Source organism: Phalacrocorax carbo, chromosome 4, assembly GCF_963921805.1.
Source record: "Phalacrocorax carbo chromosome 4, bPhaCar2.1, whole genome shotgun sequence".
NCBI lineage: Eukaryota > Metazoa > Chordata > Aves > Suliformes > Phalacrocoracidae > Phalacrocorax > Phalacrocorax carbo.
The window spans coordinates 58,074,772-58,218,950 of record NC_087516.1 but is presented as its reverse complement, the minus strand read 5'-3'; the positions used below and the strand labels follow the sequence as shown (position 1 = coordinate 58,218,950).

Below are 144,179 nucleotides of genomic sequence, written 5' to 3'. Positions count from 1 at the left end.
GGCCACAATCATCTCCTGCTGGTGAACTGCACCGACCGTTTCCCCTTCCTTGGCTTTCCAAGATACAAGTCTGGTGGCTCTCAGCCACTTGTGAAATTTGGCATGTGGCTCATTGGGAGAGGAATGTTGCTTAGCCTTGTTCAGTGTGGTCACCTGGTGCATATCGCCATTGGTTCGGACTTCTTGGGAGGGACAGGAGGAACCTCATTTGACATCTCATCTGATGTGAAGGCCAGCAGCTAAAAAATAGTCCTACATGTAAGCTGAGCAAGTACAAACTGAGAGACCCATTTTGCGTAAAGCAGAACTGTCCACTAATCATTTAGCACCAGCACAGTATTTTTCTACTAAGCAAATTTTATCTTCTCTCCGGTCAGCCCATTCAAGTTAACACTCCAGCAGTACCTCACTCTCTCCTTGAGTGTCCTTCAGAGGCAGCAGTGGAGAGCTACTGTTTTTTTGTTGGAACATTTGTATAGCAGCTAGAACTCTTTTGCTTATGCATCTTCACTAGCAGAAAATACATGGGCTGCAGGTAAGCCTTCTGCTATGGTTCCCATCCAAAAGTGGATTGTAGGGCAGTTCTTAAATACCTATTCTGAGACCCAAACTGAAAACAGAAGGCTCCTTGAAACAATCTTTCAGGAGTTCGGACACTCCTGGCTCTAGGGGATAAGCAGGCACTCTTTCAGTTTTACTGAGAACCTTTTGTCACTGGTGTAACCATTAGCCTCTGACCACAGAGATGCAGAGCGATAAGTACTTGCAACAGAAAATATTTTAATAGCCAAAAGCGCTATAGTCAATTCTACAGAGACTGTCAAAAATTAACAGGTGCAAGAAGATCTTAACAACAATTTGAAGAAAGCAAGCTCAACTAAATTCACTAAGCAACTTAGAAGAGCTGGTCATTTACACTGGGAGGGCATTAAAAGGAAGCGGCCAAAATCTATCAATTATGGTCCCATTCAGTGTGCCTCTATTCTAACAGCCCAATTGTTCTAATGAGGTTTCATTATAATCTTGAAGAGTGCAAGCTGTGATCACGTACATAAAGACTGAGCTCTGGGAACTCTTGATCATGAACACGCACCATCAGCCACAGCCACTAACTCTGTGGAAAATGGAACAGAGAGGAAACTAACTGTTTATTCAGAAAACATTTCAGAGAGTTTGGTCGTAAAGAAAGATTCAAAGAGGCTGAACCATTTGCTTCAGTGCTGGTGGTAATCGGGCCTATTATGTTACACAGGAGAACTGTTGTCAGTGAAAGGCATAGCATAAGTGCCTACAGCCTATACTTCACCGAGTCTATACGATTATCTATGGAAAAAGTTAAGATGGCTCAGTTCATATAAGTACACTAGTACAAATATTTATGTAAACTGTGCCTTTAAAATCATCTCAGTTAAAATTCAAGCTAGCGTACGTCTGGCATGTTTATCTAGTCTCAGTGAAAGTGTCTGACCTTCATGTCCGTTTATGTGGATAATGCAAACTACTGTTAATGACGTATTTTAAGTTAAGTTGTGCTTTTTTTGGAATAGAGCAAGTTATATTGTGATAGTGACATATCTTCTCAGGCTGGTCAAACCCCAAGCCCCACTTTTTACTAAAGTGTTCTATATTACTAAGCGTATCTGTATATGCATATGTATATATGCATGTATAGATTTATTTTGTATAACTTTTTATATATTAAAATATATAACTATGTAGCATACAGGTGGCTAAAGTCTTTAGACCTGACTACTTCAAGTTATGCAATTTTGATGATCCTCCACAGGTTGTGCAGCTTGGGGGGTTTTACTTCCTTTTTCAATATTTAAGCAAACCAAAGGGTCCATCACACAGGGAAAACCTCATTCTCTCCATTCCATAAAACTGGGTTGAGAGCCTCCCCAAGCCATTTCTACTTGCATTTTTCTCAGGTACTTTTTTTTTCTTTCTGAATTCCAGAAACAAGAAACACAGCACATGCAAAAAAACCTGAAGGGAGCAGAGTAAAATTTTACCTCAGCTAGGGAGGGCTGCCCCCTCCAAAACCCACAGAGAACATGGCAGGGCTGTGAGGCTGAGGTGATCAAAGCCGCTCCCTCTTGGAAGAAAAAGCTAAACTACTTCAGAGAGCTCAAACCATCCATGCAGCACCACCAGGGGACATAGCCAGAAAAAGAGTTTTAAACTTGAAGTATCTGTTTAGTTTAAATACATTATTAAGAGCAGAGGCCACAGCTAAACGCATTAAAAATCTAAGCCCTACCTAGACATAACAAGACAAGTTCCATCAGCTTCATTTACTGAAGGTTAGATGAGTTCAGTGTGAAATACAACTGGATCCTGAAGGTCTCAGTAAAGAACATTCACAAAATACCAGCCTTAAGCACTTGGGAGCACAAGAGGGACCATCCCATTTCATTACAGAATAGAAATCATGCAAAGTTTCAAACCTAGCTGCAACTAAATCATATGGATCTAAAATCTATAGCTGGCCTTTCCATATACATCTCTGTTCTTTACCTTGGCCCCATCCTGCTGTGAAATGCGCAATAATTGCACAGCAGATGATTTTTGTTTTCTAAGAACATGACATGGCCATTATTAATGTGGCCTGGTATTAGTCTGTTTTCCTTTTCATCTTTATCAGACATCTATATCTCTCTCAGAGCTCTTGTTTACATAAAACAGTGCACTTGGATGCATGGTGCTTAATGAGTTTCTGTATAACCAGAAGAGAGTGAGTAAAGTACACTACTCTTTCTAATTATGAATCATTTGACCCGTTAAGAGAAAGAGAACTTCAGCAAATGGTGTTAGAAAGCTTCTTTCCAATTTTTTTTTTATTGCTATAAAGAACAGTCATAAAATATGAGTTAGGACAATATTGCTTTAGCTTCAAGCAGAAGCAGCAGGAAGAAAAAAACCCCCGGCTGTGCTCATATTTCATGCTCCAGGATCAGTGAGTGGTTCCTTCCTACATCTACAAGGGTCTGCCGGGGGTGGTATAATGAAGTCAGTCAAACTCTGGTCTCAGTGGGTCCGATTACACTGGGGATCCTGAGAGCACTTCCCAGCTTCAGATTCACATTTTCCCTTGGATGCTGAAGAGCCTCAGGTGCACACAGTCTATCTGACACCTCCTGCTTTCTATCAAAGAAAACCCAGGTGAGGGGACAACCATGGAGTCATGGTGTGCTGGTGCTCTGGCCTGCAGCCCACTGCAGAGCTTGCCGGCCTCATAGACAGCTACGCCCGGGCAATCCATGGCATTTCAATGGCCCTGGGTATTTTACTGCACGCTCCAAAAACTGAGGGTTTGGTATGTGAGCAAAACACATTCACTAACTACATCATCCACACACCCACCAGAATAGGGAGAGCTGCATCATGGCTAACTGGCTCTATGCCATTAGCACACAACAGTTTCCACAAAAACCTACATCAGAGGACGTGATTTATCCCCTTGCTCTAAATTTTGCCAATATAGTTATAAATGACTGAGTTCTTCCCATAAGTAAGGCAAACAATCACAGTGTTACTGCTGATTCCCTTGGGTGAGCACTGTATAGTACAACCACAGGCTGTCTTGTGCAAGCTCCCATGAAGCCCCAGCACAAAAGCATACCAGAGGCTGGAGGGGCAGAAGCAAGGTCCCACAGCACATGCTCTTCAAGACTACTCTAGGCTATCTCATCAGGACACAAAGCATCTCATTTCCCATGAGAGCTGCAGGAGCAGCAGGAAAACAGAGGGCATGAAGTTGCTTTGAGGCCACCTTTGTATCCCTCCACCCTCCTTTCCCCTCCCCTGCCCTGGGCTGCCTCCCCCAGGGGAGCCAGGCTGGCTCTGCGGAAACTCTTACGGAGTCCAGCACTACTAGGGTGGCCAGGGGCATGCTTTTTTTGTGTATTTTGCAATACAGTAAAATGAATGTGTCAGATTAGCCAAAATTGGCACCCTCAGCCCAGAAGCCCAAATTGGATTTAACAGTGAATAAGAATAGCGATATCACCCAGTAAATAATGGAAAGCCAACTTGCCTGAACCAGAAAATTATTTCAGAGTATTATGCTGATACTTACTTAGGGGTAACGGAAAAGTGCCATTGCAAGTCAGCAATAAACTTTGCTTTTGTCATCAAAAGTAGGAACATTCTCAAATTTTGAATTTTCACATGACTGTTGGGTAAGATATTCCTTCGTCCAGCAAAATTCCCTGTTAAAATTGAAGCCTCGGCTAAATGTGAGGACAAAGTAGATAAACTATCCTGACTTCCCATTTAACTTGTGGAGCATTATGCCCTCATTAGGAGGTGAGACTGTTGGGAATATCATAGGTCATGCTGTGTGTAAGCACTCTGGAGTAAAATACATAAGACATCAGAACAAATAAGGGTCAATGGCAGAGAAAGAGTTAACCCAGTCATCTGTTAGAGAAATAAAATGCTCATAGCTTCAGGAAATCTCTTTGGATCTGCTTACAGGTGTAATTCGGACAGGACATTGCTGATCCTAGACTGGAGAGACAACTTTTAATGCTAAGTATTTTATTTCTACATGCATCATCTTTTTCAGATTAAAAAAGGTAATTTTTTAGATTAAACAATATCCACATTATTTCCCTGGCTGAAGACTGATACTTTGCAAACACGCAGGATTACAAGACACGATACATACTTGATAAAATAGAAACATGTACATAAAAAGAATTCCCGGTAGTCACAAAACAATATTAAAACTGAACTCTGGGTGCATTTAAAAGCCTGATCTTCCCTTGTAACTAAGAGTGTCAGCATAGTACATATAATTCTTGGTATTCTGAGCGAGGAGCATAAAACTGGCAGTTTCCTCAAGAAATAGCATTTAGAGGGCTTGGAGCTCTCAAGGACATCAATTCAAGAGCATGGTAGAACAAAAGCCTGCAACTGCTACAGGAAGTCCGAGCTGATGTAGGTAATACGGTAAAAAGAAACAAAACTGCAAAGGGTTCATGGGTAAAACAAAACAAAAACAAACCAAACCAACAAGTCTTTCAAAAGTCAGATTTTCAGAAACCCAAAGTAGAAAAGGAAACATAGTAAATAGTAGTAAACAACAAAAATGGTCATTCTTTTTTTAACCTACAGAAAGACTTGTTTTGAGTATGAGCTGATGTTTATGGAGCAGGAGGAGGCATGGTCCTTTTTTATTTAGCCCTTCGTTGAATTCAAAAGCAACTAGAAGACAAAACCCAAGTGTGTTGGGTGCTTCACATGTTCATCTTAGATTCAAATGCTCCTGAGCAGTGCACTGCTCCATTTCAGTGCAGGAAAAAATCCCAGACTTTCTAGTCAAATAGGATATTTATTTCTGCAGCACACAGTCTGATTATTATGGATCTGCTCCCACAGGCTTCGTGCAGCCCATTCCTTAAGACTATTTCCTATAGCTCCATAATCCACAACGCTGTTCCACATAATAACAGGCTAATCACTGCCCTACTTTTAAAAATGCAAAAAGTTTTTGACATGCTGCGTAACAGTACTTCCCAAAGAGACCATAAACCTGTCCAGCAGATTCCTCCTCCGTTTTCTTGCTTGGTGTTATCTTCCTCAGCATCTTGCCTTGTAGAGTTCAATTTAGACTGCAATGTCGTTTGGCCAGAGGCCATGTAAATCACCTATGGCTCCACACAAATATTTAGCAGCAGCAGAATCTGACTTTGGAGCCATAAAATGCTTTACAGACTTTAAGTCCGAGAACTCTCAAACTTCTAGTCATTCCTAGATGGATAACTGAAAGGCAGTACTCCACAGGCTATCAGTGAGATTAAAAAGTGAGGGAAAAGGGAAGTTTTTCAGAGCCCTATTGAGCATTTTTGCTACAATGCACAATTAAATCTTCAAGCTATAAACTGAGGTTCCTAATCACATTGGGATATATCAGTAAGTCAGTCCCCAATTTCTTTTCAAACTAAAACTTAAAGTCCTGGCTCTGTTGAAGTCAAAGATAATTTTGTACCATCAGACTGGGGAGATTTTATGTCTAAGTGATGCAGGACTCCCACAAAGGATTGCCACCATGAACTCTCTCATCAAAACTACTAATATTCATGCCTGACCTTGGCACCCCTTTCACAATTGCCTTCCATCACACCATTAGGCTCTATAGGAGGTCTTCATTCACCTGATAAAATTAGATGTTACAAAAAGTGCTAAAAATCCAAATTCTACCAGTGTCTTCAAAAGCTGTGGCAAGGAAAAAGCAGCCTGAAGCAAGGAATGTGTAATCCAAGTATACAATGAAAGTGTTGAGATCCTAAGAAGGAAGGACGGAAATTACTTACACCCCCGCATCACCATGTGATACCCCAGTGCCCAATCACATGAAATAAGGTACAGGTAAACAGGAAGAGAAAAAGGAGGTCATTTGATCTTGAGCAAAACATTTGACCAGGGAAAAAAATACATTCGGGGGCATCCAGGCATCTCTTTTATTCATAAGGCAAGAAAAACTTCCTCTAGGAACTCCAGAGGGCATAAAAGCAACAAAAGAAATTTCAGAAGTTAGTTTTCAGGCAGACTTGTGGAGCATGTGCAATATTTTTTCCCTTTGATCAGCTTTATCCAAAAAATTTCCCTGGCATGAAACAAAGGTAGCATTCAGGGATGTGCCTCGTTGGTCCAGGTCAGTATGTAATAGTTGCCTGCAGTTGTGGCATGAACCAAAGCCCACTGACCCTGTTGTATCAGTTTCACTGAGCTTCTGATCAGGATTTTGCTATCTGAGAATGAAAAGTAAGGATGAGGTTAGAGTCCTGCCCCTAGGGTTTGTTGGGTGGTTTGGGGTTATATTTTTTTTCCTCTTCAGTCACAGTAAGACAGTCAGCAACCCACAACCCAAGTATGACTCACAGTACATGTACAACAATTGTTGTAAGCTGTCCTAGGGACTTGAATTGCAAAGTCCAGATTTGGCTCTGAATTTTTTCCCCAAAAATCAGAGCTGTTCAGATGTGGAGTTTAATTTGGTTTGAAGCCTATGTAAGAGAGGTTGGTCCTGGGACACCACAAAGGCCTTGTGTCTCCCTGGGGAGAATCCCACCCTTCAGACCATAATATGCGGGAAATGAGGGGAAGAGAATGGAGACAAGTGAGGCCAAAACCCTTTTATTTTGCCTTGGGGGGTTGTACATGTGCAAAATCTTCAGTCCTCGCTACACCACATCAGGATGGGAGCCCAGTTTCCCATGACTTTTTACTGGCATGCCAGGCACAAGCACTGAAGGCTGATGTAATGAAATGAGAACACGGATCAAGTAATTTACATCTTTCTGCTAGAGCACAAGCAACTTATTAATAACGTGTCTTCCTGGCTCAGCCTTTTGTCTAGGGCAGTTCTGCTTTACATAGTCTGATCCCACATAAAACACTTTTCATCAAAATGCAGTTAGGTTTATCAGCACATACTGTATAGATATAAATCAAATAGTCTTTGTATAATAGAGAGCCCAACTCCTAAATTCCTTGCTGTGAGATGGAAGTTACCTATTCACCCCAAACACATTCAAGTATTACAATATAAAAAGTGCTCTTATTACTAATGAAACATGCAATAGTACCTCAATAATGTGTTATATGCTCAGGCTCTCCAGTTTGAGATAACTGACAAATACAGATGCACATGTTATTTGTCTTCTTAGCATTTTAAAGTTGCCATGGATATCTGGTTCATACAGTAATGCTCCTTAAAGACAAACAGTGGCCACAGAATGTATCTCAGATATCAGGCACCAGGCACCTAGAAAGGGATGCATATGAATGGTGCTCAAAGAGGCGAGCTCTGACATTCAGCTCCACAACTCCTTCAAGTAACTGCAATTTTGATCTTCTCTGAAGAGCTGATACGGTGCCTGGCTGTCTCTTTGTTGTAAGAGCCTGGGAATTTCCTGCAAAGCATGTAATATGCTTGAGGCATCAAGTTTTTTACATTTATTTGCCAAAATAGGGTGTATTATTTGGCATTTTTCCATGGTGACTTAATTCAAGGGCTATGAACAAAATGGAAATGGAAAACACCTTTCAGTTACAAAATGCCACTCACACACACTCTGAATCTTGATAATTTAAACCACAATAAGCATCATAAGAACCAAGATAAAATCCCAAAGAGATTTATAGCAGTTAACTGTAAGCATCATTAAGCTAAGCACAGCAGAGCCCTTTAGTTCAGTGGCCAATGCAATGGGGTCAGAGTGAGGAACAGTGGCGTTTGTCCTCATACGGTGATCCTGGGAGGAATAACATCACTGCCTCTTGTCTCAGCTTCCCCATCACAGGCAGATGAAAGGTACCTACTGTGTGGGTCAAGGATGAGGCAGAATAAAATACATAGCACTGCAAACTTATTTCATCTCAAGTCCTGTGCTTAAAGTTTCTTATTGCCTTTTCTGGAGTTACAGGATTCTGTAAAAGTCCTCCATTGCATAAAAAAAGCTTTTAGTCTTCCTTCATTATAAAGTGCAATGCCATGAGCCTTGAGTTTTCAGGAAGGCAACAGAGAGGTGGCCACATTATCTACGAACTAATCTGATTTAAGAGCTTGCCTGGCTTTGAACAGAGATTGCAATACCACATACAGGAAAAGTAGTTTTGAGATCCCTAAATGAAACACTCTAGAACCAGGTCTTTAAGTTATTTTTTATTTTGTCTGTTTGTGATTTCTTCATACTGAACTTGAGATATCCAAAAGTACTAAGAGGGGCAGCAACTGAGTGTTTAGCTTTTTTCCCTTTCATCATACTCCTTTAAACAGACTCCAGAGATGGAGGTATTGTTATTACTAGGAGTTTCAAGAAAAGTCTTGGTCTCAACCTCAATTCATGTTTTAACAGGCCTAAACATCACTAATCAAAATCTTATGCTACCAGGATAACCTCAAGAATGCTTCCAGTTTGGTACAGTCACCTGTCCAGTCAGGCCAAATACAAAAGACTCAGTCCTTGAAGCCTTTCAAAACACCATTTTCCTTACATTTTTAGTTGTATAAGCAGGGGAAGTTCATTTCTCTCCTTTAGAAGGGCTGCTTTTCCTAGACCGCCAGAACAAATTGCTTGTGGTTTTTGTAGCATCCTTGAGGCTGAAGTTGGGATATTTCACAGAAGGGTCTACGAATACGAACAAGATAAAGCTGAATTGATGGTGTCCATCTGCAGTGATGAGACAGCATAGCTATTGGTGAAGTAAACCCAAAAGGCAGGGTTGTGTGATGTATCTTCATGCTCCTGGGACCTCCCTGTCGGTTCTTTCAACTTCAGCCTTGCTCCTATGCTGCTGGTCACTTCATGGTCAGAACCACTTATTGATTTACATAAAGTAACATTTAACTAGCCACGTCCATCCAGAAGAGGGTTTGGCTTTTTTTTTTTTTTTGCCTTTTATTTTTTTTAAACTGTATAGTGTAGGGAATAGGGTAGTCCCATAACACTGCTTCCCCATGGAAACCCTGAACTCTTTTGTCTCTTCCCACCTTGTTTCTCAGACTGGGATTTCCTTCAAGGAATGGTAAAACCTGCTAGCTGCTTGAATCAGCTGCATGGTCTGTTGAAACTTTCAGTTTTATGTCAAAACCATCAATCTATGGTCAACAGTTGTTAAGTGTCATGAGAGAGTAACAATGCCAGCAGGGCAGTCAGAAGCAGACAGTAATCAACTTTTTTGGAAAGCCAGGATTTATCACTCGGTTATTGCCAGAATCAGTTTAAAAGTGATCTTTAATGCAAATGTGGAGTGTAGATTTCCTTGGGGTAATGTATTTGTAAGATTAAGAACTCGCATGTAGCAATAGCTAGACTGATCATTAGACAGCAAACGAGGGAAGAGCATCCTCACACTTTCTACAAAGTAATGCTCTTTCAGTTGCCATTTATGTTTAATTCCAAGTCTTGATATAAGACAAGCTATAGTACCCCATCATACACACAAGCATTTCAAAGCTGAGATCACTACACAATTTTGTAGCAAATGCTACAGACTTATAAATAAACTATTAAATTGCTGTTGTCATTGTCTTGACTTTCATTGTCTTGTGTTTCATACAGCCAGCTGATGTTCAAATGTGTTTTGTGATTTTAATCTTCTCCCTTAGGCTTACCCACAAAATTCTACCACATACTTATTCAGCAAATTAACTAAATTATTTCCTTCCCGAATAAGAGCTTAGATCTTCATGGGGAAGGCTGATGGGTTTTGGCAGAAAAGTCTGGAATTATGGAGTCACTAACTAACTGTAAATCAGCTACAACCATGGATCAAGGAAGTATGGATTCAAAGAAGGCCATAGTGAGACAAATCATTATTTTGTTTATAATCTGTAACTTCACTGACATCAGCTGAACTACTATCAGACTCCTTCAAATTCTCATGCCCACATTACTCTGAGTTATACATATGCAACACAAAAAGGCTATTTTCACCTCAGCCAACCCACTAGGCCAACTTCTTCCCTTTTATGCCTATTAAAGGTACAAATTATAAGCAATAGATATTTAAAATAAGGTACATAACTTCCAATTTATTTAAGCAGCGTTGTGAAGTTCATTATGTACAAAGAACAGAACAGGGCAAATTCTCACTCAACATGTGAGTTTTGAGGTGCTGTATTTAAACAGTATGCAATCCTTCCTACAGCTAGCTGTGAGGCACAGCACACGAATCACAGCCAGCCTTGGAAGAAAGACACTTTGATGGTTAGACATGGACGTACTAGTTGGCTGGCTGCCTTCTGAACAGGAAGGCTTTACATGCCTTATTACCTAGGCACAACCCCACTGCCAGTCCCACTTACACAACCTCAGCAGGATAACCTATTCTTAGTCCTCTAGAAATAACGTTGACCCATACTGCCCCCAAATCAAAGGTGCAGAGTCTCTCAGGCTAAAAAGGCCCTTCCCCTGTAATCCCTCTACTCCTTTTTCTCAGGCTGCTGACAGCTCTGGGTAGGCCCTGCAAGACTTGAAGGTGCCCAGCAGAGTAGGAGTCACCCTTCTATTAGCAGTGGCAAGAGAGCTACCTGGCCTGCCATTCGTCCATCACACACAGGCACAGGAAGAAGAGGGATGTGGGTGCTGGGGATCACAAAGCTTATGCGACCCCCCAAAGTGCTTGTCTCAGTGCTGTTTCAGGGGTGTTTGGCTTCAGGCTTGTGCCTTGACTATAACTTTCAGTGTCTATTGCTCTGCAAGCCTACACAATTCCTGGGTGGCCTTCTAGACAGATGCTGGAAACCGTCCCCCACTACATACCCCTGTGGAGAGATTGCCTCCCAGGGCAGGCTGTCTGCACCAGTGCTGGGGATGATGATGGAGGATCTCTATTTCCTTCATTTGTAATGGAGGGATTTGAGTGGGAGCTGAATCCTGTCAAGCGCTTCCTGTCCTGCACACACCCTTGTCAAAGAGCTCTTTGGAGAATACAGAAAGAGGATTAATGCTAATAGCTATCTGCCTGTCATTTGAAAATCTCAAGCAGCACTTGCTGGATTTTCCTCATGAATCTCTAATGTACAATACTGCAAGGGCACCCGAAAGGAAACTTTGCAGGGAGTATGCACAGCAAGCAACAAGGTGGACGAATGACCCTGCAGGGTACAAGTACAGATCATAGCCTACACACCAGATGCAGCGAAGGCTTTCAGAGTAGGAAAAAGGCATGTATTTGAAGCCATTTTGCCATCAAAGTAGGTTTACCCGATTCATTCCTTTCAATCATGTGCTATAATTCATTCTGCTATGCATTTTAGAAACAGTCACCCTGGGACTGCATTCACTTAGCATAGTTAGTAACATAACACTATCCGGCACCAGCACTTAGACTTGCAACTGTATAACAGACATTAAATTTCTTGGATGGGCTAACCGCTTCATTGGTCAGGCCCTAACGAAGAGTCCCATTTTAATCCCATAGGAACCTTCAATAGGAGCAATTTCTGGCCCTCAGGAGTTCTGTTTTACTTAAACAAAATAACCAGAGCATTGGCATAGCCTTTGGAAATGCCGCATGTAATTCTGAGAACAAGACAGCAGAAGAAAACACAAGGTGTAAAGAATTGATAAGGTGACCAAGAGCTCACCAGCTGACCATGCACATTAGCACTCAGCTCTCAGAGAATGAGGCCACCATCCAAAAAGCCCTGTGGATTACTGGCGGGAGGGAAGGACACCCTTTTGCAGTGCCTTGCATTTGTTTCCTTTACTTTGGCAGGGGAAGACTGTAAGTACATTCATGCTGACCTCCTTGAAGAATTCCCTAACAACTAAGCAGACTGCTTTGGCTCCAGAGACAATTCCACTACAAACTGTACTCAGCTGTACTCTCTCATCCACAACTTTCTTCCTTTTACCATGCTCTTACCTCACTTTCTGCATGTTCTCCAGCTACCCAAAGAAGCAGCCTTGCAAAATGTAAAGTGAGGTGTAAAATTTAACTTCATAGTCTCAGACCATGTGCCCTCTACTGATAAGTCACATTAGTCAGGCTGCCATGTACCCAACACCTACTCTGCCCTTGACATGCTTCCACCCTATTGTGGGTTAGCTCTGGTAGGCAGCTGAACCCCACACAGCCACTCACTCACCCTCACATCCCACAGGTAGGACGGGGAAGAGGATCAGAAGGGTAAGCATGAAAACCATGGGTTGAGATGAAGACAGTTTAATAGGTAAAGCTAAAGCTGCACACACAAGCAAAGCAAAATAAGGAATTCATTCTCTACTTCCCATCGGCAGGCAGATGTCTAGGAAAGCAGGGATCCATCACATAAGTTATTTGGGAATACTAACATCATAACTCTGAATGTCCCCCCTTCTTCCTGCTTTCCTCCAGCTTTATATGCTGACCATGATGTCACATGGTGTAGGAATACCCCTTCAGTCAGTTGGGGACAGCTGTCCCAGATGTGTCCCCTCCCAACCTCTTGTGGTCCCCCAGCCTGCTCGCTGGTGGGCCAGTGCAAGCAGCATAAAAAGCTTTGATGCTGTGTAAGCACTGCTCAGCAGTGACTAAGACATTGGTGTGTTATCAACACTGTTTTGTCACAGATCCAAAACATAGCCCCATACAAGCTTCTACAAAGAAAATTAACTCTATCCCAGCCAGGCCCAATACACATCCTTTACACTACCACAGAAGTAACACTAGGATTTGTATTATAGCAACAGCAAACAGTTTCCCTTCATTTCATTAGGGATTTTTTTTTTTTTTGGGGGGGGGGCGTTAAAGAAAAGCAAAAATCTGGATTTTTCTTTTTTTCCTTCTCCTGTTGGTCATTCTCTTTGAAAGCAACAAAAAGGCCTGCAAGATACATGCTGAAGCATGTTAAGGAGAATGTTTTAAAACAGGGGAGCCACCAGTCACTGAGGTTCAGTGCTATTCCCATGCAGTTAAAAATTTCTATGGCTTTTGCAGATTATGCTTTATTGACTTGCATGGATTTTAACAAAGAAATGCAAGAATTTTTACAAAGTGAGTATTTCTACAAATCGCAATGCCAGCCAGACTAGGTGCCAGAAAGAAGCAAGTGGACATACTTCTAAGACACTGCTGAAAGTAGATGTCGTATAAAGTATTTCAGTTGGGTATGGGGCCAGGGGAAGAGTGTCTGAGCCTTAACTGTGAAAAAAAAAAAAAAAAGGACTATTACAATCATGTCTCTGTAAAAACAAATAAAACAGCAGAGAGCAGAGAAACTGGCTGGGCTTGTAGCTGTGAAGGCCAGCATTCCCCACCAGCCCCAGGCCAGCAGGATTTTACTCTTTAATGGCTTCATGCCCTCTAATTAAGTTTTCCAAGTACAATCCCTTTGAACAAATGTTTACATTTGTCTTGTTAATTCCCATTACTTAATAATCAGAGGTCCCTGCAGTTACCTCAACATGGGGAGGACAAACCAAAGACATGATCATACCAGGGGTTTTGACATTTAAATACCTGATTTGCACAAACATAATTGAACACCTGCAGATGTAACAAATGGATGAGCAAAACCGACAACGCACTTTTAAACTCCAAGTAAATGTCTGAAAACACAAATCTTGGGACTATAAATTAAGGTATGACATGATAGTCTCATATAACATCTTATTTAGTGCTTTTAAAAAATAGCTTGCCCAATTTTTCTTTAAAAACAATGAGTTACCCAAAAAAGAAGAAAAGTTGCATTTCCCTTAATGACAGATCAGACTGTCATTTGCTGTCCATGCTGTTTTCCTTTGGGTTATATTTAGTCAAATAAATAGGGGCAATAGCACTTCCCCATGTCACCAGACTGCTGTAAATGAGCAGGCCCTTTAACAGACGTGAGCCAGCCAAAACTGGGTTGAGGGAACTACAGAAGTACCTGGACAGCTGAGATAGAGGCAGGAAAGTCAAGCAGATTAGAAAAGTCAACCAGGGAAAGACCTTCTTGTTCTGAATGAGTTTTCTCTCCTGAGAGGGCACTAAAAGCTGTGCCTCTAAGAAAGACAGCACAGAGCTTTCAGAGAAAAACATATAGGCGTATGGGAATTGGTAACATTGGATTGCTGACTTTTTCATTTGTGGGTGCTTGTGATGCTGGGAGACATTTAAAAAAATCGTTTTTTCTACTTCGGAAAAAGAAAACCAAACCCAAAACCGAAAGATAAAAGCATAGGGGAAAGACAAAAGAAGCTAAAGGGGATGGAAAATGTGTCATGTCGTTTCATGCAAGAGTTGAGGGTATGGAAGTTTAGTGGAGACATGAAATGACTTGGTCAGAGGGCTGTATCACAGCAGATGTGGTAACCACCGGTTCAGCTGAGGGTTAGCAGACCAGAGCATGCAGTACTACAGCCAGCTGCCATCCTGTCCAGGGCAGCTAATGCTAGCACCACACAACCCCACTGGGCAGCCATCAGCAAGGTGACAGACTCTCAGCTTTCCAGTCATTCGGGAGAATGAGGGTCCCAGCTCTTCTCCACAGCAAGCATACCTTTACTGCAAGTCTACTAGATAGGGCCAAGCTACATTTTTTTTCTTCAAAACCATAATGCCCACTTATAACTTAACCTGTAGAGGGTATTTACATTTTTCCTCCCTTCTATCTTATATATCACATACCTGCCTAGAGCAACATTTTATGGACAGATATAAAATTGAGATAATGAAGGTTTATTGTAAAAATACTGGCACAACTGTTATGAACATGGGACAAACTGGCGCCACTATAATTAAGTAGACATTTAAATGGGCAGTTGCTTGTTCAATGGGATGACCATTCAGGTGCACAACATGTAAGCCATTTCTCAACCCCTCATGTTACCACCTTAGCCAGCCAGCCAGCTTTCACAAATAAAAAGTGCAGCAATTACTCTTTGCAGTAACAAAAAAGGAATGCTAGAATTCCCATGTTCTCATCAGATGCTTCATGCCAGGAGCCACGTGCTCATCTTTACTAGAAGCAGCCCCAAAATGTCTGTCTGTCCTTGGCACTTGAACCACAAGATTTAATGAGTCCTTCCTCTAATGGCAACCTGTGTTATAATTGTGGAAGGATATACCTCCACCTATTTTCTGCTCTTTCTCTAAGGGGCCTGCTTATATCTTCTCAGGGCAGTTATTTCTTCTGCTGCTGCTTTCAGCAGTGCCTACACTAGCTCAGCTTAACATGCTAGCAGCAATACCAAACCACTCCAGATCCAAACACATGGAGATCAAGGTGGGCTGTACAGATCTGCCACAGAATCCTTATGTGCCACGGCTCTTATGTGCACAGCAGAAGCCACAGCTCCTGGGATGTCAGGCAGCCAGACAGCTTGTGGCCCAGCACTGCCAGCATGGGGAACGTGCATTGTTCTGATGCACTTGCTGTACTGGGTGGAAGTACTCGATAAAGCCTTTGTGCTCATTTACCACGTCCAGTTTCCAGTTCTTCCATCAAAGTCAGGCTGCAACTAACCAGTGATCAGACAGTCTTCATAAAACAAAATCTGTGAGGGTTTTTTATTGGTAGCTTTTTGAGGAGGGAGGTTTTAAAGTACTGAACCAACCATAGATAGCTGTATAGACTGATTTTCTTATGGTTTGCTGGAAGATCCAGGAGAGACCTTGCTCTGCATGAATACCCTTATTTTTCTTACTGAATTGAAAAGCTGAGGCAGGAAAAAAGAATTTTACTGGCCTGAAGCAATGTCTTGCTTGACTTGTAATTTCTTAAGCCTTTTGATACAAATACAGAAGGACAATGTTTTAAAATTATCTTAGAAGAAAACACAAGTCCTTTTACAGGGATATTTTTAAACAACTAAAAGAGACAAAAATAAAATCCTACAGTAGTAATTGGCATCACTGAATTCCCATTTTAACACACTCTATGTACTTCACCTGGCTTTGCAGGTGAGAGCCAATGTTTGCTATACACCTATATGCTTGCTTCTTCCAGATGCTACCATAGGTAACCTCAGTTTCCTCAGACACCCATACTCAGCCTTTTACCAGATAGGTGCTCTAGGGGTTCAAACAGCCAACCATCCCCTCTGTGTTAAGACACTTCTGCGTTCCCTTGCTCTTGACAAGTTCTGCCTCTTTCTTGTTTTGGCATTGCCCCTTATTACTCAAGTTTTTGAGAAGTAGCTTATCTTGCATCTTTTTCTCTCGCCTATTTCTCTCCATCCCTCTGTATTAAATTAAAAAATATCATTATGCAGTAAACAGCCCAATAACCCAAGTCAGCATATGGTATTCATAAGTTCTTACTGTGCAGCTCTAAATCTGTCACAGCCTCCATTTAAATATACTGAACTTTGCAAAGGTCTGAACCATGTGGTAAAGGCAGAACTTCAACAGCAGTAGAAAAACCATCCCATGGGAGCTGAACAGTCATCCAACAGTCAGAGACTTCATATACAAACTATGAAGGGCATGCAGGAGAAGGGACATCCAACTTTGCTGGAAAGCACTAGGCCTACTCTATGCATGTCAATCAAATCATACTGTACACGTGCATTAAGTCTGCTCACACCACGTAGAAGGCAGCCACAAAGCACAACCCTCTTCTGCTGGTAGGTCTGAGCTCTCCAGTCCCCCTGACCGGAATATTTGGGCACAACTGCTATAAAGCAAAAGACAGACAGGACAGCAATCATCCCCCATAACACAGCCCACCCACCAAGTAACACGTTCACGGGAGAAATCCTTCCTTTTCTCTCCTTTGCTCATCAGTGATGAGGGAAGAATATCAGCAGTCCCCACCACAAAAATAATGCAAAACATTCTTATTGATCATTAGATGAATAAATATTCTTTAATGTGTCCATTGAGTCTGACAGCTAATTTGGTTGTATATGCACAGAAAGCAGCAAATACATTGAGAAAAACAAGGCACAATCCACTCCTATACTGTGCTTGGTGGTGCTACACAGGTTACACTGGGAGCTGTATTAGCATATGACCTACATTTTAAAATTAATTTTGTTCTCAAGTTAGGTGTTCAGGTTTTTTTTACTCCTGCAGGCAATTGGTGCTATTGTATATGTATTAATATATCAGCTCCGCCATGTGTTTCCCCTCCCCTCTAGTGTTTGCAAGGGACGTTTTAAGTAGCAGGGGGAGGGTCTTCTCATAATCAAGGTCCAAGCATTGCTGACTCTCCCATTCTGCACACTGCAATACTCATGTCAGCAAAGCAGCAGTAGCAACTGAGTGTTCACATGGGACCGCTCAAAGCTCCAAGGACAAGGAATAATCCGTATTGGAAATGGAGGAGGAGGAAGAAACTAAATGAGAAGGCAGAGCCAGTTAAGGTTTGCAAGGAAAGAAAATAGGCTATAAAAAAACCAAAAGAAGAAAAGGAAAAACAAGTTGATCTGAGCTGGAAGAGGATTAGAAGAATGAAAGGTTTCTGCAAGTACTTGAAAGACACGAAGTACAAATTTTGAGAGAAAGGGTTGATATGAATAACTAAAGTTGTTAACATAATAGATGCCCTTTTGAAATTGTCTAACAAGATACAGAAACTTTGAGTGAAGTAGTATTTGACTTCTGTTCATTTATATTTACAGGCAAGGTTACATATGGAAAAGCTACAGGCTGGGATGACATTTATTTTAATGTGTTTGGGGAGTTATGTAGACAATTAAAGAACCTCTGAGAAACACTTTAAAAGAGCAGTTGGGAAGTGGGAAAATATCAGAAGGAAAACACTGAGTTTGAAACAAAGCAGAATGAGTGATAGCAACCGTCACCCAGAGCATTTAAAATTTACTTAGCAACTTCAGACACTGAGAAAAATTACAGGAATTAATAGCAGGAACCAGATCTGAGGGACACGATCGTATCTGCTGGATCAGTACTTCATAGGACACCACAGCTACTAATACAAACTGAAATAGGACACTTCCACAAGAACTAAGTCTTTTAGCTGAAGAAGAAACTCCCCCTTGCCTGTATGGGCAATTTAGCTCTACCTACTATGTTTCATGGCACCTCGTGGCATTTGCATTGCCTATAACTAGCTTTAGAGAACTTTAGCTCAAGTTCCTCACGTTGCTGGAGTTATTAAACCTCCTTGTTTTCCTTTTTATTTGGTAGTGGTTTTGAACAGAAGTTGTCTGGTTATGTGCCTAATTCAGTGAACTCTAATCAATACAAGTAACCTCCAGTTTCTGTATGAACTAGCCTTCAGCCTCAGTGAGACATTTTCAGGTACATGAGAGACTGCTTTCGGAGCTGGTGTTTTAGGTGCTGTTTGCCTGGAGGATGGTGTTCTCACCTGGGACTTGTGCAATACTGGCTTGTATTCCTGGCTGGGACAGGAGAACAGAAGGCTTTTCATTTCTTTGTGTCATCCTTGAGGACTGGACAGATATATGAAGTTAAGTGAATTATGGACAGTCCCATCTATGAAAACCTAAACAGAATAGGTAATGATGCCGTTTGCAATCTGTTCCTTGTAAAATTAAGTTAATCAAAGAAAAGATTTTTTTTTTTTTTACTTTAATTTGCAAGTTTACAATATGATTTTTTTGTTTTCCTCTGTGGATGAAATAGGCTAAATGTCCTATTAGCATGAACACTGAATTTAGTGGCTAGTCTGCTTCTGAGGTAGATAATTAGTTGAGACATACAGCCTCTGATAGTCACCTTGGGTGGGGGGGAGGGGTGTCTACATCATGACACCTCCCTCATCATGTATCAGATACATACTACTCCCAGTTAGAGGTATTCAGTGATTCCCACCTAAATCATTCCTAGCCAGAGACAGGGAGGACTGCCATGCAACTTGCATCAGGCAAACTAACACAGATGCACATACTCCATCATATGGCACCACATGTGCTCCTCATGTGAGCAACAATGTCATTTGATCAAAGAGCAGGAGCAGGTGCCCTTGCTCATGTGCTGGGACAGGAGAGGATTTGCACAGTTCTAAGGTTGGGGCAACGGGGTGTAGATAAGCAGGACCAGGGAACTGCTCACCAGGGAGCTCTGGCATGTCAAACCCACCCCACAGGCACTGGGATGCTATCTTCAGTCTATGCAACACCCTCTGCAAGTTGGGATGCCCTCTTGACCTACGTGGTAGAATTGTTTATCGTCTTCATTCCTTTCTTGCGCTTCCCTACCCCCCCCCCCCCCCCCCAAAAAAAAAAAAAGCTTGAAAAATCAGTGTTTTCCACACCTCCCATGGGAACTGTGGGTACTCTAATTTTCTTTTCTCAGTTTGGGTAATTCCAAGATAAATTTAACACGAAGCCCCTTCTGTAATGCCCTCGAGATAAAAAGAAGAAAAGTGAGGTTTAAAAGGAAACGAAAGATGACAGCTAAATCTTTAAATGCATAGAAACACTCATGTCTTAACTACAGTATCTCCAAATCACAGAAGTTAACTGATCAGAGCACACTATTTGTCCTTCTAGGTAGGGAGAGACGTGTTTTGAAAAGCTCCAACATGAGCCAGTGCTATTGTACTTAGTGGAAATAATTAAAATAACTGTAATCACTACCAAGAAATACTTACAATTTAATTAAAGGCAAGGATTCTTTGTCAGCGTCTAACTAGAGCTCTCTATGGATGTGATTTTCAGAAGCACTGAAATTTCAGAGGGAATAAAGTAATTTTGGTCTTTCTTTGCCAAGTTTCCAATTCATGAGAAAGGCTGACAATGTACAAGCATATCTCGTTCTCAGAGGGATTTCTAGGTCATCAAATCCAGTCCCTTGTTCCAGAAATCAAACACATCACATAACCTTTTTTATAGGCACATACCCAGACCAGTGCCAGCTACAGAAGTGTCCTTCAGCAGTACTGGAAATGCCTGCTAGCAGGCAGTGATGCTGGGTCACAGTCGGTCAGCTGCTGTAAGCACCTCGTCCCACAGAAGTAGGAAGGTGAAGCTCAAGATGTTGGCTCTGAAAACGTTCCTTGAAAGGTTTGAAACAAATACCTTTCTCTGCTTTTATATGCTTAGCGATGCAAACCAAAACAAGCATCACTCTTGCTCTCACCCTTTATCATCAGCAGTGCTTGTCAGAAAATGATCAGTATCATTCATATATGGGAAGCCAAATGAGCATTAAACAAATTCAAGCTTTAGGGCTCTCTTTTTCACAAGATAACATCAGATATTAGGCACTATTTCTTGCCTCATCACATGCTGATCCCCTCAGTAATCAGGATTTTAATTACACAAATCTGTCTCTGGGTATTTTCTTGCATAACTACTAAAAGGCATAAGCACACTGAACTTGTGGCTATAGTAGAGATGTGCATTATAGACAAAATCCAAATCAGGATAAGGTTCTTCAAACTCTCCAAAGTTTGGGTGTGCTGAGATCTATGGTTTTGTATCAGGGCGTTTAAAGATATGGTTTAGTGGCTTTCTTTTTACTCTGACCCTGGAAGGAGTTTTGGTAATTAGAGACATGCATATATCTGCCTATGCAGACCTTCACCAGCATTATATGAAAGGAGATGTTTACGTTGCCAGTTTGCAAAGTGCCAGCTCTCACCTTTGAAAGCTTGTTTCAGGGAAACCTGACAAAGAATACAACCTGTGACCTTCAACTCCTTGAAGGATAATTTCAAGCGGTTCAGAAGTCTCATTACTTCTGATAAACACTCTCCAATTCGATTGCTTAATAACCTCCATGTGGTGAGCCTTCAACCTGGACCAAGCAACCCTTTGTGTTCAGGCCCTCTCACAGGTTTCAGTATTTTCCTATTCACTCCCCCAGTCCCAAACAGAACCAAAAAGAGCCTGACACTATAAGGATAAAATATTACAGATAAACTTGGCTTTGTTGCAGGGGGAGCAGAGGCAGGGGTTTAATCCTTGCCCAGGCATAAGGATTTTGCAAATCTCTCTCCAGGGCCTATGTTCGTATCCCTTCAAGGAAGACAATTTTGTTACAGCAATACATAGACAGCAGCTGCTTAGTTTTTAGCAGGGTGACCAAAATCAAAACTTGACTTTGAGTATTGAGATATGAAATTCCTTACCTGTATTTTCTCATCCTATGTGAGGATGACAAAACACACCACCTGTTTCACATACTGCTTGTATGAAATCACTACTGTTCCCATGCTTCAGTACCAGTTAAAATGATGCTGCCAAGAAGCAGCACCTGCTCGCTTCTTTTATTTGTATGCCATAGGTTGATGCTGTACTGACCCATTTCCTTTCACATTAACTTACATTAATTTTTTGCACAGGTTTAAGTTACTACAGAAAAAAATTAAATAATGTTTGCTAAGGCTGGAGCCAAGATGGTTTCAGTCCTTAAGATGCAGGAGGCTCACTAGCACCCCATGGGAGCAGCTGACGGCACCCTGTACTAGGAAGAACTTGGAACAGAGCTGGACTCCAGATGACGCAGTCCAGGAAAACATGTGATGGGACACAAGCCTCAAGCCCTTCCCACCACAGAAAAATTAGTTCACAGTTTAACTTTTCTTTTTAGCCAGCTTTTACTACTACTCAGAGACAATATATGGATTAAGTTAAGATCTTTAACAAGATAGTTAAACATTACCAAAATCCTTGAACTGAATTAAGATTAAAAGATAAGTCTGAGGGATGTGGGGAAGAAAAGGCAGACAGTGAAGCTTGGTAGAGGTAAATATCCACAGAAGCAACCAAGGAGTAGAGCTGGCCATCTTCCTTTTTTGTGATATAGCTCATGAGTTTGGAAGGTAGCATGTTGCAGCATAAGGAAAACAGAAGTTCCCAAGCTACCTTTTATTTGGTATTTGCAATTTTTTTTTAACACTTCATTAGCTTCCATTATTTCTCTTTTCCTCTCCTCAAAATGTTAGGCCCCATCTCTTCCAGTAGTTTCACAAGCAACAGTTTTTCAGGTCTTAATACCTTTAGGAGGAATGTTACAGATCCTATAATTCCAAAACTCAGAAAAAATTGTGAAAGAGGTAGGCTTCCGGTCTAGGTACTGAGTCTCTCCTCTGAGGGGCCTGCCTCTGCATTCACTACAGGGAGATTAAGCTCCTAATCAAAGCACTTCCAATGCCTGAAGCCAGATGATGCAAAGCCTCCCCACTCCAACACCGCTCCTGTTCCCCTTAGCACATCCCGTGCACAGCGCTCTGCATGCCAACTTGGAAGGTCACAAGGAAGACCTTCAGTTCACATCCAAAGACATGTCTTAGAGCAATGCTGAGCACTTGCCAACTTAAATCTCTGAAGGCAAGGCAGAGGGACTGTTGGAGATCATTCAAAGACAAAATTATAGGAAAAGTCTCTCACAGTAACACAGTGCTTATGCATCTGCATCTTTCAAAACTGACTGACACCTCCACTTCCATATTGCTAGAGCCAAGTTGTGAGCAACACGGAAAACAACTCCCATCAAAGCCAACTCTTCTGCAGCAGAGCAGAGCTCGTACTAAAGGACGACAGCCTTGGGTTGCTTTTAATTTGTATAATATACAGCTTGCCCTAGTTTATACACACTGCAGCATTAGACAATTAGACATGCTGAAGTATCATTATTCGCCTGACTTGCAACTGAGCAACTGAGCATCTTCTGCCTCCGCTCCCCTTCCCTCCCCTGAGTGTGGACCATTATCATCATTTTTGCAACTCTCACAGAATAGCTGCCCCACAACTATAATTAGTCCACTGTTTGTTTGTTTTAATAGCTGTATTTTCCAAATCAAAAGTGGCATTCTTTTCTCAACAATCTTGATTATTTGCAAATTTTTGCCTTGACTATTTTTTGTTGTTGTTTCTCCTCTATTTTCACATCTTTGTGGGGAAAGGAAAGGGCTTAAATGAAGTCAAGATTGCCAAACTTCACTTCTGAGTTTAGGTATATCATAGGATAACATTTTCATTTTTAAAAATTGCTAATCTTTTTGCAAAAGTGTCAAAAAGCAGGAGGGAAAAGGCGGGGTGGAGAAAAAGTATTTGCAGCTGTTGTTTTATAAAGCAACTCTATTATAAGGTTTACAGCTTTTTCCCAAGGGATAGAAACAATGCTTTGCCTGTGACCTTGAGTAAAATTAATATAACTGAGGGATCATGAACAGTAACGCATACACAGCCAGATACTTGTCAAATGTCTAACTGCTGATAAACTTTACCAGACACACACACACGGAAAACACAATATAGAAAAACATACTGTGAAATGCAGTACATATGGGATACTTGAGGATGGGCATTGGAAAACACATTATTTTAAGTGATATGCTACTTTAAGGTAAATATAGTATCCTATACTCGTGCCAACAAATCAGGTCATGTGATCACATATTCCTATTTATTTACAATATCAGCTAATGTCGGAAAGACTTTTAAAATTGCTTGCTAGGACTACTTTTTGTCTAAACCTACACTGCATTAGTTACCATTAATCCTGCTGTTTTGCTCCCAAATGGCAAGAAAAATAGCCACTTATTTTGAAAAATGCCTAAAAATGACACTACTTTAACATCCATCATTTTGCTCCTAAGCAGTTCTTATGTAGCCCTTTGAAAGGCGAGAATATCTATCACTAATAGTAGAAATACCCAGGTTTTAGATCCACATGCTCATGACATAGCTTCCTAAATCTAGTTTAAGTTTATCCCTAAATATTTTCTCTTTTTTTTATACATCATGCATTTGTAGTATTTAGAGAAGCAGGTGAGAGAAAGAAAATACTCAGGCTGCAATTTCTTAGCTCCTACCTATGTTCTTCTCTGAAGATTTTCAAATAAGTTCTGGGGACTTTATTAATGCAATAGCAAAAGTGAAGCAAGTAAAAATAAGCTGTAAGTAATTTATCACATGAAGTTTACTACGCCAAACACTGGAACTCATGGAGCATTAAAACAGAGAAGTAACTTGGCCTATAAATGTAGTATCTTTTCCTATTAATTGAATAATATTAACTAGCAACTCCTTCATGGTGGGGTGAACACAATCTTTTTGCATCTTTTCTGAAGTGACCTATGTGTTCAGTTTTGGGCCCCTCACTACAAGGAGGACATTGAGGTGCTGGAGCGTGTCCAGAGAAGGGCAACAAAGCTGGTGAAGGGTCTGGAGAGCAAGTCTTATAAGGAGCAGCTGAGGGAATTGGGGTTGTTTAGTCTGGAGAAGAGGAGGCTGAGGGGAGACCTTATTGCTCTCTACAACTACCTGAAAGGAGGCTGTAGCGAGGCAGGGGTCGGTCTCTTCTCCCTTGTAACAAGTGATAGGACAAGAGGAAACGGCCTCAAGTTGCGCCAGGGGAAGATTAGGTTGGATATTAGGAAAAACTTCTTCACCAAAAGGGTTGTCAAGCATTGGAACAGGCTGCCCAGGGAGGTGGTTGAGTCCCCATCCCTGGAGGTATTTAAAAGAAGGGTAGATGTGGTGTTTGAGGATATGGTTTAGTGGTGGACTTGGCAGTGATAGGTTAGCAGTTGGACTCGATGATCTTAAGGGTCTTTTCCATCCTTAACAATTCTATGTATTAAGGCTCTATCACTTCTGAGGATCAGTATTCCTGAAACTGGACAGATATAACTTTCCAAGTTGCCAAAAGTAGAAGGAGCACTTCAGCGCATCCAGTCCAGGCAACTTCAAGTTCTGCTCAGGGTCCTTCCAAAGACTACAGGACTGCATTAAATTGTGGCTTTATTTGAGGAGTCCAGAGCTTTCCTGTCTCAAGGGAGACTGAATAGATCATGAACTCTGCAAAGCTCAAGAAGTAGAATCTTCTCAGGCAAAAGCTGCTAAGTTTGCTGCAGCTGAGCTTAACAATTCAGAGCCTCCTTATTTCTTCACTCCATCCATCCAGGTAAGACACAGCAGTACTGGGAATTGATATCTGCAGGGGTTTCTTCTCCAATCTGAACAATTGGGTTGCTCTGAAGTTCTAGTCCATTTTTACTAACACTTGCTCAGCAGAAGAGTCACTTTTGGGCAGAGATGTTCACCAGGGGTATATTTGTCTCCAAATAAAGCCATAAAAAAATTCAAACCATAGGCTAAAATGGCCAACCTCAGAAAACCACAGGACTTAGTAAAAAAAAAAAAACCAGTCAGGTGCATCCCCATTGCAAGTACCCAAGAAGCATCAGGAGTTAGATGACAGTCTCTTGTGCCATTCCCTGTTTCTGGAAGCTCAGCACAGCACTGCCACTTGCAGCTTCTCAAGGATGGGGAGTCAGACAGCCCCGGCAGGGAGCCCAGCAGGCTCCTGTTGCATCTGTGCTCTTCTCTCCTATGTGGACTTCCTGTAGCAGAAGGGAACAGGATGTTCATCATTAGTCAGCCACCATCTGTAGCTAAAACATGAGACGGCAGTGACAGAGGGAGGGGAGTTACTATTCTCTTCCAATCCTATTTTTCCAATGAGATGGAGGTGACATTCAAGGCATGAGATGAAAGGAAAGAAGATGACCATGGTAGAGTGGAATTTCAGTCCACAGATTCAGGTGGCTAAGTGTAGCCAAAACTCAGAGATGGACAGTCTCAGGGATGCTCAAGACCCTATTCTTGAATACTCCTTGAGAACCAAATATCAGAAAAGCTGCATTTGTCTGCAACAGTGGTCACTGATTGAGGCAAATTATATTTTTGTATTAGTCATATGCCAGAATAAAAATATGCAGGCAATAAAATATTATGCAGAAGAGAAAGAAACTAATAGCCCATCAAATTGAAACATTATTTCAAATTCCCACATCACTGAGGATCATGATTTAAAAAAAACCTGCTCTGGCCCTACAAGCGCAGATTTTTTCCTTAAGGATCTCAGTATCCAGTTCATGAAACTGTTTGGTTGCCATAGGGGATTAGTAACAGAGTTTAACCTTGGGACTATTTTACATGGAAACTTCTTTCCAAAGACCTGGACAACAGAACAAATCTAGAAGAAAAGAAAATCTGCGCTTGTGTATTTTTCTCACAGCCTTTTCAGCAGAAGCCATATGATCTGTGATTGCAACATGACTCATGTGAACATGTACCAATATTAACTCTTCAGCCCCAAAAATGAACCAGCAGGAAGATAACCAAGTATCCAGCACCATGAGCCCTGTATTCTTCCAACACTACACCAGTGCTCAAAGCAGTTATCATGGTTTGGACTGGCACTTTTCAAGTCTCAGTCTCTACCTGTTGGATGATGGGGCAGCCTTTCTTTTTTCAAGTTTACATATTCATATATTTGAATATTTACATATTCATGCTCGCTCACCCACAACCAGTGGAGCAGGTTGGCTCATGATGGCTTGTTTACCTGATGTAATAAGTCTACTTAACAAAAACGAACTGGCCCTAATTAGTACAAAGATAATAAAAAAGTAGATTTGGAGGAACTGTGAGAACTCCAGGCTTACACTGGACTGGGCAACTGAGAGGAGTGCATTAACAGAGAGACAAGAGAGAACCTTCCAAGTACCTAATTCATTCCTTTACACCTTTCCTACCTTTGTTCTTATTAGACCAGTTTTAAGTATCCCAGGGTATGTCTCCAGTGCTTCTGGAATTTAATCCAGTTTACTTAGAGCTATCTCCAGCATGTCTGTCCCATACTGCAGTGTAAACAAACATGGGGACAATGGGCCTTTTTCATAGTATTAGGAAAGTAGAAGCAGTTTAGGATGCCTTTAGGAAAACCATCCCACAAACACAAATATCAGACTACAGGAAGTCACTGGTATTGCTCTCAGTTGTGCCATTTGGCTCATCTTCCATTTTTTTTCCATATTCTTCAATGAATACTGGATTTTTTCAAGCATAAAAGGAATAATCATTAGAATTCAAGATATTAGAATTTTATATGTATGCAAAAGTTCATATTAATGAAATAGAGAAATTAGCACTAAGCAAAGACCATACGCATCATCTAAAAATATTTCACTGCTGAATTGCAACGGAGATTAATAAAGATAGAGCTTTATACAGCATTTAACCATGGATAAATAACACAATTAATCAAGTGCATGTGAATTTGAAGAAACGAAAGATTTTTATCCCTTCATGTTCTGTAACACTGGCAGCCTTAGGTTAAATATCATTTCAAAGTATTTCTTGGCTGAATCTAGCATTCCACTCTTTTGAGGAAAGTTGTTGGATCCCACTTAAAAGACCAATAATCCTGCAAAGAGGAAGACCACATTACCACAAGTGACTAAGGAACCCTCTGACTATCAGTTAGACAACATTCACCAACAGGCCTGGTGTGCTCTAAAATAAGTTAACATTATCTTATAATAATTGCAGGATATGTTGCTGTTTAAAAATCACACAGTAAGCACAAGAGATCAATTCCCAGCAAGAAAAGTCTCTTGGTAGAAGCTCCAAAGCCCCCACTCACCACAGTAAGACATGTCATGATCTGTCGCTACGCCTGGAGTTGGACTACAGGAGCAACTGATTTTTCAGGCTGGCAACAAACAGGGAGGACAGGGTAGGGTCTTGACTGCAACCCCTCTGAAATTTTCATTTCTTTTCTCACAACAGTGAGAGCAAGCCATTTCACAAAGCATGTTTGCAGTACGAAACATTTCATGTGTGGGCACTTGGAGGAGAATCAAATTAAGCAAAGGGCCAGATGCACAAAACTGCAAAAGGCCACTGCATATCTCACTTACCTAAAAGTGGACAGAGCCACTCACCCAGTCTCAAATCCCTTCTCTGCCTGAAAAAGCATGAATCCTCATCATGTACACAGGAGTATGCTCATGAGAGGCCCTTAATGGGCAACACAGGAGATGGAAACCCAGGAAGATGGTGCTGGTGGGTACTGCACAGTCTAATATAAATCAGGAATCAATTCACAGAGGCAGAGACCAGAACCCCCCTGCTGCATCCTAACAGTCTCACAGCAGTGGGGGGTGATTGCCTCTGAAATGCTTGGTTTGCAGCTTTCCCCAAATTACGTGTCTCTTACTGTCCTGGTTTGAGCTGGGATAGAGTTAATTTTCTTTATAGTAGCTAGTACGGGGCTATGTTTTGGATTTGTGCTATAAACAGCGGTGATAATGCAGACGTGTTTTAGTTGTTACTAAGTATTACTTACACTGTTCAAGGACTTTTTCAGCTTCCCATTGTCTGTCAGGTACACAAGAAGCTGGGAGCGGACACAGCCAGGACAGCTGACCCAAACTGACCAATGGGATATTCCATACCATATGACATTATGTTCAGTATATAAAGCTGGTAGAGTAAGGAAGGGGGGAGGGACACATGTTCAGAGTTATGGTGTTTGTCTTCACAAGTAACCATCACGCATGATGGAGCCCTGCTTTCCTGGAGATGGCTGAACACCTGCCTGCCCATGGGAAGGAGTGAATGAATTCCTTGTTTTGCTTTGCTTGTGAGCACAGCTTTTGCTTTACTTATTCAACTGTCTTTATCTCAACCCATGAGTTTTCTCACTTCTACCCTTCTGATTTTCTCCCCCACCCCAACACAGGGGAGTGAGCAAGCGGCTCGGTGGTGCTTGGTTGCTGTCTGGTGCTAAACCACAACACTTATATAATACTTAGATATCAGTTGATAAATCAGTGGGATCAGACTTCTTTGTCAGCCAGAGGTGAGGACAGTTCCCTCAGAGGTAGGAGCTCTCCGCTCTAGACTTCATTACACCCTCTTAGCATCAGAGGGGAGGACTGAGGGGTGCCCTTGCTTATCTTCTTGCCTCCTCCTACCTGCATCTAGCAGGTTGTTGGAAGGCTGCACTGTGGGTTCACACTTCCATCAGCAGGAACCTATTGTCTTCCACAGCCCCAGCTCCTGCACCAAACAGATGACAGAAAGCATTGGTCTCAGAGAGGAGCCCTCTATCCCCTTACCACCTATTCCCACTGCCCCCCCCTTCCCTCCATACACCCTGTCTACCCAAAGAGCCCATTATAAGAGGGATAACAAAACCTGAGATATCAGAAGCCTCTAACTTGAGGGAAATACTATCTTTCTTCTACATTTCCTCCAGCCTGCTTTTGTTGCTCCCTTCTCTGAAGGGGCAACTAATTTGGAGGCTGTCTCAGGCCAGGGGACCTGCAGGTCTGCCCTCAGAGAAGATGATGCCCACACTTTCACATGCAAACTGGCCAGAGACTTGCCAGCTTGTGGTCATCCCAGCCTCATGAGGTCTTTCACTTCTGTTCTCATAGGAGAGGAGGGATCAGCCCCCACTTTTGACACTTGGGAGATTAAGCCTTAAGGACACACTGTTGTGTTATATTACTGAAAATATAATCTTTTTGACTGCACCACTCACCACAGTAATGTGTTTCTGCTTTGGCATTACAGAAAGCCTTTGTGTCCCTCCCTCAGCACACTCTTCACCCCAGTGCTCTGCAGCCACCAGATAGCATTGATGTCCCCTAATGGAAAAAAGCCCTTCCTTTTCCTGGCTGTGAGGCAGGCACTGTGACTCAGCAGAAGCTACTGTATGAATAAACACAGTGGGACAGATCCGCCTTGACACAGACAGCCCTTTGGCACCCTGCTGGCAATGCCAGATAAACCTGATGTGATTGCAAGTATGCTTTATGCCTGCTTTAAGGTATTTTTGCAGTGCCAGGGACATGTAAAGTAGCCTCAGAATAAATGAAATCAGGCCCAGCAAGTACAGAAATGCTACAATGGCATTTCTGTGGGAACTTTCCCAGAAGTCATCTCCCACTGAAACTCTACTCTAGGCTGACGCTCATTCTGCTGGTCACATGTGGCTCCCAGATCTTTTCAGCTCATCAGCCTCTGCACATATGTGATGGCGTCTCTGTGTGATGGAAAAAAAAAAAAAAGAGGAAAAAAGAAGGTGGCTCCACTTCCAACTCCACAAAGGATATGAGCAAGCTGTGTACGCTTCTGCAGCCCATGTCAGTCAATAAAATTAGATCCTTACAGCCCTCTCCCTTGAAGACATGTAACTAGCTACACATCAGGCTGTACAGGGCTCTGTTAGAGGCACGAGTGCAACAGGAGAACGGTAAGAAGAATGCTGGCTTGGTTCTGCCATTGCCAGGGTCTTTCCAATAGCTGGTCACCTCAAAGAGAGAGCAGCAGTGAACAGGCTGCGAGGGCTATGTGGAGATATAATGGGTGCTTCTCAAATATATTACAGTATAAATATATGTAGAGAGACTTTTTATTATGACTTTCTGATGAGCTTTTTTTAAGTAAAACATAGGAATCAAATATCTGCACATTTGTCATTATTTTAAATTATAAATTTATGGCTTTTTCTTCTTGCTTTTGTTTGAGTTTTAAGATGAAAGCAAACAGTCCAAAGTTATCCTGAAGAGAATCTAAGTATGTGAAACTCTTGTTAATTCTGCCTATAGGGAAAAACAGACTGCTTCTCTTCAAACCTTTAAAATAGTGTCTCATACCATAATCAGTGCAGTAGATTTTGCTTGTTCGAGAAGGGCAAGGGGGGCTAATTTCCCACAGATATGGCCAGTACTATCTATGATGTCTATGCTGAAGATTATACTCACAAGTCTTTTACAGCGCTGCTGCCATTCCATGCAAATTCCTTTGCTAACTGTATATTAGAAACATTCACAGTGATCTTTTTAACCTCTGTCTGCGTCCCCAGTAAGAGGGAGGTTGAGTGAAAATGCAGAAACCCATGAGCACTTCTATGAAATTTAAGCTGAGGACACCCCAAAGATGTATGTCATTTTGGATGTTTGCTGTATTTTTCCCTTTAAATTAAGTCAAGAGCTTTAAAAAAAAGAAACTAAATTAAGAAAAACCCTCCCAAAAGGGTTAATTTTTTCCCCTACAGCTTCTCTAAGCGGAACTGATATTCTTAGTCTGACTTAAGGATATGGAATAGAAAGGCTGCCAACATCTGTTGTGGTCAGAGACAGATAAAAGAGACTAATTCAGAGCTGGAAGAACCCATGTACAGCATTCTGTGTTGCATTACCCTTTTCATAAAAGCACGCAAAATAGTATTTGATAGTATGGAAGATAGATGCTCACCTAAACTTCGCTATAGAGACCTAGAAGTTTCGCATGTATAGGTACCCTCATCATCACACTGAGAAACAGAGAAAGAGCACAACATGAAACATTCAACTTCTAGTTCAGGAATTCCAGGCTGAGAATATTTCAGAAACACCAAGTATATAATCACACTGCTATCTAAAGGGAATGAATGAAAGACAGGTGATTTGTGAGCTTACAGATAATGGGAGCAATATTGATTTAGCCTGCCAATCACAGAAAAAGTTAGCACACAACAGATTAAGATGCTAGTTAACTTTGGATGTGGGTTAGCCCAAACTCTATGAAGGCACTCAGAGCAAGAATATCCACAGAGATTTGAAGAAAAGCTAGTGTGATTTACACTCACACCCTAATTCAGTTGTTAAATATACTTCATGTAGACAAGCCTTCAAATTACTGCAATCAGCAACAATTACCAAGGAAGCCATTCGCATTCTGACAGTATATAATACTGTCAATACAGTCAAAACCAGCTCAAAATCTACAGACTACAGAACTATTATGTCCATCGATATTTACTTTCACCAGGACTGATCTCACTATGGGAAAGGAACTTCAACATCTGACCTGGAGTTTGAATAACAGCTATTTTACTACAGGAAGGGAACATTTTACAGGCAGGCAGCTTAATTACATTACCAGTGAGACTGAAGTGACATCAAATGTTTAGTGCCTAAATGTTATTTTGGTGTATGCTCTGCAGTCCTTATTCCAAGGAAGCAGCCAGTGAAGACAGCAGAAACTCTGCCCAAGGGTGGGCAGCCAGCCTGCCTCTTTTGTCACAAAGCAAGAATTATACATCTCCTTTTGTTAGCATCAGCAGGTGAGATGCAAGCTCAGAAGTAAAACTCCAACAATAGGACCATGGCATGCACTGCTGCTGGGGCAGAAAACAGAGTGGTCACAGGGACTGGGGCCAGCTGCCCAGCTTCTGGGAAGGCTAGAACTGGAGAAATCCTGCCTTCATTTCTTCTCCTAGAAGGGGCCCAGTCCTTACTCCAATGGATGACTGAGCTTAGCAGTATTTCTCTCTACCTATTACACCCTGACATGCCCTAGAAGCACATCCCTTAGCTTTCTACAGAGGTGCAGAACATTATTGGCATATACAGTAACTAGTGAAAACCTCAACCCTTTAGAGAAGTTCTCCTTTAGCTACCTCCATCCATTTTAAAATTAATTTTGCACTTCTTGGTCTTAATAGCCTGGAAAGCCTCACCAGATGTTTCTCACTTGACATAGAACAGTCCAGTTGGAAGGGACCTACAATGATCATCTAGTCCAACTGCCTGACCACTTCAGGTCTGACCAAAAGTTAAAGTATGCTATTAAAGGCATTGTCCAAATGCCCCTTAAACGCTGGCAGGCTTGAGGCACTGACCCCCAGTCCCAGAAGGCTGTTCCAGCGACTGACTACTCTCTCTGTAAAGAAATGTTTCCTGATGCCAAGTCTGAACCTCCCCAACACAGCTTTATCAGATTATGAAACAGTGGTTTGCACCTGCACTGGATCAATAATTAGGGATTCCTAACATACACCAGTTTCTTCTCATATACTTATAATTGTGCATGTCTTACACAACCCAAGTGCAAACTTAGAAGCTGTCTTTGTGAACTCATCCTCCCCGTTGCCAAGCTTTTAATTAAATCTGTTTTTCCCTACTCAATGGCACGCTTAGATATTAAATATAAAAAGAATTATTAAATCATATTTATTGATGTTTTACCACTGTTAGAGGCATTTGCAACATTAAAAGCCTCCAAATATGTTTTAAGTTATTTATAAGTATTTATTTTGTCATACTGTTTTTTTCTGCAAATATATGTTTTGAATAACTGATCTTTACTTTAGATGCATGAAAACCAATTATTTAAAACATATTTTGAGATTTAAACAACTATACTCTGTCTACCTCTTCTATAATCTCAGACTGCATATATCAAAATCAAGATGCATGCTGCCACTTAAAGACAACTTGCTACAGCTAAATGAAGTATCTGACACAGGTCTTAGATCCTACTGCTGTCTCCCAGTTGTTAAATAATATGCCCAGGAGGCTAATAGCAGTCTTTGTACAAAATGTGATCCAGTAGGATTTTGCCATCCAGAACCTGCCAGGCTCTATATCCATATTTCTCTGACTTCAATGGCAGCTCCCTGCAAAGGGACAGGGTTTGGGCAACAAATAGGAGGCTTTAGTGCACCACACAAGTTCTTCATGTTCCACAGTCCAAAATAGACTTATCTGGAGCCAATTTACTGAGCGTAATTTATACCAGACCCTTGCTGGAATGACTTGCACTCTTGCGGCTCTTCAGATGTATATCCAATAGGGAGCTGTCACTCTGTGAGTTTTAATGCAGAGGTCCAAGTACAAAATCCAGTACCCAGAGACACCATGTGGCTTTGTAGCTCTCCTTGAGAGAAGCTGAGCCAACAGCTCAGCAGCTGGGCTACACACATCCATGGAGTCCTCCTACTTGTGACAGGTATAAAATGAAGAAATTAACCCATATTAAGATTTGACTGTGTTCTTCAATAAATAATGAGGTCAAACAGTGATAAATGAGGTTTTTAGCCTAAGTAGTTGTGGTGGTTTTTTTTTTTTTTACTTAGCTATTATTTCAAAAGGGCAGACGTGGTCCTTAGAGATGCTAAGCATTGGCTACGCTTATTGGAAGAAATGCGTAAGAAATACACAATTTTCTTATGAATCTGTAAGGCCCTGGTAACCTTTCACAGTGTTTATGAGTATTTTACAGTGCCTTTTGAATTTCATAGTCTTCTATATATGTCATGCTCAGTCTATGTATTACATACAGAGAACCTGAACTAAAGCTCATGAAGCAATAGTAGTCACCAAGGAGTACCTGCTGCACATGAAGGAGCTGTGCTTTGGCAATCATGTACTGAAGGTATGTCTCCACTGCACCCTGCAATGCAGTGCAGATACACAGCTTTCCGCAAACCAGCGCCCATAGCAGAAGCAGCCCGGGGTAGGCAGCATAAAGCTCAACAGGTGACCTCTCAAACACTGAAAGAGGCACACAGTAAGCAGAATTTAGTTTTGTTGCAGTTAGTGTCCAGAAGTCCTTAACTAAAAAAGTAAGGTAACATTTTGGTTACTTTTTCTTCAGAATACTAGTAGCAGCTTTCGTGCAACTCACCGCCAACCCTTGTGGATATTAATATACAGAAACTAGATTATATTCACCTGCAAGTATACCTCGGATCATAACACCAGTGTACTATCGAAATGCAATTTTTAGCAGTCTCGCACCACCACTGTGTCCTCACTGTGTCTATTTTTCAACAGGGAGATGCAGTACAGGGAAGCTAAGCTTAACATTACACAGGCAGTCAGTAAGGCAGCAGAGTGGTGAACATAAACCTGCCATGTCCTAGATCACCACCCTAATTTCTAGAGCATCCTTTCATCTTGAACAGAAGGAGCTCCTTGCACTGTATGGCCAGCAGTTCCTGAACTGCAAAGCAAGACACCAAGCTTGCAGGGCAGCAGAAACTTCACTGAAATTAAAACGAGTAGATTTTCATTAGCTAGATACACAAATGGCTTATGCTGGCAACACGGCAGGTTCTTGTTCATTTTAATCGGCCCATTCCCCTCTGGAAAAGGGCTAGAGATCTTTCCTGGCCACTTCTTGCTAAAGTAGCTGAAATTGTTACAGCATCAGGTATCGTATCAGTATTTAAGACTCTCATTTAACCCTTAGCCACACACAGCAGACTCACCACCTTTGATATTTATCAGTGATAAAGTTCTTTTAAATGCTCAAGGCAGGCAAAACAGGGCAATGACCCCAACACAAGGGAAATGTAGTTACGCACCACACAGGTAGTGTTACCACCCAGCCCCAGCACCCATGCCCCACCAGAGCAGGGGACCCACAAGCAAAGAAGGGCAACAGCAACCCCAGCATAGAGGACCCCAACCTCCTGCATCACCCATCACCTTGCTGGGACTGACGCAGCAGCCTGAGCATAATCCGCAACTAAAATGTAGGAAGCTGAGACAGGGAAGGGTGAGGAACAGTGTTTATGTAGGTGGTCATCATGTTAAGTACTGAGGAAAAGAGACACAAGCAAACTCTCTGGCTCATGACACACCTTTGCCTCCTCCTCTTGTGCTGGCAGTTTTCCCCTGCAAGCTGGGGGTCACCAGCCACCGCCTGCCAAAACTGCCTGCTAGACAGCAGCAGCCATCCCATCTCTCCACCACAATGCAAAACATTAGTCTCACAAACAAGTGTTTATTTACAAGTAATCAGCACAAAGGCCGGGTTACCACCCTCCCACTTCAACATCTCACTAGCAGAGAGACAACACATGGCTGTCCATGCTGAGTCTTGCTGCTGGTGGAGTGGGATACAGGCCACAGACAACAACATGCCAGGCTTTAAGCACACGTTGAAATGCTATTCTGAACCCAGAGGGATTTAAGCTTGTGTTTGAGATTAAAATTTGCCTAGTGATTTACAGAATCAGACAAAAAGACCCAAAAAGACCCCACCAGAGAAAGCCTGAAGGATACCAAGGAGAAAGGACAAGCTGGATTCCTTATCATTTTAACAGCAGCCCACTCTTTCAAATTAATTGATACTTCTGAAGGCTGTTTGAGTGGTGGAACTGTTTCTAGGCTATTAAGTTGATGTAAGTATTTAAATAATATTTTGTGATTCAGCTGCCACATCTCTTATCCATAAGAATTTCCAGTTAGTAGGTGTCATTTGCACATTGCTTTACATATATTGAAGATTTTATGGATTAGCTGTGTGCTTCCCAGCTCTGTAACAGCTTTCCAAACCTCTTGCAAGAACTGATTCAGCAGTAGGACACCATAGGCTACAATATCATGTAACACTTCTTGGGCAACAGATCCAGAGTGAAGGATAAAGCCAAAATATGTGTCAGAGGTGTGTAAACTATTAGAAATACCAGCTTTAGGAAAACAGCAGATATCATTGCTCTCATAAGAGCACACATTAAAATATGAGTGAGTAATGGAGAACATGCCTACATCTTTCTGTGGACTGTCAACATTTTAAACAACTAAAATAAAGGAATGCCTTTTGATTCTTTAGCCCTCACATCCAGTGACTTTTTACTGTCTGCCTTTAACAACACCTCTGCTTGGCACCAAGCAGTCTCAAAAGGCTTACAGTCAAAAACAAAAGAAAAATTTATCTCAAAACAAACCCCTTGTGAAATCAATAAATATTATGCTCCCATTTCATAAAGGGATAGACCCCTCTGTGCTACATTCAATAGATATACACAAGGCCTGCAAAGTAAAACAACACAGGCTCTATCAAGGCTGGGGATAAGCACAAGTCCAAAAACATGGAGAGCTTGCCTCATCTCTTCAACCAAGCACTTCAGAGAAAAAAAAAAAATACTTCTAGTCAGAACAGACTTACACCAGCTTAGATACCTCTTACCGCCTCCTCCTTCAAAGTCTCAACTTTCTCCATTGTGCAATGAGGAAGGCTGCAATCACACACAGCAGTCCCTGCCCACAGCACAGCAGGGAAGATGGGAGTCTACATCTCCAACCTCTCAGCCCTTTATGGTTTATTTTGCCACCTGGTGTGAGACACAGCTGGGATGAATCTTGCAGAATTGCTCCACCCAAAATGCTAGGCTGTGTAATTCATACAGGCCTCATGGCTGTCAGAGTGGGACCAGGAGCCAATCCATCTCCCAGGGCAGCAGCAGTTCTGTCTACTAACCACAGCAACATCAAGCCCTGCAGAAGGCCCAGAATAAAAGTGTAGCAAGCTCCTTGCAAAGTTCCTGCAGAAATCTTTCCAATCTTCTGCAAAAAAAAAGCTACTCCTTCTCCTCCATTAGAAACACCTTCTCAATGATGGGCTGCTTGCAGTCAAAATGATACTGGCACTTTGTTGACACAGACCTTTCAAAAACAAACAAAGACCGCAAAAATAGTTGAGAGTTGTCAGATGATAGGGAAGCGCCAGCATTTCCCCATGGCAAGAGAAAAGGCTATCATCAGCAGCCTAAAAAGAAAACCATTGATTTTTGTTTACGATACTTGAATGTGAGAGCAAACTGGGCCACCCATTTAGAGCTGGATCCTGCTCCCAGACTGCACAACTATTTTTAACTTCTGTGTTTTTATAACAATTCTGGCTATGAACTTTGTACCAGCTTCTCATACAAAGAGAATTCACAGACTTTCAGCAAGACTGCCATATTTTAGATTAGATGGCAATTTTATTTGAAAAGTGACAAGGAAAAGAAGTGGCTTCTCTTACTTGGCAGATCTGTGTCCTGTGTGTATTTGGTTATGATTTATTCATGCTGATGAAGAAATACATTCCCCTTGTTTTAAATCGCTCAGCCCCACAGAGCTGGTGGAGCTCAGAGGAAGAAGAGCATCCACATCTCAGGGCTTTCCAGAGCACATCTGTGTGACATTTGAAGGGTTTATGTTTTCCTTTTTTTTTTTTTTTTTTTTAATTTGGGTGGAACTTCTGTAGGCAGCAAGCACAGGTGGTTCTCACCTACAGCTGCCCACCTGAGCTACTGTGTGTCCAGATGCTTGTACCATCCAGATACATTCAGCTGGCAGTACGTAAAACATCATGAGATTCACCATGAAGTTAAATCTATGAGATTGTCACATAAATCCCTTGCCTCCAATAGCTAGGGCTTCAAACAAAACTGGTGAAATTTATGATAATAATCACATATTAAAATGCCATTGAGGTTAAGCAACAGCTTTACAAAAGATGAGTCTGCAAAGGTAAGCAAGTGTGTATTTTGGCCATAGCACTGTGTCTGTCCTCCGAGCCCGTTGCCACAACAGCCAGCTTCACCTCCACTGGCCAGTAAAGTCCAGTGCAAGCAAACATGTCACAAAAGTCATCATGTTGACTAGCTACCACATACGTCACATAATGTGTTGCTTGTAAGGAAAACTGTTAAGTGGTGGTAAGTCCAGCCCCAACTTTGAGAAGTGTTCCTGCTAAAAGACACCCAGAGAGAAGAGAGGAGGAGCAGTCCTCCCTGTTCAGGGATGTGTGGGACAGCCTGGTTTTGAAGACAAGCAACACTCCTACAACGTTTGTTACATGCCTTTGTTTGGTGGCATGTACATGTGGTATTCCTCAGTCAGCCACCAGGTAAACTACATGGATGACACAGATGCAGCTGAAAAAAGTATTCTTTCCCGGTGGCTCCCTCCAGAGTCTAGCTTTTAGCTTCCTGAACTTTAGGGAGAAATTTTATTTGGGGTAGGGTGGGGGTGTTGGTGATTTGGTTTTTTTAATTTCTACATAATTTCGGTAGATTCTCTAATATAGAAAACTTTAGAAATCAAGCAGCCAAATAGATAAATAAAAGGAGAGAAAAAAAGAAAAAAAATTATGTCACCCTCAAGCAGTTCTATCAAGGGATGACATTTCAAATCACATCATGTCTCACACCCATTTCTTAGTGCAAAATAAATCACTTGAACAGAGTGCAAGCCAATTTTTACTTTAAAAAATGTTGTGTCCTAAGGCTCTCTTCTTGAACTTCAAAAGCATACTTCATAATTACTCTACCTATCAAAGGAAACTCAATATTTCACCTCCAACCTCCCTCCACTTGTGTTATAATTTTTAATTGTTAATAAATTATATTAATTTTAAGCTGGTTATTCTCTCTTGAAATTACATCTTTCAAATGAGTGTGCAAACTTATTTTAAATTAACATATTTACCTTAAAATTATATTTCAGTAATTTGTTTATGACTTTTCTCCCGTTAATTCTTGTATTTGGATTTCAATCTTGGGTTACCCCATTTAATTTTATTTTAATACTATTGTCTCAATTTAAGAGTCCAAACCTGTTTCACAGAGCTTGAGATTTCTGGAAAGCAAAAACTTGTCTTGTTTTAGTATATTTATATATTATCGTTTGGAGGCATCATTATGAACTGCATGGGCTTTTGTCATTGCAAGCTTAAGACACAGGAGGAACATCTGGAGGTCTTATTTACAATCTAAAATTTGCTCTTACAGGTGCTTGCAGGCACTCTTAAAGGATACACCACATCAGTATTTCAGGCAGGGCTACATTATTTTCTTTGGCTAGCAGGTATTTCACTTAAAACTCAGTCCTTGCAAATACATTCAAGAAGGGCAGACATGGCAGGCTTCAGGTATGGTTATTTTCTGTAAAGGTGAGGGTGCTTCTGAACAAGGAAGCAAGGTTCCTGTGTATATTCAGGTCTGATAACAAAGGCATCATTCTTCATAGAGTCCAGCAGTCAGCATTTAAGAATTCTCACTGATTTTTCAAGGCTGGTCACATGGTTAAATGGATGAATAACTATTGCAAAATGGTAGAAGAATATCAGTAAGCTGATGCCAGTATGACATAAATCAGTGCTTTTAAAAACTCCAGCATCAGAAACTACCCTTATGGCAGGACCAACCGAAATAGGTTGCAAAGTCTTGTACTTGCGAGCAACCTGACCTGGGAAACAGGCAGAGAAGTTCACACGCAAGCAATGTTCAGTTGTCTTCTGAGGCTCTCAGAGTGGATCAAGGCATACTGGAGGACACTGCAAAGGTAAAAAACATGCCCAGTTGAACTGAACTAAGTGGCTGAACAAACATTTCCCCTGTTGAAAGAAAAATCTTCCCAGAGATGCCTTTGGGATTCCTGGGCAGCACACATGAAAGAAAAACAAAGCAGAGATTGTCCCTAGAGAGTAGATTATGAAAATTACATTAAGGCCAGTCTCTACAGGACACTATTCGGTGCCAGGTGGGTACTCTTTAGTCCGCAGGGTGGATTTTAAAAAAAAAAAAAAAAAAAGAGAGAAGACTAGGATTGTCTCACCATGCCAGTAAATTACATAGCCTCATAGAAAATCATTTTTTTCCAATGTATCAGTAGACAACTGCAAATTGCTTATGCTAGAAGAACTCTGGCTATCGAAGGTGTGAGACAAATAACCTGTATCTCAGAGATACCTGTATCTCCTCAAACCTGCCACATTTTGTTGCCTTGCCCTCATTACTCTTTATGCACAACAGTCTTCCTATAGGAAAGAAATCCGGGTTTTGTTCTTCTTTCAGCCAAGCTCTCTACTCTCAATCAAATCTACAGAGTCAACAACTTTTTATGAGTCCTGATGACACCCATCACTGGTAGATCACAGGAGGACTAAATCACAGGAAGACAGAAGAAGTACAAGCATACCAAAGAAGAATAGTTTCAGACCAAATTCACAGTCTTGCATAAATCTCAAGACAGGCTCCCAAGTCCCAGCTCATCAAGATGAAAATGTAGCTCCTAATTCTTCCCATATGTTTCAAACAAAATGTTATGAATGAAAGATGGATCTTCTTCGCAGTTGTTCCCTTCCAGCACAACCCACCCAACTCCAGATTAACCCACTTTGTTCTAGTTCAGTCTCCTCTGTGTGGTCAGAAGCAAAGCAAGGAGCTGCGCCAACAGAGACACTGGACTTCTTCTCACCAAAGGAGCAGGCGCATGAGGTAGAAGGCAGCACATGCTGAAAAACTCAAATGTTGAAACACGTGTTTTTCTCCAGCAAAACGAGAGAGGGAGGGGTTGCATGGAGTGAGGCAGTGCAGTTCCTCTCTTTTATGTTGGGAGAGCTGCCAAAAGAGAAGTGTCTTTCAAACAAAAGTGAGGCATGGGTAGCTTTCCAATTATTCTCATTTATTTCTGATAGTTGTCTTCATTTAAGGATCAATGTGTTTTCTCTTGAGTCTCGCATAGCCACTGGCTGAAGCAACAGATGTACCACACTGATGATCCTGAAGGAGGAAAACACATCTGCCTGCAGTAGCTTTTTTGGACTCTGAGGACTGAGTGTGTAAGCCTGTGGGAACTCCACAGACACTTGAAGTCCTAATTTATTCATTGTTGATTTATCTATATACCTTTATGCAAGAGCTTTGGTGATACACAGTAATGTTTATAGAAAAGTTTTAGCATATAAATTACATTTGTTCCCCATTTTAAGATATCAAGAAAAAAAAAAAAAAAAGAAGGGGTTTTAGGTATCTGCAAAGTGCCATGACGTTAGAGACTTGTGTATTGAGGTAGGCATCAGACGTTTTATAGTGTACACAATTGGCACACCTGGGAAAATGCATACACTGCCAGCTAAAATGCCTAATCTTTTCTTTAGCACATTTGTGGTTTAATTACAAAAACCTAGTGAACAATTAAAAATCAGGTCAGCACACAGCAGCACTACCAGCCTTTGATGTGGGGTCAGTATTGGTCACAGTCCTGTACTCATTACATAGGTTAATCAACTTAGTGGAGTAAATATGACAGGACTGACCAAAAATCCGTGTAATTACCACCGCTCTGAGAGCACTGGCAAGCAGGGCTGGTTTATTTGTTTGATACATGAGCATTATTTTTTCTAAATAAAACATACATCCAGAGCTGTTAGTGTAAAGCAGATTTGTGTCTTCCACGAGCAGCCCCTCTGGTTGCTGCTGTCCATCTGCACGCGCGTGTGCATGCAGCTGGGTGTGCACCCACCCACACACAATAGTTTCATCATTAGGTTTATACCAGTGACTACTTCTGCCCCTGCAGCATCCCACTGACCACAGCTGATTATGTTCTGTGCTGACTTGCAAAGCCACCACGCAGACTCCGCTGCAGTAATTTCGTATGAAATGACGCACACATTACTGTTCACCTCAGAAAGAGAAAGGCATCTGTGTAACAGTGGCTCTGAAATGGGCTGGGAATATATGGCAATATATGTTTGTGACGGCCCCAGCCATCTTCACCCCCTAGCCCATCTCACGAGGCCTAATTTTTGTCAGGGCAAATTTTTGGGCACTTAGTAGAAATGGATCGCTACGCCAGATCAAATATGACTTTCTCTTGCCCAGATATAGATTCATCTTGATCCTTGAATAAAGGAAGCCCATCACAAGCCTCAGACAGGTCATACTCGGTTCAGCTTGAGGGATGTAGCTAAGGCCAAAATGTCAAAACCCTCTGGACTGGAAAAGAGAGATTCCTGCTGGCTTTCAGGTAGGATGCACAGTGCTTGCTTCCTGCCCTGAAAGCCAGGAGTTATCAGGCTGTTCAGCCTGGGATTTTTGCAGTAGGAACCCAATTCCCCCTGAAAGGAGAGTGACAGTTAGGAGGTTTGAGCTGGGATTTTTGCAACAGTCACCAAACTCCCAGGGAAATTCAGCAAGAGCTGAAGAGTTTTGATCCCTCACATGAAAGTTGATAGCAAATTAATATGCATTTCAATAGGGGTAGAAGTAGGTCTGGGTGCCACACTCCCATAAGCTCTTCTGCAAATCACAGCCTTAAATGGTAATATTCTGATAGTCCAAATATGTGGGGTTTGGTAATTTTTTATAATTCGTATTAGTCATAATTTTCTTCTGCCTTTCAGTCCCTATGAGATAAAAGAAGTGTGGCTTTACAAGGAGCAAGATTTACCAAAATAGCCCCAGAGAAGTTTTAAACCATTTTCTACAATATTTCCAAATTATTTCCCAGTTTTCTTTCTGTAAAATATATGCCGTACAGAGTGCAGGACTGTGGGCACTGCCCCGGCTGACCATTTGCCTGGGTCAACGCGTGTGTGTTTGTGATGGGTGTTGTCTGAACCCTATCGATTACCTTTGCACATCCTCCCTAGGAGCAGCCAGCCAGCCATAGGTGACAATTAACCAAGGGGGGAAGCTGCAGAAACACGCCGGAGGGTACACATGGCCATAAAATGACATGACAACAGAGTACAGCACGGCATTGTAGTGGCATGCTGTGTTTTCATTAGGGTGTGTCAAAATATTAAAATAGGACAATAAAGAAGAAAATGTTTTTGTAATAAACCATGGGTCGTCCCTTTGTGAAACAAAAGGTTAATTGCTGTAGAGGCAAGGTCTGTGTCTTCTTGTGCTTTCTTTCTGGTGTCTAGCTCAATGGCCTCTTTATATACTATTGGAATAACAATAAATAACAGGAGCCTTTAAGTGCTGCTACAGCGTTAATGCTTACTACTAGTAAAAGGTGTTGATGAACAGATATTTACTGCTCATTTTCTGTTTGAGTTCTACTCCCTACAAGACTCTGCTCTCTCATTCTCCCCACCCACTGCATTTAAACGAACAAACCACGTTTTCTTTATGTCATCTCCATCAATCCCAAGAGCTTTGATCACCAAAGGGAACATGCCAGTGCTGGCAGTGCTCTCATTCTGGGGGAAATGTTGATATTTCAAACTTATTTTTGGTGTGCATCTAAATGACAGCAAGTATTTTCTATTGTTTTAGTTTTCCAAGGGAAAAACCACTCTGGTCAGGATAGCTTATTTAGCTTACATTTAACATACCATTTGCAGTTTCGCTTATTTTATTTTTAAAACTGACTTTTAAACTGCTTTCTAAAAAAATAAAATACAAACCTTCAGGGAAAAAATGCTTGGAAACAAAACACAGAAGCTGCTTGTTGTGGCAGTAATCAAAAAGGAGGTATTAATATCTTGCTTTTATATTTTAAAATAAAATTCACTGAAATGGTCACAAATGTACTAGACTTTCACTTTTTAAATAAAAATTGCATTTTTGGTGGAAAAACATTCCAAATTATTTTTCATGGACTAGTTGAAGCTACCAGGGACAAGCACAATGTCATCTTGCTATTTCTCACCTCCCTATTCCCGAGTTTTACCGGTAGCTATTCTGTGGACTTCAGCTGGGTCACCATAGAAATATGGGAACAGAAAGTGTGTTACGGCCCTCTTGAACTGAATTAGTTGAGTACAAATACTCCATTAGGGACTATAGAAATGTGTATCAGTAGCAGATTGGGTAATGAGTCACCAGAGCATCCCTATCACCATTCACAGTGGCAGAGCTGGTCCCACGCCAACCATTTTTCCTTTATCTCAAGAAACCTTGCTTGGCTTCCTTGTTATTCCCAAGTCTGGAAAACAGGCAGTCCAAGGGCAGTGCAGTGCAGAGCCAGCAGGAGGTGCTCCTATAGCAAGAAAATCCATCCAACAGACTAAATCATAGATATGTGGCACTAAATTTCCTTTCCACTATAATATAATAAACATTTGGCATACTCAAAAAAAGGGGGTTCAGCATAGCAGGGAAACTGGTTTGAGCTTTTCTACTGCAGAAACCTAGACAGATGCAATATTTCTCTTGTTTTTAAGCTACTGTAATCAAGCAGATTGCGAAAGAGGAAAAAAAAACAACCAAAAATATGTTATTAGGCCCTAGTAGACTTGCAATTTCTGAATTTCTTTTACAAATGCCCATAGAGTATTCCGTCTTTATCCTCCCAAGTCACTGAGAATAACACATCAAAGAGCATGTTTGCATTTCTATAATAGATAACAGCATTGACATAAGCTTCAGGGTTCATACAAACTATAAACTGAATTACCAATCTCCTATCTCACATATTTATAAACTGTAAGTTGAGCCTGGAGAAAAAATTCCAACTCCAGGTGAAATAATTATTCTGGAGCTTTGAAAGAGTCACTCTGAGCTGCAATCTGAATTCCATTGGATATGAATTATCGGTTTGGTTTGTACCAGCCTCTGCTTGTGTAGTGGGAATCAAATGGTAACCCAGACTCTGCTGGTCAATGCCGCAGCAAGGTTGGCATCGTCATTTGAACAAGGGATTTTGTAAAAGCCAGGGGTCTCTCAGTCTCTCCTGGCTGGGGAAGGAAATTATTTGCTGCTGCTGCCATGTTCTTGCATTGCCTCCAAAGCCTGCTGTGGGAGCCAGCTCTCCTACAATCCTCTGAGATGCCAGAGCCTCAACAGAGCAAGCCCTGATAGCCCAGAGCTTCTGCTTACAAACCTGAAAGCACTGTAAACTATGACACTTTTCTCCTTATACCTTAAGGAGGAAGAATATAACTCCCCTTATTTTTATGAACCAGAAAGCTCACACAGAAGGGGCCCATCTTTGGAGAACCTGGGCACATTCCAAGCTTCTTTGATACCAAAACATCAATAAAGCCAGAGGACCCTGCCTAAGAGGCAAAGGTCAGTGCAACAGATAGAGTGCTTCCACAAGACCACAGGTAACCCAGCAGTAAGTATGCCCTGACAAGGGCATAACTGGGAAAAGTCAACGAAAGCTGCCTTTCTCCTGCTGCCAGGTGCTGGGTTGAGCGTGACTCACCTAAACCACAGGGCTGAGACCATAGTTCTCAGATTAGGACGCACGCCAGTGAAATACAATGTCTGGAGACAGCATGAGTCACTCACGCATCAGCTCTCTATACAACCACATTGAGTTTTTGTGCACTATATTGTCAGAAAGAAAAACAAAGTGAAAAGGAAAACATTGCTAAAAAAAGGCTGTCATGCTGTCTCACACAAATAGGTTAAAACAGAGACCAAAACCCTTAAGCCAATACCACTTCTGGAGCTCCAGCACTGGTCTGAGCCATCAGCTCCTCGCCATAACTCCCCAGAGCGTCTCTTCTCCTGCTGCTACTGTTCAGCATGCCCAAAAGGAGAAGAAACAATAGCTGTCAGAGGAAATAATGGTATGGGATTTGAGGCAGAATGTTTTTTTTTTCTGGGTAGTTTGACAAAGACTGACTGGAGTCTAAGGTGGACACGTTCGTTTCTAGACCTCACACAAAAACAGTGGACCCAATTTTTTAACGTGAACTTCTCACTAGGACACAAGAGTCTTTGGTTCTGGAATATATAACAGTGCATAGGCATTTAAGACGTGCAAGATTAGGGGACTTTAATTATTATGGTTTTGTTTTGAGAATTCAGACCTTCCCTCTTACAGTCCTAAGAAACTATCTTGTCAGAAATGGCTCTAATTTTTCATCTTAGAGACTTTACAGTGTGGTTCTTCACCACAATACAGATAGGAACAATCCTCTTCCTTGCATCATCCCCTATTGCATTATGCAAACTCTGGAAATTCATTAAATCCAACATTATTGAACATGAATGAAGAGTGTGCCTTGGCAGCCAAGAGGGCCAGCCATGTCCTGGGGTGCATCGAGCCCTGCATTGCAGCTGGTCAAGGGAGGTGATTGTCCCGCTCTACCCTGCGCTGGTGCGGCCTCACCTCAACTACTGTGTGCAGCTTTGGGTGCCACACTACATTAAGGATATAAACCTACTAGAGAGTGTCCAGAGAAGGGCCACAAAGTTGGTGAAGGGTTTAGAGGGGAAGCTCTATGAGGAGCAGCTAAAGTTGCTTGGTTTGTTCAGCCTGGAGAAGAGAAGACTGAGGACAGAGCTCATCGCGTTCTGCAGCTTCCTCACAAGGTGAGGAGGAGGGGCAGGTGCTGACCTCTTCTCTCTGGTGACCAATAACAGGACCCAAGGGAATTGGGCAGGAAAATATACGAGGAGAGGTTTAGGTTGGGTATTAGGAAAAGGTTCTTCACCCAGAGGGAGGTGGAGCCCTGGAACAGGCTCCCCAGGGGGGCAGTCACGGCGCCAAGCCTGACGATATTCCAGAAGCACTTGGACAATGCCCTCAGTGACATGGCATGAATTTGGGGTTGTCCTGTGCAGGGGCAGGAGTTGGAATTGATGATCCTTGTGGGTCCCTTCCAGCTAAGGACATTCTGTGATTCTATGATTCTATGATTATTAACTACCTTTTCAACTGAAATCATCAACCATTTTTAGTTCAGTGATAGGACAAAAAGCTTTTCTGTGAGGTTTTGCTAATTTACTAAGTATTTACTAATTTAAAAACCTTTCCTGACAGTCAGGACCAATTTCAAACCAGACCAGGTATAACACACCTGAAGTTATGCCTCTTGTTGACAAAACCAGCCTATAAAATGACTTTTTGGAAATTCTCTTAGCCTCGTCAGCATGATCGATTCTTGTCTGCTTACTACTGCACCAGTAAGCGCAGAGTTGGCGTTAGGATTTGGGGTTGAATCAGTGAAAGGATTCTGGTGACAATAGCAGCATTCACAAGCTCTGTAAACATGGCATGGTTTATTTAATTCAGCAAACACTTAGCTTTGGCGGCAGAGAAAGGCAAAGCAATGTAGACAGAAATATTAAGGTAGAAGTGCAGAGAAAAAAAATTCTCCTGGCTAGACCACGTCTAGATTCAAAGGAAAATTGATGGGGGGAGAAAGGGAGTGGGATTTTTTTTTTTTTTGTTCCTGGGTTGTTTTTTTCTGAAACAGAGTCCTGTTCTTGTGCTGCAAGTGGCAGAAACACGAGGTGAGGATCATTAGTGATGAAGGCTCTGCGGCTGACAGATTACAGGACAGATTCAGCTCAGTCTCTTTAAATTTGCTTCTCTGCAAACTGAAGCACTCTCTTATTTTTCTCATTGGAGACATCATCTAAAAGGATCAATAAAGGGGAGAGAAGCGAGTTCAGCTTTCTGAGAAACAGAGACACAGCACTGAAAAGATGCTCAAAAAGGGACTAAAAAGTACTTGACTCTTGAATAGGTTAGTATTTTAAAAATTGGACTGTATAGGTGAAAGATGAAAAACCGTTCCAGTAGAATAGGCAACAACACTTTAAAATGGAAGTTTACAAACAAGAGCCCCTTTGTATAGTGGCACAGTTTCGTTTGGGGTTTGGAGGGTGTTTTGTTTCTTTCTGGCTCCAAATTGCCTTAAAAGAAACTAAAAATAAATTTGGCTCCAAAATCTTGCTGAAAACATATTTTTAGGTTAAAACACACAAGGAAGCACATGAACAGGATGGGATGGGATGTTTGACCAACTGCCATGTCAAATGATTTCAGAATTTGGTTATAATAGAGAAGTGGGTCAGATCCTCCTGTATGTCAAGGAAGCACCAAAACAGCCCCAAAACTTACGCTGCTCAATAACATCCAGGTACAATTATTGAGTGTCCCTCACACCTCCACATGACATCTTATTGTCAGGTGTCTTACTTCTTTTCTCCAAATGGCTTGCAGCTTTTCTGCTTGCGCTACTCCATAACCATCATAGCTGGCAGAGGTGCTTGGACCAGATGCTGTGAAATTTGAAGGAAGAAGGGCTCCGGGATACAGCATTTACTATGAGGCTCATTCAGCTTTATGGAGAGCTCTCGCCACCCTTCCCAGGACAGCATCAGCAAAGTCTCTTCACACACTGCAAAGAATATATATCTAGGCTGCAGCCAGCAGAGGTGGGTTTCTGAGAGAGGAGTTGGGCTTGCAGAATTGAGTGAACAGTTTTGTGTTCTTCTAATAGTTTCATTTGGTTTAGGCATTTAAAGCCTTACAAACTTAGAGAGGCCTCCTTATAGTTTTTGTGTAAATAAAATAAATCAGTGTTCCTGCAAAATTCCTGCCGATAAAACCTCTCCATTACATTGGTGTGTCTGAATGGCCTGACCTACTCACCATTACTGAACAGATGGTGGACTGTTTACAGAAACCCTCCTAGGTAAAGTAAGTAGTTAGTGGTATAGCCCAGCACAACAGCTTGTTTTCATACACAGTAACTTGCACAGAAGAAAGCCTTTCATTGGAAAGGAAAAGTATAGCTAACAAACTAGTCCAGCTAGGTGTACGTGCATTGCCCCACAGCTACGTGAACTAAACTCAGACAGGGAGAGGACGTAACAACAAATAAAAAACTCCGGTTCAGGGCCTCACGCCTTTCCCAAGGAGAAGGCTGAAAACTTCCCCTCAGGACAACCCCTCCCAGTCTCCCAGCTTGGCCATCTAGTTGAAATAAATACATTTTCTATCCTCAAAACCAAAATTGTACCACATGCTGTTATGCTGTATGGCCAAAGTGAGTGCTGTTGCTCTGAGAGGCCCCCACCGGCCTGCCACCGCTCTCCACATGAGCTAATCAAAGAGTGCAAGCAGCACTTATGAATTAAAATACAACATACATTTAGTATTTGTGACTATCATGGAGCTGCAGTGTTACAATTGCCAAGAAAAAGGCCTGCCAAATAGGCTTCACCTGAGCAAAGAATGGGGAAGAGCAAGGTTTCTCCTGTGGCAAGGCAGGAAGTTGTGCTGCCAAACCAGCAGAAGGAGGTCTAGTCTGGACCCTTCCGGGTCTGCTTGCCTGGGCAACTGCCTTGGCCACAGACATGTTCACATCGATGCTGCTCAGCCTACTTATATATGCTAGTTGTATATATACATGTATATGCACATGCACATACAGGTGCATATTCAGACTCTAATTGGGATTGGAGTCCTGTTGTGTTCCTCACAGAGGATACCATGGGCCTGCTCCAAGAGGCAAGTCTCTGAAACCACAAGCAAGGATTAATTTTAAGTAACTGCTGCCAGGACTGCTGAAAGTATGTGCCTGAAAACTCTTTCATTGTCCCTTGTGCTGGAATCCAAGAGATTAGGCATGAGCAACTTGGCCTCGTTCAAATGACTTCTTACAGGACCCTAAGCCCAGCAGCACCATGGCGGCTCTGGCAATCGCTCCCTCAACTTCTGCGAAGAGTTCGTGTTTTCTCCCCTTTACCAAAGACCAACTGACATTAAATCCTTCTATGTCCTGGTCAATGCTGTTTTCTTTGTTCGCTTCATGTCTCAGTCTTCTAAAACTGGGACCAAGAGACAGGAAGTGACCTTGAGGCAATTTTCAGTCTGTTGCACAGACAAAAGGCAAAAGGCAAAAGGCAAAAGGGCCTGTGCCCCTGGGACATCCAGCGCAGGTGGAAAAAACTCCCCAGAGGACAACTGTGAAGGCTAGGTCACATCTTGTGGCGAGACCTAGGGCTGCTGTAAGCCTCTAACAAGCTATGCTTTCAGAGCTGACCACCTAGCAAGCTCTTCCAGCCTTGGGATGGCCAGGGAGCAGCCATTTTCAAGGATTTCCCCCGTCTTTCATCCATCTCCTTCCACACTGCTCAGTTTAGCCACCAGTTGCGCCTCAGCCTTCCCACCTGCAGGAAAGCTGCTGCCTCCTTTCAGAGAGCCGAACTCTTCTCCCCTGCCCAGCTAATGACATGGCTCCCCCGTTGCCTGCCCACCAGCCTCTCGTGCTCCTCTCGTGCACCTCTGCCAAGCACACTGCCATGCTGTGTTCTCTCTGTCCTCAACCAGCCTGGCCCATCTTTCCTTGAAACCGCTTCCAACAATCCTGTCAGGGCACAGCCATTTTCTTCCTGGGCCTGATGGTAGCTCATGGTTCTCTCCAGGACCCTCCAGCCACATAGCAATCTCAAAGGAAGCTGAGCACCTGAGTCAAGCCTAAGCTGTGCTTCTTCCGCACCACCCAAGGATGGCTGACATTTAGGCTCCTGGCAGAACAAAAAAGCTAGAGAAGTTAAACGTTAACTATTGCATGCTTACTAAATTATGTTATATTATATTAATCTCTCCATTACCATAGCGATGGATTTCAGAATCAGCACGAAAGTTGCTGCTGCTGCTGTTTCCTTCTCCTGGGTATTTGTGCTTTTGACGGGAGTAAGGCACAAAGGATCCCTGCTCACATGACGGACAATAGCCACCGCAGGCAGAGGCCCTTAGCCTGGGCTGAGGGTGCTCACTGGGGGCTCTTGCATTTATGCAGAGCCCCACTGAACCGACATGCAGGCGTTGGCCCAAGCACGATAGTTACAGGCTTTGCTCCACACCAAGTTATATTTAATGCAGGGGCCTAAATTACACAGCAGATGAGGAGAGCTCCCTTTGAAAAGGCTTACGAGGTGCCACCTGTTTCCCAGGTCAGAGTCAGGACTTTTGAAAGCACATATGTTTACAAGATCCAGATCAACTGAACAAAGTAACATTAATAGGACCCCCTCCCCTTCTGGGCCGTTGGGCACAAGGCAGCTGCCCTGATGCATGGCTTGAAATTAGCAGCAGCTCCCAGGGGATGTTGCAGGCTTCCCCAGCTGCGGGGAGAGTTCATAGGGAGGATGAGCAGCAATAGCAAGGGAGACGAAAAGTGTAACTGAGGGAACAGGGAGCTTCTGAGGTGAGAAGAGGCTGAGGGATAATTCATTTCCCAGATGAGGATAATTCAAATACGTTCAAAGATATGAGCTTCTTCCAAACCAGAAGCTCCTCTGGAACAGAGACCTCCTAACTCGGAGAGCATCCCATGTGCAACAGAGGCTGCACAAGCACCTCCACAACCCACAGAGGGGGAGCAGATGGGGGGACCTTCCTGCCTGAATAAGGCCTTCATTCGGACCCACAACATCAAATCCACCAGCACAGGTCAGGGTGCAGATGAAATAAAACCACGTCATTGCAATGCTGTGCAAGAGCTTGCATAAAACAATTGACCTGAACACCCCCAAAAGTTGCTCTGCACCCTTCCTCTGGGTCTGCCTCTGCAGCCTGCCTCAGCTGTTTTTCAAAACACCATAGCAGTTCTTAAAGTGCCACCATTTTAATGTCTACCTACAAAACCTCCTGATGTGTAGGGTTTAGTGAACCACAAACTACCTTAAAAATGCAACATGAAATTAAAGAATTCACTGTTCATAGCTCCAAGTAGGGAACCGAGTAATTAATATATAGCTTAATCTACAGCTTCTGCTATCCTTACACAGCTCTAGCGCTTTGGCCTGCAGCTCCTTTGCTTTAATTGCACTCGCTAAAGATAGCACTGTTCTAATGCAAAATAATCTGGTGAATCCTACGCCTGTATCAGGGCTAAATGCAGGGTGCGTAACAGGAAAGGAAGAGAGCTCAGCAAAACAAGCTGTTTGCTTGCATTCAAGGGAAAACAGAAAGGTTTACTGAAGGTCAAATATATCACAAATTAAATTAAATCACATTAAAAGCTAAATTTTCTAATTATCGAATATTATTTTTGTTACATTGAACGTTTCATGGATGATCTTTTGTTAACATACAATGTTGAGCCACAGCCTGTCTGCATGCCAGGGATATCCTTTTTAAAGAAATATAAATACCATGCAACACTTCTGATCTTTCTCATATCAAGATTTTTTTTTTTATGAGACAATATTTAGATGCTTCATGGCCAGCAAACATAAATAAATGCTATAAAAAGTAGTCTTGGCTGTGAGAGAGGTCTGAAAGACTGAATTCCTCGAAGGACAAATAAACCAGGGGAAGTTTTATTTCATTATCAACATAGTAGAGGCATACACACATCGGCTGGTATTAATCTTGGCTATAGCTTGAGGCCAGTGACTGCCGGCATGCTGCAAATTCAAATTCTAAAGAAAAAAAAAAGTGATCCTCTTGACTGATATATTAAATCTCACTTTAAGTTAGATCGGATTGCAGACATCTGACTTTTCTGTCACAGCACATGTTTGGGTTGGTTTCTGCAGTTTTTGGTTTCCCACTCTGCACTCCTCTGCTGTGTGACCTTCGTGTGCCTGGAAGGACTGCCAGCAACTAAAGGTTCAGGGAGGACTTTTTAAGATGGAGGTTGTATCTGACCAGTCATGTTTCATAGCCAAAATGAATTTGCCTAATCCTTTTCTGAATCCATTCATTCTTTTGGCCTCATAACATCTTATAGGAAGGAGCTTCATGATTTAATTACACATTGCATAAAACGGTACTGAAATTAGTAGAAGTTATACTTTCTTTTAGCTAAGAAGAGTATTATGAGCTGGAGTCCCTTGTTTGTTTGAGAAGCCTTGCTGGGTGGGCAAGAAGAGTCAGTTCAGCTGCTGGGGTTCCACCCAGATATGCAAGTTTTGCACGGCTTTCTGTGGAGATACGCAAGCCAGGAGAAGGCTGATCAGTCATGGTGTAAATGGCCGACATGGTAGCTGAGCAACAACAGCCATCATCTGGACCGTGTCTGGATTCAACCTGGCTGGTCTTAGCAGGTCCCACTCTCCCATTAGCCTTCTCCAGCAGGGTAGAAACCATGCTCCTCATTAGGCAGGGCTTATTCCCAGGAGGGTTGAGCACCCACAGATCTGGCTGAACTCAGCAGGAAATGCAAGTGGTCCAAGAGACTCAGGCTAGCACCTCATGGGCAATTTTGTGAGGGTAAGCACGACCATTCACTTACTGTTCTTCATGCTGTCCTTATTGTCATCCCCCTCTTTTTCAGTCAGGATCTCATCTCTATGTCCCTGCTCCAGCACAATTATGAGTCAATTTGACCCAGAATTTGACCCAAACCTCCTCGTGTGTAGTGTTCACCCTCCTTTGACATCCCAGCCACACCTGCAGGAATTTTGCTCACATCCCTTTGCTTCCCTCAGCCTTAGAGAGCCTCCCTGAAATTCTGAATTGCAAGCCAAAACTGCCCATTTTCCCAGGAGGTGGACACAGTAGCCCATGAGACCCAGGCAAAGGAGAATGGAGCTAAAGGTGAAGGGGCCAGCTGCAACTTGGACTGATCTCGCTCTTCGTCAAAAGGTGAGCCCTACCTGCTGTCCCCATACGCCACACCTGCCTTCCAGACACGATGAAGACACATATTTTTGGATCATTACCAGACCCAAAACTGTGAGGCTCTGATGCTGAGATGACAAAGCTCTGAACGATACCCCAGACTCTTGCAAACTCCTAATTGTCTTCTTCTGGCACTTCCTTAGCAAACACCACTGCCTTTGACTGGCATTCAGCTGTTACTGTTTAATACCTCTGTCGGGCAAATTAATGGCGGTTACTTCCCTAGGAAGTAAGAGATGATACTTTAAAATAAGACCCACCTCCAAATAACTTCCTCAGCAAGAAGGAAAATTCACCACCTCATTACTTGCTTCAAATGCTTCTCCTGGGGGAGTGCCGCACGTTTCTCCGAGCGCAGCGAGATCCCTGGTACAGCCCGGCTGCTGTTCCCCCTCCCCATCCAGCTGCGTATGGGCGATGGACTTGGTCAGACAGAGGTCAGAGAATTGAAAAAAAAAGTAAACAGGAGTCATGCACTGGGAGCACGCATTCATTGCATTGCTGAACTGTCTTACTAACCCGGGAGAAGCCTCCCACACTCCCATGCCGTTAGTGCACAGCTGCCGCTGGAAAGTTGCCCACGGAGCCTCCCTCCCCTCCCACCTCTTTCAAAGGACCTTGTCTGGAGCTACCCAGCTTCTGTCGGCAATATTTGTCAGGACACAGAGGACTACTGTCACTTAAAAACAAGCGAGGGATTACAAGATGCTTTGATTTTGTTGGGAGCACAGAATGGGAACGGTGGCCTTTTCAAAAGCGAGGAGGAAACGCTGGTGCACAGTCAGCTTTGCATGTTCGTTATATATTTGGCAGAATATATCAATTGGTTTATGCTGAATTCCAAAACAGGCCTAGCTATAGCCATGCCAAGGGAAGGATGACTTCTCCACCAAGCACCTCATGTACTTCTGAGGCTACAGATACCAATTTTGCACTGTACAAGCAAGTACCAATAGAAATAAATATTTTCAGCGTATGGCTTCCAACAACGTGTGCACAAAACCCCTGGCAAAAGCCCCTCCATACCTTTCCCTGGTGCGTGCAAGAAGTCGCAGCGTGAGGCACGCACCGGCAGTTCTGAGTGCAAAGCTAGAGGAGCAGAAGCAGGACTCGGTTGGAGGAGCCTTTGAAAACCTGCCCACAGACACTGCCCCCGGGTGTGGCATCCTGGCTTTCGGGGATGGAGAAAATCTCATCCGTTCAGGGCCACATATAGCATTTATTTATTCAGGAGCAGAACTTCCCCCTCTAAGAAAGTAGGAAATGTTGACGTAAATGGGCAAAACTGCTACTCTGCAATTAAAACACACTTCTTCAGCCAGAATCTCTCATAAATGTAGGGTCCAACAAAACTACTAAAGTTTGAATTTTCAAAGGCCCCCTCGGGGATCTAGTACTCTACTCCCTTTGAACATCTCTTCGGTCCTTTCCAGAATCCCAGCCTAAAAATCCCTGCTGGGGGGCAGCACATTACTGTGCTCTTTTCAGATCTTACCTTTAATACAACATTAACCTCACATTTTGCATTCTCCCATGCATGGCTTTCTGGGTTTGGTTCAGACTCTGAGTCCTGCCTCCCCCTTTTATCCACACGCTGCGGATTATCTGATCTGATGAGTCATCAGAAATAATCCTGCAGTGGCACTGCTCGATGTAAGGGTTAGTTCGCAAGCTACTTCATGTCACCATTTATTTGAATAAACCATGACACTTCCCCTGTATTTCATCTCGTGCTTAAAGAACGAAGAAGAAAGCAGCTCCTGAACTGCTAACTATTTTAATCGCAAAATAAGATAACTTAACATATTCGTGAGATCTGAGCCACCAATGCCTTCTTCTAAACAAAAGCTCTTACAGCAAAAATGCGCTGGTGAGATTTGCCCACTAAAATCTCATAAAGCCCATGTTGTCGCAAGGGCTAAGGAAACCTAGCTCTTTAAATAGAGTAATTCTGGGCTAAGAACATTAATGGCATCCCAGAACTGGAAATCTGGATGTGTAAATTAAAAAGCAAAAAGCACATATACACTCTTAATATCCTAATACCTATTACATGTGATCTCTTTCAAAGTAGCTTTAAATGAAAAGTGCAGTTACTCTTTGATATAGCTGCTAGAAACACAGCCAGGATGCCCTTTGTTATAATTTTAAAAAATGAGCCCGCGTTTCATAAAGACTCATAATAACTGAGTTTTCAAAACCAGCACATATTATTCCCTTTCTGTTTTTTCCTCCATTCAAAGCATGAATCTGCAGGATATACAGAGCTGCTCCCTTCACTCGGCAGCATCCTCTTGACTTCACCCAACCGCGGACCATCAGAAAGAAACCCTTCTAGCCACCATGATGCGCGCAGTGAGAAATCTTCCCCACACCACCCCCGCCTAAGTCCCCCCTGAGGCAGCCGGGGACTGGCATCACTGCTTCATCATCCAGGACCTCGCAGCCCCAGCAGTGCCTGGAGACCACAGCAGGCAACCCACGCCGATGAGCAGCTGGATGTGGGTCATGGGGCTGTAGGCCACAGCGTCTGCAACCCAAACCTGGCCCCAGATCCAAAGCCACACCAGCTATCTGGACCCTGCATTAGTAAAAGTGCTGAAAATGGACTGCACTGCCAAAGGGACCGTCTGCCTGGTACAGCACAAGAGTGAGGGCGCTTTGGGTTTTGCCCAAAACCCATCCAGATCTGTTATTTACAGAGAGCCTCTTACACAGTACATCACATTTATTCTCAGAGGGTGAAAAAGAGGCTTAGAAGTATTATCCTTGTTTTAGAGGCAAGGAACAGGTCTGTATTTCTGAATACATTCATGCATCCTGAGGCAGCCCGGGGCTGGCTCCCCGGCGGTGCTGTGCAGCAGCGGCGCGCGTGGGAGACCGCAGCGATAATGCTGCAGAGCCCAGGGCTAATCGTCGCATCCCTGCTCTGGCCCTGCTCACCCCATGTCCTGACAGAGGAGGATTTATTTACTTCAGAAGGAATTTGGGAATTCAGCCTATAAATTCAACTGGCACATAAATCACAGATGTTATCTAAATATGGTGGCATACGCAGAACCAGGGAACACGCGTAATTCCATCACGTTGCCTTGAAAAGGCACTGTAAAAGCTTGATTTGAGAGATTTTGAAATCCGACAACCTTTTTTGTGCTTTGCAGTCCTGAGGGAGCAGCGGGAGCCCAGAGGTGGGTGGCCGTCCCTGCGGGCCCAGGGTGGGCAGGCTGTGCAGGGCAGTGGTGGGGCCCCCCGGGGCTCCCCTCCTGCACCCCAGCTCTGCCACCCATGCACCTCGCAGCTCATAAAGGAGTTGTGCTGTGCCTCAGCAGTGGGGTGTACGCCCGTCCCGTCGGGGAGCCACAGGGCACAGCGTGGGCTGCTGCAAAGGGAGTTCGCCCCGCAGTGCACTCACCCCTCGGAGGGGCCAACCTTGACATTCCCACCGCCACCCCCCTCCCGGCGGAGAAAAAGCCGCGGAGGGTTTGCCTGGAAAGCCTCCCTCCATGCTGGGACCGGCCTCTTGGGCCCGGGGGGAAGGGGGCTTTTTGCCGTTTGCTCGTTTGTCGCTCACCATAAAGGACTTTCCCCCGCGGGGCCGCGCAGCCCCGGCCGGGTCGGGCGCGGGGACGCGCCGTCGGGCGGCACTTCTAGGCGGAGCCCGCTTGGCTCCACAGCCCGGTGGTTTTAAACAAAAGGGTTGTTTTTTTGGTTTGGTTTTTGATTTTGTTTTTTATTATTATTTTCTTCTCAGAAAATAACTGCAACCCTCTCTGCAGGCATATATTTTGTTTTTCCTCCCGGAGAAAACTAGCCCCTTCCCGCCTGTTCCCCCCCGCCCCCATGTGCGCAGCGCTCCCCCTCTCCCCCGTGCCTCCGGGCTGGCACGCGTCCAGGCCGGAGGATTTTTTTTTTTTTTGTAGCATTTTTTTTTGTTTTAATTTTATTTCCACTGCACATTTCGGCTCCAGCTCCCCAAACTCTTTGATCTCCCCCGCTGTCTCCTTACCCGGAAGAAAACCCTTGCCCGCTCAGCTGGGAGCTCGGCGCACACGTGGGCGCCCTGGCGCGCCTCCATGCTCCTGCCAAATTTAGTCACACAAAGGGCCCGGGGGGGGCTGCCGGGGGGGGATGAAAGGGGCCGCCGGCGGGACATCAAAGGCGCCGCCGCCCCGCCCCGCTCCCGCCCTCCCCTATATAGGGGGCGCCGGCGGCGGACGCCGCTTCGCACGCCAGGGTGTCCCGGGTGTCCGTGGCCACCCCCCCCCCCCCGGCTTATTGCGCCCCGGGGTTGGGGGGGGGGGGTCGTCCTTGGGACGCATGTTCCCCCCTCTCCTCTGTCAGCCCACCCTGGGAGGCTGCGGGCGTCGTCCCGCTGCTCCGACGGCTGGTGCTCGGCCCGCCCCGGGGCCGACGGCGGGGTTCCCCTTCCCTGTTCGCCCCCCGCGCCCCGGGATGGGCAAGCCAGGCTGGCCGTCGGGGGGTGCTCGAAGCGCGGTCCCCCTCAACCCTGAAATGCAAACAAAAAAAAAAAAAAAAAAGAAGAAAATGAAAAAAAACCCCACAAAAAACTCTAAAACGCCAAAACCCGCTCAAACGACCAAAAAAAAAAAAAAGCTAAACTGCAAAACCGTCCAAAGCGAAAAAAAACCAACCCAAAAACCGAAAACGCGCAAATACAACACGATGCTCAAATGAAAATAATAATAAAAAACAAACCCAAACAACAGAAAAAAACAACCCCAAAACATATAAAGCGCAAAAAGAAACCCTGTGAAAGTACTAAGCAGCCGGTGCGGGGCCAGGCGGGCGGCGGCTGGCAGCGGTCACGGCGGCGGGCGCGCTCCCGGCGGCGCGGTCCCGCCGGGGGCGGGAGGGGGGTACCGCGGGGCGCCCCCCCCTACCCCGGGCCTTGCCCCCCACCCCCGGCTGTGCCCCGCTCCCCAGCCCCACGAACTGCGAGTAGAGCGACAGCTTTGTGTTGTCTCCAGTCAAATCTGGCGTTGGAGCTGAGGTTTCCTGAGTTTATCCTCTTGTCATAAATCATTACGGTCTCCACCTCCTCCCCCCCCGCCCCGCCGCCCCCACCCCGGCCCTTTTCTGCCTTCAAAATCCTTCCACCAAAAAACCGACCCGGGAAAAACTCCAGCCCACATGAAGGGGGAGAGCCCGGGACGGCGGAGGGGCGGGGGGAGGCTGCTTTTCCAGAGGGGACCCGGTAATGAAGCAGCCGGGTGGCCGCGCTGCCGGCCCCTCCGGCGGGGACCCCCGCCCGCTCCTGCTCCTGCTCCCGCTCCCGCTCCCGGGCCGGGCCGCCCCGTCGGGGGCGGGGGGAGCCGTCTGCAACGCTCTGGCCCTCGCCGTAGGGCTTGCTTTTCCGAAAGGCACCGCCCGGTGCCCCTTCCCCCGGCCCGGTGCCCGATGCCCGCCGAGCGCCGGGAAGGGGATGAGGGGCGGGAGGGATGCGGCGGCACCTCCGCGCACAAACCATCCCCGAGTCGCCGTTTTCCAAACAAACCGCTTCCCAACCGCCTCTCTCCAGCCGCCCTCGGGAGCGAGGGGGCTCCCCGCCATCCCGGCAGCGCTGCACAATTAAGCCCCTTCCCAGGGTTTACATGTCTAAATTTCTTTCTTTCTCGATCATTTATTTTACGCACTTGCTCGACTTGACAAGTCCATCCCTCGTTTCCCGCTACCTGCTCCCTTTCTCGGGGTTTGGCGGGTCTCATTTCTCAGCTGGATTTTAATTACTCGTTCGTGGGCAACGCTGCGGAGACCCCCGAGGGGCGGTGCGGGCAGCCGGGCTCAGCCCACCCGTGTCCCCGGCGGCAGTGCCGCCGCGCCGGCCGCTCCTCGCACCGCGCCGCGCCCGGCATCTGCTGAAAACGGATTGAGCATCCACATGTTCCCGTTTCTCCGTCTCTCGGCGCTTGAAGGTTTAGCAGCCTCGCGGGGCATGTGCAAAGCGCGAACCGCACTTTTCCGATGCCAAAATCACGGGAAGTTGTTTCCTGCAAAATCTGCGCCCACCGCGTTCGCAAAAATAAAAGGAGTTGCGGATCCTGACGGTTCCCAAAGGCAGCGCCTGCTTTTGTTTGGATGATTTTTATTTATTTAATTATTTATTTTAAAATACACTCGTGCCCTGCACCGGGGCGATGCCGTGTCACCCGGGAGCTAACGGGGCAGCCCGACCGCGGAAGGAACAAGACGGGGCGACGGGGGAATCTCTGGCTCCGTTTACCGCTCTGAAACCGGGGCGAGCTCGCCCCGGCTGCTTTTCTCCCCGTGGCCCGGGGGCTACTAGGCATTCCTGCCGGGAACTTGCGGGATTTCATGGCCATGCGTTAATTCTGCCCTTCGTCCGAAGCCGGCCCGCGTAGCGGCCGCGCAAATCCTCGCAGCCTCCCCCCGCTCCCCTTCCCCGAGCAGCGCCATGTGGCCGCAGCCGCCCCGCCGCACCCCTCCAGCCCCCCAAAAGGGAAATCTCAACAAAGCAGCCCGAAAAACGCCGGTCTGCCTGCCCGGGGGTGCGGCGAGTGCCTGTGCCCCCCTCGGCGGGCTCCCGGCTGGGGAGGGAAGCGGCAGTGCCCCGGCGCAGCCCCCCCACCCCCCCGCTCCGACCTCCGCACCCGCTGCTCGGCGCAGCTTGAGCAAAGTTTGCCCGGGGCAGCCCCGCACCCGCTCCCCACCAAGCCGCCGGCCCACCGCCGCCCCCCCGGCCCCGGGCGCGGTGTCAGTCACGGCGGCGGCTCCTTTCATCCCCGCCGCCCCCGCCCCGCCCCGACGGCGGAGGGAGGGCGGCGGGGCGGGCGGCAGCGATGCTGAAGTTGCCGCCGCCGCCGCCGCGCCCCGCGCCCCACCGCCGCCCCCCGTGGGGAGCCGCGCCCGCCGGCTGCGGCAGGCGGCCCGGGCCCGGCGCGGAGCGCGGAGCGGAGGCGGCCGGGGGCGTGGAGGCGCCGCGCCGGCAACTTTTTTCCTTGCCCGCGGGCGCGGAGGGAAGCGGGGGGGCGCCTCCCTGCCCGCTCCCTCCCCCCTTCCCCCCTCCCTCCCTCCCTCCCTCCCTCCCTCCCTCCCTCCCTCCCGGGGCCGTTTCTTCCTCGCCCCCCGCCCCCCGCCGAGCCGAGCCCAGCCGTGCCCGAAGCCGCGGGCGAAGCGGCGGACAAAGGCCCGGTGGGTGCGCGCCGCCGCGGGCAGCGCCGTCCCCGTCCCCTGGGGCGCCCCCTCCCCCTGCCCGCCCTCTCCCCCCACCCCCCCACCCCCAGCTATTTTAACTCGGGCCCGCCCGGGTGGCGGCAACTTCACTCGAAGGCGAAACTCGGGCGGGCTCCGCTCCCCTCCGCGTCCCCTCACCCCCAGGGTGAGCCCGGGCCCGGGGGTGTGTGTGTGTGTGGATGGAGGGGGACGGGGCTCCTGGGGGGCGGTCCCGGCGCGGTCGCTGGGGGCGGGCGGGACACAAGCGGGTGTATTTCGACTTATTCCGGCCGTGCGGGGCGGCGGGGCGAGGCTCCCCGCGGGGCCGGTGCCGTGAGGGAGCGGGGGTACCTCGGCCCCGAGGAGGCGGGCGGGCGGGGGTCTCCGGCTGCCGAGAGCAACCCCGAGGACTTGACGGGATTTTTCCCTTCTTCTCTCCTCCTCCCTCCTCCTCCTCCTCTCTCCTCCTCCTCCTCCCTCCTCCTCCTCCTCCCCCCGCTGCTCCTCCCGCTCCCGCTCCCCTTCCCGCGGCGGGCCGGCGGCCGCAGCAGACGCCGCGCTGCCGTGAGGATGCCGCAGCTGCCGGGGGCCGGGGGCGGCGGGGGGGACCCGGAGCTCTGCGCCACCGACGAGATGATCCCCTTCAAGGACGAGGGGGACCCCCAGAAGGAGAAGATCTTCGCCGAGATCAGCCACCCCGAGGAGGAGGGCGACCTGGCCGACATCAAGTCCTCCCTCGTCAACGAGTCCGAGATCGCCCCCGGCGCCAACGGGCACGAGGTGCGCGGCCGCGGGGGCTGCGCGGGGCTGCGCGGAGCGGAGCGGCCGCGGGGGCGCGCCGTCCGGAGGGGAGGGAGGGAGCTTCGGGAAGGCACCGGGGAACCCCCTGTTTTCCAAATTTCCCCTAAAAAAAAAAACAACAACCTTCCCACGCCTTTCCAGAGGGGTGGCAGGCAGAGCCGGGCGGGCTCCGCGCCCCTCCGCACCCGGGGGTGGGCTGGGGGGGGCGGCCCCTTCCGCGCTTCGGCCCGGGACGAGAAAGTTCCCGCGAGTCCCCCGACGGTGCGGTGGCATTAGACCTCAAGCAGCCATGACATTTCCTCGGTGAAATCGGCGGGGTCGGAGCATTAGCCGTAAACTCTTTAAGGGATTTGCAGAAAACTGTTTGGGAAGAAATTCCCGACGCTAAAGCAACTTCAGGGCGAGCGGAGGTCCGGCTTCTTTTTTTTTTATTTATTTGATTTTAAAAATTTTCTTTCCTTTTTTTTCCTTCCCCCCCCCCCCCCCCCAAAGATCTGGTAATAAGGGCAACCTGATTTTCATTATTATTTTTGATATCTTTTTACCAAGTGTGTTTTGACCGCCGAAGCTCCATATATTTTCCAGAAATAAGCCCCTTCAGTTAAATGTAGGACGCTTCGCTGGAAACACTTCACAAAGCCCCATAGTTATCAACGTTGTCATAAAACAATCGTTTACACGAACGTTTCTGGTACGGTTGCCTTCCAAGCGATTTAAGAGGGAAAAGAAGGATGTTCATCTCTTGCCCTAACTTTTTTCTTTCTGCAAGAAGCTGTAGTGCTGTGATCGATAAATGAGCATCCATACAATGACTTTTCTTCTTTTTCTTCTTTTCTGATGGTGGATTCCCTGTGGTCAGGTTTCCAGGCAGGCTCAAGCACAGGATTCCTACCATGATAAAGGCAGAGAGCACCCCGAGGAAGGTGAGAAGCGCACGGTCACGTCTTGTGATATTGTCCTTCTTAGTCCCCCCATGACCCTCCGCATGGTCCTCAGACTGGAGCTTGGTTTCTGTTGGGAAACATAAATTTAATACCTTTCAGGGAAGGGGATGCCAGGGTGCTTTCAAAGCGTATTTTAAAAGGAGGTGAATATGCAGCCCGTTTATCTTGAGTGATCGAATGGTATTTCAGTTGTTTAGAAACTGATAAGTAGGCCAAATGGATCTTTGCTGAAGAAAAAACTATTTTTAGGTTATCAGCTTAAACACATCTATCTCTCCACTCATACAGTGCAGCTGAGTTGTGTGCGTTCAGAAACTCTGTGCTTTTTTCCTCATGCCCAAAGTCTGTTGCTTAAATCTCCTCTTCCAAATCTAAGCATGATCAGAGCTCTTGCTTTTTTTCATGTACCAACTGGTTAATTTTGATTGAGGAGGACAGAGGAAATAACAGAGTTCGCTGAATATCACTTCGGAAGCTGGACACGCGTACAAAGAATGTGTGCTGTGAAGGATGGAAGATTGTGTTTAAAATGAAATGCTTATCATCACGACCTAAACCAGATCATAAATTCCATATGAAGGCAGACACAGTTCAGTCCTGGTGCTTTCTGGGACTCTGTGGTGATCTTTCTCCAAATTGGTCATTAAACAGCCTAAAAGCAGTAATGTCCATGCTTGTAGCAGTTTGGCAGTTGAGGGGAAGGAGATCAGCTCTGTATAGTTTTCTTTTCAGCCTTGCATCCTCATAAAACCTCACCCTCGAGTAGTATCATTGTCAACAATCATGTAAGTGGGGGACCTGTACACCCCGCTTTGCAGGACCTGGACCCAAAGTCTTTAATTTTCCTGCAAAATAGCCTCCCTCGCTTGGCTTCCCTCTTGACTGTAGTGCCAGGTGTGTTCAACAGCCCCCTGCCCGGCCCCCAAAATCGTTAGGGTCTCCTTCCAAGCCAGCCCCTGCCCTCTAATTGTTGCCGGTGAGCACGGCCCAAATGAATTGTTCACTGCACACAGTGGCTCAGCGAGAGAAGGAAATGATTATATCTAGTTATCACTGCCCTGTTCCTCCCTTTCCTAACAATGATGTTGGAAACCCGTACTGGCAATACTTCTGAATCCACAAATCCTAGAGGGATGTATAAAATGGGGGAAAACCGCTACTTGAGAAATGTGATGTCATTGCTGATGTTTCTGCCTTGATTTGAAGAGGGGCTGGCAAAACAAATTGGGTACTCTGAGGTTATTCTGTATTTTAAGCATAAACTCTTCAGAGAGAGTACTTGCTCCTTTAAGAATTAACTCTTCTTAAAAAATGTTATTACAAATTGCTGCGGACCACTTTCTGTCAGAGGTAGTTTCTATGAGCAAGGAAATGTTTGCATGCAGAACATTTTTATGAATGCACAGTACCTGTTTAAGTGCTCTAACTTATGAGAAATCGTATGTGGGGAATAATGCAATCATTGTTTCCTCTTCCATAGGAAAGCATCCAGACAGTGGCTTATACAGCAAGGGACCATCATACTCTGGTTATTCTGGGTATATCATGATGCCAAATATGAATAACGACCCGTACATGCCTAATGGATCTCTGTCGCCACCCATCCCCAGAACAGTGAGTTATCTCTTCCAAAGACTGGTTTTGGCGAGCTGGGTTTCCTCCTGTTTGGTCTGCAGCGCGTGTTCATGCCGGGGTTTTTTGGGTAGCTTCAGTTACAGTGAAGATCGCGCTTCTGCTGTTCAGAGCCTCCGTCCAGTGGAATTTGAGAGCTCTTAGAGGTGTTGGTCGTGATTGCGGTGGAAAAGCTGAGATTAACGTCTGCGGTGTCTTGATGTCCTTTGAACAGGGCTGGGAGCTTTGGGAGGGGGGAACCCTGCTTGATGACTGTAGGATAATATATGGTGGAATGATGTAAATGCTGCCTTTGTAGTGACTGGGACAGATGTGAATTTTCTGGCTTTAACTCTTCGTTTGTTGAGGAAAATCGAGGGCTGGAAGCAGAGCTGCTAAAGTTACTTGTCAGTAAGATGAAAAGATTTGATTTTTTTTTTTCCCTTCAGACACGGCATTGCTCTTTGCTGGTTGATGTTTATTTCTGCCATCAGTTGCTCTGCGTGGAGGCTTTATGTGTCTGGCAGTACTGCTTTGAAACATACTCTGTATCTTTAGCCACAAATTGTGAAATGGTCGTTTAGGAATTAATGTCAACCGTGACGCAATAGTTACAGCTTTCCTTTACGTTGTGGTGGGCACTGATTCTTCCAGGTTGGTCCCTCTGATTCCATTGCTGTAGATGCACGTTTGATGGATTTTAATGTACTTTTAATTATGGATAGTCAATTCCCAATTATTTTTATAAACCTCTTGGTATGTGTATAGAGCGATGGGGAGGCAATGTTAAAATGAGCTGTGGCAATTATATTAGTAGAACCAGAGTGGAGCAGGAAACAAATTTGCTTGTAGGTATCCTGCTGAAAAAATGCCGCTGCAGTTGTGTGTGCTGTGATATGAGAAGTTGGATGCTCTTATTTCCCTGTGATTAAGCAGTTTTCCGTCTTACTGGCTCTTAGATTTTTACTTGGCTGCCTCTGTCAAACAACTAGCATTGTTTTGCTCTCCGACATTCTTGATTTTTCTTCAGGGTTATGGCTTTTGACTTCAAAACCAAAAAAGAGGCGGCCTAATCTATGTTGGTAATTTGACAGTAGCAAAGCTGTCATTAATAAAATATTAAATTAGTGGATGTTCGGATTCGGGATGACAGGGCGGTTCAGCACTGGGCAACACACGGATTTGGCCTTTTTATATGCCACCATTTGCATTAGAAAGATGCAAAACTTCATGCAATATGTTGCTTTCTATAACTGTTTTTAAAAAGGACCTTGTTTGTGTATAAATTACAGTTCAGAGACCTTCAGCCATTTAAGGTGAAGCATGATGACCATGGTCTCTTGATATTTGTTGTTGTAAATGCTGCTCTACAGAAAATTTCAGTTTGGATGTACTGTGGGAAAAAGGATGCAGATTCTCGAGAGGGTGCCGAGACTCAGACCTGCCCCTTTGAGGAGCGGGAAACTTTAGACCTTTTTTTTACCCCCTCTTTCCCACGTTACCTTTCCCAAGAAAGTCCCTAGTGCTGATGCAAGGCTTTGAACAACAAAATCCAGTGTAATTATTCACTGAGGATTTTCTTCCGTGTATGTGTGCCGTGGGGCTGCCGCTCGCTACTGATCTGGCATCGACGCCCCCAGAATATCGGCTTCGTGCAGAGGCTGTCAGGTACTTGAGGAACCATCCTACGTGGGTACCTTGGAGGGGAGGAAGGGGGGAAGCGCATCTGCTTTCTAATTGCAAAGCTGCCTACTGAACATCTGAGGGGCTAATTTAGTTCAGTGTTGCTCTTGCATGTTAGAGCAGCACCGCTATTTCAGTAAAATAGTGCTGTTGCAGGGCTGCAATGTTGACATAAGCCTGGAGTTCTTTCAGTTTAACCACAAGGCTACACGCTTGAGTTATTAAACAATTTTTTTGTTTAATTGAACTATAATCTTTGTTACTCTCCTAGCTGACAGCTGGGTTTTAATGCGTGCGAGATCAAAACGCTGCATCCAGGAGATGACATGCTTGCTCGCTTCATGGCTAACCACAGCCCCAGCACCGAGCGCTGCTGCCTGTTCACCTTTGTGGGGTCCCAACGGCCACCCCGCAGGTTTGCTCTTGCTCCCCTTTTCGGGGATGTGCCGGGGCTGGGGGGTCAAGGAGCAGCCGAGATCAGCAGGCTCTGGAGGTGGAGGTCTCCCCTGGGGTGTTATTCCCCAGCCATTTGTGCTTGGAGCAGCCCTGCAGTGTGTACCTGCGCCCTGCCATTTGCATGACAAAGCCGCTTCTTGTTGATGCATCTGTTGCCTGGAGGTGTTAGGCAGGATTAAAAAGCCGCCCTGGGGCGCTGATACTTTTTTCGGCCCTGAGCAAACCCTTGGAAGGACTTGGCTGCCTCCAAACCGCCCCGGGGATGCACCCCTGGGGGAAGGCTGGGACCATCTCTGGTGGCCTCGGCTCACAATGCCAGTGCAGAGAGAGCAAAGCTTTCTTGGAATGGGAAAAAAGTTACTTTCACCAACATATGTGGGGAAAAAAAATGCCTTTTTTTAAAAAAGGCAAATGCTTTACATTCTAGCTCTGTAAAATTGGAAATACAAATCTGTAGTCAGACACAACATGTCTAATAAGCCTCAAAAGATAAAAACTGTAGTGTAATTTCAATGCAGCTTTTGGAGGGGAGAGGGTGTACAAGAAGGATTTAAAATTTTCCTAAATCTGTTTTTGTTAGTGTGGTCTCCTCATCCTTTTTTTTTTTTTAAATTCTTTTACTTTTTTATCTTTTTATTTTACTGGCAACTGATTTGCCTTTTAAAAGTTGGATTTGTAGGAGCAGGAGAGTGTTAATTATAAGTTTGGGTACAACCCTCGCGCTGCAGTACGTATTATTATCAGATAGCTGGGTAAGTGAAAAAGCAAAGCAGTTGGTTTGGGTGACTGCAGAATTGGCATGTGATGGTACGAAAACCACACTAACACCTGGTGAATGTGCATCCTGTGTGCTTGAGATATCTTTTGGTGGTTTCTCAGCATCATGGGGGTACCGAAGATGGGAGACGGAGACAGCTGTTTGTTTTCTAACATGTGTGGGTTTTTTCTTACTTTTTCGTTAACAAGACTAGTTTTGGGGTTACAAACCTTTCTCGTCTGTGTGGTGGGAACAAGGGGACAAAGGAGGTGACTGAAGAATAATTTCTCTGTCTTAAATTCATGCAGAAAATAATTTTGTCTCTGTTCCTCCCTCTTTCCCAGTGAATTAAACTTTCTGTGGGAAAATAGAGGATTTCTGCAATCTCCCTTTTGTCTGTCCTTATCTGTTCTTGGGGTCTGGGTTTATTTTTTTGCGGCTAAACTGTCTCTTTGTAGCAGCTGGAGGTGTTAAACAGGTTGGAGGATACAATCTATAAACACCTTACAGTGGCTTGCAAAACACAGCATATCCATTTGAAAACAACGAGGAATTCTCCTAAGAGAGTTTGAACACCAGGAACAATGTTTATAGGAAGGTCCCCTGTACCCTGCCCAAGTTCTGGATGTTCCATGCGTGCTTCTGCATGGCAAGGGGTATGGAGATAGCTCCTGCCTTGAACAGCTAATGTCCCAGGAGAAATTGTGCGGATAATATGGACAGGAGGAAGGATGAAGGTAGAAATAGCAAGAATGAGTGGTTACAAGGCCTCGGTAAGAGGGGTTTATTTTTCTAGCTGCATCTTGCTGTCCCTGTGAAAGCAGACTGGTTCACTTGCTTGAGGGGAATTTTTGAGACCCCGAAGGGAACGTACATGAGCGTTAGAGCTAGCATATCCAGCTGCAGAAGGACATGAACCTGATTTTTCATAATATTGTCTTTTCCTGAGAGTCAGCTTCTGCTGAATGTGCAATTGTAGGCACTTGCTGGGAGCTGTGGTCAGCTGAAAGCTCCCGGGCCCCATATGAAATGGGCTTTGTAGCACTGATGCTGGGGCTCAGCTCCTGGCTCCTGCATCACCCATCAGAAAGCTTTGCACTAATTCCTGAGCTGGTGTCAGTGCAGGACGCTCTGAGGGCTGTAGGCAGCTGTGGTCCTGCCGCACTTCTCTTTCCTTCCTCTGCAACCCCGGACCCGTGCCTGAGCAAATGGATTGCATGGGCAGCCGGAGCTGCTCACCCAGCACCGAAGCTCTGCCGCTTCACCCTGCGCGGCGCTCGTCTTCTCAATGAAGTGAATGATGCCGATTAGCTCCTTAAATAACTTTGAAATCAGGTGCAGAGGAGCACAAAGCTTTCTGACTCTATGGAAGCAGAACTTGCTGGGGTTTATTTGTGTTCACACGGGGAGGAATTTTGGCACTATTTGCTAAGGGGCTCGGTGAGTCGTTCCAAATGCCAGCACTGGGGGAGAAGAGGAGTCTGCTCAGTGCTAATAGAGGGACCTCGCTGCCACAAACGTGTCTGTCAGCTGCTCTGACTCAAGCATCACAGCTGGTCAGTCTAAGATACAAGCCAGCTCTCCTTGAAACACAAACGCAAGCCATGAATGGTCGTGGGCCGAGTTTGTGTGGTGCTTTCTTCTTCCCCTTAGTGAAGTGAATTCTCTGTTTGGAAAAGGGGGCAGAAGAATTTATTGCAGTGCCTCTAGGTTGGCATTTGTCCGAAGCTTGATCTGGTTGTTTGTGTTAAGATGGCATGATCCAGGCAGAGTCTTATGTACCTATGTCCACCATGAGCGTGGTCTTTGGGCACATACTAGTGAAGAAAACAACCCTTCTGCTTTTGCTGCCTTCTCCTTGTCAGGGTGATGCAATTAGCAAATCTATCTAATTGTGAATGGGCAAGGGGGAAAGAAAACATTCTCCTGACCTCTCAGTCCAGAGGCAGCAATTGCGTGTGTCTGGCTTCAAAGGAGACGCAATCAAAAAGCCCACCCGTTACAAATCATCTGAGTTGGAGCTTTTGTATATCAAGATGTGTGTATGCTTATGTCCTAAATCTCGTTTTTCCTATATATCTAGGAGCTAATTCAATATCAACTGTAAAAGGTGGGGCTGCTGCTTTCATTTTAAGGTGGTGTAAAAGCAGAATGTCATTTCTGTTGTTTCGGTGCTGTGCCACCTCTTCTTCAACTTAATCCCAGTCCAGAAGAAAATGTTAAAAAGAATAGCTTGTTATGGGCTGTGAGTACCAGGGAGGATACAGCTCAAGAAGAAAGCCTGAAGCTCCACAGGTTCAGGCATCAAAAGAGGAAAAGACTCTCTACGGATACTTGCAGCACTGCATGGCTGCAGGCATCAAAATGCCTGGGTACCGCAGGCCTGGCTCCTCCTGAGTACTTAACTTCTGTTTATAGTCAGGGAAAACTCCTGATACGTGAAGGAAATAACCCACACAAAAGCATTTTACTGCTGCTGTAATATTTCTAAAGTCCCATTAGAGGCCTGTGCTTTTTTTGCTAGTAGTGAAACACTGTCTGTGTCTCAGAAGATGACACACATGCAAGAGTCTGCTTTAATACAGACGCTGAACATGTTGCAGCCCGAGGTCTGTGCGTCATGTGGCCCGCTGTGATCTCCTGTGTTGCTCTCATATGGACAGACACTGATCCAGCATGTGGCCGGTCCAAGGGAAAAGCTGCCGCGAGCGGGTGGTTTGTGAGTCCTCGACCTGGCGGAGGCAGGGCATCCTCCCCACTGCTGCAGGACAGCCATGTGCCACGATGCTCCAGTTGTGCATAAATCACTCCTGTTTACACCAAACTGCCCACGTCCTGGCTAGCAGGCAGTTATTGCTAAGCTACTTCTGGCCGTAAGGCTCATCTGGCCGTCAGGTTTGGTCCCCTCTTGCAGGATGCTGGGGGGAAGGTGGTGCAGCTGCTTGGCGTGCTGCTCCTGCCCGGGCAGTTGGGGATTAGTGCCTCTGTCACTCCGGCCCTTCATAAGCATTAGATTCACTTAAGAAAATTGCATTCAGAATAACTTAACCTAGCAACCCGATGGCTTCTATTTTGAGACTTGGATCTTGTGGATATGTTTATTTAGTTTGGGTTTCCCACTTCAAAGGAATCTGTCCTCTCAGCAAGAAAGTGATTGAGCACTTAAATAAAAATGTATTCATTGAATCTTTGGGATTGAGCTAAAAGTGCAGTAGGGAGTTAACATGTGCGCCAACTGTGCTAATTGGTCAGGGATTGCCTGTTCTCCTAAAGGGGAAGAAAAGTGGTCCGAACAGCCTGAGGAGAAGTGGCATGCTTTCCTCAGCCTCTGGTGGTGGTGTTGCTCGCCGATGCTTCAAGTTGAGATGAAGGACATAGAATATCTTCGCCTGTGATCTTCAAAGACACCAAATCCCTTGTGTAGAAAAGCATTTTCATGGAGTTGAAAGGTCGACTTGACGTTTGTTTATTTTCTTTAAGTGGATGTGGGTATAGGTGAAGTTGAAGCATAAAATCAATAGGATGAGCTTAGTCAGCACAAATTACAAGTGTGAAGTTACGAGGCTTTGATTGAATATTTATAAAATGGGCAGTTTAACTTAAAAAGTAAGCGTACTGTTGTCACCAGCTGTAACGCATAAACCAGAGAATTGCTTTGGTTAGGAGTTATTAGGCAAGCCAGAGAGCAGTTAATTCCCAAAAGCGTCTGTCTATCCAAGCGCTTGCAGTACTCTAGCCCTGTACTTCAAACAGCGCCGCGCAAGTCAGTGGGCAGGTCTGGTTTCCCCAGGCTGGTGCCAGGGGGAGAAGTCCCTTGGGAGCCTGTGATTCCATGCACGTGTTTGCCATGAAGTACCATCTGAAAATGCTGGTGCTTCGAATGAGCAGGGGTGCATGTGTGTGTGCTCGTGGTGCAAGGGTGCTCTAGTAATGCTGCTTTGGCAAAGAACAGAAGAAATCTATTTGCTAGACCTTTTTTTTTAAAAATTCCTCCTTGCTTTCTGAGTAGGGAAGCTTTAAAGTTGATTGAAGCAGGCTGCTGCTGCATGTCCAGCGCAGTGCCAGGCACTGCACATAATCAACAGCCCTGCTCTAAGAAGCCTGTAACTGTGGCTCATGGGAGCTGCAACAAACCCCATGGTGTCAGCATGGGGAGTGAGATTTCACAGAAATGAAAGGCATGATGCTGAAATCCCATTGATGCTGATGGCACTTCAGCTCCCCCCTTAGCTGACTTGGAACAGAGGTCTGGATGGGGATGCAGACATTATCCAGAAAAAAAAAAAAGATGTCTGGAAATGGTCTGATTCATCATGTACATCCAAAAAACAGGGAAAGGGAACATGGGGCTTTTGTTGGGCAGTTCAGTTGGCTCAGAGGTGGAGAGTGATAAGCTTGCTATCCCTGGTGGCTCTGTGTTTCTGGGTTGGGGTCTTAGTGACACCAGCTTCTCAGGGGCAGCACGCTGTCTCAGTAACTGGTCACTTAGCTATGCTATAAGGCTCTATTTCTTCAATTTTCTGCCTCTTTTTATATTTCAGAACTGCCTTAGAGATTTATCTTTGTGACCGTCTGTTGTCTGTCCACAGTTTTGGCGTATCTTCTTGCCTTGATCTTTCTTCGTCCCTCCCAAATCTTGCGTTGGCAAGCTTTGTATAGCATAAAAAAAGTACAATACGGAGGTGATGATTAAAGGTGTCAACGCTTGTCCAATGCAGGCCGCGCCTGGGGAGAAGGCCTTTTCCCTGCTGCTGTGCTAAAATGCAGATAAACTGTGTCCAGCGATGCAAATGTGTTTACTTTGTTAAAGTGCCACAATCCAGCAATTAGTTTAGGGTCTCTAGTTTCTGAAGTTTGGTTGGTGCTGTATCAGGTTTAGGAAGTTGCAGTTCCAAGCGGTAACTGTGGTTTGGTTGCGCCCTATCCTCCCACCCCCGGTCCTATACTTCCTTCATTGCAGTTTCATATAACTCCCCACATACATACCCCCACGGTGAGGAAGGTTCCTGCCACTGACGTGTGCTACGTCCCACGCAGCCATGCCGCAAAATGGTGCTGCAGTGCGTCTTCCCACCACATGGCTTTCCGAATTCATTTTCATGTAGTGGCTTCCTTCTCACAACTATGCCCTCTCCTCAGTTCAGGGCTTGTGGCAGCTTGTTTCATCGTGTGGTGCTCCTTGCAGCCTGATAGGCGGCGTTTCTGTTTCTTAAACCAAAGAAACACTTGTTAAAGAAAAGTTGAGGTGGAGCGGGACAATAGCTGGGCTTGACACAGTGCAGGGACCCCTCTGGATCGGGGGAGACCCTGATTTCTCTCCTCAATATCTGCATATGAATTAGCCCCTGCTAAGAGTAAGAATTGTCCCTAGGTTCACATACAGTCCCTCCTCTCACAAATATAAATGCACATGCAGATTCAGCCTCTTGAGGAGCTTTTGGGAGCGAGCAGGTGGGTGATGGTCAGGTGTAGGAGCCTGGGGTGGTGGGGCAGGCTGCAGTGTGCCCGCATCCCCTCCAGGCTGCTGGGGGTCGGCACCGAAAGGAAAAGCGAGCTCACTGAGCTTGCGCTGGGAGAGCAGTTGAGGATATTGAAGAAATAAGCTGGATATTGGTCGTACTAAAATACATTTTGAAAAACATAAGCAATTAAAATAATTCATCCTATAGAACACCCCCTAAAGCTTTTCGTTTTGCTGCCCTCCAGCAGTAGCATGCTGGGTTGTGTTTGTGTCTGTGCTTTACTGCCCTATTTCCTCCTGCACACAACTGAAATTCAGCTTAAAAAAAGTTTGAACTGAGCATGTTGGATTTGAAAAATTTGTTACTCAAACCCCCTCTCTTTCACACATTATTTCATTGCTTAAATACCCCTGGTACAGGAAGAAAAGGAAACTGCTGGATTTAAAAGGAAAAAACCACAAAATTTTAAAAAGCTTAGCTCTTAAATGTGTGGATTCTTCTGGTTTTGTTGGACTTTTTTCCCTCTCTTAGTTATTTTGAGGATATTTTAAGATAATCGTGCAGAGATCCTGTTTGAGATGTAAATCTTCAGAAGGAAAACTCAGAACAGGAGAAACACACAAAAAAGCTGATTTATTAGGCAACTCCCCAGACAGTTTGACAACACTATTGCAAACACATTTTTTTTTTAAACTGGCAACTACTAAGCTTCTTATCGGAGTGACCTGTAAAAGATGACTTCATACTTTGTAATAAGGAAATAGTAAGAGACTCTTGGAGAGCTGGTCAAAATGCTGTTTTGCTTGAAACTTTTTAAATTCAAGGGCCCTTCTAAAACAACTTGTGTAAAAAGCTTTCCCCCTTCCTTTGAAACTTTAAATTCTTCCTTTTTTTCCTTTTTCTTTCCAGCAATATGTGTGTAAATGAGAATATTACAGGCTAATGGTGCAGAACAATAAATATTCAGTTGGGAAATGTGGTTTCATCAAAGCCAGTTCAGAAACCCCTGTGTTTGGGGCAGAGGCAGGCTTCTTAGGAGAAGGAGATTTCAGAGGGGGGTTTGTGGAGCTTGTCTTCCAGCTCTGACTCCAGGACTGCACGTAAATATGCTCTGCTGGTTAAACAGTTGTGTTCGCTGCTCAAGAAATACCCTCCTCCATTAAATGACTCTTTCTGGCTAGCGTCTTCTGGACAAAGCATTTCTTCAGGTTCAGTCGGCAGAAGAGCCTGCTGCGTGGGTCTCGCGTTTCTCTTCTGGAGGCAGCGTTTCACAGCCTGGGAGCCTGTAGCTCACAAGTCAGCCGTGGGCTGACATTGGCCGGTAATGCGTTACCTGCATCCCCTCTACTCTGCTGGGCTCCGTGGGTTCTCCCAGGAGGGGACGCCTGGTTAAGACAGTGACTGAGATTTGAGCCTAGGGGGTTAAGCCAGGACTGGGAGAGCTGCCTATAGTAGTGCAAGTGCCGCTGGTAGGTTGTAGCTGTTTCGGGGGTGGAGCAAAAGTTTGTGCCTGTGCAATTAAGCATGAAATAGGTAAATTCTGTGTATAATTACCCAACGTAGAGTCTAGCTCAAGGACGTGACCTGTGGAAATCGCAGTGCATCGGTGGCTGCCAGCAGATTCCTGGGAGGTATCCCTGGCGCCCATGCTGGCATGTGGTGGTGGTGGGGTGTCATGTCCCCTGCCTCCCCACACCCTGCTCCCAAAAGCAGAGGCACAGTCTGGGAGGAGACCTCTGCAAATGAGGACCTGAAAAAAACCAACATTTGTTCATAGACTTAGAGGAAGTTGATGGCAGAGTTGGGAAGAAAATCCGCGTTTCCCGAAGTTCACGTCAGGAATCCACCTGAAAGGCAGCCTGCTTATAAAGATATGTTTCTTGGGTTGTTTGGTTTTGTTTTGGTTTTTTTTTCCCATGAACACAAACCAGAAGTCTGAGAAAGTATAAACTGGGATGTGCATGGAGGGAGGAAATAAGAGGATTAAACCGGGTGCAGATAAGGAGAAAGTTGGTGTCAGTGCTGGCTGTGGCTGTGTTTCGTACCCCGCCTTTCAATTAAGGTCCAAACAATCCTTCTCAAGTTTCTATGTAAAAGCAAGGAGGGTCTTAAGAAAATTAGCTTAAAAACTTTTTGTCAAAAAGCAGACTTGTTTTTTTTCTCATTTTCCCTCCCTGCCATCGCAGCAGCACCCATTATCTTCCCACTCTGTTTTCTGTTTGCTCTCCTCCCGCAGGGGGAGCAGGCTGCTTGCCCTCAGCATCATTATTTGCACCCCCCACTTCCGTCTCAGTCCCTCTCTCAGAAATTCAGCCTGATCACAGTTATATAACAGTGCGCTCCCTCTCCCAGGAAGCTGCCACTGGTCTGTGGCTCTTGCACACGAGGTGCTGGGGATGGCCGACCAGGCTTTCTCAGCCAGCTCCCCTGGGCACCAGCGTGGTGGGGCTTTTGTCATTTAACATGGGGCTGGGAGGACGTTGCTCTGCTGCTTGTTAAAGTAGCTGTTTGGGATGGCATCTCAGCAGCGATGGCATCCATCTTCCTCTTCCAGCTGCGGTGGGCACCTGCCGTGGCCTCAGCGACGTCTGTGCCTTGTGCCTCAGCAGCCTCCGGTGGGAAGAGTGGTTTGCAGATGAGGTGCTGGCTGGTTTGAAGCTGGAGCCTTTAAACTTCTGGGCGTTCTGAAATACCAGCTACTTTAATGTGCTCCAGCGAGCACAGCTCTCAGCTTCCTATCTGTGTTTCTTGAGCAGTGTGCCCCAGTCGCATTGCCTCCCTGGGGTTACCTGGGTCATCGGTGGTGTTTCCTTTTTCCTTCACAGCTCGGTAGCTGCAGCCTATACATGGTGGCCACAGCTGGCGGCTGCATATATCCCAGCACCACAGCCAAGCCTAAAACTCGGTTTGCTGCAGTCATGCAGGTTGTCACTTTGCAGGGATCGGGATTTAAGGAAGTGGTGAGGTTTGTTGTCAGGTCCCCTGGCCCTCCCTGATGTGGTCACTGAAAAAGCCTGCATGAGGAGAAGCCGTGCCGCTGCTTGGACGTGGAGAGCTGCCTTTGAAGGTTATGTGGTGAGCTGCGCAGTATGAAAAGCTGGCCGACAGCCTTCATGTGTCTCTTTTGGGCTAAATGGTGTCTCTTACATTTCAGTGAATAGTGCAAAAAAGTAGCAATCTTTCAAGCAAAAGTATCAAGTACCAAATGAATCTCTGCAAATTAACTGGAAGGGAAAATAAGCGGTAATTACGGTAAAACATACTTTTTCATCACAGTAATGGTTTGATGCTGAAAGGCAGGGTTGCAGCATCATGTAGAAGTGACTTCTCTGTTGCTGTTTCTTCATAGTGGTGAGTGTTTTGGAGACCTTTGCAATGCTACACATGTTGCTTGCTCTGTTTCTCGAGGCTGGCATTTGTTTCCAGGTACTTGGGACTCCTCGCGGATAGGCAGAAGTTGCATTAGCTGCCCTGCCAACCTGGCAGCAGATACCTCTGCTTACAGTGACTGCTCCAGCTCTCCGTATCTTGCCTCTTTTTCCTCAGTGTTGCTTTATGAGCATCCCTCTGGTTATCAGAGTGGACACCAGAGCCACAAAGAATTAGTCCTGATTTAAGAAAGCAAGCTGCGCAGAGGGAGCAGTAAATTTGCTGGGGATAGCAGGAGAATAGAGGCAGGGGGAATAGAACCCCAAACCTGGGATTAACACAGAAAAGACTTCTGTCTTAATGCTACTAAAAAAAAATAGAAGCTTTTATATCTTGGTAAAGAGCTTGCTACGTTTGGTTCTAGTTCCAGCCTCAGCGTGGTTAGTGTGTGCTAAGGAACAGTCAAAGTAAAAAACGAGACAGTTTCCCAGCCTTGAAATGACAGGGACATAAGCTCTGTGTCCACAGGGAGGGAGGGCAGATCCTTTTGCTGTTGTCTTTGAGTCCGGGTTTTAATGACTACAGGGGAAAATGGAGTGTTAGAACAGCAGAAGAAAAACGATACAACTAAGAGGAAATTATTTTTATTGCTAATACATGGGTGCTCATAATGTTTAATTCTTTACAGCTTATAATGTTTAATTCTTTACAGCTTTTGCTTTATTTGCACATTCTTCCTTCCTCACCACTCTGCACATTGTAGTGGCACCTACCACATTTCAAAATTACTGCTCTTAAAAGCTCCTGTTCAGTGGTTTTAGAATGAATAAAAATATTTGTCGAAGTAGCAGTGGTGCTCAGACTGGTCAGTGTACGGACACAAGAGTGGTTCAGCTGCTGCACCCTCCCGGGCTCTCGCTTTTTGCATCCTCCTTATCCCCGCTCCTTTCCACTGATAAGTTTTAAAAGTTCTCCGGGAGTATTTTTTCAGGGCAGTGTAGACGTATGTTTAATCAAAGTTCAGGGCAGTCTTTCTCGATGAGATTTACTTTTGTTTTCACCAGTGAAGCCAGATGAGGAGAGAGGAGGAGCGTGGGAGCGTTCGGTGCCCCTGAAAACAATGTTGTGTTAAGAATAGTTTTAAGGCAGCCTAAGAGTTGCCTGTATGACTGCAGGAAAGGGAATCTCAGAGGAAGCTTTGCGGTATTTTACACTTTTAGATCATTATTTATCTTTTTAGGTAACTAATGGGGATTTAGTGTTCATTTGCCATGGACCATGTGCCTGGTTTAGGGTAAGTGAACTGCTGTCAGTTTACTACAAGTTGCTGCAACGGGAAGGTGACAGCCTGGACATCTGCATTATTTTGCCGTGCATCAGGTGCTAAAAGTCCCTAAACGTACCATGAGTCACAATATTTTTTCCCAATTTGACTCACTTGCCCAATCGTATTTTTACTTCAGCCTTTAGGCTTGAAAAAGCATGTGCATAATCAGTTCATTTTGTGTGGTCTAGGCTATAAAAATGCCCCCTCTGTTCTTTCCATATGAAAAACGTGTTTTTAATTTTGGGGAACTTATATAATTTTCTGTGCTTTCTTTTGTATCTCAGATTGAAAACAAATGCTCCCTTCCCCTAACTTTGCATGTTCCAATTATGGAGTTGTGAAAATAAGTCATCCTTCAGCTTTTGTTACTTTAAAACAGCTATCGGTGATGTCAGAGTCAATACTAAAAGCATTAAGAATGCTGGCAGAATGTAATGCAGCTGCAATCCAACATGATGTTGGAAATGGGGTTGAGAGCATAAAGGCTTTCCATATTCCCAGGGCGCACAACTGCTCGCGGCCTTGGCTTTGATCTCTTCAAAGGCTGCTGCCTCCTCCTAGATGGAGAGACTTGGCTGCCACTCGCTCGCATTGAAAAAAGGCAGAGGTCTCTATTCAGGCAGAAATCAATCACTGTGCAGAAACAATTATGTGTAATTCAACCATCATGAAAACAGGGCGAGATTATGGGTTTGTTACCTGAGTGACTGCGTGGAGATGGGGAGCAGCGGACGCGGGAGTCCTGCTGACATGCCACATCTTGATGACAATTATAGACACATGAATGATGTGGCGGGCGGGGGCGGCGAGATGACAAATGCTGGTCACGCTGTCCAGCAGAGCAGAAAATGAGGTTACAATTGGGAGATAATGTTTGCATATGTAACCATATTTCAGCAAGCTGGGCAACTTCAGGGAATAGCGGAGACGGGCGATCGTAAACAAAGTCGATGTGTGCCGTGGCTGTCGGCTTTCTATGATACAGAAATGCATATGTGCAGTGAGAAACCTGGGTGCTGTGTCCTGATTCCTTGTTTAAAAGAGCCTAGCAGCGTTTTTTAGGGGGGCGGGAAGAATTGCCGGGAAAAAGGAGAAATCTCCCGAGTTTGGCCCTCAGAAGGCAGAGGAAGCGAACAAAAATCCTCTTCCGTCCCTCCATATCTCGGGACAGGGTGGTATTAACGTGGCAATGAGGGATCGCTGTTTACGAGCAGCATTGACGAGCACGTCTCGCGTCTCCTGCCTTCCCCTCCCAGCGGGGATTTAGGCTGGCCTCGTGGTAGCGCATCTCTGAGCGAGAGCATTTTTAGATTTGCATGGTAACATTTTGGCTGCAGTAGACTGTCGGTAGTGTGACGTGATGCTCAAAATATCTTCTGATGTATAATGGCCTCCTTTAATTAGAAACTTTTTTTCTTCCCGAGTGGTGAGCAATAGCTGACTGTCTTTAAAAAAGAGAACTGGTGTGTGTAGTATCGGCCATGAGAATATTTATTTAAAGTATTATTGCCTATAAAGTCTTAAAATAGTTTTCCTCCCAAAAAGGCAAAATAAAACACAGATGACTGATTATAAAATGGTATCCCCGCTCAGTTTGGTACACAGGACGAGCTTTACCTTTTATACTGCTCAGGCTTAGACATCAGAGGCGCAAGAAGCTGCTTTGAGTTACAGATCTTCAAACAATAAGTCAAAACAAAAAATCAATCCCTCCAGTCCCTGGGTGCAGTTAGCTAAAGATAAAAGAGAAAAATAAAGTTATGCTAAAGCAGATAGAGGAAAGGAACAGATATGCCAAGGAAACACAGAGGACAAGTGCAGAGTTGAAGTGGGCCTAGCATGAGCCAACATCAATGAATTTTTATCTTATCAAAAAGTTTTAGGGTTGCCAATTCTTTTCAAACTGGATCCACTCTGCTCCGGGGCTGCCTGGAGCGTTGTCTTCAATAAAAGTTGCTTCTCCCCACCCTCCGCACACCTCCCTCTCACTGCTAAATGTAGTCACACACAGGGATTAGGCTGCACCTCACTCAAGGTACGAAACTTCACTGCAGACTTCAACAGTAAATTAAGGACTCTGATAATCCCTTGTTATTACAAATAACAACTGAGATTTCCTTTTAAGTATTTGGTGAAAGATGCATAATCTCAAAAAAAGTAAAACCGTTTCCTTCTGGTGATATTTCCCCCGCTCACTCTGCCTCCCAATAAATTTAAATTGCAAAGGAATTTTTAAAATAGATTTTTAAAAAAATTAATGGAATTTTTTAACCCTTGCTCGTAGCTGATTCATGAAATTTTTTATGTCCATTAACTGTCTTGATTGAATCAAGTATGTGGCTTAAGCCTTAACCTGCAAAGAGGGGAGCATTGCGCCCCAAAGTTGCGATACACAAGCTAAACCCCTCTGTGTCCCTCTTCAGGATCGACATCTTGGGGTGCAGTTAAACCAAAAAAGCCTTCTTTGGAAAGAGGTCTGTTGGCTTTGAGCTTCTGTTTCTATTGCATCTTTAAAGGTGTTTGTAATAGGGGCCAGCGCTCACGTTCGAGTCCTGTCGGGAGGAGCTCAAGGCGGCTGTCGGCATCCCTGGCTCAGGAGGGCCGGTGCTGGTACCTGCCCACGGGCACATGAGAGGCAAACAGGAGCGGGTAATGCTTCACAAAATAGCTACTGCAACAGCAAAAAACACATTTATCCAACCGAAAGTGATTAATAGGCATGGATCGTGCATCGTGTGCATAAATACCTGGAATGCACTAGTATTCGAAGGATTTGGGAAAGTCTAGTTGATGTACGACTTCAGCCCAGTAGCTGATGTCTCAGGGCCTGTTTCCCGTCTGCAGTGCAGCGTAATATCCATTTCATAGATGAGACAACAGAGCAGAAGAGGAAGAATAAAGGATTCAGGATATGCAGATGCAAGTAAGCTGAGGCATGGTTATTGGTCTTGCTCTTCACTGAGAATTTGAGGAGGTGATTTCAGGCAGCTTCCTGGTAACCTGGAGCTGGCTCGTCTCACTTCAGGCTGCTGAACTGCTGCCTTCGCTGCCTTGAGAAAAACAAATCATGCTTTTCTATGTAAACGATTGCATGAGCTGCTACAGAGTTGTTTATAGGATTACAAACTGAATGAGAAAAGGGTTAGTGAGCATAGATATTACTACAAGATATGGTATGGAAGATATAGCCTACAATGTGAAGAAATGATATCTCCAGTCTCTCATTTTGATAAGGTAGAAGTTACTGTAGTAACTTTACTCAGAAGAAACATTCAGCCAGTTATTGCCTTTAAAGAAACATAAAAATTTTTCCCATTCATCTCTGGGTAGATTGCATCTTAAAGATAATTTTTTTAATTGCTTGAATAGTTCTCCTTACAGTTGTCTTCTTTGAAGTGAAGAGCAGCATGGCATGATACCTCTCATCAGGAGCGGCTGCACGAGGGGCTGAGCTGAAGCTAGAGGCTGCCTGGCTACAGCTGGATGATGTGGAGCTGCTTTCATCCTTTACGAGTGATGGTTTCCTCCAGTCCCAGCTGTAGGTGAAGTCTCGTCAGCCGTAATTGTCAGTATCTCAAAAGAAATATTTTATGTTTTGCAGAGGCAAAAATGGGTCCAGGGCTTGGTACTCAAAATGCTGGGTATGGGGCGTGCTGCTTACCCACTGGTCAGTAGGACGAAGACTAGTAGTCCTTGGGACAGCTGATGCAGAGCAAAGATTACTGCAAAATAATAAATCTTGCCCAGAGAAAAGGGGGACATACGAGGTGTGTTGTGATCTTTTCTGTGTCCTTCCTGAAGGGATGCTAAGCACAATCTCCCAAATGTGCTGTTTTGAATCAGGGTGAACTAGGAGACTTGCAGGGCTTAAACAACCCAACCTGGATGGAAAGTGCCTTAACTGAACTTACAGAGTATTTTGCTTTCTGTGTTTGTGTGAAGTGCGTGTTGAATAGAAACAAAGGATGGAGGAGAGGTGAATGGGAGCTGCAGCACTCTGCCTGTCCTCTCTGCCCCTCCTGCCCTAGGAAAGCAAGCCTGCATCTAGTCACTTCGGGAAGCATCAGCCGTCTCCCTTTTCCATTGCAAATATGATGATTAAAGTACTGGAGCTAAATGTGTTGACTGGGCCTGGTTCCTCTTGGCGTGGGGCTTTTCTTTCTTTGTCTTTTTTGATCTGGCCTGGCTGAGCATCCCAGCAATAGCAGCTAATTGATTTAGCCTGTGTCAACTCGCTGCAGTACAGAGACTTGGTTATTTCAGCTCTCCCAGTATAGTGTGCAGGGAATAAAACCAGCAGCCAAACGCTGCGTCAGGCTGGGATGGAGCAGGGGCTAAACACAGAGCAAGGGCATGGCGCAGAGGTGCGTGGCGAGGAGCCGGTGCTCCATCCTGTGGCCTCTGGGGAGCCCCCGGGAAGCCGGAGCTTGCAGGATGGCGGGGCAGGCGTGATTTCTCAAAGCTGGCCTACTTAGCCTCTAAAGTAAACACCAATTTGCGGTCTCTTAGTAGGGAGGGAGCAGTCCAATAACGCCAGAATAACTTTCTTGCCAGCAACGCTCGCTGTTCAGGGCAGCATTTAACTTCATCTAATTGGGACAGTCAGCTTGCAAAAACGGCAGACAACCTGAAGGTGCCAAATGATTTGTTTGACACCTGTGATACGTAGCCTGTGTCTCTCTGGGTAAGACAACCCTGGCTGGGTCCTCCCGCGGGTGGCACAGTCTCTGGGGGCTGCTCATTGGCGTGAGCAGGTACTTCTGGCAGAGACGGGGGCAGAGCCCTTCTGCGATGGGAGTAGGAGCGTCAGCAGCGCGCAGGGAAAACGGCAGAAACGTGAAGCTCTTTGCGGCCACGAGAGCAAGGAGTGGCCACCCTTACCTCCCGGCAGACACGTTTCTGCCCTGAGGTTGCTCCAGCAGCAAGAAGCCCTCTGCGGACGCGCTGGCTCAAAGGTCTGCCCTGTTCAACTTCGGTCCCGGTGGAGCCAAGCCTTAAATAACAGGCAGATGTTTGCAGAGCGCGTATTATGGAAATCAGACCAGTCATAACTTGACTGCTCTAAAATAATGTGTGTCTCTTTAGAAGAGTGGCGGCTTAGGTTTTTTTGGCTGGAGGCAGAGACAAATTTGTGTGCACAAGGCAGCGGCCTGTGTGGGGCGGCCGGGGGCCAAGCCGTGCCGTTCCCACCCCTCGGGGTGCTCGGGCTGTCCCAAGGCAGCCCCGGCAGCACATCCCCTGCTCCGGTGACAGGGTTTCACTCCTTCCTGCTCCTCATGGCTCCCCCCCCACCCGCCCCGAGAGAGCGGCGGGCGTCGTGGCAATTAGGAGGTTGGCGTCGTGGCAATTAGGAGGTTGCTGTTGTGGCAATGAGGAGGTTGCCGGTACGGCTGTGCAGCTGCTGATTTGCATGTCTGCCTACGTCGGGCAACTTTCATGTCGCTCCGCTTTCCTCCCCGGGGCCGCCAGTGTGCAGCCGTCTCCCGTGAGCTCCTTCCCACGCCCCGGCAGGCGCTACCCAGCACGCACGTGACGCGACTCCTGCCTCCGGTACCCCGAATCGGTGGGTCCAGCTCGGCGGAGTGGCTCAGCAGCACGCGGCAGGTTGGAAACTTGCAGCTGCCTTGCAGGGTTTTGCCTTTCCTCATCCTGACAGGTAGTTGCGGGGAGCGCTGCTCCGTCGTTAGCGCTTGCACAGGGTGGCCCCGAAGATTAATTTGATTTTAAAAATAAGCCTTAGTCTTGTTATTGGAAACTTACTTTATTTTCTACATTTCCTGCCCTTCTAACCCTCCGTCCATTTACGTCGCCCTCTCTTCCAGAGGAGGTGTCGGCACAGCAGGAGGAAGGCTGTCTCCTGCTCTCCCGTGGCAGCCTCATCAGCTGGACCTGGAGAAGTATTGAATTAGCTTTATTATGCCGCTGATTTGAAGTCATTACTGGTGTAAGCCGATGCAGTTCCATTATTGTTGATGGGATTGGGGCTCTTCATGTCACAGGTGAATTGGACTCAATTAACCAAAGCTGTGGTCTTAATTAGAAGCTTGGCTTTCAGTGGCTCCTCCTGGGTGCTGGAGGTGGGACGCCCCCGCCTTGCCTCGCTGCCCCGCAGGGCTCAGCAAGTCAATGGGGGAAGGTGCCATTTCGTCCTGTGCAGCATCCACAGGGACCATGCGGCATCCTTTCCTCCTCGTGCTGTGCATCCCCTTGGCTTTGCTCTGGGGGAGAGGAAACCCAGCACGAGCTGCGGAAAGTGCAAAACCACCCCTTTGGGCTTCCCGGTGCAGAGCCTGGGGCCTGCCTCAGCTCCAGATCTGCCCCTGTAGCCTAAGCAGTCCAGCCAGTAGGTAGGTGTTTTGTTGTTTACTGGGGAGATGGTTAGTCAAGGGTTTTGACAGATGCTTGGCTTGGCAAGCTAAGCAGGAGATTTTGTGTTTTCACTAGCTGACAAATTTTCAGTGACCCTTATTAAATACTACTTCCTACAGCTGTACCTGGCTCTCCTGAGTGCCTGGATGAAGCAACACATCCATAAGTGCTTTATGAAGGACATGAGGCCCATTATCCCACTTACACAGGGAGAAACCGAGGCACAGGGAAGGAAGCATCCACGCATGGTACAGGCCAGCAGCACAGCTCCCAGGGAAGGCCAGGCTCCTGCCCCCCACTCGGCTGCTCTGGAGCAGGGACCACTACCCAGCAGTCTTGCTAACGGCCTCCTGCAGCCTGCTTTTGCCTTTCTGTAGGAAAATGTGACTCTCGTGAGGCATGCTCGTGCTGGGTGCCAGTACGTGGGACCATCCTGAGGGCATGCCCATTGGCCTTGCCCCTGCTGTTGGAGGTGACAACGGCCCTTCTAAAAGCATGCACCCTCCCGCTAAACATAGCATCAGTGCAGGCTCTATTTTTAGTGTGCATTTTAAGTGTGCTTTTCAGCAGGAGCCCTGCAGGATTTCGGCAGCAGACCCCGCAGCTGGGCTTCCCGGGGGTTCATGTCCTTTCCTGGCGAGGAAGGATGTGCCGGGAATGGAGAGCTCACATGGTGCTCGCTGGCGGCCCCCTTCACCGCGTGCTCGCCTGGCTGGCTACTGTAAAACAGGCAGCGTAGCAGCTGATTGCTGCCTCCTGCTAATGAAGAGCTTCTTCCTCTGCCTGGCCACTGGGTCTTTTGTCTTCTCTCTCCCCTCCAAAAGCTGGTAGGAGCGTAGCTGCTTGGTGACCTCTACCCCCTGCTCACATGTGGCCACAGTTGGCCAGCATGCTCCGGAGTCAAGAGGGACTAAGCCGTAAGTGTGGGCAAAGGTTGGTTTAACCTGCAACCTCAAGTAAATCCCTCTCAGACCACTTCCCCCATTCTATTTAGGATTTGGTACCATTGCTGTTGCACCCCATTGTGAGTCTAGCTGTGGACTGGCACTCCCTCTAGATGGTGAGGAAGAGGTGAGAAGATGAAGACTTAGGCAGCAGGGAAGGCTCAGTGTGCCATGGTTTTAGGCTTTTTGCATGGGCCCAAACTGTTTTGAGCCAGTCCTGTAGATGCTCACCCACCTGATTGTACCACAGGCAGCAGCTTTCCTTGGGCCAAGCTGGAGACTGCACCCACCAGCAGCCTGGGGGGAACCATCCCTCCCTGCTGCACGGCTGTTTGGTAAGGGCTGCTCTTTCTGGTAGCCATCAGGAAGGACTCTGAGGTTCCCTAAGAAGTGTCTGGGTGCAAGATAAGGATGGGAGACCCATGCTTAGCACCTCTGAGTTTGTGATCTGCAAAATATACTTGTAGCTGCGCATGTAGGCAGTACCGTCCTGCATGTGGCCTGTGCCTGGGGGAGGCAGGGGAGAGAAAGATGCTGCTATTTTTGTTCCAGCGGTGGTTTATGATGGTTGTTTTGTTGCCTAGATAGGTTATGGTGGGTGGCATTCACATCAGACACTACCCCACACCCGAAAACCAGAAAACAAACAAAAGCTGAGATAAGCAGTACTTTAAGGAAGATCAAAACCTCGCCTGTGTGTTTCTTCTTCTTGGGGGAACCTACAGTCCTACTGACAGATCAAATGCAGGTTTATGTATGTATACACAGGGCTCTCAGTGGGCCCTGTTGTTCCCCTCTAAAAGTAGCAAATGAGCAGTATTACTGAGAGGATGTGACAGGTTTGGTATGAATCACCCCATCAACACACAAGAAAAGTATTCTCTGAAGAGGTTACTTTTGTCCCGATGTAGGTGGTCAAACATGGTCCCAGTGTTGCTGGGACAGTGCAGTATATGGTGGGAGACAGTAAAATGCCTGCTTTTCAGGTGGTAATTCCACAAAACACACATCTTGTTACTTTTATCTCCTTAATGAACCTGCAGCAGCGCACGTCATTACTTTCTAAGCCTGCTTTATTCTCATTTCAGCTTGGCTTTACTGGAGCGGCCCTGGTTTGCTCTCAGCGTACCGTGTACCTGTCTGTGTATTTCCAGCCCTGTTACCCCAGATGGGTCGAAACCTGATGGCTGAATAAAAAGCATAACATTGTTGAGCTGCATTTTCTTGCTGATGGTTTATGTGCATCTTTATTTCACTTGCATAACTGGCATACATAGGGGCTACTCTCTGCTGCTATTGCTATGCAAGAAGTCAGTCTCTAAACTTAGCTCTGATTCAAGCCACCTTCCCCCGACGACGCATAGCACTTCCCACTGTCATTATTGACAGGCGGGTTTTATTCAATTCACATCAAAGATCTTCTTTCAGTGCTCTTCGGTGCCTGTGTTTCTTTCAGTTTTACACTCTGTGTCCCTCGCATGGTGGCCCTTCTGTCGCAGCGGCGCAGGCAGCGGGGCCGGTGGGTGCCTGGCACGTGTGGCTGCGGGAGCTGCCGCTGGTGTTTCGCAGGGCACAGAGCTGACTCTCCTCCGATCTAAGCAAAATCCTGTGCCAGCTGGGTAATGGGGAGAGATTAATGACTGCCTTGGAAGCCAGTTTTCCAGCATACTGGCCGGAGGGCAAGCATCATGATAGTTGTAGCAGCTGGTTTGGAGAGGAGGGAAATGAGGGGAAGATAAAATTGCACGCCCAGAATGCCAGGGTAGCCTGTGTCCATGCTTTGATGTCTTCTCCCTCCACACCCTCCTGTGGGTTAAAAATGAAACTAGACTGCATTTATAATGGGTGTGTGAATATCTGTATTTAGCTCCAGCAAGCAAGCTCCTGGACTGGATCCTCATGTGTGGACAGATACAGTTTGGCCAAATGCAGGAATGAGTATTTTCTGGGCCCTCATTGTGGGGATGGATGGACACACACACCCCCACAGACAAATCATCTCATCAGTTCAGGCATTACAGCCTAACACATTCTGACACACATGTGCATGCTGGGTTATGAAAGGGAACAAAGGGAGATTAAACATCCTTTTATTCCTCTTTAGTGGTCCTGAAGGGTGTAGGTCAGAGTGTTGGATCTCCCTGTCCCTGTCCCCCATTGCCACTGCTTTGGGGTTAGGGCTGTGGGGAGATGGCCCTGTTCAGGTCTGCGGCGAGGATGCAGGCACCCTGCAATAAGGAAATGTAGCTGCAGACCAGCCTTGAAATCTCTAAAATCGATTTGTGCAACTGGAGAAGCGGAGGTGAGCATCCTCCCTGTGATGCCGGTCAGAGGGGGCAGGAGCCTTCCTTGCACCCTTGGGAAGGCCAGGGTAAAAGACAGGGTTTCTCCAAAGTGGTGGGTGGGGTGTGTACGCGAAGGCAGGTAGCTTGGAGGAATTCAGTCTCCCTCCTGTTACTGTGCAACACTTCTGCATCCACTTCTGCACGGCACGCTTTAATCAGCAGCCTTCCCCCCTTGGCCCCCAGGCCTCGAAATTCCACAAAACCCAATTAACAGAGATGAGAGAGCTCTAGCATGTATACATATGAAATTTCAGAAGGCTGAAAAAGAGACTCTTAATACCATAAAGCCTGCCCTAAAGTAAAATTTGCATCTGAAATCTACATAGTTAACCCCCGTGAGGAAGACAGCATAGCTGAGCACAACTTTTTTCCCCCCGGAGGGGTAACTTATCCAGGTCTGCTCGGTTTGGCATCAGCCTGCTTGCAGCTGAGGAGTGCTGCAGAGCAAGCCCCGCGCCTTGCGTACAGCCTGCAGAGAGCACCTAGGAATTGTAGCTCTAACTTTAGAGACCATACTGCAGTGGCCCGAACAAAACAAAACAACCCCAGCCTGGGAAGATGATGTGAACTGCTCTAGGTTGGTGACCAAAAGCAGGCTGGGTGGATGTGGAGCTTGTGTAGACTCATTAAAGGAAGTATTCAAGACTGATCTAATTATCACTTACAGATTGAGCACATTCAACCCAGGGCTCCAGGTGTTTCATGCTTTACTAACCTGGTACTACACTGGCTTGTTTAAATTGCCATCATGAAAAGTCCTGAGAAAGACACCCCCCCCTTTAAAATAATTACAAACAAACAAAAAACCCCCAGCAAATCCAGTCCTTTCTGTATGGGTTCAATATTCAGAGGGGAACTGGGGATAAAGCTTTATTCCCCTTCTGTGATTTTATCTATCTCTTTTGCTATCTTGTTTGTGTAAGATACAAAATTTCTCCTCCTATTATCCTACTTACAGCTTAATTGCGTACTAATTGGAGACTGTCCTCCTGTTGCTCTGCTCTTTTTTGAGTCTCTACGTGCATCTTCCATAAGAGCGATACGCAAGTATTCTCTTCAATTAAGAGAAATTAAACAAGAGCTGAAAACTCTCACCTGAGTGCTTTACATGATTCCCTTAGCTGACAGTGATGGGTTTGGCTTTAAAGCGTCTGGTATCTGGGGAGGGCGGTGGGGACTGGGCAGTGTGCTGGGAACACAGGTAAGTATTTCCCTGCAAAAACACGAGGCCTCAAAGCTGCTTTTTTTATTACCTCCGGATTCTGCAAAGGGCTGGTTATCTCACGCTGCGAGCCAGCATGATCAAAGCCCCGGGAAAGGTCAGGCATTCCTCCAGGAGTGACACTCGGCTGCCGGCAGCACTCCTCCAGCCCACGGCTCCCACAGCCCAGTCTGCGGCACCGCACTGAAATCCTTTATCTCGTTAACGAGTGAACCTACAGATTAGCCAGCCTGGCCTTAGCTTCATGTCGAGAGCATGTAACACCTGGCCTGGCTTTTCTGAAGAGGAAAGGTGGTTTTTTTTGAAAAAAAAAAAAAAAAAAAAATTGTGGGGGAGGCAGCATTTCCTTCCTCTGACTTAGTGCAAGAGAGCTCGATGCTGAGAAAAGCTGTGCTCCATCTCCCTGCAACACCGAAGGAGCTGCTTTCCTAATGTTTTCAGCTCCTAGTTTTGTGCAAGTGATACAAACGGTGAGTTCCAAAATATTGGGCGTATGAGAAATTATCCACAGTATCTTCCTCCGAGAGGTATTGACTGGCATTTAATTACTCATTTTGAGCTGGTTGTTCCCCATGAGCAGCTTATGCAGGGACAGGGACGTTTGGGGAGGGCGAACGGAAGGAAGAGATGTTTGAGAAGAGCAAATCCCATCTCTGCTTCCGTACATTAGATGTCATATTTTTGCATCTGTGCTAGTTTGGTGGCATGAGGGGCTGCACCTTTCGAGTTGGGGTGATGTGGGTTCACTCTGTGGCTCATGGCCCCATCTCTGGCTGTGGCTGGGGGTGACTGTCCTGAGCCCGGTTGGTTGGCATGGTGTTTTTGCCAGCTTTGTCTTCAGGCGTGGGTGCTCAAACTACATGAAAGGCAGGGGGGACTTCTGCCTGCGATTCACGGTGTGATAGTGTCTTGGCTGTGAGCCGGCACCTGTGAGATGTGGGAAGCATGTTAAGAGCCTGAAATTTGGGGTAATTTTTATTTTTAAATGAGGTTAAGGTATCGTTATCCTAGGTATAGGATAGGAGTAAGAGAGACATATACATGCTTTCTGTCCAGCAGCATGCAATATTACACAGCAAGGGTACTTTACTGCCATAAAAGGGAAATTTTTTTTTTTTAAAGAACAGAGCACTTGATTCCTTGTTTAAAGGTCTGAAATAGATTCCCCTGAATCTATCTCCAAGGTTGTTTCTTGAATGAAGGGGCAGTAAACATTTACCTCATCCACAAATAAATGTGGCAACCTGTGCAACTAGCTGTGGACAAGCAGCCTCTCAAACCAACTGAAAATGTGTCTGAGTGTAGCATCCCCCAGGCCTGCAGCCAGAGCACCCACCTCTGCCACCCAACCTCCAGATGCTCCTCAGATCCCAGAGTGTCAAGCCAAAAAGCATGCTCCCTCTGCAGGGGAGAGGGGAGGGTCTGCTCCTGACCTCTGAAATACGGTGCTGGGAATGGGGAGGGAGCCTGCCAGTTCTGCTGGGAGCAGGGGAAAGAGAGAAGGAGGGGGAAAAAACAAGATTTAAAATTAAAATCTTCTCCAGTATGTGGTTGCAGACCTTGGGCGTGCTTCTGGGTGGTGGCAGTGGGAAGGATTGCTGGGTGGGACTGTCGCTGGCTGAGTTCGCCCACCCCACCCCAGGTGCTGCAGCGGTTTCAGGGTTTACTGCCCCATGGCAGCGCGTGTGCAATGGGCAGGTCTCGTGTAGATCCCTTGTGTGTCCACCCCAAAAAAGAAAGGTGTTAGCATTGCGTTTGGGCATCTCTGGCACTCAGCTGTTCGCCCTGTTGGCAGTGGAGTGGGGAGCGGGACTGATTGCTTCCCCAGGCTCTCCTGGCATGAGCTAATTTTTTGCCTGATAAATTGTTTAGCGGTGTCTGGCAGAGTCTAACATGGCTGTATTTCTCCCAAGCACAGCCTTTACTGCAATGGAAAGTACTGAGGAGGGATGTGGTTATGATAAAAAATTGTCCACCTCTTCCCTCGCCATGCTTTGGGGGGGAGTTAATTGCACAGAGGAGCACTAATTGCATGAAAAATCAAACTGTTGGTAATGACGGGCTGATGGTAAACTTTGGAACTGCCTCTTTAATGAAACCAAGCATAACTCTCATATAATGTTTGTTGAGTTTAGTAGGATTGAAATATAATTACGGGGCGACCCGTTGCTACTAGCGGGGCTCTGTGTGCAGCCGTAAGCCCATCTGGAAGGGTGATTTATTGGAGGCTTGGGCAATCTGGCAATTTAGGCTCTTTTTTACGATGTTTAGACTTCTACCCATGTTATAAAGTGCAGCCCAGCGTTTTTATGAGGATGTAGGTGCCTGCTGCACAAAACTTAGGTTGTGGGCTGGGTGTGGTTTTTTCCTTTTAAAAGTGATTTTTAAATTTTAAAGGGCAGCTCTTGAATTAAAAAAAAAAAAATGAAGTCTAGCAGCAGGCAGAAATATCCTATGCAGGATTTAAAAGGCATCATGTGTGTTGTTGATACCAGCAACAATTTTTTAAGCCCTGTGGCCAACTGGGGGAAGCAGCTTAGTAGTAACAGACCAAATTGAGTTGGGTGGGAAGGGGGAGGAGGTGACCCCCATGTTTCTCCCCATCTCATGGGCTGCCCAAGCTGGGGCCACCCCAGCCACCAGAGAGCCTTCGGGTCAGTGCTCTGGATGGCTGTGTGCCTGTATGGGCAAGGCCTGAAAACTGAGGGAAATGCCTGTTTTTGGGGAGCCTGAAGGTGCTGTGCAGTGCAGTAAAACGAGCTGAGTGGGGTCAAGGGTGTCCAGGCAGCTTCCTGGGGGCAAGCACAGGGTGGTGGGCAGAGGTGAGGATGGGTTGGAGCAAAGCCAGAGGAGAGCCAATGCCACCAACACTGGGAAAGATGCATTTTGGGTCTGAGCACTCCCTGGGTCATGAGGGTGTGTTTCAGCAGGGATGGGAGCTCTCGGAGGCTGATCTAGCCCCAAAGCTGACGTAGGAGCATCCTCCACGGCTCCTTTGTTGGCTCCTCTCTTGCAGCTGGAGGCAAGACTTGCCCTGAGGTTGCTGTGACTGCTTTTTGGGGAGGAGAGAAAAAAATTATTCCTAAGGTGCTCTGGGAGACAGCAGGCACAAAGAAGGAGTGCTCCATCTTTTCTGGGTACCCCTTTTCCCTTCTTTTTTCTGCCTCTCCTGCAAACAGGCTGGCAGCTTGCACAGGCCCATTAAAATTTACAGTACTCCCCTGACCTGAGTCTTCTCCCACTGGCAGCCCATGGCTGAGAGGTGTTGGTCCCTTTTCTGTATCTTCTGAATTGATGATTGGCAAATGGGACTAAAAATACTGAGCGTTTAGATTATGTGTCGGTAGCTCAGCGTCCAGCAGTGTTTTGCAGTAGGTTTATTGATCCTTTTTATGCCAAGAGTCCAAATGAAACAGTCAGCATCGATGGTTTGGGCCAAAAAAAGTGTTTGCAGCCCTGCTCCTTTGAGCCTGTGCCTTGTTGAAGTCATTCTTTGCTCCTCCTTAGCTGTGTGCTGTGATTTTTATATTTTTAGCTACACATAATGTAATTTTAGGGCATGTTTTTGTGTCTAATTGACGTGACGAACCCTCGTGGGGCTGATCTATAAAATTAAGTTAGTAGCTTTTCAACACTTTTGTTTGTACTGAAATCATCTTGCACAATGTGGTAGAGAAATAATTCCTGTTGTGACCTTCCAGTGATGGTTCAAATAACCTGTCTAAGAGACATCCTGTTTCTGGAGGGCCCTATTGCTTTAATTCCTGTTAAAATAGGGTTTGCCTTCTGTGGAACAGTGCTGCAGAAATTAAGTACTTGCAAATGCGTTTTACCTCCAGATAAATGTTGCAGTTTGCATTTTCAATCCTAGTGACGCTTTAGCAGACTGCTGCTTTTGGCCTAATCATTTGTACGTTTTTAGGGATTTTTTTTTTTGTAGTTTAAAAATGAATATTTTATTTTAAGCCTTTGGACCATCTTGCCCACGTCCAATGACGGATGTCTAATGAGATGAATTTTTACCTCCACTAAATGGTTATATTGTTTGCACTGATGTATGCTAAGACTTGATGCATTAAATCTTTGGTCATTAGCAGATGCCATTAGCAGAAAAGTCCAAATCACTTAGAGCAGGGGCTTAAGACTTTTCATTAAAACCTGAATCTGCATGCTATTGGATAAATCTGTTAATATGGTTTAGCTGGACTCAGGGAAGTTTTGTGAAAACTTTTTCCAGTGCATACAAAGGGTCAGTGGTGCCTGGGAGCCTCGAGTTTGGAGAAACTGGCCCTTCTGGTGTTTCCTTCGTACCCCATCATACACTGAGTGACCTCTGTGTCGATCCCACCCAGCCCTGCCTGCCCCTACCGTCCTTAACGCCATGCACGCAGCCCCAGCTGTCGGTGTTGGGCTTCAAGCTGGGCATGCATCGGCTCCCGTTCTGCCAGAAAATCCCCCTGAAGCGGCTAAAATCCCAATGGTGGGGGCTCCTTCTGGCAAAGTGTGGACAGCCCTTCCTGGCACTTCGGGGCCAGAGGGGGTCAGGCTTGGTGGTGATTTCCCCACAGGAGCCTTTCGGCAGTGATGGCGTGGTGGGGAGCAGGACTTGCCAGGAGCAAGGACCAGCTGAGGAAACATTAGTGTACTCAAATTTATCACTCTTCCTTCTTCACACCCGTTTCTATCTTCCCCCCCTGTTTTTTTCAGAAGGCTGATGAAGCAGTAGCACTTCTGAAAACATCAGTCACATTTGGGTAGGATGGCCAGCAGAACTTTGTCTCTGTTTTGCTAGAAGTAAGCAGTTGCTACCAGATCAACCTCTAAGCTGCAAATTCAGACATGGTGAACAGAGGCTTTGGACTTGTAAAGGTGTGTCAGGTACTTGTACAGGCATCCGTACCTTCTATGAGACAGAGCTCAGATGTCTTCCTGATGCACATCATGGTCTCGCATTTTCTTAGTCAAGAACGTTTCTATTCAGTGTGTCTTAAAAATTGCTGCTCAAAGAGAGGTTGACCCATTTCTCAGTCTTCTGGGTCTCTTTTTTGATGGCATGTGGTGTTGAATAGGCTGTAAGATGGAATTAATGTATATACATTTACTGGAGGTCCTATTTCAAGCACTTTTGATCCATTGCCTATGTGATGCTGAAAGGCATCTTCCTGTCACCAGGGTGCAGGACGGGGTTTTTTCTCGGTTTCCCCCAGGAGCCTTGGTCCGTATCCTGTGGGACATGAGGAGGCCGATGAGGAAAAGTCATCCCATCCTGTGACGCACGTTGTCTGCCAGAACAGGAACGCCAGGCTTCAGAGGCTGCTGTTGGACCGCCTGCTTTCACACAAAACGTGTATGTTTATGTAGTAGGTGGTGTTTCACTTGCCCAAGTGGTTTCCATGCTTGATTTAAGTGGGTGCTTGAGGGTGCAGAGGAGCCCCTGATTTGAATATCGGACCAAAGTGCTTCCCTTTGCCCAGGAGAGGCACATTAGCTCAGGGGCCTGAGTACCCTGGAGAAGATGCCGAAGCTGTTGTGAATGGGGATGCTGATAACCTCGAGGCAAGCAAAACAAGCTTGTGTCTTTGTCTTAACTCAACAGACAGCTCTAGCTCTGGTGACAGAAACCAGAGCAGTGTTTTCCCCAGGGAAGAGCTGAAGACTGCACAAGAGGTGACACCAGGATGGGCTCCAGCATCTTTCCCCTCTGCCCAAAACCCCTGGGGGTCCCTGGCACATAACACCCCTGCTGATCCTCCCACCCCCGGCATGCAGCCAGGCTTCAGACACTGGCTCCTCTGATGTCCCATGGGCTTCCTCTGCTGGTTATGGGCAGCCGTCCTTATTGTCAAAGCAGTTAATAAGCCAGACCCCTGCGACTCTGAGGCTTGAGCTTGAGCTTGTTAAAACATTGCAGTGCTTATGTTACCCTTGGCCAGCAGAGGACAGAAAGGGCTCTGGACAGGTCAGGAAATGATAGGGGAACATGCCTTTTCAGCTGACGGGACTGGCTTGGGTGTGACAAGGGTGGACGAGGCAGGAGTAGGGATGCTGTGCGGGGTAAAGGCTGGGGAGCCACGGCCTGTGGGACATGTTGCCATCTGGGGAGTTAAGTCTTTCCAGAGCTGGCAGTCCCCTTTACCAGGTTTTGGGACCGCTTAGTGGTCCCTGGGGTCAAGTGTGATTTGTTGCTGCAGGTTGCCGCTTGTTGGGTGTGGGCTTCTTGGTGCACATGTTTACATCAGGAAAAAGATGAACTGTTCAGGACCAGTTAAAAGGACCATCATGTGGGAACCGGAGCTTAAAACGAACACTGGCTGGCAAATTGTGGAATATTTACTGGCAATTAATGGCTGTCAGAGAGGACCCAGTACTGAGTTTGGAGAACAAAATAAAATGGTGCAAAATACTGTAACAGGGAAACCCTTCCCTGCAAACAGGTAGCTTTGCTGGCTATTTAATGCCCTATCAGTCATTAGGACATATTTCTAAAACTAATGGGCGGTGCAACAGATCTGTGTACATGTGAACTTGCAGTATGTAAGTAGAAATGGACTTGTCCTCCCCTGGTCGGAGCCTTGCAAGACCTGCCTGGCTCCCTGCATGGTTCACCAGCACTCCAGGTCTCCCGACAGCCTTCCTGAGCAGGCGAGAACAAACAAATTAAGAAGTCACGGGAGAGAAGAAAACAGAGATAGCAGGGGATTTCTAATCAAGCTATTTTAATACTGGGTGTGCGTTAATCACTTACTTAATGGCAGTGCTTAATGAACGCTTGAAATAAAGCATGTTTCTGTCAGAGATTCAACACCCGTGTTTTTAAAGCTGTCTTGAGGGAACTCAAATGTTTATTACAATTTTTCAGCAAAAACCCGTCACAGTTGTGCTATATTAGTTTCCAAGATTGAAGGGGTAGGGGGGGGAGTGTTGGGGGGGAAGTCGGAAAAAGACAAGAATGTAGACAAGCCATTAAGTGTGGTGGTTTCTCACTAACATCGCAATTAACCTGAATCCGGTTGCTGATTGTAATCCATCTAGATAGATGCTTATCCCAGGCTTTATCAAATCGCATTTACTCTTTTCTTTGCAATGCTCCCCTGGCTCTTGTACTGAAGATTTTATCGCGCACCAACCCTTTGGGCTTCAGGCAGAGCAGTTTGCTTCGAATCCTCTTGCCTCTTCTTGTACGCTGCCTGTGTTTCCAGCCCCAAAACCCCCAACACCCCCTTTGCTTTGGGTGCTGATCTTTGTGCCCGCAGACCGTAGCACAGTACCATAGGCCATGAAGCTGTCTTTCCCATGCATTGCAGCCGCAGCTGGTTGCTGCTGGGGTTCCCAAAAAGGAAGGCAGTCTGGGCAGCTGGAAAAAGGGCACAAACTTTTCCTCTTGAATAACCATGGGAAGCCCTAGCAAGGATCCTGGGTGCCTCTTTTGCCTGCTGATGCACTGGCAGCTTCTTCTCTTCATCTCCCGGGGGTCTCCTGGGCTGCTGCGGTTCTGCAGTCACCTGACGCAATGTGTCTTGGGGAGGCGGGGAAGTCTTCAATGACTGACTTAAAGTAACTTTCTTGTTCTCCCCTTCCCTGGCTCCCAGCACTAAATACGACTTAATTACCTAGCAAAGCGCTGAAATACAGGATGTGAGGAACAGGGGGACCAGGACGATGTTTTTTCTGACTTCAGCCTGCCATCAGTTTACCTCCTGAAATGTGCGATTTTGATTCTAGTTTTGTTCTGACTAAGTGTTAGCAGTTGTAAATCTTCACATTGAAGTGGATGCAGCGTTTCACTTTGCCTCCTTACCGCAGCAGGTCCCTGGGGTGTCACCCCCGCTGTTTGTAAGCACGAAAGGTCAGTGAGATAAATCATCTCCCATTGTCAAGATGTGAAGCAGGGTAAAAAGACTATGCCACTTTTATTTGGCTTTCATAAATCACAATATTCCTAAGCCCCTGTTGCCTGTGAACGGGGTGTTCCTGTGGGCATGCTTTCCCCTCCCTGCTCCTTTTAGCCTCAGGTGAGGCTAAAAGTAGGGTTACCAAATCCACCCCCTCCCCCATCCGCTATGTAATTTTCCCACTTGCACTGTCTAGCAATTGGAGGAGGTGTTGAAAATTAAGCATAAAATGATCTCTGCTGTCAAGAGCCTAGAGGGATGTTGGCTTTGGGCATAAAGCTATTTGCTCTAAATAAACGGTTTGGGAACAGGGGGAAGTAACCTGAGCTCTCTGTTGGGCTTGCTGCCCCTCTGCAAAGGTGTCTATGGAAAGGGATTGTACGATGGCTCCCAGGGAGGTGGCAAATTCTAATTGCAGTTATTGCTGGTGTTGATTAGCTTGTTTCATCTATTGGTAACTAGTCCTGGCCAAAACATCTTACTGTTGCCTCCTCTCCTTCCACCTCTGGTCTCCCTGTGCTAAAGTTTGTCTATGACGACAGGTCCATGATGAACCAGGACATGGGCCTGGATTTGACCTTGCTCCAAAAGTACATTCTTCTTGGTCTTGGATTTTTATTGCAGCAGCTGGTCGGCAAAGGCATAAATGCAGGGTTAGTTTAGCCATTAAAATGCTATCGCTATTTTGAGAGGAAAACTGAAACTGCTGTCTTCTGGGTTTTCTAAAACCTTTTGCCTAAGGATGATCTCAGGACTCTAGAAACTATAAGTTAAATAAGCTAAAAAATGGACGGATTTTTGGTGTCTCTTTAGGTCAAGGTATCTTCGAATCCTCCAGCAAGTCATTGGTCATTTTATTTTGCTCAGCTGCTGTAGCAATAGTGGAAGAGTGTGGGTTTGGTTTGGTTTTGGGTTTTTTGGAGGAGCTGTCTGTTTTTGTGTTTTCCCCCCTGAATTTAACATTTGCTGTCAAAAACTCAAAGCCACATTTTTTTCAAAATTACCCTCTCTTTCAGGAACAAAAGGGAATGCATGCATTTCTCAAGTTTTTGTTTGTTTGGGGTTTTTTGTTTTGTTTTGTTTTGGTATTTTTTTAATTGGGTTATTTTAGGCTGAGTTGAGAAGACCATCTGCTAGTCCCTGTACCCAACACACAACTTGTTGACAGGAGAGGAAAAGTAGACAGGCTGGGGCCTTTTTTGGCTTTTTAGAAGCAGGTTCATGTTTAAAGAAAAAAGGAAAAACAAAACAAAAAACAATGCAGCACCTCTTTGGGTGTTGACCCAGGGACGCCTGGGTCTTATGTGCACAGGCTCACTTGCTTGTGGCTCCCTGTGAACCCCCCTGCCCGCCTGCGACCTCCTTTGTAGATGTGCCTCCTTTGAAGGATCACTACTTTAGTATCTTTCTCTGTACAGCAGCTGGAATAAATGGTCACCCCAGCTCCAGCGGGAGCTCCCAGCCATCCACCTCGCCCGGCGCTGACCTACAGGCATTTTTGCTTTTTATAGTTTTTGCACACTTGTTGCATATAGGATACCTTACAGGTGCGGGCCTTTGCTGAGGCATTAGATTGCTGTTTAGAATTTTTTTTCTGGCATCTTGCTTTTCAAAAGTCAGGAAAAATGTGCTGGATTCAGACTGAATCCAAGATGCAGCATTTCACCATCAACTCACCAGAGATTAATTTACGCTGTCTCAAAGTGTACTCCTTGGATGAGAGGACAGCACTCATTTGAAATGGCGAGTAACGCTGCTGTATTTGTGTGCTGGTAGAGGAGCTTCGCCGCCGGCGCTGGGTGCTGCACGTGGCACGGGAGCCGCTTCCCGCAGGGAGGCAGCAGCTGTGCCAATGGTTCCTTCCTCCCATCCTCGCCCTGCCCAGAATGCCCGAGTACGATTCAAGCCTGATGCTTGCAGACTGTGATTGCTGTTTGCAAGAGAAGCATTTGCTCTTTTACGGACTTGAGCGGTTGTTCCTGTGTTACCTTCACGCAGCAATAGTTTTAAACTGGTGGCCGGTGCACAGTGAAGTTCCCGCTGGGGTAATGCCCGCTGCTGGGTCAGAGTCCTCGTCCCTGCGAGCTCTTATCCTTTGCTCACTAATGTTTCATTGCAGATTTTAGTTGTGGGGTTTTTTTTTTTTTCCAGTTTGGTCATAAAACTGAATAGCAGCTTCATCCCTGCACTAACTGGTCAAATAATTCAGCTCCTGCTGTTTTCGGTAGATGTATTCTCTCCAGCCCTGCCTGTTTGCCCTGTTGGTGTCCCTTCAGGGGACCGTCCCCTGCCTGCACTGCCTCACCTCAGCCTGAGCATGTGCTTGGGAGAAATAAAAGATACTAACTGTGAAGGGCAGGCTGATGAACAAACATCCAAGCATCAGAAGTGTCCCAGGGAGGGCCAGGGAGAGGTCCTTTGGGTGCAAGGCCAGCTCCCAGAGGATGCTACTGCAGGCTCTGCTGCGAGACTGTGCTGTGGGAGCAGAGCCCTGATGGGCTCCTCTGCCTTGGAGGCCACCAAGGTTTAGTTGCTCAGGAGTGAGTGTCGCTTTGGTCTGGATCCTGTGGGGTACAGCTGGGTGTCCCCAGGCCAACAGGTGTGGGTGATCCCTTCAACATTAACCTTTAACGTTCATAACGGGTTATGACACCCATGTGGCAAGGTGCCGTAAAGCCTTACAACTTTGAAGCCACAGGTCCTCATTTTTAGCTCCTTATTTATTTTTTCCAAATTGAAGATCTTGACCTAGGCTGTACATTCAATTTCCTTTACTTCCCAGGGTGTGCGAAGAAGCTTAGGCCCAGAGTTTAATGAAGATGACAGAACTGATGTGGTGTGGAAATATACCACATAAGCTGTGTTGGAGCTGTGTTAGGACCTGTTTCAGTGAAGCCCAGCTTTTTCAATTGTCTTGGAAATGAGAATTGCATTCTCACCTGCTTTATTGTGTTTCTAGAAGCTGCTTACCTACCAACTTGCACCAAAATACTACATTTTGGTGGGTGGATGAAGTATAATTTCTGTACTGAGATACTGAAGAACCTCATGTAGGACAATGGGTAGTTATGTAATTGTCTCTTTGAAGGTGTGTGGACTGACAGGATTTTGCAGGGGAAGGTTTTTAAGGTTGTATTGAGGAGAACAGGTCCTCCGCGAACTGTGCCTATATTAGATGTAAATGTCACCAGTGTGCTGGGGAGAGCCATGGTGGTTGCTAGCTTGGTTAGCAGAGGCTGAGTGAAGCGTGAGGGACCAAGTTCCCCCTGCATGGAGATCACATTGACCCAGACCAGTGGTCCCTGGGTTTAGGTCTCTGTCAGTCGCTCAAGTGTTTCTGCAGCTGTACGCTCTGTCTTCAGAGATTTGGGGAGATGAATGTAGTAGGCATGGCATGTTTGTGGGAGGAGGAGGAAGCCTATGGGCAAAGACACTGGGCTGTGGTAGGAGGAGTCTAATTAGCACTGTCTTGTACCTCAGCCTGAGGTAGGGTTTTGGCCATGTCACTCAGCCCTGAAAAGCCTGTGGGACTGTAATGCCCACTGAGAGCTGTAGGTGGTGGAAGGGGCTTCAGCATTGTCCCCAGTCCAGATGTCCCCAAGAAGGAAGGGACAGCATCTGTGGGAACAGCTGGGGCATGTGGGGCCACTCTGCTCCTCCGCTCACCCCAGCCCAGGGCTGGGAGTGTTAAGAGGGCCCCGAGAGGGGCATCCAGGTCTGTGTAGAAGATCTTGGTCTCCTGCCCTGAACCTTCTCTAGGAGAAGGGCCTGGATAACCCATCTGGGTTGACCTGTAGGGCAGGTGCCATAGCAGAACTGATTTAGTCCATAGGGCTTTTGGAAAATATGTCATCAGGCCTTCCTCATCCTGGTTTCACTTTGCACGTGTCGCCCTGTGCTTTCTACCCATCAGTCACTGCGATCATCTTGGTGGGACCACAGGGAATGGGGAGCCTCGGCCTGTTCCCACTGAGCCCCTGTCTGGTGGCACATCTGGGTGCCCAGCAAGATTTAGATGGCCAGAGCTCCCTAGGTCCTCCCAAAGTGGTGCGGGGCAGGCAGGCTGGAGAGCTTTTTATTATTGTTATTATTTATTATTACTTTTTTTTTTTTTTCAGTTTCTGGCTCTGCAAGACCCCCACATGCTCTTAATGGTGATACGGCCTGTTTATATGTTAATTTTAAGCCTGCTGACAAGCGGTTTGCTTTTCTCCTGACTTCTCACGGTTCCTTTGCCCGTTGAAAGCCGCTGCCTTGGGCTTAGGGGATAAGGTGTTGAGAATTAGAAAAAAAAAAATAAAAATCTGCAGGGTGCTGGAAAGCAAGGGGGTACGGGGATTGCCTTGCTCAAAGTACAAATGGGTGATTTCTGAAAGCAAGTAACCCTGATACCAGGGGCGTGCATGACAATTACATCCAGTATAATACAAAATGTTAATTACTGAATTTTGAGAAATTAATGCTGATTAGCAGCTGTATGTGTGTGACCTAAATACATCTATTGCTTGATCTTTATTCATAATATACAGTTTATTGTTGATAAAGTAATTGCTGAATGGTGGGTTGGCCCACAAGCCTTGCAGCTAAAAGCTGAGGCCTGATTTGTAAAGCGTCTGAAATTTGTTGGCATCTGTTTTTTTGTTGAATTTATACAGACAGGGAAGATGAACACCAGTCTGAGCTATCCCCTTTACAACTCAACTCATATATATTACTGAGAATTCATATTGCTTTTATTATTTGGTCACAAAAATGGACCTAATGCTTGTTGGCTTTAAAACACCTACTGGCGCTGCTTTCTCTCTCCATCTTGCAAAATATAAGACAAGGCCGAAGCTTAAATTAAAATCCTCAGGTTCTTATCTCTTTCCCACAGGAAAGCAAATCTGTGTTGAAAACCGTAAAATTAAGAGGAGAGCAAGGATAGCATAATTTAGCAAAAATTCATGGCACCAGATTCTGAGCTATATGACTGGAGGGATAGGTCAGACATTAAGAAGATACTGCCTGCTAATGCAAGTTCCTTAAGGTAGTGCTCTGGAAACAAGGCAAGCAGAAAATGCAGCACTGGTTCCCATTTGCTCCCTTTCCTCTACTCCTACCGGCCTTAACAATAAATCGAGTTGTCCATTTAATAACCCCTCTGCTTCTAGAAGTCCAGACAAATCCTGGGTTTGTACTTGGAGTATTGTCCTAACATCTGTGTGTGCCAGGATTTCAACAGTGAGCTCAAAGAAAATTAATTTCACTGGGCTTTTAAATTATTTTTTTCTTTTCTTAATGCCTAGTATTTGACAGGCTGTCATTGCCAAGTTTTATCAGCATTTCTTTCTGAAGGACTACTGAGCTTTTTTTGACCTTTTTTTTTTTTTTGTTAATTTTAATAAAAACCTGTTTGGGTTGTAAATATTTTTGCTAAGGGGCAGGGTACAGTGTGGCAAGGGTACAAATGAATAGCACCTGTTACACGCTGGCATCGTCACTATGTCTCATCCTGCCATGGGAAGAGCAACTTGTGTTTCAAGCAGCATTAATACAGCAGCATGTTGCCAGGATGGACAAACCCCTTTATCTTGCAGCCTTGATCCAAGAGTGTGATTTTGGGCAGCATCACACGGAATGCCCCCTCCCCTGTGCCTCTGTGGGAAGGGCTGATGGGAAGCGTGCATCTTGACCTGCATGGACATCGCTTTATGGCACCCATTCCGGGACCCTCTCGGGCATTTGTAGCGCTTCTGATTTCTCCTTGGCATGACGCAGCGAGAGGCGTCCCAGCTGTCCCTGGGCAGTCAACGGGTCTGCTCCCTAACTGACTCCTCTGAGAGGCTACTGCCAACCCCTTATATATGAAATCAGGCTTTGAAGGGTGATTTTTCAGTTACCTGCTACCCAGACCAGGAGGTTTCAAGTGGAGTTTGTAAAATTGCCAGGGGAAAAGCCCTCCGTACCATTTGGCAAGTCTGGGGGCTTGTCCCCTCTGCGCCGTGCCACAGTTGTGCAGGAGAGCAATGAAGAGGAGGAGTGAGATCGATGATGCTTGTGTTGCTTTTAGGCTGGAGATGTGGCAAACCTGTGCTTTATTTAAACCTAGTTTGGTTTTTTTTAATGCTGATCCCGTAACCAAATGGTTCTTTCAGGGCTGCTGCTGGCTCTGATGCCCCTTGGTCACAGCCCTCGGTGTGCGGTGCCTGCCCAGCATGGTGCTCCTCCCACCCTGTGGCTCTCCGGCCGCTGCTTCCCCATCCCCATCCCCATCTCTCTGTCTCCCAAACGCCTTTCCTCCTGCTCCTGGCCCCACCCATTTCCTTGCATTTTCTCAATCCCTCCTCAGGCACCGGTGGTTCGAGGACACCGATTCCGGCAGCAAACCGGGTTGCCATCTGGCAGCTCCAGTGTTGTCCCCCTCCTTAGTAAATACAAATACATAAAAATTGCATTTTGGAAGTGCTTTTTTTTTTTTAATGCAGAAGCCCCACCTTGCTAACAGTAATGTAATTTTTCTTTTCTTCTCTTGCAGTCAAACAAGGTGCCAGTGGTTCAGCCTTCTCATGCGGTTCACCCCCTCACCCCTCTTATCACCTACAGCGATGAGCACTTTTCCCCGGGGTCGCACCCATCTCACATCCCCTCTGACGTCAGCTCCAAACAAGGTGAGCCCATCCCGTCCTGGCAGAGACGCAGGGCAGTCCCAGTGCCCTCCGTGCTGCTGATAGGGCTTTATTCTTAATATTTTAGAGGGAGGGTTCCAGGCGTGCATGTCAGCTTTCAGAGATGGTAATTCTGCCATGATGGTGATATTTAACTTGGGCTTCTAAATCTTCGTGCTCTTTCTAATGTGATAATTTGGGCTTGCTTTATTCATCAAAATCTTTTAAAATCTCAATAAGCAGCAGCCAGTCTTCACCACCCCCTGTTGTGCCTGAGGCTTGCAGTGTGCAGATGCAGAAACGCAATCATCCTTCACCTTCCCAAAACTGGGAGAAAAGTACTTCAATGGTGGTGTTATTGAAACCTTTTCTTTCTCTCTTTTACTCAAAATTGTATTTTATGTCCTGGTATTCTGGCTGTCCGAATTCTTCCGTGCATCAGTTGGTGTAGCTGAAGCGTAGCCCATAAAATACAGCTTTGAGCCTGCGCAGGATAAGGCTTTGCAAACATGACATTTTTTAACCTCTGATGCCCACTGCCTTCTGCAGAAAGCATTGTGTTAGATGCTAGTTGCTGTGTCAGTTTTTTCTGTGCCCCTAGGACCCCTTAAAACAAACAAAAAAGCCCCCTAGATCCTTGTCTGGGAGCGTCAGACCACCCTGCTCCGGGTTGGTCTGTGGGCCCCCGGGGCAGCGCCGACTGTCTCCGAGGTGCCGAGCCCAGCCTGCACAGAGACCTCCCACCCAGCGCCCTGGTGAACCCTCCCCAGGAAACCCTTGGGTGTGTTTGCTTGCAGTGGGATGCAGGACTTGGGAGGGGGGATGCAATTGTTGTTGGGGGGGTGCAGGGGGACGACTGACCCTGGACAGCACAGGTCTGAGCCAGGGTTTGGGTAAGCCGTCCGAGGAGAAGCCTGCGCAGGAGAACTGGTGTCGAGGAGGGAAGGAGAGGGTTTACGAGGACGTTCGCTGTAGTCGGGACGCCATTGCGTGGGTGTGAAGTCTGTCAGTGCCCGGGCTGGGGCTGGAGGGTGCCGCTCCCTGCCTCTTTCTGCACGTGCGTGTCCCACCACGTGGTGTGACACCTAGCTGACAACTTCATGAAGCTCTTCTTTACCTGAGCACATGTCCACATGCACAGTTGTCCTGTTTATCTGGAGAGGTGTCTAGACACCACCATTCAGGGAGAGAGACTTTATTTTAGTTCTGACTTGCCCTGAATGCCTAGTTTTTATTTTGGCCTTGCCCTGCACATAATAACATGGGCTACATCCAGAAAATACCATGGCCTTGTGGCTTTGCGTGGTTTTTGCTGTTTGTTGGTTTGTTGGTTGTTGTTTTTTTTTAAGGGAGAGGGAATACAAAAAGCACTCTGCCTGGAAAGCCTGACCTATAAATACATGTATAATATCTTTTTCAGAGCTGGAAAAAACAAATAGAGGCCTCCTGTCCTCATTTGTCTTCCTCCTTTGCATCAGTGCCCAGAGAAGGTTATTCATGCTTGTTTCTTGAAATCCCGTGGGTGCCACACGTGTTAGAATACAGGATTCCCACCTCTTGCCCAAGCTGGCTGTGACAGCTGGGGCACACCCTACTGCTGCAGTTCATGAGCTCAAGCGGTTTTCACTTAACTGCGCAATGGGTTTGCCCTCCTGCACCCCAATTCTTTGCCTTTACCCCTGGTTTATTGTTGTACTCCCCTCCTGCAGACCCAAACTGAACGTCTGGTTTGTTGTTTCTGCTGCCCTCTGCCTCGTCTCTCCCTCTCCCCTGTCCAGCCCCAGTGCGTCTCACCGCTCGTGTCCCCGTCCCCGAGCACAAGCCCAGAGAAGGGCTCTGCCAGGGGGTGGCCAGGGACGTCTCTGGCGCAGAGCTCATGCCCCTCCAGTGTTCCTGAATGGGCTGTTGATCCCTCTGCACAGTGTCTGATGGAGATGGATAATGTGGGCTGGAGATTTCTGGTTTTGGCTGTGATGGTCTCCTTGATGTGTGTGGTCTTTCCATGCTCCCCGTTTTGGTGCCGCTGGCGTGTGGGAACAGCCCCAGTGAAGTGGCCCATGCAGTTGCTGTGAAGAGAGGATTTTTTTTCCCTCAGGTCCTCTGCCAAATGCCTCCAACCATTGTTTCTGTCCTTGCCTCCCACCGTGGGTCTGGAGCGAGGCACTGCCCAGTGCCCCAGCCCAGGCGCCGGGGTCCCCCTCCTCCCACTGAAATCCCCTGGCGGGGGGGCGACGGGGGGCCCACAGTGCCTTGCCCACAGTGCTGCCGCTCGCACCCCAGGCATGTTGGGGTGGACATACAGCCACTGCCTTGCTAAAGGCAGTCACTTCTTTCTTCCCTTTTATATTATTTTATTTTTTTTCTTAACCCTCCCATGAGCAAAAACCTTGCTTTGGAGAGCACTGGCCATGCGGTAGCTGCGCATGTTCCTGCTGGGCGTCAGGTAGCTGACAGCCCCCCGTCAGGGGCCACAAGTTTTGGGCTAGTGATAACGATAACTGCTGTGCATTAGTGTGGAAAGAGCAGCGTTATCTCTGTGGGTCAGAAACGTGGACTTTGGGGAAGGAGCAGAACTTGGTCTGGCAGGGGCAAGGTCATGTCGTCACCCCTAGGAGCATCCACTGTCACCGGAGGTGAGAGGCTGGGCTTGTTTTTCAGCCTTTTTTTTTTTATTTTCTTTTTTTAAAAACAGCTCTGGAAGAGCATTCCCTCTCACATAAAAACCCTGGGATATATAAAGTGTTTCCTTTTCTTTCAGCCACCAGCTGTTTTACACCTTTGAAAAGACAACTGGTTAAAAATGTGATCCTCAGGTTGTGGTTCCAGACCAGAGAATTTAACTTTTTTGTGACAGTAATAGCACTGGTATTGTTTTCCACTGTTTTCTGTGCACAATCTTGAAAGATATTATTCAAATCTTATAATTAAATTCAGAAGACTTAAATACAAACTGGGGGGAGAAATAAATCAGTAGCATCAATCTATAAACCAAGTCTCAAGGTAGCACACATTCAGTCTTGGACCTTTGGAGTGTCACCACATAAATATTTAATGCCCTTTTCAAGCAGCTGATTTAACATGTGAAGTAGACCTAACAATTCCTTCTGCTTCAGCCCCCTCTTCCCCAAACACATTTAAATAAACCGATGTCTTTGTGGCCTCTGCAACTGTAATTCCATGTCTCCTGGGGGCACGAGGTTTAGGTGAAGAATGGAGACAGCAGACCCTTTTGGGATGAGATTAGCTTTAATCTTGAGGTGATTCTTGCAGTTGTAGGACTCTGTGTTCTGGGGAATGTGAGCTGATGGATCATTTCTGATGGGACTCTTATTTTTCCATGAAATACTACCAATGCAAAACAGATTGACCTTGGAGCCCACAGGAGTCAACTTGACGAAGAGCTTAGTTGGAGCTGGAGTGACAATTGGAAGCCAAATGAATCATATCAAGTGTGACCATTACAGGCCTGAAAATGATTCTTAATTAACCACTGATCCTCTGTGGTAGCAAGTTTCCAAAATCTGTGAATCCATAAGAGAACCCGTGAAAATGTACAAGTAGCAATTTACCTAATCTAATAGCTCTGCTGCACTGCCTCTTTGACAACGCTTGATTTTCCTCTTGTTTCATGCTGTGTTAGAAGAGGTCTTCAGGATCCGATCGGGTTTGGTGAAACAACTGAGGGGCCGGTATTGCCTAAAGCATTTTACAGGAGATCTAAACTTGCACGGGCCCTTACCCATACACTTATTCCCCCTGCCCACTTAATTTTTTCCCAGTATTTCCCTTTGAATTGCAATATTGTGAGCAAGTTAATATATTATTTTAAAGGTGGCATGGGTAGCCTTTTGCTTTTAACACTAGCCAAAATGTCATTATTTCTTATCTAGAGCGCTGATTCCATCGTAGTGTTGTCTCTGTTAGCTGTGAACTGTAGCTCACGTGTAGTATTTTGAGGGGAAAGTCATTCATTCTTCTGTGCTCTTTAACAGGCATGTCCAGGCATCCTCCAGCTCCTGATCTCCCTACCTTCTATCCCTTGTCTCCAGGGGGGGTTGGACAGATAACACCACCTCTTGGCTGGTAAGATCTTTTAGCTTCTTTTCAGACAAAGGTGCATGTTCACACCGTTCGCTGTTGTTGCATCGGTCGCAGCATTTACAAAATAAGAATGTCGCTGAAGTAAGAAATTACTACATTATTTTAGTTGAAAGATCAAAAAATGTCGATCGTGAATTGAATCTGTTTTTTGAACACGTACAGAAATTGAAGTGTGGAGATTTCACTTTGAAGTCTATATATTTCTTATGGCTCAGATTTGTGGCTCTTGGCATTTGGAAAGATAGCAGAAAACAGTTCTCAAGGAATTAAATGTAAATTTTTAATAAACAGAATTGCAATTACTGACGGGAGGGGAGGTAAGAAGGAACTTTGAAGTGTGTGTGTGGGGAAATCTTGAAACTGCACCAAAATGGCAAACACGCCTTTATAGTCTGCTGCTTTTTACAGTCTCTGTATGGAGAGAAGCCTCTGCCGTTGGGAGATTTTGCTGCTCTTGCTAATACTAGCCCTCTCAGGATCCTTCTCTGCCATCCAGGGTGTCATTTTTCCTTTTGGAGGAAATATGTGGTATTTTTACAGCAATCAGTTTGGCAGGATGTTTCATGTCTGCTTGGGGTAGATAGGTGCTTGCCCTCAGATCTGTCAGAGCAAGGAATAAGGAAACTTAGCAGCAATTTCAGTGCTTTAGAATCTGTATCTTGGCTAATCTGTGCCCATGCAATGAGCGATGCAGATTTTCTTTTTTATTTTTTTAGTGTTTTTATGGGAAGGAAACACAATTCAGATGACAATAAGCATAGAAAGTAGAGAGCAGAAGATTGTGAAATGCTGTATTGCTCGCAAATCTTTCAGGAAGTGCCACATGCCTTTTGGGAATAAATTATTATCAGATACCAAACTAAAATATGGAAGTGTGTGACTCTGGGTTGTTTTTTTTTCTTATTCGCCCCCCGCCCCCCGCCTCCTCCCCATTCGTTGCTACTCAGCTGACTCCCCACCTCCACCACTACCAGGCAGTTCCTGGAACTCGTTTTCCAGATGTGGTCAATCATTTCTTTTGAATGGTTTCTCGATGCAGCGGCTGGGGGGAGGGAAGAGAGAAAAGAGAAGGAAGAGGGGAGACAAGATCCGATCTTACACGGCTTGGGGATGTGTTCCGCAGTGCTCACTGACAGCAGGACGCACCCAGCCGTCCCTCACGCTATCGAGCTTCCAGCTGCCTTCTGTACAGTAGTGCTGCCGAGGCTTCCTCCACCTGTTTTTCCCCCCCCCACCCCCTTCCCTTTGAGCACTGCACATTTCTAGTCACTTACTCCAAGTGTGAAACCTGTATCCTGAACCTTACAAAGGCCAATATCCCCCTTTTTCCGCCTCTGAAAGCTGTTCTGCCACTCAGTGAGTAACTGTTTGAATAGGATTGATTGGTGTGGTGGTCTTTCTGGGCTGGCTCAGGTATTTGGGCTGAGCTGGCGTTTGTTTTCATTACCATAGCGTGCTACTTGTAGTCATGACCTGAGCCATTGCTAACTGAAATTAACCAAAATGGTGGTAAAAACTAGAGTCCAAATGACAGGCTGGTGACAAAACATTCCATATATGTGGGAGTATAAAAGGAGGTAAGAATTTCATACAAGCTTCTTTTACTGGATTGCAAAGTTTGAACTTTAAGTAGTTAAGATGGCCTTGTGTTGCTGCAGGCTTTTAGGTGGTTGTGGGGTTTTTTACCAAATAAACTTCTACTTTCTTAGAAAAGCTGGCCACTTCTACCTCACTGTAGAAAATGCAAATGGAGAGAGTCCTACATTTTCAAAGACTTAATAAAACTGTTCAAAAGGCTTTCTAGCTTGACATTCACAGTCCGGTGTTCTTCACTGATCTACAGTAGAACTCTTTGGAATAAAATGCCTCTTTCCTAAGAGTTAGTTAACTAAATCTGATTCCAATGCTTTTAAAACTAGGTGAGGGAGGGATAGAGAGTGGCCATGCATGCATGTGTGTGTGTTTGCGTGTGCGTGCGTGTGTGCTTTGGGGGAGGAAGGCTGGTTGTTTTGCTTTCTTCCCCAGTGGAAACCCCGATTGGGAACCTTTCAGTAGGGAGGGAGAAAGTCCAAAGTGTTCAAGTGTTTGTTAGCTTTGAATACAGCAGAACTCTTGAAAGTGTAACCTATTAGTATTTTTTGTGACTAGTGCTGAGTTCCCATCAAGTGCTTGTAACTCTAGAGTAACTACTGAATACCGTATCGTATGATTGATGGGTTCCTTTCTTCTGTGACCTCAGGCAAGGTCAGCCTGTATATCCCATCTCGAGTGGATTCAGGCAGCCCTATCCATCCTCACTCTCAGTCGACCCTTCCATGTCCAGGTAGGTGTAGGAGGTGAATGACTGACTGGGGAGTAACTGCTGGCATTAGAGGGCAAGTTGCTCTTCTGCTTGCATCTTGGTCTGCCTTTGCTTGCTTTTCAGTCAGCTAAAACTTTATGCGTACATTTTTATTTAACATACTTGTGTATATACAGTTTGCCTGGATCCCACACTGGTCTCATTCAGCATTTTCTTGGCAGTCTCTGAAGTATTGCAATTAGGAGCACCAGTGAATTGTCAACAATGAATTGAGCTGTTTCATCTGAAATGAGTCGTTAGTTCATTTCTAGATGCAACATATAGTGTGCATTCTTGGATTTTGCTCATGCAAGCATGCAACCAGGTGGATTGTCACTCTAGTCTGTGTTCTCTAGTTCTAATTTCAAAGTTGTTGGTAATTAGTCTTGAATCATTTAGGTATCACTCCATGTGGAAACTTGCCTGCAAGTAGGTGTTTCATAGCCCAAAGCCACTAATGGCAAGGGATGCCAGCACAGTGTGTTTGCACTGGTGTGTGAATCAGGCACTGTGTCTTTATGTCTAAGTGCAAGTGAGCAATGCTAACTGAGACTTGGCCATGACACACTCCAGACTCCTCTCCTCTGCTTTTGCACTCTAAAGACAGCTTCTGCATCCTGTGCTTGGTGTACACAAGGTTGCAATGTGCCATTCTTGGGTTTGTTTTTTTTTTGTGTGTGTGTGACCTGTAGAAGACACATACTCTTGCACGGGAACTTAAGGCATACCACTTGATAAGTGGTGGGTCCTATTGCCTCTATTTGTGTGGGCTCCTTTGGATTATCACTGTCCCTTCAGTTCTTTACAGGGCAATGATAAGCATGTGCCTGTCAGGATGTTTGGGAAGAAACCCCATTCTTTCTCCATAATAAAATGACCTGATTTATTTACAGGGATTTGTGTTTGCTTTATTTTGAGGGCATGAAGGAAAAGGGCAAGGTGACTAGGGAACGGAGGAAAGAGAGGCTGGGTGCAATTCCTTAACCAGCACTCATTCAGCAAACCTTTGGAGCTTGAGCTTCCAGTTGATGTTGTATTTTCCACCAGTTCAAAATAAAGCATGCAGGTTTTCTGCTGCGCCTGAGCTTGCAATGCTCAGCACCCTCAAGATCTGTCTCAGTTATCCTTGACAATGACCTGGGTTAGTAGGGTGGAATGATTGAGTTAGTGGTACTTTGGTTTTCTTTTCATTTTCCTTCTTGTACAAATAAAAGGAAGGTTTATTTAGCACAAAAGTTTCCCTCCTACCCTCCCCCTCCTCCCCCAGCTTCTTCCAGGATGCAGGATTTTTTAGTTGATTTTTATTTTGAGCATTTGAGGGAAGAATAGTGATTTTAGGTGAAGTGATGTTAAAATCTTTTAGCTTAAGTACCTTGAGAAGTAAGAGATTCCTTAGAGAGCCATCAGGGGACTTCTTGAAAAGATTATTCTTCTTTTATTTTATTTGTTCCTGCATGGCAGTCCCCTCCTTTGCATTGGCTGGTGGTGGATATTTTAAGAATGTTTGTATCTTGGTGTGGAAGTACAGTTTTTGGTTAAGAAATGTGTATTTTTATTGCTAGTCAGTGCAACAGTACAGCCATTAAATGTTTCTTGTATGCATTGCTAAAACTGTTTGCCTGAAAGGTAATAAAATAACTTCTTTACAGCCAAAATGCTGATTTATTTTTTTGTTTGTTTGTTTGTTTTTGAGTAAGTTGGCTACAATGCACAAATCTTAGCCAAATATTTTTCGTGCACTCTTAAAGTATTGTCTTCCATTGCAAGCTCTGTAGCATTTGCATTCTTGGGGCATCCCGCTGCTGTCATACATGTTTGATGCCTGCCTTCGGTAAGGTTACAGACCTTCCTTTGTTTTCTCTTTTAGGTTTTCACATCACATGATTCCTGGTCCTCCAGGCCCTCACACAACTGGAATCCCTCACCCAGCTATTGTAACACCTCAAGTAAAACAGGAACATCCGCACAACGACAGTGAGCTAATGCATGTGTGAGTCTGCTTTTCTGCACTAGCCCTTAATCTATAAATGTTTGGGAACTAACTCTACCTGAAGAAGAGTAAAGGAGGTTAAAAAAAGTGCCTTTCGTGTCCTCTCTGAATTTTAGCTCCTCTTAACCTACAACAGGAGATGTGGGCTACTGGCTGGGGAGAGTAATGAGACATAAAACCATTTCTCATTCTAGTCCAGCACTTTTTAGCTGTCAGCAACAGTCATCTTGATTCAGACATAATCATGGACCTGTCTACCTGCAGATGTTGCTTGAGTGTGAACTCATGAACTTCTGCTGGAAAAGGTCTTAACTGCAAAAGCTACTGGTAAAATGCAGCCCTTGTGCTTAGTACTTGAAGGCAAAAGGCCTAAGAAAGAAGTGGATGAGGAGCTATCCTCCTGCCTGTAGCAGTGGTCTCCCAGGGTACTAGGGATAGCCATTCAAAAAGAGAATTGAGACAAGTGATGAATTTGGAGCAGATTCACAGATCAAATGTTATTTGCTAGAGAATGCTAACCTGACATCCTCCCTGAGTATTAAATTAAGTCAGTTCTCTGTGAAAGATATGAAAGTAGATGGAACATGACCACTGAATTCTCATTCTTACTGCTAAATGCTACTGTAACCACAGGTTGGTAATTTTCCATTGGGGATTTTTTTAGGCTGAAGGTAAATGGATGCTTTTTTCCCCCTCCTTTCTCTTTCCCCCACCACGTTTTAGGAAGCCTCAGCACGAACAGAGAAAAGAACAAGAGCCAAAAAGACCTCATATTAAGAAACCTCTGAATGCTTTCATGTTGTACATGAAAGAAATGAGAGCGAACGTTGTAGCAGAGTGTACTCTGAAAGAAAGCGCAGCTATCAACCAGATTCTTGGCAGAAGGGTATGTACAGGAGGGTGTGTGTGTACTCACGTGTGCTGCTAATTTGTGTGTGTTTCCCTTTAGCTGGGTGTGATGGCTCACTTTGTGCTTGAGGTGCTAACTAATGTGCAACTATCAAATTAGCTACAGAAGATAAAACACACAACTAAAAATAAAAGCAGTATCTTGATTTTCTTTTTCCAGCATTAGCAACATCATCAAATTGGTGTCTGTTCCACTTATGTCATGGTGTCAGCACCTCAGGCATGAAAAAACCTCACTCACACATGGCACGAGCATTCAGATCACCTTCTGGGCCCTCCCTTAGGCTGGCGTCCGTCAGAGCAGGAGGGGATCATTCAAAGATGAACACTGGATGCCAGTGGAGGTGGAACTTGAAAGTGAAGACAACATGGTCCAATTGTAAAATCCCATAGGTTCAGAGGGACCTGCGGAGGTCATTTAGTCCAACACCTGCTCAAAGCAGGTCTAGTTACATCAGGTTGCTCAGGGAATTATCCAGTCAAGTTTTGAATGTGTCTAACGTCAACAGCTGAATGCTGATGATCATGGTATACGTCCCAGAGCCTTGCTGAGAGCTGTTTGCTTCTGTGGCATTGTAGGCATGTTTTCTTCTTTCCACACTCCAAAAAAAATATGCAGACCAACCCACAATTACAAACTTCATGTTCGCGGTCAGTGTTGTTCTTCCAAGGGAAAGCAGCAGAGGTAAATGCCCATTTTGCCTTTAACTGTCCTGGAAATGAGAAAAGGGATGACTTTTATATTAATCTGAGTCTGAGTAGGGATTTTTCAAATCCCCTTGCTCCATGAACCCCTCTTCTCGACCACTGACGAAGGCAGTATTGAGAGGCACTACAGCTCCCTGAAAACCTTGTGCTTTTTAAGTGGGAAGTCAGTACACGACCTTAACTGCTACTCCTCTGTTACAGTCTGAAGACTTCACACACACACACACCCCCAAACAGAGCAAAAATCTATTGGTACTTGTCCCGGTTCCTGCAGCCTTCTGCCTTCACCTTGATGTTCTTGTTACCTTCTCTTAAAGGACATCTTGGTGCTTGTCTTTCCCATTCTTTCATGCAAGCCTCTAGGATCATGTTTTCATTCTCACTCCCTCAGTAATCGATCTTAGTTGCTTAGTATGTCTTTGTTTTAGTTAGCCTTGTTTTCTTGGCCTGAATGAGGGCAGTGGCTTATTTACTTCCATTTTGGTAATGAATCAAGCCTCAGTGCTCCATTGCCTGCTTTTTCCACAGCATGGACTCCTCCTTTCAAGTTACTGTTCTCCGTGAAAGTACCTCAAGTTCCACTTCTACTGTGGTACAAACCATGCATGAGTTATCCAATATAATTGCTTGGAGATTAATTATTATCAAATGTTTTGTGTCCAGTCATCCTGGTCACTATTTACTATAATTTGTGCCACTCCGGAACAGGAACCACCTCTGTTCTCAAGAGCTGATGTTTTGCATGCTGCTGGGCTCTCTGGTGCCATGGCATCATGTTCACTGCCTTCCAGTTTTGGAATGCACGTGTGGAGCTTGAGAGTTGCAAACAGGCTGAACTGCTGTGCTCTCGGTAACACATTGAACTTGCCAAGTCAAGACAGAAAAGTGCTTCAGTTCGCATCTTCTGATGTATAACAAAACTACATATTAAATCATACAAATGCCATCTGGTCTGAAATCCTCGTTCTATAAATTATTCTTGTATGAGTGGCTTAATGATTTCATGTCTGATTTTGGGGGTATTTTTTTAATAGCTTCTTCTCCTCCCCCAGACCCTCATGCATGTTCTCCAAGTCTAACAAGACAATGTGTCTAATGCCGCAGCAGTAGAACCTGATATTAAATGAAAGGCCTTTCCTCTTTTTGGTTCAGGTCTATGATAGGTGTTTCAGCAAGAACAAAAGTACTAGACACTAATGTAGCTGGTGCCTTTTCAAATGTGCAGGTTGTGAAGGTATTTTTGTTTGGTGAGGTTTTTTTATTCTTTTTAAGTACATAAAAGCAGGACGTTTACCCCTACCTAGCTACAGAGGTCAACTCATGTAATTTGGAAGACTACAGTTCTGTGGTTTCTATATCCTAGAAACTATTTGCGGTTGTCATTTTCTTTTCTTCTATTACAACAAGAAGAAATCAGCAAGCAGATATCTTGAAGCTCAATGCTTAGAGGTTGCTCTTGGAACAGGAGCCTGCTGGTGCCCAGAAAGCCCTCTGCATTGACATTGAAAACCTGCGTGTAGCTGCTGCTTAAAAACAAGACAGCAAACTGTTCTGTGGTGGGGAGCTCACTGCCCTTTAAAAGCAGCACAAAACCTTCCTGTTTTGTTGGGAGTTGAAGGGTGCTTTTTGGTTGTTTGGGGTTTTTGGCTTTTTTTTAAAGTAGTGTTGGGAGAGCATGGTTCTGTGAGCAGATTATTTAGTGAGCCCTGTTTCCATAAATGATTTTTGTCTTGCTCAAGGCACTTGGCAGTTGTAGAGCTGACAAATGCCTGAAAGTTGGTTAATAAACATGGGTACTTGTAATTGCTAATGAATTTCATTTTTGGAGTGGGGAAGGACTGAATCAAAGTCACAAAAACACTTGCTCATGTCATACTTTGCCTAGGTATGAGTTATTTCCTAGTCTAATGCTATGTTTATTTTGTTTGCAGTGGCATGCTCTCTCCCGTGAAGAACAAGCGAAATATTATGAACTAGCTCGTAAAGAAAGGCAGCTACACATGCAGCTTTATCCTGGCTGGTCTGCAAGAGACAACTATGTAAGTCGCTCACTTGAAGGCTCTTTTCAAATTAATTTCCTTTACCTAACTTTTTTTTTTTTCTTTCTTCTTTTTCTCTTTAACTTGTGGAAAGTTCTGCCTGGAGGGATGGTGAACAAACTTATAACATAAGCCTTGTATTTGTTTGCATTTCAAGCATCCAGAAAACTTGAGATTTTTGTTGTTGTTGTTGTTGTTGTTGTGATGCTTCTTATGAAGATCACAATTTTTGAGGGGAAAGTATTAGCATGGAAGGTTTTTTTTCCTAAGACAATTGTCAGTACCCTCTGAAAGGTTATGTTCTACTGTACAGCTGTGAATTTTCCACGATTTTCTATTTGATCACTTGCTATCCAGAAATCTTCTTTAGACCTGAGCAAAAAAGGGCTGTCTCTCTCTCAAGAACACCAAAAGCCCAGGGATCTTAATGCAAACTGAACTTCAGCTGAAAGTAATTTAGAATGGTCCATCTCTGAAATGAAGCCTGCAAACTTTGTATAAGTAAACTTCATGATAGATTCTGCTTTTATTCAGTTTGGTGAAGCTACGAAGTTTTCTTACAACTACTCTTATTTTATAATTAAATATCAGACAAGCGTTAATAGCACATTGCACAGCTTGCAATGCACAATTATACTATTGTGCTTACAATGAGCTGTCAGTGTAGTCATATGTTACGAAACTCACAAGCTGCAATCTTGAGAGACTGATCCTAGCCTGAGATCTGGGCTCCTTTCCGTCCCCCCATCAGCTGTGACGTTATTTACTGTGATAGGAAGTGTACATACTATATCTGGCTCAGTTTTCCTTCTGTATTAGGTGGACAGTAGTATTTCTCTACTTCAGTGATGTCTTGTGGCCATGTGGACATTAAAGAGTACGAGGCACCTAAATACAGCGTTAACAGAAACTGCGGAAGTACCCAACATTTCCAACCCAGCACAGCTACTGTTCAGCTTAAACAAAATTTTCATTGTAAGCTAGAGTCTCTCAGGAAGATCTTTGGCATTGACACAGAAACTACATGATCATCTCCAAAGCAAATGTCTTGGTCTTGCTGGAATCCATGCCTAGTTTTGTAAGCACACACACTACTGCAAGCCCCAGCAGCTTCTTTCTGCCTGTTTTCTACAGTCATCTTTCCTAGCAGATGAGCTGTCGTGACCTTACGAATGTAGGGATTATTTCCAGTAACCAGACTGTGTCAACAGAGTTGTCTTGAAATACACCTGGGAACAAAGAGGGCCTTAGTGATATGCTCCCTGAAAACAAGGGGATTTCAACTGTCTTGAACTTACTTACTGGAAAATCAAACCACTTTGGACCCTTATTAGTTCACACTTACTGGACGTCAGTTGTCAAGATTGTCCTGTGATGCTTGGTCATGTTGACTTTGAGAACCTGCCATGTTCTGCCACAGCCTACCGCCGTATAGCACAAGCAGTGGCCCTGCAGTTTCTTAAATGCCTTGATAGACATTCAGAGTGTGTATGATGGCATGCATGAATTCTCTCTTTGACGTGCTTCTAACCTACATCCTGTGTGGAAGTATAGCTCTGACATTCTCCAGTCCTTTATGTTGCAACGGAGAACTCTGCTGGCTTCCTCTTGCAGTCCTTCTCTCTGCCTCTCCAGGAATGCACGTGCTTGTTGCAGTGCTGGTGAGAAGGTGATCATAGTATACCACAGTTTATCACTGAAACCTTTTCAGGTATATGCCATCTTTTTTTTTTCCTTTTTTCTCTTCATTTTTTTTTAAATTTGAGCAGTCAAAAAAATGAAATTTTATTTATTTAGCACAGATATCACTACACCATTTTGAAACTTGGAGGTGACTTAGGGGTGACTCCTCTGTTTCACATGGCTGAATTTCACAAAGCAGTACAATTAAAAAATAGGTACTACTTGGTTTTAATTCTTCTAATTTGGTTTTTCTGGTTATTCAGGATTTCAGAAATGTCAAGAAAATGTTAAGCATTGCTGTTCAACTGTTGACGTATATGTGTGCTTCTTACTATGCTTTTATTACTGACACCCAAAGCAGTCTTGCAAAGTTGTGTGATAGGCACAAGGAGCACAATGTTTTCATAATGTGGTAGTGTCTGCATGTGCTGGAGTTGTCAGAAACTACCTCATTTGGGAATGCTGACAAGAAGTTTTCAGCCCAGCCTTTTCCTTCTGTTCCCCCACTTCTCGTATCCCATAGATGGCTCTCAGATCACCTTTGGGTGTGTTTTAGCACATTAAGTCAGCCTGCCATAGAGAATAAAACATAACTTTCCTCGCATGATTTTTTCCGTCTTAACGTCCACACTAATGCGGAAGTATTGCCTTGGTGCCCAAGTGATAAAGCTTTCCAGCTTCAGTCTTGGCCCCTTGTTTGGGAGCTCACTCACAAGGCGTTGCTCAGCCCTGTTGCCGGCCTCAGGATAAATAAGACCAGGAGCTTAAGAGTCAGGCAGGCCCACACTATCAGAGCATACTGGAGACTACTTAAATTCATCTGCCGTAGATTCACTGTAGCCTGTATTTGGGGCCCTCGCTTGCCGTCCATCAGGGAGCCCTGCGGTGGTTTGAGGTGGTTTCTCACATCACCTGCTCTCCATCCCGTCGCCTTGCAGAGCTAGCTAACGGAAAGATGTTCCCTCCGCCTCAGCCCTCCCAGTCTGTGGCCACTGTGCTGGGCATGGTCTACACTGGGACATGCGTTGGCGGCTGCCAGCTGTGCTGAGTGGGGTAACCTCTGGCTGGGGGGCAGAAGGATGGACAGCGGGCTGCAGTCCCACTTACACCAACTGCACCAAAGTTTGCCAGAGCTCATCTGTTAGAGCCCGCCCTGGCAGCTTGAAGGCTTCTTTAAAATATAAATAGAAATTACTCTTTTTTAAAAAAACAAACAAACAAACAAACAAAAAAAAAACAAAACCCAAAGCAAGACAAAAGAAAACAAACCCAAAAAACAGAAAACAAAACAAAAAAAAGCTTTGATTGACAATACAGGACAATAAAGAGACGTCATATGGAGGAATAGCAAAGTGGTAATTAGAGCAATGCAAGACGACTGAGGTTTAAAATTGTGGGTCTAAACTGACCTTTTGTTTCCTGAAAGACTGTGCGAACTGGGAGCTCTGGCCTTTTCCATAGATGGGGGCGCGGGAGAAGGCTGAGTGTGTGGGTTGGCGCGATGAGCCTGCGCCGGCACGCTGGTGCCAGTGTGGTGTGCAAGAAAGACAGCTGCCAGGCGTCCGTTTCTGTCCTGCACCTTGGTCACGTTAAGGGTGCTCCGCTGTACCGCAGCCTGCTATTGGCTTATTGCACAGCGCGTTCTCCGGGCACAGCCATGTGAGACTTGGCTTTTGTTAAGGTACGAGCATTATCAGAACAGTTTTAGTTGGCTGGTTTGCACCCTGGGGACAAGTCATGGTCGTCCTAGGTACTTTCAACACCCTGTCTGCTGTTGCCGTGTATGACAGTGTAAGTATCTGAATGAGTGAAGAGTTCTTGTAAGAGCCGTAAATTATTATATCAACATATGTGTCATCAGATTATTAAGCGTGAGAAGTCTTTTAGATGCTTGCGGCTGCCAGCATTAGTTGAAAAACTGCCAGAAATTGTAATTCCATGTGGATATAAAAATGTGTATTGCTCATGTGCGTATTTCTCCGTAGATGCTGAGAGAAAACCTTGTTACCATTGAAACAGTTGAAAGTGGGTTAGAAAAGATTTTAGCTACCCCGAAAACAATTGGGTTTTTTCCTTTCTCAGTGTCCAGATGGCTTTCGTTTCTACGCTGTGAGGTGGGGGAGTGACAAAAAAAGAGTTCTGTGCATGTAATGGTATGGTAACATTTCCTATTTTTCAGGGGAAGAAAAAGAAGAGGAAGAGAGAAAAGTTGCAGGAATCGGCATCAGGTAGGCCATGAGCAACTCTTAGTTACCGTTCACCTCAGGTATATTTTAGAAAGCAGGGCTTGCGCTATTTAATTTTTACATCCTTTTCTCTAACACTTGCTTCTAACGGATGTTTTAAGATGCTTCACTTTGAATGCAAGCTTGTGAAAATGCACACAATAAACGTCTCCTTTCCCTTACGCCTGTCCGTGCAGCAGTCCTGACGGCATCAACGTCTTTGGCTGAACTTATGCATTGCTGCCATCACTGTCCTGCTTCACCTTTGCTTTTCTTCTCAATCAATGTTTTATCATCCTCGGACTTAATTTTGTCTCAAATGCTGCGTGGGATTATTGGACATTGGAAATTTTGGACACTGGAAATTTTACACTGACCCCTTTGTAGCCACTGTATTTTTTAATCGCTGTATTTTACGTTTCTGTGTACACTAACAGCTGCCTAGTAGGTTGGCTAAAAGCATCAGTGAGGTCTCCTCTTTGCCTGTAAAATATATACAGAGAAACACCCTGTTTTCCTCAACAAAAATGGCTGGTATAAGAACCATAAAAAAACCAAACAAACAACAAAACAAAACAAAAAAACACACCAAAAAATCCGTGTAACACTGTAGCAAACAAACTTATTTGGAATGTGCAAAAACTCTGTAACAGAAATTTGTTAAAGGAAAACAATCTTCTACAGGTACAGGCCCCAGAATGACAGCTGCCTACATCTGAAGCATGGTAAGAACATCTCTAAAGCTTTCCTGATGATAAAACTGAATTGTAAAATAAGCTTTCTTATAAATTTTATGCAATAATATGAATTTAGCAAAAATTGCAGAAGTATCATATCCCAAAGCTAATGTTACTTTGACTACTGATGGTTTTTATACCGGCTATCTATTAGGTGTTCGCCATTTCACTTCTTAACCTTAATATTTTCAAATTGGCCATACCTCACTGACTCGCTGCAAGTCTGCCTGTGACGCGCAGGGACGGGTTTGTTTATTAAGCAGTGCAAACCCTCCCAGCCAGCAGACTCACGGTTTGTAAGAGCAGGTTAGACGCTGGCTTCAGAGTACGTGTTACGTGCTGACATCTACAAGATGCTGGCTGGCTGGGTACACTTTTAAAGAATTTATTCACCTGTATACTAACAAAACATCTGCTAAGGGAATGGGACTGTATTTCAGTTATATCAAGAATTTCTCCCTCGACTGTACAGTGGTATTTCATATGTGGTGCGGGCTGGTTTTTTTGTTGTATTTCCAGCGTGCGTTTTCTCTCTTTGTATCGTATCATCTGCACTGAAGGTGGAATGACTAGTGATTAGACACATCCAGTAACACCATCTAGTCTGGTTGTGAGTGCGCACAGTACCACAGTGAGAGCCCCATTTCTCAGTGTTTGTGTTGGAAGGCCGGTTCTTCTCCTCCTCTGTGTGATACGTCTTCTAGTAGGAATGGCATTCGTTTGACATAATAGTTGCTTCTGCACTGCCTAGCCCAGGCTTAACCCAGACTGCTCTTAGGAGATTCCTGAGAATTCCAGGAACCGTGCAAAAAAATAACACTTTCTAAACTCACCTATGCATTATAACAGAAACGGGCTCTTTATCCCCTCTCCCTCTGCCTTGTTTGGCCGCGTGATCCCCTTGGCACTCGCGGTGGTCAGCAAAGCAGCCTCCTGTTGGCCCTCTGCTCTGCTTGGACTTTCAGCTGGAGATGGCCAAGTTAAGTTTGCTGTGTGCAGCATGTCGGTCATCAGTCAGTCAGCGTGGTTCAAGCCTCTTCTGTGGTTATGCCATTATGCTGGTTAGTCTAAACTTGGTTGGGTTTAAGACTTTGGCTTTTGGGTTTGGGTTTTTTTTTAAGCTGAAGTAAAGTAAAAAGGCAAAATGCGTGCTCTTTTTTTCTTCCTGCTAAGCAAATGTTTTTCAGGAAAGCAGTCAGTGTTGCCCTTTGCAATATGCCGGAGTCATGCTGATTTTAGATGTGGATTGCAGCATTTGGGTTCTGTAGCCTACACAACAAATGTAGCTGTAAAGTATTGCTAACAGTGACTGTCATAAGTATTATATCTATTAAAAAAAAAAAACCACAAGTGCTTTAACCTTGAGTTTTATAACTGCTATTTCAGTTTAGGTGCCCAGGTCCACGATTGTTGTATTTTTCCCTTTTGATGTTAACACAGTACCAATAGTCAAAACACACGTAACTTTATCTGAATTGCCACAGAGCACTCAGTTAGCATTGGAATACAACTAAGGTTCAAGTGACAGTTAAAAACTGATATTTGGTTTCTTGGATGCCTTACAATCTATGGATGACTGCCTCGCCTACGCTGAATTACTTCTGTTGGCTTTTCTCTGTTTGCATTTTCCATAGTAGAGGATGAGCTGAAGTAGAAGAGGATGAATGTTCTGAGTATGTGGGTTTTCCCCCCTTTCCCTTTTACCTCCACACTTATTCCTTCCTTCCTTCCCCTTAAGCTCTGTAACGGTGTGGAAACTGTTGGTAATACCTGCCTCTCCATCCTCATGCAGTTTATAACACGGAGTATGAGAACAGTAGGTATCTTCTTCCACTGAAGGGGGAGTGTGCTGTTGACGCCATATATGCGCATGTAGGCAGCCTCACTAAATGTTGCGTGCCGAGTGAATGCTCTCCGCTGGAGATGTACAGATGTGCTCTAGCTGGAAGTAAACGTGCAGAATGATTTAGGGAACCTGAATCAGACAGACTTCAAAGTAAACTTCTGAAGGTTAAGACTCTTGCCCTTTGCAAGCCTAATCCAAAGAATGTTTTGCCCACAAGCGTAATATCTTACCAGGCCCACAGCAGAGCTGTTGTAGTCTTTACTGGATGGAGATAATAAGTTTGGGAATGCCTTTCAGTGAGTGCCGCAAAGAGCTCTTGAAGACAGGAAAACACTAGCTTTCTTACTTGTACGGATGGTGCAAGGAAGAGGGGGAAGGAGGGTGGGAGGTCTGGGAAGGAGACAAGCATTCTGTTATCTGAGAGGAATCAGAAATGAGTAGGTGGCAAGACCAAAGAAAGAATCTCGAGATCAGCACAAAGGAGATCAGCCAGGGCTGTAATTAACGGTGATGTAAGTGAGAAGGATGAAATGGTGGGAGGGTTGTGTGGTGGGATGTTCAGAGGAAAGTAACGGAAGAGACATGCAAACAGAAATGATTTAAGATACTGTGAAAGTTTTGGGTGTGGATTTTTTTTTTTCCTTTTTTTGGGTCCATGAACACTTTAGCACACAACCGATTTTTAAGGTGGACCTCTAACCTGCTCTTTGGCTGGGACATCCTATGAGCGGTGAAGTCAAGGTGGTGTAACGTTAAGTTGCTGCCCTTCCTGGGGTTGTAGACAGCAGCAGGCTTCTTACGGCTTCACCGCTTAGGATTTAGCCGAGTTCTGCAATCTCTTCCAGCCTGACGAATGGCCAATTTGTAAAACACACTAATATTAGAGTGCTTTAGGAATACTGCAACCTGGTGCTCCAGTCTTTGGTAAAGTATCCCGGGGTACTCCAAAGCATGTTGCCATTCTTTAGGAGTTGTGGAACTGTCCCCAGGCAGGATTTTGTTCTTCAGTTGAGAGGGCCCAAGGCAATGTTTGGAATAACTTCTATTTGTTGAAGAAATAACTTGTATTTATCCTCTTCCTTTGAAATCAACCGAGGGTGGCATAAGACCTGATAATGCTAAAAATGAGTTTGCGAGAGGCTGGGAGGGAAGGGGAAATGAGGAAAGCTAAGATTAAGGACAACGTAGAGATCATCTGAGCACCTTTCAGAAAGGTGGGTCTTTTCTTGTTACTTTAAGCACAACCTTCTAGTAGACTTGCAAATGAGAGCAAATGTTGGAAGCAGAGATTCCTGAATTCCTATCTGATTTGACTTTTGGAAGGAAATAGAAGGGTACTAATGAAATTCCTCCTGATTGTTCTGCAACATGGAAATAGTTAACTTCTTATGACTTGCTATGTACAGTAATTGTAAAAAGCACATCATTCGACATATGGCAGGATGCAACTGGGAAGTCCTCACAAACTACATAATTTAGCATTGTGTTTTGGCATATCTTCAAGGACTAAAAAGAGTGATCTCTATCACTTAACAAACATTTGAAAACCTGTGAGAAGTGTATTTGTGGCTTGCAAAATTCCATGACAATTAGCATTTAGATTAGCAAAGCTTTCAAAAATGAGAAAACTTGACTAATACTGATTTACAATCAGAATCTCTTAAAAGGATTAGATTAAGACTGTTTAAACAATCAACTATCTGTAACGTTTCAAACTTCCTACATGGAAATTAGAGTTAAATTTCGGTGCAGAAGTGATTTTTGGATAGTGTTGTAACAAACAATTTATGACTGGATTACCTTTTCCTTATTACTGGAGTGAGGCTGTGAAAGCAGACTATAAAGTGGACCAATCTACAGCCGGAATACAGTGGAAAAAAACTGTCTGATGACTGTGGTCATGGTTGACCATGGGTTTCTGGCCAGCACCCTAGAAAGCAGATGCAAAGAGGATGTGGTACCTTGTTTTTTGAGGCATGTCTTTTCTAACCTGGCTTGTCCAGCGCTTTTGAAATTGCTGCTGGAGTGGTTGAAAATTAAACAAACGCTCCACCCCTTTCCATACCCCTTCACTGCTCGGAAGCTTTAAAGAGAGCCTGGAGGATTTGCTCCTCCAGAAGGAGAAGTTAGTGTGTGTGAGAGTTTGTGTGGTGATGGTGGTGCAGAGACATGTCCTGAGTCGCTTTAAAAATTATGTTTCCTGTGTGACCCGTGTTCCCCCGTTCCCTGTTTTGCCTATGAATGGTGGTCTTCAGCATCGGCAAGAGAGACAGAACGAACAGAAGAGAATTTGCTGGGCTGAAACATTTATATGATTGAATACTTTGGTTAACATCAGCCTTTTTCAGACAGGCATAGAAATTTCCAAAGAAAAGGAGTATAGCCCTCAGACAGATCCCCTCCGGCAACTTAATTCTGACCTGACACTGATCTTGCCGGGTGAAAGATAGAAAACCTCCTCTCTTTCAGGCTCTCTGACATCAAGAAAAACGTCAAAAGAGCAGTCCTGAAGAAAAGTCACTCCCCGTTTAGGCAGCAGGTACAGAAGGGCACTGACACCTGCTGGGAGAGACGCGGCAGAGCAGAGCGAGTTCCCCGTTTTCCTTTACCACCCTGGCGGAGAAACCTTGTGAAGTGCAGGAGGGAAGGAAGGAAGGAAGGAAGGAAGGGTATAAAAGCTATTTTAGGTGCAATCAGAGACTATGGGAGGGATAAGGGTAAGTCGGGGGGGGCTGCAGGGGGGAAGCACAGGTTTTTTGAAAAAGAAAAAAAAACCCAGCCAAAACCCCCAGCAGAACACATTCAACTAGACAATCAGCGTAGATATGGGATTAGAGAAGCAAGACATTTTTTAAAAGTATTTACAAAACAGTTTTTGCAATCAAAGGGTGTAGCACAGTCAGCTGCGAAGCTGACCTTCAGCATCTCATGTTTTAAACTGACACTGACAAAGGGCAAAAATAGATAATTCAGCAGGTGAGTGTCTAGAACCTGCGTATTTTGTCAGAGGTGCTCGTCGCAGGTGCTGCTGTGAAGTCAGAGATGCCTGATGAAGTTTGAACTCGGCCACGTTCACAAGTGATTAAAAAAACGCCATGTCGTTTCACTTGTGAGGTGTTAGCAGTGGGCGGCTTGGGCTAGAATGAAGGAGCAGTGGGACAACTATTGTTCTAACTCTTCCTGTGGGAGAGGGTGGGGACAGGGAGTTGACGGCTGGTGCACCATTCTTCTCTGGATGAGAACGGTGTATTTTAGTGGATTTAGTAAGCTTGCCACCAGATTGAGAAGTCTAAGGTCATGAGAAAAAATTCTGTAGAAGCAAACTGTTTCATAAAGAAAACGTAAGATTTTTGAAATGTGGTTTCGTTCCCATTTGGAAGAAAACCTCAGCGGTTTAGCGGTCATTTCAGGTCTGTATTGCATTTTCATTTTTTAGAGTATTTCCATGGAACATTTCAAAATGAGAAATTGATACTCTATTCCTGAACAGCTAGAAAGCAAGTTGTTTTGACATCATCAAAGTTTTTCCCATTTGTTTCCGGAGACTAAGCTTGGGTGAAATCTGTCCTCTAATTTCGGCAGAGTTGTAGTCAAATGCAATTCTGTCAAAACTTAGCAAACTCTAGCACTGAGTTTTGTTTGTCTGCCTCTGATTTTTAGGGATTATGATTGAAGAGGTCTTCTGATAAACATGAATGCAAAACCAGCCATCCTGAAGACTAAAACAACCAAAACCAAAAAGCCTGAATTGATGTTGCAAAAGTCACTGCTAATAGAGTCAGCCTTCTCATACCAGTCAGTTCCTTAATCCTCTAAGACTTTTTATGCAAGTCATCTTTTAAAAAACTGATCATTTACCCACTTGTTAAGACTGTATCATATAAGCGATTTGAAAGTGCGCAGACTGGAAATCTATACAAGGAAGGAACTCACAGCTGGGCCAGCTGAAGCACTGCTCTCTAGCCAGTTAAACGTGAGACACGCAGCCAGTTAGACAGTATGGGTTTTAGCCCGACCCTTCAGGACACCAGCTTTCTGCTGTTGGCTCCAGCGGTAGGCGCAGATGTTGGAAGCGTTTGTGCGGTGAAGGTGGTGTTGGCACTGGGGCGTGTGCGCGGGGTTAGACGCAACCATTTTGTACCAGCGACCATCTCTCTGAATTAGTGTTCACAGGCATCTGTAGGGTGGGATCAGGGGGTAAGAGAACTAAGGAGGCTTAACTGAGCAGAGAGACATAATTTTTGAAGTTGCTTTCTCCTTGCAAAACTAAGATTATATGTTCCCTCATTAAGTTGCATCAGAATTAAACTCAGGAGTTTTGAGAGGCCTCTATCCTTCATCTCAGGGATACCTGAAATTGCACGAGGTAAAATGTTACTGCCAAAGTAACTATAAATAATTAGTTTTATGTTGCGTGCGTTTGCCTTGACGCTAGGGGAGACTATGTTTTGAGGAATAGTTGGGTTTCTTCCCATATGTGTGTTCCTTGAGATACACAACAGCAGGCTTGTGTATTTCAGAGCAGTAGAGATTTTCTGCTGAGATGACTTAGTTGTATCAAAGTGAAGTTGATGTGTTTGAATTCTGTAGTGGTTTCTGCGTACTGCTGTCTTACTCTGGTAGTGTTGCTCTGTGGGTGCCCATGTGCAGAAGGGTTGATGAAGTGCAAGACGATATTCAGGTTACATCGAACTTACCTCTGGTTGCATGAAAGCAACTATTTAAATTATTCCATCTATCACAACATTTAAATGTTGAGACTGCCTTTCAAAGTACAGTGTAAATTCTAACCTATGTTTAATTGCGGCAGAAAAGATGATCTACAACTTCACCTGTGTTATTTCTTTGTTTTGAAACAATTTTCAATTACTACTTTACCAGTACCTCGAGTCTTTTCTGTTACAGCAGGTAAAAACTGAGGTAGCAATTTCAGCGCCCCTAGAAGTGATGCATCTTTCTTCTCAGCTCTCAGTCTATAAAATAAGGAATTTTTAAAAAGTCTTCTGATATTTATTATATGCCATAAAGCTACAAAAAGCGGACAAGCCTATTTCTTCCTCCCTTGCAGATGACGTTTAGTATATTATTCCTCTTTAAGAAGCTGCTAGAGACAGCTGTCTAGAGGTAATCTGTTTTTTATTATAAACATGGAACCTCTCTCCCCTCCCACCCCCAACAGGAAAAACACGTCCTGGGTCTTCCAGTAGGATCATTTCAAAGATTGTAGCTTAGTGATAGAGCTTTTAGTTTCATGCTGCCTACACTGGGGCCTCTGATAAGAGCCACACCTGCGTTGGCATCACTGAGTTCAGCTGCACAAAGCAGGAACCCTAAAATACCTGGGTGTTTCCCGTGCTGACACTAACCTGCTCTGGAAGAGATCCCTGGCTCATGGAGTGCGGGGGGGGTGTGTGTGTGGAATATGTTCACTTAATGCTTCTAGCTCAGGCCAAACTAAGAGGACAGAAGTTAGGACGCCAGTCTCCACCTGTACTCAGCGGAGCGGTATTTTCCGGGGTAGTTACTTCAGGGCACCTAAAACACTAGTGGATAATTTGTTACCGGAGTCTCCATTCAGTTGCCAGCAATGGGCTGAGGCTAACAGTGGCAAGGCGGGGGAGGGGGGAACACAGGAAAAACGAGTCACATAGCTTCACCATGGCAGTATCTGTTACAGTTTTAGGGTACAATCTTAGGTAATTTCTTTTGCAACAAAGGCAGCTTAAAAGGTTTCCTCTGCTGCCTGCTGGTGTCCAGCTCTTGCAGAGAGGGCTTTTTCTTGTCTCCCGTTGGTCCCTCCATCCATGTGCTCTAACAGCTTGTGGGACCCTGCAGCAAATCGGATTACTGAAATGACTGGGGTTTTGTTGGGAGGTGTTTTTTTTTTTTGTTTAGAAACAACAAAGGTTGTGGAGTGTTTGTTTTTGTTTGCCCAGAACATTTCAAGGATCTGGTTTAGGCTAACCCCGCAAACCATGGCACAGCTGGGCAGGAAGAGGAGCAGACTGCAGCGCCGGCATCTATCTGCTTGCGCCTGAAACTCTCTCCAGCTCTGCTGCTAAAGGAAATACAAAGGGGCTTCACCAGCAGCACGAAGCTTTCTGATAAATAGTGACCTGGTTTTGCATACCCAAGTTTCTGGAGCATTGGATAAACCCTGGCAGTAAGTCGAACATGTTCATTTTGGACTTCAAAAGAAAATGACAGTTTCAGCTGCTGGGTCCCTGAGTTTGCCATATTGTTTGAAGTACTGGATTAAAAGCCAGGTTTGAAGGCTGACTGGTTGTTTTTTGTTGTTTTTGTTTGTTTGTTTGGGTTTTTTTCTTTTATAATACACAAAACTGCTGTTATATGTAGTCTTGTGTCTTCTTACAACTGTATGAAAACAACCTATGGTGGGGAAGGGTGTAGAAAATAAGCACCTGGTTTAAAATTTTCACTTTCTCTTGCTTTCTGGGAAGGGTTAGATATCTCTTTTACTCTGTACTTACTCCTTTACTGACCCAGACACTCCTGATTTCCTTCCAGAACCCCTTCCGATTAGCATGACCTGGATGAAGCATAATCCTCTCCCTTGTTCTAGAGAAGTGGAGATGAGTTAAAGACTAGAGGAGGAGCACAAGGCCTTTGTGGACCCACCCTTCAATCCATCTCATTCCCAAACTCAAGCTTGGGGGAGGACTTCTGCTCCCCCTCTGATGCTCTTGCCCTCAGCCATCCAGCCCAGGCTTGTTAGGAGGCTTTAGTTTAACTGTAATGATTCCTGAAATACCGTTTTCATCACTTCAGTAGTAAGGCTTTTCTTTTTTACACTGAATTATTGTTGAATTTTATTTCTGTTTCTTTCTCGAGGTGGTTTTTCTCCCCGCCCCCCCACCCCCCTTTTCCTGCTGCAGTCAGATGTACACTGCAAATGGCACAGACAGTGCCTCCTATTGTGGCTCGGGCTCAAGACTTCACATATGTAAAATGTGACTTGCAGCACTTTCTTTGAAGCCTAACCACAGCCAGGGAGCTGTAATTGCAGTCTTTGATTGTGCCGACTTCACTTGTGGATTGGGCTTTGCTAGGGCATGCCTCGCTTGGCGAGACTTCAGCTACAGCCCCCCAGTGAAGCCTTAGATGTGGGAAGTCTTCAGTCTCCTTAGCACATGCCTGTGGTTTCTTGAAAAGAATCCTGATTTGACCTGTTTTATATCTGTAAGGCAATGCCATCATCATTCGTATTTTTTAGGTATTATTTGGTTTATCAGCAGTAGAAGCAATTTCCAGTGTGTAGCCTTAATGTGCAGCTGGGGAAAGGCTGGGTTCTAGAGACTGTTTTCAGGACAGCTACTGTGTAATTTGCTGTACTGCAATATTCGCTCAGAAATAAAAATACGCGGGGCTTCACTGTGCCCGTCCCCTTGCAGGATTACAGTAGTATCTGCAGCCTCTCTGTTAGGGCAGGGGATAATGAGGCTACAGAAAGGAGGCAGGCGCTGCAAAAGCTGCTGTTTGGGTTGAGAAAGAAGCAATGGCCGCTGTTTGAAAAAGCTGAGGGCCAGAGCAAGGCCGTGGTCGTTATTTTAACCTCCTGACTTCAAAGACAGCTTGCTGGTAAGGGAAGGGGGGAGGAGGCAGGGAACCATCTCAACAGAAGAGCATTTCATTTCCTTCAGTGAAGTAGACATTCCTGGCTGCTAATGGGGAGTAGCTCTGAATCACAGCGCTTGTATCAGGCTGCTGTGAACTACTGGCCTGGCGCCTCAAGGCCATTCCTCAACAGGAAGCTGAATGTTTTCATGTAAGACTGAGAGGAAAACCTTCCCAGGAAGAGCAACCTGGACCAAACCTTTGAAAATCCAGGATGAAAAGGCACAAAATAAATATAAAGCTGCAGGGTGCTCTCCCCAGTGTTCCTCTGCTGTTTGCTTGGCCCCTCTTTCGTGCTCCTTGGAAAGGTAGAGCCCTTCGCAGCTCTTTGATCCGCATGTGTTACGGAGCACTGGGCTACTTTATAAAACAAAAAAAAAAAAAGGCAGGAAGCGCAGAAGGCTTTTTTTTAGTTGGGACTTCGGCTGGTTTTATGAGGAAATAGGAACTGAATTAGTCAACACAGACCACCTCTGTTGAAACCACTGGTTTGCCAGTGGACTTTCAGCTGTGCTGTTTAAGAGGCCACAGTGGCTTTCAATGTCCTTTTGTGGCTACCAGCAGCAGGTGAAAATTATTCATTATGCATCAGGGATAGTGGTATTTGGGGGAGGGGAGAGCATCCTTCAAATTAAAGCTATACAGGACAGTTTGATATAAATTCGTGCTTGTTCTTTCTACCTTACTTAGCCTGCAGCTAAAATTCTTCAGTTCCTCAGCTTTCCTTTCTGCTAAAACAATGGTCATGTGGGTGGCCTCTGATGAGGAGGCAATTTGTTTAGTAAGATTGTGGGGCCTCAGCTTGCGCTCACTAAAATCAAAGGGTCCAAAATTAGTTTTGGAGGCTTTCTACCCTGGAGTACATTAGCCTGTGTAACTCCTTGTTCAGGACCTGTGCTCAACCGGTACAGGCAAAACACTTTTCGTTGTAATGGCTTACACGGAAGCTGGAGCTGATGGGAGGTGGGTGCCCAGTTATAAATGGCTCTGGTTTAAATGCTGCTGCTGTAATATTTGCTGATTAATTCTGCTTGTGGCTCTTACAGGCTCAGGCAGTCTATCTATTATGATTAGTCTAACAGAAGTTTGACTCGTGGTTTAAAACATTTCTTCATAAACTTGTTCTGTCCTGCCTTGCACGACTCAAGGTGCTGGCAGTGTATCTCCTTTGCGTGACTAAGCATTTTGTGCTGCTTCTGGTGAAAATTCACTCACCTTCTACACCAAACTGCATTCCTGTGCTAATTTTGGTCATTCTTAGAAACTCTGCTCATTGAACCCACCACTTGTTTGGCAGCTGCGTAGTAGCCGGAGGCCTAGAGGTTAATGCAGATTTTTCTGAGATACCAATAATCCTGAGACCATTACTGGAGAGCATGTGTCCGTCTATGGAAAAATGCCTGACTCATTAGACAGTCTTTGGGTGGAGTCCCTGTTATAACCCAGTTGTCTGGGTCAGAAGGGCAGGGGTGATGGTTGGTTGAGTTAGCAATTGTGTAAGTCAGCTGATATAACCCAGAGACCAAATGATGAAAAACTGTCCCTCTCTGGGTGGGCAATACCTGTAATGCTTGCACTGTTGGCATTTTGACATGCTATAAGAACATAAATCCCTCCAGAATTTCTAGTGAACTTCACCGCTAGGTGAGAGGCCCATAGCTCATGCACAACTAGATTATGTACCCTACCCCAGTGAAGAGCAGAACAAATCCTCCCGAGCTGGGTAGATGCATGGTAGGGTCAGTGTTCACACAAGTCTTGCTCACCACATTCCCCGACCCAGCTGCTTAGAGAAGACAGCATTTCTTTGTTTCTGTAGTAGAACCTGAGGCTCTGAAGTAGGGGTTTGACCTCAACCACTGTAGTACCGAAGCCTGAGGATATCTGGTTTTGTATTGGGTATCTGGGTCAAATGTTACAGATAAATGAAATCCACTACAAAAGGGAATTACTTCTGTAATACGTTGAATGTCCAAATAGCTTAGAAACCCCACCTTCCTAGCTGGTGTGGACATCTATTTATGATCCAACATACTCTCTGTAACTACTCGTGCAAACTTCAAGCAAGAGCAAATAGCAATACTCTGCACTTAACTCTGACGTTGCAAAGGATACGTTCCACTAATACAGTTGTGTCATAGAGTTACAAAGATCCAGCAAGAGCTTCTTTTGAAGGCTTTTGTTTAAAAAAACAACAACAACAAAAGCTTCATATAGTCTTTATCACTCTCTTTCTCTCTCTCCCTTCCCTGTAGGTGGGAAAAGAAACACTTTCTCAACTTGCAAAGCAAAGGCGGCGACACCAGGACCCCTTCTGGAGATGGAAGCTTGTTAAACCCTAGGTGTGTCCTTCATCCGCACAGACCACCCCCAAGGAGTCTGTCTAGGATGTCATTCACCCTGATGTCACTGCTAGAGACACTGAATCATAAAGACAATCACTGCCAAAATCCTTCACTATCACGAGGTCCAGCCCCGATATAAATAGAGCAAATGAGCTCCTGGGTCAGCAGAGCAGCTTTTGTCTTCACTCCACCTCTGCCTTGCACTCTTAAGCCCCGTCTCATCTGTGTCCATATCGAGTCAGCAAACAAAGTAGCATGGCTGTCTCTGCCTGCTTCAGCCAACAGAATAACGCAGACCACAGCTGCCCCACACAGCACACCGAGGAATGGAATTTGCCTGGACCAGGATGACACACTCAACCTTCTTTTTATTTAATGGTGCGACAGGATCAATTTTGGTTTTAGCTTTTTTAAGAAACTTGAATGCTTTTATATTTTAACTTTTAGTTTGTAATTTCTTTGGTGTATATTTTACTAGGTATGAGCTTTTAAACAAGTGTCAGAAATCTGAAATACTTTTTAAATAAAAGGGGTTTTTCTTTTTTTTTTTTTTTCTGCCAGAGGAAAAACCTGTATGGAAGAAAGGTGGTGTTTTTGTTAAACTATTTGTAACAAATAGTGGCCTCTCAGTCTATATAATACAGTGTCCTATAGAATTAAATAAATGTAACAACAGTCAGCTGGTCAGTAGACACGTCAGTCTTGCATCATCTACTCTGTAAACATAAGCAATACATCCAGCAAATCTGACTGCAGTGAGTTCTCCTTCTCACCCATTCCCTTCTCCTTGTAAAAAGCCCAGCACTTGAATTATTACTTCAATTGTTCTGTATTTGTATCTGTTTTTGTTAGCCTGTTAGTGGGATTTTATGCCAGTTGTTGAAATGAGCATTGATGTACCCATTTTTTAAAATAGTAAGGCACAGCCTTTGCCAAAAATACTGTCAACCAATTATTTTTTTTTTGTCATTCCAGTTTGAGTTAATGTGCTGAGCATTTGTTTTTTAATAAAAGCTTTGTAATAAAACTGAAGTCAATTGTCTGGCTTAAAAAAAAAAAAAAAAAGAGAATAGCTCACGCTTGATGGAGTAGAATCCCTCAAAGGTAGAAGCAAGCCCAGGAAGGCACGGGCACTTCGAAGGCTGAAGACTTTTGGCTGTCTTCCCTTGCAGGAAATGCAACGTCTCTGTTTGGCTGTTTGCTCACTTGAAGTAAAGTGATTTTGGAAGATTAGTTTCTTTTTCTTCCTAAAGAGAGCAGAATTCTCTTGTTTTCATACCAGGAGTAAGGAGTGGGCAGGCTGGGTGCTCTCTTACGCGACTCACATTTGGCCCAAGTGCAAGTACCAGGGTCTGCAATCCCTCCCTCTATCTTCAGTTTCCTGCTAAAATCTTAGTGACCGCAGCAGTGGTTTTAAGCTGACGATCAGGAATATGGAGGATCCCCTTCCTCCTGGATGCAGTCTGTGCCCACACAAGGGGAGGAGGCTACAGTTAAATTTCTTAGAGCTGTATAAATTATCCCACAGTCGGGGACCGGAGCTGGCTGCAGAATCAGCTGTGGAGGGCCTGGTTTCATGGTGTCAGATCCAGAGAGTCGGCATTGGCTGCCTACTGCCAGTGGTGCCCATGAGATGTGTTCCTGCAATAGCTAGCAGCTCCTCGGCATGCTTCAAAACGGAAAAGATGGGCATTTTGAGTCTTTCAAGCCCCAAACACTACCAGCAACTTCTCTATCGCTTTTGTTCAGGGACTGGTGTTCCACAGCTTTGAAAGACAGACACAGCTGCCTGACTTCTGCTAAAGGACTTCAAAAGGAAAAAACCCACTGTAGCCATACATAAACTATTCCGATGGTATGTGAGCACCACTGCAAAGCAAACATTAATCATTGTACATTGAATCAGCATACCTTGTATTCTAGCTCCTGAATCTTGTTTGGTGTGAGACTGGACTGAGTCAAGCTTGAGCTACAAGAAATTACATAGGTGAGTTACTGCCTAAGGAAGCTTAGTGATTAGATTGTTTATAACTGACCCTTAAACTCTGTTGCATAAGAAGTTTCATAATTAAAAATGTTATAAAACAGCTTCCTCTTAAACCAGCACGCACTGCACACAAACCCAACTGTAAGAACGTAACCAGCATATTAGTCCTTGCAATATTTATTTCTAGCAACTAGTGATTATGTTGAAGAAAGCAAAACAAGCGACCAGGCATGCGAATGCTCTCAGATGGCAGGAGAAAAGACCTCTGAGAGAACAGCAACAGTCCACTGGAGTTTTGCAAGACTTGGTTACATTTCAATTCCAGTCAATTATCCCAGCCTTTGCTGGAAACCTGTCTGGTTTTTGGTTTGGGGTTTGGTTTTGGTTTTTGTTTTTAAAGGGAAAAAAGCAAGTACTTTAGTGCAGTAATTGTTCTAAATCAAGGATTACTGCAGCGAGTTCTCTAAATTACATGTTCCAAAGATAACAGTTCTTTTTAAAACACAACTATATTTAGATTTTTAATTACTATTTTAAAAGCCACTTATACCCATTTTGCAAAAAAGTGGTTCCCAACAGAGGTGTTAGCCTTATGTAGCACGTTGTCCCAAATACACTATGTAGTGAACAGTTGCCTGTCTTAAGGACGAAAGGTCTTTCAGCTCTAATAGTGAAGCAGAAAAATAATTCAGGAGCTAAAAATAACATCTCTGCTCTTAACATACAGTAAGCAAGCACCATGTGTTGGGCTCATTCATAGATCAAAGACCTTTCACATATAGTAACTATGGGAAAGGTTAACTAACATGCAAGTCTTCAGATGCTCCCATGAGAGGACCTGAACAGAGTAACTGTGCTATCCTGGAATACCCTCTGTGACTTGGGTCAGTGTCTGCTCCTGCCCCCCCACAGCTGATCAGCATTTGTTCCTGAGGGACTGAAAGAGCAAACTGACCTGGGCCCTCACTGTACTGCACCAGCTCGTTGGTGGATACAGATGAGGTAGTAAAAATAGCCTAGTGATGATGGTGGTACCCTGGCAGTAAGACTAGGTTTAAACCTATGTGATACTGAATAAATTATTCCACGTGAGACTCAAAAATGACACCTGAATTCCTGATGTGCAATTAAGGCAGAAGTCAGCATCTAACCATGTCTTTCTTGGGTGCTTGAGGAGACGATTACCCCACATTTCCCACAGCAAATGCCTTTGAGGATTTAAATGTTCCCACCTAATGGCTGAGTTAATCATCCAGATGCTTCTGTACAAGCATTCATAAACCCACTCTCTCCCTCCATACTTCATTCCATGCATCTGCCAAAACCAGTTCTGCACAGATCACAGTATGGGTAAGTCCCATTCATAAACACAGGAGATCTCCTAGTAGCTAGGAAACACACGTCCTTCCCCCTCCCCTCACCGAAAAAAAACAGCAAAGGGCACAAGACACAGAACAGGGCAGTTCAGCCAGGATTATTTACAGCTAATCAGGCCAACATCACAGGATGGTCTAGCTCCTCAGGCTTCTGGATCACCTGGACCAGAGCCACTTCCCCTCTGTTACATAAAAGAACAATGCCCCAGGCTAACTTTGGCTTCTCACACAGCAAGTGATGACAGATTCACTAGTTGTGCTTATAGGGACTCACCAGCTCTAGAGAATTATCTTCTGTTGTAGTTTCCACTTTGCATTAGCTAACAGAAAAGGCAGTAAAAGTTAGTTGTAAAAGTGCTAGTTCGATGTTTAGGTCAATCTGCAGCACACATGGGACCTTAAGGACCCAATCCTTGCTCCAGGCTGTAGGACAGCAGAACCCAGAGCATCAGTCATCTGCACTCCCCTGAAACCACAACAGTGCACAAGGCTCTGAAACAACCACTCCCTGTTTCCTGATGACCTCCTGCTCTGATCTACACGGCAGCTCCTTAGGCTAAAGCAAGACAGGCAGAAAATGAAGGACACTGCAGAGACTAAGAAATGCCCAGTAACCTCCCCAGTAAGGTAACTGGAGTTTGTTCCCTTGCACTCACAAGGGGGCTAACATGCCAGGCAGGATCCCCTCCAGCATGTGGACCTAATACAAAGTAGAACATTATGGGGGAAAGAAGCGGTGGCTCCACAAATAGCCAGAAGCCTGTCAGCTATGAACACATTTCTCCTAAGTCAGGTCAGTGACAAAACTACTGGACTAAGAAGGCAGTTAATGAAAAGGAGAGCAGCTGTAACAGGAAAATGGCCTGCTGTAAACACAGATGTTCTGTGATGAAGCCAAAAACCTAGAAAGTGTGCCTGAACACATTCATTTTTCCACATGACAGGCCAGGAAGAGAACCTCTGGATTAGTGTATGAATTTACCCTGTGGATTTACCTCATGGACACTAAGATCAGCTTTAGAAAGCAGGCAAGCAAAGAAGCATCTGCAGCCCCAGGAAAAGGGATGTATCTGCTAGAAATACAGGAAATGAACCTCTTAACCACCAGCTTTCAGCCAGGTCAAAAGCAAGGACTAAAATTCTGCTCCCCATCCAGGTGAGTACTCATACCTTCAGGCCATGGGCATCACATGACTTCTCACTGGCTGGCACTCTCCTCCCACAACAACCATAACTTCACTGAGCCACAGAAGTAGCGCCTGCTTGGCTGAAATAATAGTCACTGCTTACCTGGTCTGGGATACTAAGATTTTCTACAAAACACATTTTGATAAACTAATCCATCCTACCTCCCAGAAACCCAACACATACAAATAAATGACATGTTTGTTCATCCCTCTCACCTATGGAAAACCAGCATGAACCAGGAGCTAGGAGAAAAATTTCCATCTGCTTCATAGCAGAAGAGCAACTTGCCCAAGAACTGGTCTGCCCTGTTCACTGCACTGCGGCAGGACCATCTCCATGTCTTCTTTTAGAAGAGAACAAGCCACAGAAGCAAGAACTCAGACCTTGACAAAGCAAAATGCTATATAAGGGCTAGGTTTTCTCAGTACCTGCCTGTGAAAGTGAAGTGCTGGGTATTAAAAAAGGAGACAGTACACACCAGAACACGGCAGTGGCTACACCCCTTGACTGAGGTGAAGTTCCAAAGCCTGAGATGGACAAGATTCTTAAAAGCTAGTTGCTGCTTTTGCTACCCTGAAACAGGTTTTCTTCTTACTCTTCTCCTGTGAAATCTGTTTCATTTTGTCATGACTAACATCAGCAACAACTCCTTCCTCTCCACTCAATCCTAAATTAGATAGGCAGTAATCATATTTGCAAACAAACCATGCCTGAGGAATCACAGAACGGCCACTGCTTTTTTCCATCAGTTTTCCAGCTTTTTTCCAGAGTTTCCAGCTCAAACTCTACCCAACTTTTCAGTACAATGTCCTGAAAGAATTCACAATCAAAATTCCTTAATCTAAGGTCCTTCAAGAAATTTAACAAGTAGTTTTAGTCACTGTTTGAAAATTCAGACTGTATAAGGACAACTTTGACATATGGTCTAAAAGTTCCCCTTTGTGTGGGACTGGTATAACACCATGATGCAGAAATAAAACCATTCACAGCACTCAGTTAACCACTGCGCAGTCTAGTTCTGCCTATGCTGGTATTCTAAAGCAGTTACTCCCCACTTTATTTGGTTGGGTTTGGTTTTTTTGAGTGAGTTTGTTCTGAAGTGTGAATTTACTGAAATTACTTACTGAAACAGAATAGCAAGCAATTTCTCAATATCCAAGCAGTTTATTCCCTTCTTCCTCTGGTCCATTCGATTTCACTCCTGCTCTAGGGTTTCTCCGTCCTCCCACTTCTCTCTTGTGTTTGACTGACCCTCCCCGTCCCTGCCCTGTCCTCACGGGCAGCTGGGGCTTCCCCGCTGATGGAACAGCAATGCTAAGCGCTCTTGCCGCTGGGAAGGAGTCTCCCCATTCAAATGACCTGACACTGGATTTCCTATGAACATGAAAAGATGGACTTAAATCTAGCACAGGACTAACACCTATATTGTATCTTCATTCAGCCCAGTTTGGAAATAAACACCATTTGAAGAAAGAATGGGTGAAAAGACTATTTCTGAGTCAATTTAAGGAAGAATTTCCCTGTATAGCTGTTCCCCAAATGCATTCCAAAGATGGTACTTCCTTAGCTCTCAGGTATGTATGGAGGATCAGATACGATTATATATAACTCGTGTAAACCACAGACAGAAAAATTAAGGGATATCTTAAATGAGATGCATACAAGTACGCTACAGGTACAGGTAGTAAAACTGCTACCACCCAATTATATAAACATGGAATATATTGTATTTATCAACCAACATTTGAAGAATTCTTCAACAGCTGTCTCACTAGCTTAACCCCTTGTCATTTTTGTTTGGGAGTTACCTCACTTCCAGAGGCAACAGTAACAACTCACAGAAGAGTAAGCGAAAAGAGCAAGTTGATAGGCGTGGATTTTTTCACCTGAGCTATTTTCTGGTGTGCACTGTGGTAGCATTACCCTTTGACAATCCCTGGGAAGCAGAACTAGCAGCTCACAGAAAAGATGAAATGGAAAAGCATAAGACCAGTCCCAACTACCCACCACTACTATGAGTGTTGAACACTGAAGCTAGACAGCATTTCCTCACCTGTCCCTTTACCAAATTTCATGCAATTTTCAGACATTATGGCCAATACTTAGTTAAATAGGGTAATTTATAGACATGACAACTCCTAAACAGGACAGGAAAGCCTGCAAAGTTCTTTGGAGCATACACTAGTTGGGGTTGAAGGAAGTCCTTGCTAATTCACATCTTGAAATCAGTTCTATTCAAAGGTATCTAAAATCCTGTAACAGATGCTGGATTTCCAGCTGCCATGTCAAATATCACATTTTGATACTTCTCTCTCCATTTCTCAGCAGATCCAGCGAGTTCTCCAAAAGAACTTTCTTCCACGCAGAAGGCAGAGAAAGTGGGTCTCCTTGCCTGCCAGTAGCCAAAAATTTACATAGAATATCAGTTAAAAGAAAGCAAGCTGTGTGGGCAAGCAAGCCTTAGCAAACTGCTATTATTTCAATCAGAACAGCCCGCTGTATGGACACTGCCTTTGTTTAGACTGATTTAATTCAATTATTTAGATTGATTTTTAGATTTTAATTCCTAATTTCAATATTAATCAGTTGGAAGTTGAGCTTGATGCCTGCAGGTTTGCACTACTCTTAGAATATAATTTTAAGTCATATTATAAGTCAAACTGATACCAGCCATAGCTACGCTCAGTCTTACCTGTCACTGAAACAGTTCATTCCCTAAAAACACAATAAAAGTGATTTTTCAAAATCACAGTCTTCACTGGAAACCTTCCTCCTTGTAATGTTAGCTGCCACTGTAGAAAAGTTCTGCCCTTTGCCAAAAAGCAGTGAGCCTGCGGGTGAGGATCCTGTCTATTGTATGACCATTTGACATATTCATCATCATTTGCCATTATTTTTCCCTTCCACCAACATGCTACTTTAAATGCCATGTGTCAGTAAGCCAAGAAACGTTTTCAGCTGTAAACCTGTGCAAATAATCTTTAGAGTATAACTAACTCTGCCCTTGAGGTAAACTATATGCTCAACTTTTATTCTAAGACGACCAAATGTCCTTACAAATTTAGATCCAAGTAACAATACTGGCTTCAGTTCATAGGTTTGCCAGTTTAGCGTCAGCTTAGGCAACAATAGCTTTCAGTCTTAGCCAAAACTAAAATGCCAAGTCTCTAAGAAAGAGAAAGACTTCTTCCTCAGTTCCAATTAATGCTTTTGTTTAAAGAAATAAAAAAGATGCTATCAGGAAAACCACTTGCGTGAAGTTAACAGCATCTCCCCCCCCCCCAGTATTCTCTCTCCTTTTAAGAGAAAAATTTACCATTTTAAAAAACTCATCTCTCTAGTACTGAATAAATTACATTCAGTATCTTCTGTCTCCTAAAGTAAGCTATTTAAATACTTATCATATATCTCACTCTTCACAGACAGACACTGCCATTTTCCTAAAAGCACCCTGTGTTTTAGAATCCACAGCCTCATTCAAATCAGCTCTCTCTCAATGAAGTATTTCCCTGTGGCCTATTTCACCCATGCTCCTTCCTCAAAGGGCTCACGCAAGTTTTTTTAGGCACTTAAAACATTATTTGGGTGCCTAACTTTTGCTGCTTGCTCTCTGACACTAATGTCATGATAGTACCCAGAAATCCATCCATAAGCAGTTGTGATAACCCTTTGGCTCAAAAGAAAGTGAGATGGGAGGGTGAAGAAATCTCAAGGCAGTATTGTTTCTGACTGTTAGAAGTATACTCTGATTGCTGCTGCCCGAAATTTGTAACTAGCAGCATGAGCAGAGTTTTTTTCCTGCAACTGATTCTGTGTTCAAGAAAACAGATAAACAGCAAACGGAGAAGGAAAAGGCTGAAAATTGCTGTTTTCTTCCCGGTGCCCTGGAGCAGGGTGGGGGAACTTGTCATTCAAATCCATGCCAGTTCTCTTCTAATATTGCCCATTCTTTTAAAGATAAAGTTCAAGATTTGAACAAAACTAGTACTTCCAAAACTGAGCTCTTCCATAAATACTTAAGGTTTTGAGAGGCGTTTCAATGCTGAAAAGAAATCATTAGAAGCTAGATGCCTCACCTGCTTAGACATTCTGGAAAACATCACTAGGCTTTCAACTGAAACAAAAGGCTTTTAGAAATCTCACCCGAAACTGCAAAGAGGAAAGAATTGCAACATCAGCTGTAAGGAATCCATTAACCCTCTTGTCGCCTTCAGAGAAATAAGGACTTCAAGTAGTTGTCAGAAACATTTTACCTTTTACAACCTCTTTAGAGAAAACCAACAACTTAAAAGCCTGTGAAATATAAATGCAGTATATCTTACACCTGCTTATTATGCTTAAAGCTTTGTAGGATTCAAAGCAGCAGGCCTCAAACAAAGTTATTGTAAAGTAGTTGAAGAGTTGGAGTTGAAGCAAGGGCTTCCAATGGCTGGAGCACTTCAGTCAGGCTCAGGGCATCACTGCATGCCCAGGAGGAGTCAGGGAACAGAGAGGTCCCTTCATCAGATCATAGACCACTATGTTACCTGCAGAGGCCCTGCCACTGGCAGAGCCGGCAAGTCTCAGTCTCTGCACAAATTTACTTACTGTAAATGTGTGGTTTTACCAATTTCTGTTGCACAAACGTTTAACAGATCCATTTTGAGTATGCAAGGATAATTAAGAAAAAAAAAAAAGGGGGGGGTTATTTGGTGCTAATTCACCACATGCAAATTCCAGCTGTTTACTGCAGATCTACCGCCAAGCATACACTTCTTCCCACAGCTCATCAGAAAGCCTCTTGCTGGTGAAAGTGGTTAATCCACAAGATTTTTGTTGCTGAAGCCAAGACTCCAAATGTGGGGGTTTAGGTTAGTAATGACAAAAATTTTGCATTCTTTAACTAGCGAATACTGTAAGGGTTTGTCCATTTACAGAAAACCACCCTAGAAGTGGTTGCTGGCAGAAAAATGGGACCAGAATAGAAGAAGCTGTTGCCAGGCAGGACAGAGATGCACCAAGCAAAGCAGCAGTGAACAACAGGCTAGGAAAAAATCCTGTTATCTGGCAGTATGAAACAGCCAAAGTAAGCGACAAGTTCCTCAGTGCCCACCAAGCAAAAGCCTTGTGCTAAAATATCCTCCTGTGCCCTGGCCAACTTAGAGCATCTGACCCAAGGCTGGAAGCAAAACTTGGCCTTATGCCTCATTGTGATGCCTCATGCCACCACAAGACAAAAGAAACTGCTCCTTTAATAACTAGGTTGGTATTTTGTATTATTCCTACCCCAGAAGCAACCAAAACATCCAGCCAGCATTACAGCTCTATGGTGCTAGTTTCTCTGCAAAGGACGCATTGCTGTGAGTTATTTGCAATTTATAAAAAACCAAATAGAAAACCTCTAAGGGAATGAAAGTGAATTGAACAAGTGCAAAGTTGCTCCATGGGCATACAAACCTAAATCTGTTTAATATATTATGAGTGACAACCCCAGACCTCATTACATACTGTTCTGTGATCATATACATTTAAGACTCTACATAGCACTTCATTTATAAACGGCAAAGTATACCAGACAGCAAATGGTACATAAAAAGGGCTTTCAGTTTTAACGTGAACTTTTGAGAAGATCATAAAATTCAAGACAGATCATTCTACAAATCATCTTTACCGTTACCAGATTGTGGCCCTACCTAACCCTTCTCTAACAGAATTCAGAAGCACTTCCCTCTGGCTGTGAACAACAGGAAAATCTACTGAAGGAACATATAACACGAAAAGATCTAGCTCTCAAAAGTATCATAGTATCTGCTTTTGCTCCTGGTCTCAGCTCTTCCAAAAAGCACAGGGAAATAGGCATCATTCAGCTCAGTTTTATAAATGCCCACGTGGTTGCAAATTGCAGTGAATAAAAATACTGAGATGTGGGTGACTGCTGTGGTACTAGTTAGAAAAGTAAGAACATAGAACCGGAGCTACAAGTGCAAGACTACTGCCTCTCCTGAAAAATTTAACTCCAAAACTGTCCACAGTAAATTTTTAGGGAAAGTAGGTCACTACAAACAACAAAAACTCCTTCCAGTTTGCCCACATCTTTAAAGCCACTTGATAGTGTAAAGTGACTTTCTCTAGATGCAAGAATAACAAGCATGCATTAAACTCTGGCAATTATGTGTTGATAGCTTAATAAAACCTATGAGTATGAACATTTGCAAGAACTATCATCTATGGATCTATCAAAATGGACACAGGCTTTAAGAGCAATATGCTCAAACATGGAAAACATTTCATATCTCATGCTACACAGTGGATGCTGACACAAAGAATTCACTAGAGAACAGCAAGCAGAGTTCTCCAATGTCTCTGCAAGGAGAATTTTTCATGAAATAAAAGAAGCCAAAAGTGCTTTCCCAAAGCAGCAGCAGAAGCAACACATGCTTCCTCATGGCTGATCATACTTTTTTTTCCCCTAAGGAACAATGCAGTCCCATCACCTTTATGCTACTGCACTGCACACACCCAAACAACACTGTCCTCAGGGATCTCAGCCCTCGATACTGCACTGCAATTAAAATACGAAGTAACACAACAGAGATGGTTTGCTAGCACTTACATCCCCTAGAACCTACGAATATGTTACCTGAGTTAGCTTACACCTAACTCATTTGCAGACCTTACCGACCAAAGCCTGGCACAAAGTGAGGAACACGCAAGACCTTTTCACACCAACCACTGGGTGGGCAACTGGAAATACCTCCTTTTCAGATACCCTTCTCTTTCTAATAGCAAGTACAGATTTAACCAGACAATCACCTCTCACTACACTTAGCTTTATACATCAAGTTTCTTGGCTTTTTCTTCTCCAGCCTGATAAACATTCATTAATTTATAGTAAGTGGACCTACAGAAGAGAGAGACTGACAAACCTCGAAAGTTTCACAGATAACTGTAAGTGTGATAAGAGCCTTGTCCACAGAAAAAACACTGGGAGAAGAACTACCACCAAATATGGCATTAAGAAAACAAAACCAAAACAAAGCTCTGAATCTCACTTTGAAGCCACCACCATGCTTTTCAGAGGCCTGACTCACTGGGCTGGTAGTACTGGATCTCATGGCTCTGAAGAGCCCATGCTAGATGCCGGAGTTAACGCCGGTCTTGTTATAAATGGCAGGCTATTGACAACTGGTTTTTGAAGGACATTTGCATTGTCACTTCAAAACCGTTGAATCAGATGGTTTCGTGGAAAAATACAACTTGTCTAAGAAAGAAAAAAGAGACTTTTTCAAGTTGTTTTATGCAGTTGCTCAGTCAACCCTTTTTCCTACCATGTAAAATAAGGCATAGGTTCACAAAACTCCCATCTGGACAGAGCTGGGAAATTCACTTCAAGGCAGCTACTCATTTCCAGGGGCTAAACTGCATCAAGAGACTATTAACATACATTAAATTCTTTGGCAATGCTGTTTCCTAACTAAATTCCTACTAAGGTGATGTTCTGCAAGCCCCCACAATGAAGGAAGAAGCAAAAAATTTTCCATTCAAGATTCAGATCCATACTGCCAGCAGATATCCAGATCTTAAGAAAATTGATCTCCTACAGTAATATACTGGAAAAGCTCAATGACTTTTGCAAACAGAAATGTAGATTCAGAACTTCAGGACATCCGCACTCAACAAACAGGCAGCTGTTACTATTGAACTACATACAAGTATTATTGTTCTCAGTGCCATTAATGGAGAATATTTCATTTGTTAGAGCAAAGCCAAATTTTAACTTCTACACGCTTAATTCCTCTTCAGATCAAACTATTGCTGCTTCTTGCACTTCATACGCCATAAGCCACTCACGCAGAGCATCCTCCTCCAGTCCAATTAATTGGATTCTGCTTTCAACTCCCTCTGTAAAGTTTGCTGTGCTCCCATCTTCTCCAAAGCTGCATCAGCAGCTAGGATGACCATAGATGGAGCACGTTTGGCAGCTGAAATGACCCAGATGCTGAATCTGGAGCCATCTTGCTAGCTGCAATAGCTGGGCTCATGGCCGACTCCTCAGCTATTGGCTGTCAAGCTGCCCCCAAGCTGTGCCAAGCATACATCTCAAAGCTTTGACTGAAGTGGGGCAAATGCTCTAAATCTGTGAGGCCTGCTGACAAAAAGGATAATGAAGACTTAAGGTTTTAAAAGTAGGCAGTGAGGGAAACCTAACACCCTTCCTCCTTTCTCTTCTCTCTCTC

The 144,179-nt window shown here is 44.9% G+C and overlaps 1 protein-coding gene and 1 long non-coding RNA gene across 10 annotated transcripts; one reads left to right on the top strand and one right to left on the bottom strand.

Moving 5' to 3' along the window:
* Window positions 1-60,708: 60,708 nt before the first annotated feature.
* Window positions 60,709-132,482, top strand: LEF1 (lymphoid enhancer binding factor 1). Of its 9 annotated transcripts, none has more exons than XM_064450074.1 (12): window positions 60,709-61,003; window positions 61,576-61,804; window positions 62,685-62,748; window positions 64,250-64,383; window positions 102,724-102,856; window positions 106,846-106,936; window positions 109,194-109,277; window positions 111,163-111,285; window positions 112,009-112,171; window positions 114,834-114,941; window positions 118,804-118,852; window positions 131,323-132,482. In XM_064450074.1, exons 2-12 carry the CDS (start codon window positions 61,595-61,597, stop codon window positions 131,400-131,402), a joined length of 1,239 nt encoding a protein of 412 aa, XP_064306144.1. In that variant the 5' UTR covers window positions 60,709-61,003; window positions 61,576-61,594; the 3' UTR covers window positions 131,403-132,482. The 9 variants fall into 9 exon arrangements, with proteins under 9 accessions (XP_064306144.1, XP_064306143.1, XP_064306142.1 ...); XM_064450073.1 differs by having other exon boundaries at window positions 61,573-61,804; XM_064450072.1 differs by lacking the exon at window positions 60,709-61,003 and adding an exon at window positions 61,092-61,190 and having other exon boundaries at window positions 61,573-61,804.
* On the bottom strand, window positions 131,916-136,084 carry LOC135313124 (uncharacterized). Its single transcript, XR_010372724.1, has 2 exons — window positions 133,324-136,084; window positions 131,916-132,659 (listed from the first exon to the last, which is right to left on the bottom strand). It is a non-coding gene; the product is annotated as an uncharacterized LOC135313124 (long non-coding RNA).
* Window positions 136,085-144,179: the final 8,095 nt, after the last annotated feature.

Coding starts and splice junctions, on each gene's coding strand:
- LEF1 (XM_064450074.1), top strand. CDS start 61,595: ATGCCGCAGCTGCCGGGGGCCGGGGGCGGCGGGGGGGACCCGGAGCTC. Junction 61,805..62,684: donor CCGGCGCCAACGGGCACGAG/GTGCGCGGCCGC, acceptor CCCTGTGGTCAG/GTTTCCAGGCAGGCTCAAGC. Junction 112,172..114,833: donor ACCAGATTCTTGGCAGAAGG/GTATGTACAGGA, acceptor TTTTGTTTGCAG/TGGCATGCTCTCTCCCGTGA.